We start from the raw sequence: 114,724 nt of genomic DNA, 5'->3' as shown, positions 1-114,724 counted from the left end.
TGCTAGACCATCAAGATTCTCCAGATGTATCTGTAATCTGCGATTGAGAACTGAACTCCCGGTTGCTGCCACATTGTGACTTGTGAGAATCATTTTAATATACATATTCTGCATCATGGTTCACATGGTATCTCACATTCTCACCAAGGCTGCCTTGGTAAGGCAGAAAAAAGAATCCTATGTTAGCAGGTAATACTGAATTGTTTTGTTATTTCGCCTTGGTGGAAATTCGAAATCTCAATGATTCAGAATTGCACGGCGAAGAAAGCTATTACATATCATTATATGAATGGTTGTAACATCACAGTGGGCGAAATACTATATTTAGTTCAAAAACCCTTAGAAAGGAGCAGCACAGATAGTGCTTCATGGCCAATTGCGATGTTACAAACATTCAAAGCTGGTCAAAATACATGCATTGTTTTAGTTGAAATAAAAATAACAAAGGTCTTTCTCGCTGAACTGCGATGATGTATTACGCATGAAATATGAAATACAAATATTTTCAAGTCGTGTATTGGTAATGTGAAATACAGTTTTTTCACTATTTTTATTCGACTATAAACTGAATTACATGACTTTTACTACCATGAGGTGTGTGATCATGAAACTTGTTTCGCTATCGTGGTAGCATCTTCAGGTGGATTAAGTTGTAATTTATTAATCCAGTTTTGGGTTCAACGGATTTTCATCAGGGCCTCGGCCATATCGATTCAATATTTTCATTTAAATCACAAAATAGTGTCATAGAATACTACTGATCCAGGATGCCGCTCAGTCAATTAATCGGTAAGAGAATTTCCTTTAAGGAACATAATATTTCCAAATATAGGTATTGGTATTTTTTTTCGTACATTTGCTGGAATAAAATATTATTCATTCACTACAAGCTTCGTGAACGGTTTCATATCTCCCATGCTGTAGTTTTCTGCAGCTACTCTCTTTTTACTTAGGGCACATCTTTTCAAAACAAAATTTGCCTTGGGCTTTTGATTGTGTGAAACAAGAAGAATTGATATAATATGCCAGGAGAATTTGTGTTAAGTAGACAGATAGCTTGGCATGGCTAGGTTACGCATTGTGTGTTGCCTGATGTGGCCGTTAATCATGTTGTGCGATATTGGAAGTTTGGGGAGAATCCCTTAAGCTGCATTCACAATCAATTCGCGGGCCGAAGTGCACTTCGGCACGAAATTTACCATTCGCAATAATCTTGGTACCAAATACTCAAATGAATCAAAAATGTAACTGATCAAAACATAAGCATCAGCATCATCTATAGCCGGCACAAAATTCCTTGCCGAAGTGATAGTTTGCAACTTGCAAGAAATTTTGTCTTGAATTTCATTGTGAATGGTAACGGAGAACGCCATCTGCTAAGCTTCCGTGCCGAAGTGCACTTCGGCCCGTGAATTGATTGTGAATGTAGCTTTAGGTATGCGTTTTCGGAGAAGTGATTGCGAGAAAGACGGCGTAGGGACGGTTCATAAAGTGAAAGACATAAAGTAAGTCAATGGGGGTGTTCTGTGGTGAAAGAGTTTTTATAGAGATGCTTAGCGAGCGTGATCGACGGATATGTCAGCCAAATTATTAGGTTATTACTCTGAATGTTCATTTTTACGTTTGTACTTTCTTAATAAAGAAATGAGTGAAAATAATTTTTTCGTCGACCTGAGCAAAAAATAACATTTTAAAAACTAATTTCCAAACAGAATGTCGACTATTTTTGAAGGCGAGTACTTTTCGTACTGATTTACTTTTCGTTCGGCTTCCGTCACTAATATTAATATCAAAGATTATATAATCGGACACCGTTTCATATTGGGTGGCGCTCTGTGTAAATGTATAGTACCCAGTAGCACTTGCCAATATTGATTAAAGTTCCATCAATTCCAAACGTTCTCCATCGTAGAAAAATGCTATGTTGCTCTGATGAGGTCAAATGAGACCGAAACCATGGTCAGCATCTGCTTTTCTTCGGTGGAACGTACTCCATTTGGGGCCTTGACGATGGCAAATTGGCTAGTTCAATTCAGATCGTAACACTTGTTGATATTCATATCGGCGGGTGGTATGCATCTGAATTTATCCTTATTATTGTATTCATTGCTTCCCTGTTAAGGCGTGATCATTCTTTTATTATTATATAATATTTGATTAATATATTAGATTCCGGAGAGATTGAATCAATTATGTGAATACAGAATTTGGATATGAATAACAGTAACACTCCACTAGAGCTCAGGGAATTGGCAATTACTCATATATGAGGCCATAAAAACGAGTAACTACTTACTTTCATAAAGGTACGTGAGGTCGACGAAAAAATGTAATATATTCCTCGGCAAAAAACTGTGTATATTGTCTCGCATGCTTGCTATCCTCGGCTGCGCCTTGATTATCAATATGCAGGCTCGACTGTAATAGACAGTTTTTCGTCCTTGGTACATAAATAACTATTTCGAAATATATAAGGGATGAACAACTTGAACTTTATGGTCGGAAGCGAATGATGCAGCTTTACCTAGGTGCTTTTCACCTCCTCCACTTTGATTTATTCATACATATTTATGTAGACTATGGTCATTGACCGAAACATTTGTTTCATTGACTTCGGTTCGGAATGTCGGATGCTAATATTTCAGATCAATATTTGAGGTAAACAGAACTGTTCTTCATAGGATGTTCGTTCACATCTCGAAATGAAGACATCAGTATTAGCATGTCTTGTTTGTTCAAATTCATATGCCTCTCGTATATCATCTCTCTACTTGAGGTCAGGTGTGATGAGAGAATTTTGAAAAGATCTTTATTCTTCCCTACAGCTACTGTACTACAGGTGAGCCTGTTGATTGAATTTTATATCATCTAGAATTTCACTGTCTAAAAAATCCCGAAAAAGAAGATAAATTAAATGATTCAATAATGTTGTATTGTCAGTAAGTGTATACCGATAAGTTGAAGTTATTTTTCGATGTACCCAGTGGCGGCTCGTGATCAAGTTCACTAGGGGGCTACTTTTAGAATAATAATAAAAATATGAAATTTTAAAACCAGTTTTCCGCAAAATTTGATGCAATTTATAATTCTTTTTAAAACATACCTGTTCTTATCTACTTGCTCGTTGTGCTTATAATAATATTATTCCGGTAAGCTGAATCTAATTGAGCAGCGATATTAGTCGTAACCAGAAAAGCTAATTCTGTTGAACAATATACATGCTTGGCAGATAGCTCATGCTTCTTAATTTTTTCATTAAGGTGCTTCAAATGTCTAAATCCTGCCCTTGCCGATACGTTATCACTTGTTATACACTTGTCTTGAGAATCGTCTTGCATAAGATGTTTTTGGAGTTTTATCTGCCTGGGTTAAATTTAAATCGGGAGTTGGTCTACCAGCAGTTTAATACGGCTTTTTTCCCCCAGCGAAAGCCTCGCGAAATCAGTTTTTAAAATATTTTGAACACTATTGTCCGCCATACAAGAATTCGGGGCTATACGATTCATCGCCCATGCAGGGACGAACTGCTAGATTATGAAATAAACAAAACTGCAGGAGTCGCATGAAAGTTTTACATTAATAAATTATATAAATAACCGTGGAATGTAATATTTTCATTAAAAATCGTATGGGAAGGTGAATAGCATAAAAGGATTGATTTCTTGTATGGGGGGCTGTAGCCCTACCCTAATAGCACAAAGTAGTCCTATGGACATCCATAGGACGTCCTCTTCGGACATTACGGACATCCATGGGACGTCCATTTCTGGTACAATGGACGTTCTATGGACTTCCGAGGGACGTACAAATGTCACAACTTCGAACCGAATTCGGACGTCCATCGCGGACAATTCTAGTCCATTGGATATCCCGTTGGGACCATCATTAGCTATCTCAACGGTACAAAAATTTACCACGACGTTGGCTATCCTATCTATTAGAATTTTAATGTCCTATAACCCAATGTCTTACACTCAGACGCAGATGGTGTTTTCTGTGTTGTTCTCATTTCCATCCATACTAACTAGAAAGTTTTTACACTTGGCCCAGATTCGAACTCGCGAGTTCGAATCGATAAAACCGTCATCATGGAGTTCGGTAGGAAGAGGCAGAGTGTCTCCAGTCGTGAAATATATTTCGGTGAAACGCCACTTAATTTCCAAAATGAAACCCGTTTCCTTGGAATAACAATAGACCCATTGTTAAACTTTGGGCCACACTTTGAAAAATTAAAGAAGAATCTGAACAAGGCGTTTTATATAATTTCCTCTCTCAAGTCTTCCCTTCCACGTGAATGCCTGTTGACAGCATATTATGCTTACGTCCAGCCCCTGCTCGATTATGGGATCTGTGTATGGGGAATGATGCCAGGTGCTCATCGGATCTTCGTTCAGCAAAAAAGAATAGTGAGGCTCATTTATGATATTCCATTCAGAGAGACCTGTAGGCTGATATTTAAATCTTCTGGTATTTTGACAGTTCCAGCCATGTTTATACTCAAACTCTTGTGTCATATCCACTCCACCCGTGGCTCTCGTGTTCGACAGTCCGATATCCATGACTACCCCACGAGAAATAGACACAAGGTTATTTTAACTGCGTCACATGAGTACATGAAGAGGTCTCCGATGTGTGCCGGGATCGCAATATATAACATCCTGCCTCTTTCGCTCACTACCTTACCCATGAAAAAATTCAAGAGAATTCTCAAAAACTATTTAGGAGGTAAGGCTGTGTATGATATTACTGAGTTTCGGGAACTTATTGTGGGTGGCGACCTAGGATAAGAGCATATTGCCTTCAGCTGTTTTTTTTGTCCTCGATATATATATATTTTTTTTAAACTATGTCTTTGAATGTATATATACTTTATATATGATGAATTGACGTGTCCTAGAATTGTAATTTCTAATAGGCAAAATGAATGATGATGATGATGATGAGTACGTGGGGACATCGCATTACTGAGTCTTCGCTGCAACCGTCCTAGCTACCGAGACTATACGATATACCTACTTGTAGGAACATATTCATTATATTGTTAACTGATTTATGGAATAGTAGTCGATTAATACAGAAATACCATATAATAAAAACTAAAGTCTTAAAACTCAAACATAGATTATTTTATAATGGTAACTACTCAAGTATTTAGTTTTTGTTCATCATAACGTTATACATAATATAATATTCATAAGATATTCATATACTGCAAAGCGGAAAAATGGAGTTTAGTGAAAAATAATATTAAATTTTGGTGTTCATTGATATACATGTATGTATTATTTGGTCCATATTACGGACTCCGAATACGAATATCCGGTATGGACATTCAAAAGATGTCCCTTCCGGATATCCACTAGGTATCCGTGATGGACGTTATACGGACCATGTAATGTGTATATTTAATTTGGTCCATATTACGTCCATTACGGACTCCTAGTGAATACCGGTATGGACATTCAAAAGATGTCCCTACCGGATATCTGGATATCCAGTAAGGACATATTTTTGACATTGCCTGTATTAAGTCGGTCAGGGACTATTTTGGAACTGTATGATACGGACATATGTCATATAGTCCGTATTATGTCCATCACGGTCATCCAATGGATATCCGATACGGACATTGTACATAAATCGGACTAACAATGGATATATATCGTGAACGTCCTAAAACTGTCCGGAAACGGACGTCCAAAGGACATACAAATCAAGTCCATGGACGTTCCGACGTTAAATGGACATGAATTGTACGTCCCATGGACGTTGTGTGCTATTAGGGTATAGCCCTTACAGACCAGCCGCCACTAGATGTACCTAATGTTTTCCTTCGGAAGTAAGAACAAGAACAAGCTTAAATCCGCGGCTTCGCTCGCGTAATATTTCATAGTGAAACGCTAGTAAGATATATAATACAAATGATTTCAGAAAGAAAATTGGCGGAAAATCAACAAACCTCACTATGAAAAATGAAATAAAAAAGAGATAATAATTAATAGTCGGCATAAAAAAATTAATTGAAATTAATCCCCACGATGAGGAGAACTAAAAACAAACTCCAATTACCGAATGATATGCGCAACCTTCCCGAAAAAAAAACAGCAATTCTCTACGAACTACCAAAGTATTTACTTATTACAATCCTAGTCCAAATTGTTGAAATGTCAAAATGGGTTGATTGAATTTCTCATTAATTCATAGATGCGCGGGAAATTCCAAAAGTGAGGGCCTCGTTGAACAAATTTCGTTGAAAACTACACTTACAATAATCTTGTAAAGTTTCTCGTGCTTTCTATGAAATGTTTCTTGTTATTTTTGTTCTGTTATTCTGGCTATGCTTATTCCTCTTTTGAGGAAAATCTGAAATAGAGCAAAACATTGGATAAATAACAAAAAAGCCATATGAACATGTTCATTCTGAAGTAATTTACTTCGGTTATTCACTGCATACAAGTTTTGAACTAATGTTAATTTCTAGTTCACTTATGGCTTGAGTATTCCGTTAGATATAGAAGGTATTGATGGTACCACCACCATACTGTTGAGTACCTGTCTACAGGGTAACTACGACCTTCCAAAAAAATCATCTGATCTACAAGTACACGATTTGAAGAAGAGATATATACCAAGGAACATTGATACGACTAAAGTAGAGATCTACAACTATATTATAGGTTATCTGGAAAGGTATAGTTTGCATATGTTTATTGTTATCCATTTTTCGAATGATATTTTCAGTTTGGATCTGAATGGTCAAGGATGTCTGGCTAGGGTAGTTTGCGAAATTGCGAAGTATCCCTTGGAGGTTGCAAAGGAGGATAACGTCATAGAAAAAATAGTGCAGTTTGTTTTGACGTAAGTAGATTCCTTCAGATCAAAAACTCCTCACCAACGTCACCAAGAGATAAACGTTTGAAATTTCAGTTAAAATTCACAACACATGTTCGACATATTATGAAAGAATGTTTTAAGCTTTGAGCGGTGTTTCATTACTTTCTGCGGCTTGTAACATTTCTGCTGTCATATTATCGGTACACACTTTTTAGTTTTGGTTTTCAGTTCGAAATCCTTCTCATTTTGCTCCGTTGAACTGAAATTTTTTGATTGCATGCAAACTACCTGGAACTGCTAACCTAAACAAGCCTATTCATCTTAGAAATTTTGAGAATACACAATTTAGAGCTAGATACACAAGAAGGTGGTACGAGAATCAAAACTTTCAAAACCTCTTTGATCAAAATGACCATCTGAAATCTTACATCATTTCACATGTTTCTGCAAAAGGCCCTCGAATTAATATTTTAACCAGTCTTAGGATCTTAGAAACACATTTGAAACACAGATGGCGCTCACATCACTTTAGTTGCTTCACATGCACCTTCCCATCTAGGTTTCTTATCTGTCTACTCTATAATCTTTGTATCTTACTAAATGACCTTACATTCAATTCAAAGGTTGCAGTGGAAATTCGTGTATTGATTTAAATCGAAAGTCTACTTTTGTGTTTCAGTCCTTCCCAAGGAAATTTCGATGTTATGGACAGTGAAGACGAATCAGTTTTTTCAGCGTTATTGCTAGCGGAAGAACATGGAAAAAGAAACCATTCCTGTGAGTTGAAGTATGAATCTTGCGAATTATCATTGTCCTCTCTGTTCACATTATTTTTTATCGAGTAAATAATTTTTTCGATTTCGTCGTTTTTGTCGAGGTTTACTGAAAAATACTTTTACTGCTTACCATATATTTTTTGTTTCCTAACGAAAGTCAATACACAACCCTTAGTACTCCGATTATAATTGTATTATGTATGCATATAATTATAAATCTTTTCAAAAATATACAACAAACTTCGGAAAGTTAAAAACATATTGAATCTGATATTATGATACATCGTCATACATTCATCCAATTTTTAGGTAGGTATTATGAACAATTGAAACCCAATTTTTGTAGTGGCCATTCGAATTTTTAGATCATGACGTTGTCGTTGTAGTTCCTTTTTCCCCATATTCCTTTGAGATTGTTCCAAGCTGGATCAGGTCTACGCTTACCCCAAGCACCTGGAAAAACAAACAAATCTGTCAAATGAAAACATATGTTTGAAATGCTGATTTATAGTTGTGACACTTCAGTGTTATTCTATACGATACACTACAGGGTGACACTTTAAAAACTTGCCAGGCCAATTATGTTGCGACAAGGATTTTTTCAGACAAAATGCCGAAACAGGTCAATTTTTATTCGGAGGGGGAATTATTTTGAGCAGAATTGTAATCCGAAATCTCCTCAACTCTAGGTGTAGGGGCTATCACCCCATAATTCTTAATATGGAATAGGGTGTGAGATTTACATCAAGTGAAAGATCACTTGTCCCTCCACATGAATATTATGGTTTGCAAATTTTTATTGATTCCTTGTAGTTACAGGAGGTGACAATTTTAAAACTTGCCAGGCCAATTATGTCTCGACAAGGATGTTTTCAAAGAAAAAGCCGGAACAGGTCAATTTTTAAAGGGAGGGGGACATATTTTGAGCAAAATTGTAAGCCGAAAGCTCCACAAACCTAGGTGTTGTGACGAGGCAGATTTTCGCTCCGCCACAAAAGGAAATTTCTTCACTGATACTTTCATAATAGGACCTGACAATCGAAATATTTTGTTATATTATTATAGGGGGGCTTTACCGATTCATATTATGTCATTGTTTCCCACCGAACAGTCTCATATTTGTAGCTGAAACCGTATATGTCTTTTGTTTTCACAATTCATATATTTTAGAATTCTTTTCGTTCAACCGTACTTCTTCTGACTCGAAAAAGGTCTTTCAACTTGTTCCATTCTTCATTCTCTTCAGTTTTCAGTCGTTTCCGAATCTTTCCGAACCAGCTGATTGACCGAACAATTTCAGTAGATCCGGTGGGGAAATGAGTTACCCATAGTGGAGCAAATTTTCCGAGGAGAGGGGTACTTCTTCGACGCGCGGCGCTGAAGGTCAAGAGGGAGTAAGTGGAGATCGAGCTGCCGAGAAAAGTGCGTAAGGTGTTATTGCCTTGAGTTGGAAATTACGTCAGGAAGTTCGAAAGTTTAAGGCAAGTCGCTTGTAGCATTGTTGTTCCTTACGTAGTGCATACCTGAGGGCTATTTTCCCCTGTCTTTAGTCCGTTGGAGTGGATGAGAATACTTACCTACCTTTTAAACTTGACCTAGTGATCGTAGGCTGAGTAGAGTGACGGCCATTCGCGTCCGTTCGACCGCCGTTGGGTCCCCGGAGGACTTGGTGTTCCTACCGTATTTTTGGTGCTTATATTTTGTTAATATATTGCCGACTTCCGATGGATCAAGTTACAGGTTGACAGCTCCTTCCGACCTGCTGTCTGGCAGCCATTTTGAGGCCACAGAGAGAGATAGAGAGAGAGAGAGACAGGGTGCACTGCAATTGGACTGAGACCAGCCACGGTATCGATTTCCGCCGACAGAGGCTAACAGAGAAAGAAAGAGAGCGAGAGACAGGGTGCACTGCAATTGAACTGAGACCAGCCACCGTACCGATATCCGCCGACAGAGGAAGTGACTTGCCAGCATTTCAAAAGTTATCCGTAATTACCGTCTATTTCCACCGTACTCCTCTGGAGTGACCGTACAAAATTTAACCGTATTTACCGTCTTTTTCAACCGTATTTTCCTGGAGATACCGTATTTCATCAGCCGCCCCCACACCGACCAGGACGCCAGGTGACATCAATATTTGTTATTACTTGTACATTTCTGTATATAATTTAATCCAGTAGGAATAAAGGACTGAACGTTTATTTTGTTGCCAGTTATTTTTGCCAGTGAGAGACAGTTCCTTAAATCAGTTAGAGCTACATTTTTGTCAGAAGAGGTAGGTACTCTTTTTGAACGATTAAAAACCATCAAAAAGCAGAGACCAAGAAGACGCTACCACCCCAGTTTTCACTGCTACCCTTCTCCACTGATCATTCAAGTCTAGTTCCTTAGATCTCGGATAGACCCGGGCTCTCTAATTCTTTGGAGATTCTGTGAGAGACGTGGGGTTCCACTGATTGCCCCACTGGCGCCCGAGCAAAGGTAAGGAGCGTCCAGGGTGAGAAAAAGCCCATCATAGTGTTGAGGCTATCACCCCTAAATTCTTCATAGGGAATAGAGGGTGAGCTAAAACTCAATTGGAAGACTGTATATATGTCCCTCTACATTTCTACATAATTCTATTGTCTTCCAATTGAGGTATTGCTCACCCTCCTATTCACTATTAAGAATTTAGAGATGACAACCCCTACACCTAAGATTGAGGAGATTTTGACTTACAATTCTACTAGAACCATATGTCCCCCTCCGAATAAGAATTGAACTGTTCCGGCATTTTCTCTGAAATCATCCTTGTCGTGATATAATTGGACTGGCAAGTTTTCAAATTGTCACCCTGTATATGTTAAAACAATCATGACCATGATTTAAAAATTAAAGACACCTGCATTCAAATTTTGACTAGCATCGCATAAGTAGGTACAATTTATTTTTACAGAATAACCTGACATGTTAAGATAAACATAATTATCATCGGGTTTTCCTGTAAATCTGAACATGTGTTCTAAATTTACCTCTGAATTCGGACCACTTATTGCGCTTGCCCCAACCATGGTTCAATTGACTCCAGCTTCTTTTTTCATCTTCATTGTATTCTAGGTTATCACTATCAGGATAGTCAGTTTCAAGCCTGGTCATCATTGGCTCTTGGGATAATACATCTTCCATGAAGTCGTTTCTCTTCCCCCAACCACTCTGAAAAATTCAATATTATATTACCATATAATTCCTGTTTATACAGGATGTTATGGGTGGTTATGATTAAGAGTTGAAAATGAACCCATCCTCTCGTGTGTTAAACCTTTCACCGCATCAATCAACAAATCAATTACGTCCAGAGTTTCATAAGAAGCCACAAATTGTTTAGCCTGATTTGAGGCTATTTTCCTCACGTACAGAAATATGTAACTCTAGAGGAAACGATCAAACCACTTCATCATCATCATTGCTGTATCCCGTTATCGAGAAAAAATCTACAAAAGACTCAGAAACAAAACTACCGGTGCGATCAAACTTATAATTTCTTCACAAACCTTTTAGGGCTTTCACTCCCAATCTCTGAAACAAAATCAATTAAAAATGAAATCTTTGATTTCATTTTTAATTGATTTTGTTTCAGAGATTGGGAGTGAAAGCCCTAAAAGGTTTGTGAAGAGATGCAAAATCCTCCCAAAATAAATTTCAATCGATATCTTATAATTTCTTAGGTCTACTTGCGACTGTGTGCCCTACTGTGACTGAAGGGACCCAACCGTGACCTACGGATCCTTCCACACTCCGGGCATGGATAGTCATCAAGCAGATCTGGCCGCAACCTAAAGCTACTTTCACAATCAATTCACGGGCCGAAGTGCACTTCGGCACGGAAGCTTAGCAGATGGCGTTCTCCGTTACCATTCACAATGAAATTCAAGACAAAATTTCTTGCAAGTTGCAAACTATCACTTCGGCAAGGAATTTCGTGCCGGCTATAGATGATGCTGATGCTTATGTTTTGATCAGTTACATTTTTGATTCATTTGAGAATTTGGTTCCAAGATTATTGCGAATGGTAAATTTCGTGCCGAAGTGCACTTCGGCCCGCGAATTGATTGTGAATTCAGCTTAACGCAAGCTGTTACCAGTTCAGTTCAGTTCAGGGATTGATGCAGTATATCCTTGAACCGCTTATACTGGCTTCCTGGTTTCCGAGCTCCCTCTGTGAATTTTGGGGAGTCTTGCGTCTTGCATCCCCAGAATGTGGCCGCTCCATCTGAGTCGGGCCCTCGTTACTTGAGTCTCACTTCTTATGCAACTCGGGCACTGCAAGACTTCTGCATTTGAAACTTTGTGGAACCATATGATGTGCTGGATGTGCGTTATTTCATATTTGTCTTAGATGACGTTGTTGAGTTTGTTCAAGCTGTTTAGGTAATATGTCGCCTGTAGGGCGTCCAGCTTTTGCTTTCGTAAAGTAGCGTTGGGAGCAGCAGTGGCTTTGTCTTGGTCTTCAGATGGGGGTCGTGGTATGAAACACTCTGTCCTTCAACTTATTCCAGAATGCCCGTGATGCCGAATTGAGACGGTTGTGGTAGGTTAGCCCTAGTATTTATGAAGTTTCCGAAGTATTCGAACTGCCAACCTGTTCTAGAGTTTCATCCTCCAGGCTGATATCTGTTTGAAGGCTTTCTGGAGGACTTACCAGGATTTTGGTTTTGTCGATATTGAGTCTGAGGCCTAAAGCTTCGTATATATGTTTATAGGTGTCCAACATTATCTGTAGATCCTCTTATGAGCTTCTAGCGATTAGTGCGCAGTCGTCAGCATATATTGTTCCGTGATAAACTTTGTAAGGGTTTTCGTTCTAAGGCGCTTCAGGTTAAACATGCCTTCTTCAAATCTGAATCTTTTTCCAACAGCTCTTACAGGCATACTCATATCACCAATTATCGAGACAGCTATGGCGAAAATATTGAACAGTAAAGGCGCTAACACGCAGCCTTGTTTTATTCCAGGGTTGGTTAAGTAATGGTCGGTTGTAGAGCCATTATGCAGTATTCTAGAGGTTGGTTGGTATGGAGGCTTTTACACACTGCTACGAATTTTTCGAGTCGAAGGCTTTACCGATGTAGGCTGTATAGATCCTTGATTGTTGTTCACGGGCCTCCTCTTGCAGCTGTCGCAGAGTAAAAATTAGGTCCACCGTACCTCCATTGAACTCTAAAAGAACTGGAACGGAATCTCGATGCAGGCAAACTGAGGAAGACTGAAAGAGAAGATGTAGAGCAATCTATCTCTCTCTGCGCTCTGTCAATTGGTTTATAACGATGTAAAAAAAAACAACTCGGGGCGTTGAAGTGAGACGACTGCTGCGTCCGACGTCTGATGCGGTTATTCAATTGGTTGCCGAACCATTAGAAAGAGATGGTCTTCCATCTTCCGTCTCAGTTGGACACACTTTTCGTCGTATTTCGGTTCCTAAGAGGCCCTTCCAGTTCTTTTAGAGTTCACTGCGTACCTCGTTTGGGTCGAAATCCGCACTGGGATTCAGGTAATAGCTTTTCTAAGAGTGGAATCAAACGATTAGCCATAATTTTCGAGAGAAATTTACCGACCACTTACCCTTTACGTTACGCGCCAAGGTACGAAAACAATATTCTATTTACAAATAAAAACACAGATGACTCCAACTGAAAAAGACGCTGGACGAGAAACAAATATGATCTCGACCGCAAACGATAGAAAGTGATTCGTGATATCCCGAATAAAAACAGCAGCGTAGGGTAGGCAAATCGATGTTTGCCGGGCCTCTGCCTATCGTGCGAAGTATTGAGCCAACAATATGATTTCAGTTTTGGTCGCTTAGCATTTCATTCTTTAAAAACTATTTAAAAATGGTCGGAAATTTGTAAGTATTAGGTATGTATGCAGCACACACGTTTATAAATTTATGATAAGAAAGCGGCATCTTTAATGCTCTGCGTCTTTTACTGTAATTCGAGATACGATTTGGCCGTGAGGAAGGGTTTCAATACTTGAAGACGGTATTCTTCTTGTTTCCAACTGAATTGCATTTGCTTACTACTAATACTACAAGACTACAAACTCAAAATGCCCCTCACAATTCTAAGCCCCCTAGGAAACTGCCTACATTGCCATCCCCTAGCCAAGTCCCTGTCTAGCCCATATAAATAATTGTTAAATTAAATTTTAATTCAATCAACACTTAGGGATCAGTATCATTGCTTCTACGAGTTTGTTCAAAATGTGGTTTCTTGCTGTTTTTCTCTATCGTTGCATCAATTTTTTCCAGAGATATTTTTTGTCAATAATATTGTTTAGATATTTATAGGAGATTGTAGCAACAAATGCCTGTATTAAGACGAATTGATTAGGTGATGTACATTTTTTTCACTTGGTTGTAGCTTAGAAATTTCCTTTTTTAGTTCGGTTAGATAATAAACACTTCAGTTTTACGAAATGAAACTGCATTGGTTATCCACCGACCTCATTCAAGCCTTCTTAGGAAGCTATCGAGATTGAGGTCTTATTGTGTTCTATAAAAATTTCTATTGGAACATGTTTCTAAACGAATTTTGTGCATACCATCCTGATAATGTTACAATATTCGATGAAGAATGATGTTAGTCATTTGAATTGTTTTCTCTTACTTTGTTAATTTACCTACCCTCAAATTTTCCCAGGATCGTTTGTCAGCTATCACAATATCTTGTTCAGAATCTTCAGGTATACTTCTTTTGATGCCCCAACCACCGTGAAGATTGGACCAAGCCCTTTTCCCCCACATTTTAAGGTTCTTGTCCCAGTTTTTCTTAACCATGTCTGTGTCGGTCTGGAATGAACAAATAATCAAGTTCAGAACAAGTTAAACTCTTGTTCGCTCAATATTTAAGGAAAAATTTTTAGGTCGTTCTGAAAATTAACTCGTCTAACTTATTTTTTTGCTCATTTCACAGCTTTAGATGAAAATCTTTTATTAATGTTTGAAGTACAAAATCAATTAACCCAAAAAATTAAGTTCAGTAAAGAGTATGGCCTCCTCGAACATCAACCTGATCTACCCAAACTTTGCGTTCTTCCTATAAGATTGTTGAAGTAGCCTGTCAAAACGGTGCATCGTTGACTCAAATCGCACAATCCAAAACACGTCAAATCAAGTCTTGAAGTTCGCAAAAAAATTGATGCGTGCAAAGCCACGCGATATAAGTGAAACCTCTTTGGCCGTAAATGCAGGCATAAATCCATTTATGATAAACAACTGCGATAACTTATTTTTTCTACAAGCGTGCGCATTCAACCTTTTTCCCGCACGCATTTCAAGTTGCAAAGAGTCACTTCTCCAAAACGTGCGGGAAAAACGCCTGCTATTTCTTTCCCGCACGCAAATCTTATAGAATAAATTAAATTCTATCATGTCTCTATGCACCGAACGTCAACGATGAGTAACCCATGGTAACGACATGCAGAATTACGTCTGTCATTTTATATGAATTAATCAAATGAGATATGATCTGTATCGTGCAATTGATATATTTATATATTTCAAGCGCTTGTAGAAAAAATATTGTTCCTAACTCTTGCGGAAAGTGTCTTGCCCGCACTCAACTGCTTACCCGAACTCTGCTTCGCATCGTTCGGGCAACGGCAGTTTCGTGCGGGCAAGTATCACTTTCCGCACTTGATAGGAAAATAACTATTTATCGCATACAATCACAATTATTATTATAAAAAAACGTGCTGAAACTGCATCAATCGTAGTTCCATTTCTTTTCGTTACTTTTTTAACTTCGTATTCATACTCGAAACCATCGTTTTAAGTATTCAATGAGTGGCCCCGCTTCTTCTTCCAATGGAGATGATCGGTATAGGTAAGAGAGGCTTATCTCCCTTCTTCGTAAATTGTCATAGAGTTTATCCGCTCATATGTTGAGGATTTCACAACGAGTGAAATATCTTACTCTATTCTGAATCTTGGCTCAAAATTGAATCATTTCACATTACAAAATTGCAAATGTCATATCGAACGATCTCATGTTAGGACTGAAGGAGTTACATTTTACCAAAATTCTAATGATGTAATGCATCGCATTACTGCTGATATTATGGTTGTAACGATGAGAGAAACCCCTCAGAAATTGGCGAAATGTGTGCAGCTCATTATATTATGGAAAATGGGCAATCCTCTTGGCCTGTATCTATGTATCACGTATCACCAGGTAGCTGTTGCAGATATGAGCACCTTCATTCATTCAAGTTTAAGTGCTGTACACACCAGTGGTTACTGTAATCAGTGGATCTGATGAGGATAAAAAGCCTGCCATCTTAACTGGGAACTTTAATGTTAATTTTGCTTCAGAGGAAGAGAAGTCATTCATTGAATTTCCAATACGAACAATGAATTGAATATGAATGCTAGAGAAGGAATTACAATATACAGAACTACGAATGCAGTTTTCTCACGTTGTCTATAGATCAATTGCAATCGAGGGTTTCCATATCCCTTTTCAGTTTCCACGAACCTATCGCTTCTTTCTTGGAAAATCATTATGTAGAAATTTTAATAAATACTTACTATTATTTCCAAACAATGAATGAAGTTATCATGTTATTAGATTGAAATAAGTTTCCCTGCGGAAACAGTTTATTCTATTTTTCAAGACAACTCTGATGTTCACCTCTTACGTACATTTGTCGTAATTCTGTTGTCTAGTTTCAGTTTAATGAATCCTCATGTTCTTCAGGGTGGACTCTGGATTTAGTTGTTTTCCTTCAGAACACGATGTTTACTTCTCTACTATGGTTCATTGATCAATGGTAAACCATGGTATTGGTTGATAGTCTCTCGTCTTTGGCTCCACCCTGAAAGGCCTGCTGTGATAACCGTGCCCACTCAATTGGTATGATCTACTCATTGTAATTATTCTCATGATACATTTTCACGTTTATTCATCATCTTGCTAGATATACAAGTTAGTTTTCAGCCTTCTGCACTTCTCGAAACCAACGATTAGTGGTTATTTCTTAGTACTCTTGATTCAGTGATTGTATTCAGTGATAGAATTTAGCACTCTCTAAGATCAACGTAATGGTTCTTGCTCTTCTCAGAATAAGTATGATTGTTTTTCTCATTTTATTGATTAATTTTGATCTTCTCATTTCATTTTGTAATATTCTAGCATTTCTTAGATTAATTAATTCTGCTTTTCTCATTTAACTTGTACGATTCATGCACTGTGCATACAAATCATAGTTATTGGTCAACTCACATTGAATGCATTTATCACTGTTGTTCAGACAATGTAGTTTCACTTCGTGGCCTATTTCACTGTTACAACTCTTCTCATTGAAATTCATTATTCTATCCGTCTGTTTTTCTGATGGAACAAAGAGGCTCTCGCAACCAATTTTCATTGTTTTCATAGTTCGTTTCATTCGGCCGTAACGCACATTTGAACAAATCTTGATTCACCCCCAAAGTCCGTGTGTAAGTCCAAAATAATATTCACTTCAAAAATAATGGATTTCTTTTCCCCCCACCTATCAGATTGATGAGAGCAAATTTCAATTCACTTACTTGGAGATTGTCGTCTTCCGATTTCAAGAGTATCGTCGCATCTTCAGGTAGAGTATATGCAAAGTTAACTTGAAGATAAAATGCTAGAACCGCTGCTCCTAGAAACTTGTGAGAGGCTGATGCAAACACATATCGCATTATTGCTGGAAAAAAAGAAGGAGTTAGTTTAATCAACCATAATCATCATGGCTGTTTCAAATGGAAGGAAAACTGTCTTTCAGTAGCAATTAGTAATTATAGTCAGTGACATTGAGTTAGAAGGAATAATTTCTTCAACTTGATTTTTGACTTTATAGTAGTCCTACATCAAGAATGAAATGATCAAATTCAAAAAATTCTATCAACATGCAATCCAAAAAATATGTGATGATCTTTTTGGTACACTTCTAGGTATCGGCAAAATGAGGCGGCAGGTGTTTACTTATATTAAGCAGGCCCGGACTGGCCAGGTCCGCAGGTCCGCGATCGCGGAGGGCCCCCGGCCTGAGGGGCCCCCACTCACGTAGATAAAGATAATAGATGAAGTAGCTACAACAAGTGAGTTGCTCACAAAGAAGCTGTTACTTCAGGCCAAGGGGAGTAAAATGTTGAGGCATCTTAGTTAAGCCCCTTCTATTCCAGTATCACAGCATTGTAAACTGTTAAACACACAGATTTGTTTTTAATTTTAGTATTATTTTTCTAATCACTAAAATCCGTTTTTCATTATTTTTATTACAAAAATTATTTTCACCTATTTCATTCATACATTTGGTGTGGCTACAATACTGCATTTTAGAACTAGAAAACAGATTACATATATGATTTTCACATAAAATGAGTGGTAAACTACGACACGTGTTTTGTGATCACACTAAGATCTTCAGGTTGTTGAGGGTAAACTGAAAAATTTGGTACCGAACATAAAGTAAGTCAAGGTCGGTGTGTTCTGTGGTACCGAACGAGGAGATTTATAGACAAATACAGGTTGTTTTTACGGTGAGGCTTTCACAAGCATTTTCAATGCGTTTTTTTTTAGTTCGTCAGCACTATCCACTTCACCGTCACTGTACACTAATGTTTGCAAATGACCCCAAAGGGAGAAATCACAGGGGTTGAGATCTGGGGGAAGAAATGGATCCGCCACGTTCTATCCACCTATTCGGGGACCCATTATTTAAATAATTTCGAACGTTTCTTCGAAAGTGGGGTGGTGCTCCATCCAGTAACAACCACATTCTCTGTCGAATATTGAGAGGAACATTTTCTAGTAATCCTGGCAAATTGTTCTGGAGAAAATGGAGAAAGTCTTCACCTGACATTCGTGGTGGTGGAAAAAATAGCCCAATAAGCATTCCACGCAGGAGTCCGATTCAGACATTCAAGGAAAACCTTTGCTGAAAATCTGTTCTTCTGATAGCGTGAGGGTTTTCTGTAGACCATACATGGGTATTGTAGAAATTGTTTACTCCATTTCTGGTGAAAGTGGCTTCGTCAGTAAACAGAATGAATGTTGTTAGATATTGGTGATTTGAAAGCCACAGGCAGAATTCTTTTCTTCGAGTATGATCTTTTGGTTGGGGTTCTTGAACTTTCTGGAAATGGTATATAGGGGTACAGTTGCTCTTGTCTTAGTGTCTTTCAAACTCTACTGTGGCTCACTCCGACGACCCTGGCTATGGATCTAGTACTTGTTGTCGGTTGTTCCTCAACTATGTCTAGAATTTGCTCCTCGATTTCTGCCATTTGCGATGTTACAGGCCTGTCAACATTTGCTCCCCGGGATTAGTGCAAACTTCCAGTATCCCTACATATTTGCACCAAGTTTATGAACACTCCGAAAATTCACAAAAATCTTACGCTGACTCTGACGGTTTCCAGTATACTGACCTTTCGCCGGCACAAGCCTACGCATAAAGGTATGGTTTCGGTAGAGCGTCGGATGCATGCAGTGGCTGCAGAATATGACTACCCATATGCAATTAACAAGCTGCAGTCACATTCTGTAGCACTGTAGCATTGCATCCGAAGCACTACCGAAATCATACCTTGAGCCCTGGTGAATATTTTATATAAATGATTTTTGGTACCATGACTTATTTTGAGGAGTTCTATTACCTGTCAAAAAAAAGAGCCTCACCTTTGAGAACACCCTGTATTTAACTCTCTAATCTTAAAAATATAGAGGGGGCGGCGGTAGTTTCCAGAACATCAGAACATTCAGAGCAATTTCAGGATCTTTTCGACTGCTTAGTTGCTAATATGAAACAAACAAGCAAACCAAAAATCCTGTCAAAAAAAAATTGAAAAATTGTATGCGAAAGGAATAAAAAAACAACTCGTTGAAATCTAGAAAAATATGATAGTTTTCGATATCATTATGCATTTATAGAAGGTTTCCTTTGCTTTATTATTTAATGACCGATCATCCGATTGGTACCTATTTTGTAATTGATCTGAACGTTCCGAAAATTACCATTAGCCCTCTAGTCCGATTTTTACCAACTCTGAAATGAAATTGCTCAGAATGTTCTGAAAACTGTCACTGCCCCCTGTAGATTTTTAGAACAGATTGAAACGCTTGTTTAAATATCTTCTCGTTCGATACCATATATTTCAGTTCACCTTTACCCACCTAAAGATGGTATTGTGATAGCGGAACGAGTGTCGTGATTTGACAACCTTTTTTTTGTGAAAATCATATAATCTGTTTTTAGTTCAATTTTGGATGTATCGGCCACATCAATTCAATACTCCACTTTCATTTTTAACACCTTTTTAATTATTGACAGTTCTACAAAATGTGTTTTCTAGTGGTATCTTAAAAATACTGTGAATTTCTAATTTTAATAAAAAATAAAGTCAATAAAAGTCGAAAATCATAATATTCGCATAAATACCTAGCGTAAAAATGCATTTTCATTGTTTTCAAGCACCTAATTCGATTTCAAAAATTTTCCGGGTAGAGCCAATATCATATCGGACCCCCCGATATAGGGCCCCTTAATAGGTCTCAGCTGAGGGCCCCAAGTGGTCCCAGTCCGGGCCTGATATTAAGGCACCTTATGATATGCGACTCGAACTATTAACTGTGCCAGATTATGTGGTGGATGTACAAAACTGGACAGTCTTCCTCTCAAGGGCCTAATAAACACATACGTGGAGAAAACGTTGCTGCTTTCAACTATTGATGGCTGAATACACGGCTAAATGTCGTTGGGAAATGCATTTTATACTACCTCACTTTAAATCTAGGTTCTCTAGGAAGAAATAACGATGTAAATTCGTTTGAAGATTACGTTTTTGAGACACGAATTCCAGGCGCTATAACAATGTTTTTGGTTTTGTTAGCTAAGGATATTAACCACCGATTTAATCATATTTTCCATTCATCCTGATTTTGTCATCTATGGACATCAACCATCAATTATATTTTCCATTCATACTTTCATTCGACACAAACAACGAATTCAGGGCATAAATTTACAAAAAGACAAAAAAAAAGGTTGAAAGAATTGTTGAAAGAACAGTTAGAATCTTCATTGAGAGACACCTTCAAAAATAAATTAATAATGTTGTTTCCTTTCATAATAAGACGATCAGGAAACACAAAAATGTTGTGGATTACGAAAAGAGCGAAATTTTGCCATATTTTCTTGTAAATCCGGAAAATTCCCTCAATGAACAGTCAGAACTTTAGGCATGTCGTCCTTTAAGATCATTGGAATAAGTCTAGAGTTTTATGCGAAGAAATTCAGCAACTACGATTTCATGAGGATCGAGGATGAAATGTGTTACCGAAGAGTTATTTCTTAAATATCTGGAAAATGATTAATTTTAGACATATGGTTGGTGGGACATTTTATTGGTTTTTTAGTAGAATGATCATATTTCGTAAAACAAATTTTGCGTTTCTATGATCCCAAGACCAAAATTGTCTGGGAAATCCGAAAATGTGAAAGTGAAGTTGATAGTTATATTTCCGTTACAACCGGAAGTGACTGAAACTTGAAATTATTCTGGACTTTCTCTTCATCCCGGATAATATTCTGAAATAAATTTTATAAAAATCTTTTATTCCGAATAATTTTGAGAGAGTTTAAAATGAGAATGTTCTCAATACTCGCAAGAACCTTGGAGAATCGGATGGCTAATGACAAAAAAGTCGATGCCAATAAAACAAAATAAGAACACTTACGACATGTCGTTATATATAAAACTAGCTGACCCGGCAAACCTAGTTTTGCCATTTAAATTATTTCTAGGGTAGATAATAATAACGAACTCATCATTTTAAATTTTCGATTTACTCGATATAACTTAACTTTTTGTCCAAATGTCGAAAACCTATAAGTACTCTATGATTGCTCGATTGGTCGTAAGAAAAAGGAATGCCTTTTTTTCTGTTCTGTACAATTTTTTTTGGGAATATTTTGTTATATAAACCTTGCCCTAACAATAATAAACACAACAAAAAAAGAATTGTCCAATTTGGTGCGATCGTTTGAACAATAAAGCATTTTGAAGTAAACCATAGATCCTCTTTTATTAATATAAGATTGTTTCTCAATGATAAAGATACAAGAAATGTGAATCGAAAGTCATAATAATGAAATTGGATATCAAGACTTGTCTTAATTTATCTTAATTTAGTATATTTTAGTATAGATCCTTTCGTTTGCATTAGAAGTGTAGCTTTTTTCTACACTCGATTTGATTTACACCAGTGTAGAGGAAGTCTAGTTATCTACACATAGTCAAAAGGAGATGTAGATAAACTACACCTCCTCTACACTGGTGTGAATTCAATCAACAAACGAATACTAAAATCGAGTGTAGAAAAGTGCTACACTTTTTATGCAAACGAAAGGACCTTATCTCAACCGACAGCCAAATTAGAAACTTTGACAAATCGTCATGATGCTCTAAGAAGGTAAATGGTTTAAAACCTCATGTCAGTGAGTCATATAATTCAGTTTTTTGGTTTGTTTTATTCAATAATTGAAAAATATCAAAAATCATGTATTTGGATTTCTTTTCCATTTTTCATTCTTTGTATGGTCGAGTAGTACAATTTCTAGTTTGTCTAAACATGTGATAATGTGCTTCGGATTCTTATCTATGAATGAAATCTCGGTACTTTTATTCTTCTGGTACCAAATATCAGAAAATGATTTTTGGTCTTTTGTCTGTACCTTCAATAAATGTTTTCAATTAGTCGAAACCTCATAACCCCTATTTAATTTCCTCAATTATTCTGTTAGGGGACAAAACAGCATACAATGAATAATTTCTCTTCTAACATTATTCATTGAAAGAGGAATACCTACATCTGAAAGGTTTTCAAATTCTGTCTTGAAGAACTTCATCGGAAATACAATTCTTCATTGAAGAATGATCGTTCGCTAAATAATGAATGTCTGCGTGAAATTGGGGAGAGATATTATGATAACGAATTGTAATTTTCACTTTGAAAGGAGGATATCATTTTAGACTTTGGCGGAAGGAATTCCAACGAACTTAAAGAATTTCTTTGTTGGAGTATATTTTCTTGATGTAATGAAATCATTCTTTTGCTCAAAGAGAAGAGGTAGGTATACCATTATATTGCTGGAAAATAGATACTTCTGTATTTTCCTGGACTCTAACGTAATCCTGGAATGAGAAATAATTGATGAAAGAATATTGCTATATAATTTATTTTGTGAAGCTATACTGAATAGCCATTTTTTGACCTCTTCTCACTTTGCTTCCAAGAATGAAGGAACTGTAATTCTTTGTGAATGATTCTGACGCTTTTTATATTTTACTACCTACTATAATTATAATCAATTATGATCGATCAGATCCGAGAATCAATAGTTATTTGATGCCAAACGGAAACTCCAGCAAGAAGTCAATTATTCAGAAATAATAAGGATAAACGAAATACGTGAAATAGTATTTTTGGAGTTCAGGTAGGTTTTTTCAACGGATATGGAATACTCCAGTGATTTGGAGTTTTGTTTTAATATGTATATGTTTCATGTAGTTTTTTTTCAATAAAATGATATTCAAATGCATAAGACTCGCTGAAATAAACATCCACAAATGTAACGATCTGGATAGGAACAGGCCAACCACCATTACTCAGGGTGCCGAAAAAAAAATGTCTCATTTCAAACCCCATCAACACGACTACCTTAGTGGGAACAGATACGGATTTTCTAGACTATTTTAAATGCTGCCGAGTTATGTGGGCTATAGAAACACTCAAGCCCCACTCTGCATCCTAAAAGCCAAGTTTGAATTAATGAGACGGTCTTTCTTGTAAGCTTCGACTCCCTGAGTAATAGTAGATAGCTAGTTCCATTCAGATTATAATAATTGTGGATATTTATATCGGTTAGTGTTCATCCATTCATTCATTGCTGTATCCCGTTACCGGGAATAAATCTACAAAAAGACAAAAAAACAGTGCGAACAGACTTATAATTTCTTAGGGCTAATTGCGACTGTGTGCCCTCCGTGACCTACAGATCCTTCCACACTCCAGGCCAGGCATGGATAGTCAGCAACCAGATCTGGCCGCCGCTGTATCCTTCTCGTGTCTCCATTATAACTGTGTACCAAAGACCTCTACTGTGACCTGTCTAACGCTAGTTGTTCCCAATTATGATTGGCATTAACTGATTTTAGGGATTGATGTATTATAGTATATCCGCTTATACTGGCCTCCTAGTGTCCGGGCTCCCTCTGTGAATTCGCGATATAGAGCTATTTTGGGGAGTCTTGTGTCTTGCATCCTCAGAATGTGGCCGCTTCATCTGAGTCGAGCCCTCGTTACTTGAGTCTCAATTGTTGTACAACTCGCGCGTTGCAACACTGCATTCGAAACTTTGTGGAACCATCTGATGTGCATTATTTGTCTTGGAGGAGGTTGCGCGTTGTTCAAGCTGTTTGATATGTCGCCTGTAGGGACTCCAGCTTTCACTTCCGTAAAGAAGCGTTGGGAGGACCACTGCTTTGTAAACAATGTTCCGTATTATCTGGGGTGTAAGTAATAACTAGTGAAAGTTAAATTCTGAGTTCACAAATTTTATTCATCGTTTCGCAACAAGAAACATAATAGGCACACAATTCTACAAATCCACCGGTTTATAGGGATATAAACTAGCATCAGTCAAGTGAAAAATGCAGTAAAATAGGTTGAATAGGAACAGTCCACTTTACCCAACTAAAAAAACGTTTTTCTCAGAATGAAATACTAATAACAATGCAAAGGTGGTGAATTCGTCGAGTGAATCGGACGAAAAGAAAAGGGGATCAAAAACAGATATTGATTGGAATTCATTCTGGGAGGATTCTGCATTTCCTGAAACATTTGAGCGATTTCACTCCCAATCACTGGAACAAAATCAATAAAAAAAGTGAAATAAACGATTTGCTACTGCGTAAATTCTTGCACTAATTTGTCAGGAGCAAATCAACTAAAAAAAATGGTTGCCTGACAATGAACGGAAAATAAAAAACTTTGAAATTATAATTTTATATTGTAACGTTTCGGAGTCTATATCAGACTCCTTCATCAGACGAAAATCAATTTTCGAAAATCTTCTGAATTGTATTTTTTGTTTGACATTAAAAACAGTTTACTTCATTAATAAGAAACTCCCAATCTCAAATGATTATGAATCGACTCTATAATTGATCGTTAATTGAGTAAAATTATCTAATATGAAGAGTTTACTGACAAAATCGGAAAGGTTTGTCTTTATGGATAAGAAAAAGGGGATCTCAAACGGATTCTTTTGCCAGTTTTCTGTTTCCAACGGGTTTGCACGCCAGCAAGAAATTGTACTTCCAGCGAAGAGAAAGCAGAAAGAATAAGGGAAATGGGTGCACAGTTGTTTACCACTCTGGTTTCTACTTCAAAAAGGTTTGCACGCCAGACAAAAAAGTGTACTCCCAGCAGTGAACTAATTAGGATAGTGGAAATGGTACACTTGTATACCACTTCTGGTTCTGCTTCCAACGGGTTTGCACGCCAGCCAGATAATCGTAGTGCCAGCACTGGTAGAACTAGGTATGATATGGGGGGTTGAAACTGAGGTAGCCAGTTAAAAGTACGGAGTGCCGTCTTACCTCTGGACTCGGTGTACGGAAGTTATCTCTACGGTAGTTTTGGCACAAGCTATTTCAGCGGTGAAAATAGCGGGGTGGCGTAACTCAAATTTTAACGCTAAGTAAAAGAAAACCCGGCTACAAGCCTATCGTTACACGTACTTTGAAGATAAGTAATTTTCAGAAGCACTAGAAATGAAAGAGCAAAAGAAAAATCGCAAACTATCGCTTATAAGAGCCTAGACACTCGATACAAAATTCAGATCTTAATAGAATGGAACTCTCATATGAGGGGTGCAGAGCTGAAGTGAACCAAGTCCATTCAGCCTAGTTTTGAGATGAATGGCTTAGAAGTTGTTTATCACCAATTAATTCAAAAGTGACCTCTTTAGATTATAAAAGGTTAGAATGTAAGCATATGCTTACATAAGAATAAGAATAAATAAAGAAGTCACTTTTGAATTAATTGGTGATAAACAACTTCTAACTCCCGTAAGATTAATCGTAGTTTAAACTTCCGATTAAGAAATCTCCGATTAAAGTTAATCTATGGTTTAAACCGTCGTGTTAAGATCAAGTACAAGATGAGAAGAGATTAACTAATCCTGTGCAGTTGCCAAAATAGTTGGCTATTTGAACTAATTGTGACTCATTAATTGTCATTTCTTAGTTTTCTGTGTTAATCTTTGGATCAGTGCTTCTGTCAGACTGCAGCGATCAGTTTATTTATTTATTGTGTTCTGTTGTGATCTTTGTATCAGCATTATTATTGTTATATTATTGAGGTGTGAGTGAATCAAAACAAACAAGAAACTTCAAAAAACTTCATAGAAGCAGCTAGAAAATAGTTTCATAGAATATATAGGGTTTAATCAATTTTGTATGGTTTAAACCTACCGTCCCGAAGGTTTAAACTAATCGATAGTTTAAACCATCCTTGATGGATTAACTATGTTTGATCTTAAGGAATAATCGCTATCCAAAGTTTAAACCCTCATTCTTGGTTTAAACTACCATTAATCTTACAGGCCTAAGGCCCGTAAGATTAATCGTAGTTTAAACTTCCGATTAAGAAATCTCCGATTAAAGTTAATCTATGGTTTAAACCGTCGTGTTAAGATCAAGTACAAATGAGAATAGATTAACTAATCCTGTGTAGTTGTCAAAATAGTTGGCTATTTGAACTAATTGTGATTCATTGATTGTCATTTCTTAGTTTTCTGTGTTAATCTTTGGATCAGTGCTTCTGTCAGACTGCAGCGATCAGTTTATTCTGTTGCGATCTTTGTATCAGCATTATTATTGTTATATTATTGAGGATTGAGGTATGAGGTAAAACCTATGGTTGATACATAGCATTCAGTGCTTCGTTTCTGAAAATATCTATATTTAGTAGGTATCTAACGAAAGGCACATTTCGAAGTGGAAATAAGGAATTGCTTTTGAACATATAGCAATTCAGAATATGGATTGCAAGTGAGACAAAATACGAAATTGAATGTTGATATTTCACCTTGAGGTGGGCTTATTTTTTTCTCAATCTCACTAAAAATTGCTCTTGCAGAAGTTTTGGAGATCGAATTCGATATCATCCCATGTATCCCAATGATTTTCTGATCACGGATAATATATGGTCTATCATGATACCTATTCAAATCATTGAGCTCGTGCAAGATTTCAATATCTGAATTCGAATCACTTCCAATCATCATATTCCAATTCCATGTTCATTCTAAAACATTGAACTCAATAATTTTCTAACCAGCAACGCAAACCTAAACACAATTTCTTCAATCAAAACAAACAAGAAACTTCAAAAAACTTCAAAGAAGCAGGTAAAAAATAGTTTCATAGAATATATAGGGTTTAATCCCTTTTGGATGGTTTAAACCTACCGTCCCGAAGGTTTAAACTAATCGATAGTTTAAACCATCCTTAATGGATTAACTATGTTTGATCTTAGGAAATAATCGTTATCCAAAGTTTAAACACTCATTCTTGGTTTAAACTATGATTAATCTTACGGGCCTAAGCCATTCATCTCAAAACTAGGCTGAATGGACTTGGTTCACTTCACCTCTGAACCCCCATATGTGAAAATCAGTAAAATTCGCGTCGATATAGATGTCTTGATTGTGGCTTATCGGTACTTGCGAACGAAAACTCGGTTATCTCCCAATTCAGGATGTTTTACACGGCGCTACATCGTTTTTCAGAACTGAAAAAAGAAATGAAAATGGTCCGGAATCTGTACGGTTTCGAACGACATCGGAGTCTTGGGTTGGAGTTGTAAGTTTAAAGTATGTCAATTAAAACCAAAACGAGATAATATGTTGTATAATGGAATCTAAGAAGAATTCATTCACATTACGGAAACATAAAATGTCGATGAGCATTGATTTAACTTTTCCCTTGAATTGTTTACGATTCATTTTCATGAAATGTTTGGGCGGGTGATTAAACAATTCAATGCTCGTGTAGGTAGGTGATGAGTCGTCGTTTTATGCTTGAGAATACATAAAATATCCTCATGCCTAATTCTGTAGTGATGAAACTCGGTGAATATTTTGAGCTCTTTCAAATTCTGGTGGACATTAATTAAGCAATTCAGTATGTAGATCGAGGGTAGTATCAAAATGTTCTTAAATAAAGGACAACATGATTGATTCATGAAGTCTCAGGTTGAATATGAGACGAATTACATATTATTTTTTTTTTGAGCAATGAACACACGCCAAACATCCGGTGAAGAACCCCAAAGAATAACGTTGTAGCAGAGGTGACTATACAGGGTGATCCATAACTATTGGGACATAGGCTAAGGGCAGATTGTTTGGACCAAAATATGGCGATTGGACCAAATATACCTCTATAAAATATTGCTGTGGAAAAAGATAGAGGGCGTTAAAGTTGAATTTTTTTTTCGTTTTTTGCTAATAATTTCACTGTATATTTTTCATCCGTTTTTAAGAAAAACACAATTGAACATTTCAGAGCATCGGAAGGGGATTTGAAGTAACGATTAATTTTTTTATTTATTTATTTCGACGATGAACCATAATTAAAAACAATGTAACATAAAAAAAATAAACTTAAATTAAATGTTCTACGTGGCCACCTCCGACTTCTATGCCTTTTATAATTCTTTTATTAAAGGACTTTCGAACTTCGAAGAAAATAATTTTATGTCCCCTTATAAAAATTCATCTTTAACGCCCCCTATCTTTTTCCACAGCAATATTTTATTGAGGTATATTTGGTCCTATCGCTATATTTTGGTCCAAACAATCTGCCCCTTAGCCTATGTCCCAATAGTTACGAATCACTCTGACTATTCACCTCTGCCACAATGTTATTCTTTGGGGTTATTCCCCGGATGTTTGGCGTGTGTTCATTGCTCAAAAAAAAAAAAAAATAATGCGTCTCATATTCAACCTGAGACTTCATGAATCAATCATGTTGTCCTATATTTAAGAACATTTTAATACTACCCTCGATCTACATACTGAATTGCTTAATTAATGTCCACCAGAATTTGAAAGAGCTCAAAATATTCACCGAGTTTCATCACTACAAAATTAGGCATGAGGATATTTTATGTATTCTCAAGCATAAAACGGGATATTGCAAAAATAGGATTTATTTATTTTTTGCATGGTCAACGTAGAACATCTCAAATTATTGTCTACGTGAACTCCTAGAAAATTGACAACCTCCGTAGACCTGGGGCAGCACTCCGGTAGGTTCACGGTGAACTCAGAACTGATGTCCGTATTTTGGAATTAAACGATCTTGGTTTTATCCAGATTCACAATCAATGATTTCCGTTGGCACCATGTAATAAAACTCTTGATGAGAGACTCACAAATCCTCATCAACTCATCAAGATTTTGAGCTTTCATTGCAAACTGTATAATCCGAAAGGTTTATCTCTATGGATAGTGTAATTTACCCACTTTCAATTCATATTTCAACATCAGGAGTAAACATCGAAATTTGATTTTAGAGAGGGCTCCCACTCTCCATATCCCCAACAGTATGTAATCCACAATATGCGATGAAATGAAACACTAGAATTTATTCCACCTATGTACAAAAAATGCCGGAAAGTTTTCAACAAGCAATAAACTATCTCCCAACAACCGCAATTATTTTCCACTGAATATTTTCAGCAGCATACTTGCGGCTCAAGCTCATCTCATAACCATTATGTGGAATATGAACACGAAAAGGGTTGTCCTAAGATTAGCAATAATTCAATTGAGATGAAAAGAACATTTCCTCCACATTCTCATTGAATAACTGTTTCTGTTAACGCTCTTGTTAAGCTGGTTAAAGTTGTTAGTTTCAATAAAACAGGACATTAAAATTTGACAAAACGAACGTCCGGACTGATTGAGGCTTCATTTAAATTCTAGCTTATGAAAAACACCCTGTATGCAGTTTTTCATTGTAATTTCAATATTTTAGAAATCTGCATGTACGTTACCCTCAAATTCAGTGAATCTTTGGTATGTCCCATCTGTGGATTATTTTTAATGAATAATTGTTTTGTGTAGTCAAACGTCTCTTGAAAAAACAGCCCTGCATAAAAATGGATTTGGAAATGTTCAACTGACTTTTCTCGTTCTCAACACAGGGTGACAATTTAAAAACTTGCAGGCTAATTATATCGCGTTTAGGATGTTTTCAGAAAAAATGCCGGAACAGGTCAATTTTCATTCTGAGGGGGTTACAGGAGGTGACAATTTGAAAAATTGCCATGACAATTATGTCTCGACATGGTTTCAAAGAAAAAGCCGGAACAGGTCAATTTCTATGGGGGGGGCATATTTTGAGCAAAATTGTGAGCCGAAATCGCCTCAAACCTAGGTGTAGGGGCTATCATCCCTAAATTAGATAGATAGAGAGGGATAGAGAGTGAGCTAAACCTCAATTGGAAGACAATATGTACCTCTACATAATACTGTTTTCAAATTGTCACCCCTGTAACTACTTCAACCCCTACACCTAAGATTGAGGAGATTTCGGCTTATAATTTTGCTCAAAATATGTCCCCTCCCTTTAAAAATTGACTTGTTCCGGCTTTTTATCTGAAAACATCCTTGTCGGGACATAATTGGCCTTGCAAGTTTTCAAATTGTCACCCCTGTAACTACTTCAAGGAATCAATAAAAATTTGCAAACTATAATATTCATGTAGAAGGTCAAGTGATCTTTCAGTTGAGGTACAGCTCACCCCTTATTCCCTATTGAGAATTTAAGGGTGATAGCTCTTACACCTAGGGTTGAGGAGATTTAGGCTTACAATTCTGCTCAAAATATGTCCCCTTAGGAATAGAAAACATCCTTGTCGTAACATAATTGGACTGCCAATTTTTCAAATTGTATATGGCTTGCATTTGTTTTTGATATTTATAGCTTATCTGGTTATTCAGAATGGTCATTTGCAGTGATAATAAGCTTAATTATTGATAATGAACAATAATAGAAATAAAAACTACGCTATCGTGAAAATAGTAATTATGACTTGATATCTTCACAATGAATCGCTTTTTAGGGACAGCTTGGACCTGAAGTAATTTTCTGGATTGATTTTCACCTCATTCGTTCTTTTCGTCTGGTCTGGTCTTATTACTCTTTTTTATTAAACATTGATGCACATAAAAAGTATTTATCAGTATTTCAGGTACCTTCATCAAGTCGAGTAGTTACAAACTTTCAGAATGCCTCACAAATTTACTAGCAGAGAATATGAGGACGTGTGGATGGTAGGAAGAGTAGGACTCCAACATTAGACTGCCAGATCTCCTGATCTGACACCCCTCGATTCCTTTCTTTGTGTTTATTTGAAGGCGAAGTTCTATTACGACAAAGGAACAATTATTAGATTAAAGAAATGCTGCTTGCGATGAAATTCGTAGAAATACTCATGTGAAAAAACGAGCGGTTATGAGCCTCACAAATAGATCCAAAAAGTTTTTAGAAAGTGGAGAAAATCATTTTGAACACCTATTTCAGACAACTAGTCATCTATAGAAAGACGATTTATTCTGAAGATCAAGCTTTAATTATTTGTTTCAAGATGTAGTTTTTGTACCATATTTGTGTATTATCATTGTGAATGACAATTTTGAATGACCGAATATGGTATAATTGTTGAATATATTCAACAGAAGCAATTAAGAATTTCTAAATACTGTAACGGGTTTAGTTTTCAAGGGTTTAATCTCGAGGGCCAGCTATTCTTTCAATAAGGGAGAAATAGCAAGCCCACCTAGGTATCTACTAGTCGGGGACAGAGTTCGGGGTTATCTAAGGTGGTAGCGATAACAAGTACTTTAAAACCGAATTTATTACAATAATCTAAATTACAGTGAACCATACAAAGATCCTCAAGTCAAGAAATATATAGCTAATGACCAAATAAATGGGGAAAACAGAAATGAACCAATTAATCTGTCACGGTGGTCAGAAATTCAAAAACAACACAGTGAAATTAATGAATCAAACAATATTCAAATCAACTAGACTCAGTCAGAATATCAGGTATAAAAAAAGCCAGTAATCAATAGAGGTCACTTTGACTTCTTCTGGGGTCTATACAAAATTCACAGTAACCGGGTGTCTCAGAAAGATCCAGGTCCCTGTTAGTTCAGGAATGGGTTTGATCCCGAGCACTCTCAGTGGTTTTCAGTGTACAGGCCAATCAGAATTGAAACTATTCAATAAACGGGTTGATTCAGGTGAAGCACAATGCAACAATTTACAGGATAACGGGATAGTTTATCGTGGTCTCTCTGTGACAACCTTGGGTGTACACGCCAAGCATTACCAGCGGAAAGACTTCGAGACCTCTGCCGATTGGTCTCGGTCACCAGAGTGCCAGGCGGCAGAAGTCTGCGGTGAACAGGAAAACCAAAGATTATAGAGTTAATAACTCTATAATCTTTGGTTTTCCGAAAGCGGAACACAACAGGGGTAGGACGAGGTAGGCTACTGTGGACTTCCCGTGGCAACCGCGGGTGTACACGCCAAGCATTACCAGCGGAAAGACTTCGAGACTTCCGTTGATTGGTCTTTGTTCCACCAGAGAGCCAGGCGACAGAAGTCTGCGTTAAAAGGGGGATTAACACAATTAAACAAATAAAAGAATGCAATCTTGAATCACTAACTATGCGGTATCAAGAAAAGACTTACGGTTTGCTCCGGTACGGGCGCACCACCGATGAAAGAAAAGAAAAAAATCTACTTTTCTACGGAAAATTCAAGGAAACGGACATTTAAAACGAAGTATCGTTGCAATACATTTTCATGAAGTGCAGGGCCGTCGCTAGCCAAACTGGCGCCCTAGGCAAAGCTCTAAATTGGCGCCCTAACAGAGAAATTAACTGTGACGAATTGCGTGAACTGAGTGAGTATGAAAAAATTGCATCTTTTCTAAAGAATCAGCAATGGAAACATATTCAACAACAAGAAAAAGCATAGTTTAGAATGATAGTATGAACATTTAAAATACTTTCAGCATTCATAAAAGGTGAATATATATACAGAGTATTAACAAATAATTTGCGAAATTTTTTGGGAGAAGATTTCTCTGCGAAAATTGAAGGAGTTTTTCACATAAACTGATAAACCTCTTCGTTTGAAAAGTTTCAAGCTGAATGAGAATGAGAAAAAAAATACTTATTATTTTTTTGGAGAGTTGGAGACATCACATTTTTGTGGGTATCTACCAATAAGAAGGCTACAATAGATATCAAAGCGACTTTACAACCGTAGGATACTAGATTTTTTATTTCAATCGTTCATGGACAAACGTCGTATTTTATTTTTGTCATGGAAAAATTGCTTTTACGAGCATAATACAAGAGTCATAAAAGATTTGCAATGAATCGTTCTCTCTTCAACACATATTTTCAAATTGAGGAATTCTGAAAAGATCTATGTAGTTGAAAAATGAAATAGTGGTTGCATGTTTTACCCTTTAAGAAAACAAAACAAAATTGAAAAAATTTTCATGGTTAACCTTATTTTTATCGGTTAAACATGCCCACAAAATGCCATTCCTTCCAGGTTGTAATTTCTTCCATTTATTTGGGTCCTGAACATTCAGCGAATGATGAGAAGAAAACGAAAGCTGAGTTATATTTAATTAGATAAAATTATTTATTGAAAAAATTCTTTTTAAATTCTGAAAAATCAAAGAACTACATTTTTCTTTAAACCCCATAGGGTCCAAAAGTATTCCCTGAGTTGTGAAGATATTACGAATATGAAATATTGAAATATTGAATGTATTATCATTAATCAATTCTTTAAAAGATTTCCTATAAATTTCTATCCTATTACTCGGTACCGAAGCAATGCTTGAAAAATACCCAGTTATGAAAATCTTCAAATTGATAACTTATTTTACACAAGCAATAAGCATAAATGATAGGTATAATTAATCGATTGATTCAGGAATGAAATCTGAACTTTTCCTTTCTTCTCATACGATTCGTAAGAATATTTAATATGAATATGGAAATAAAATACTTTCTCAAGTCTCACACACTCCACCCCGAAATCAATTTTCTGAATACTGATTGGAGAATTGAAAATGAAAATAATGTGCGAAATGTGAAAGAAGCCGCCCCAAAAACCCAACAGTAGTCGGCAATATTTATCAAAGCGAAGCCGAAAACTTTGATAGGTTATAACGTAAATAACTCTTAAAAAAGTGAATTGGCCACTACAAACAGTGCGGAACGTACAGGCTGTCTGGGATATTTATGAGAAGAATGAGAATGCGGCACCTTTGATGGATTTTTTATTGCCCCTGCATATTGCGTTCACCAGTGAGTCCGCGCCTAGATAAATTTCTCGGTATTCCTGTTGTTGCTGACTGAACTGCATTTATTTTCATTCGGTTCATAAGTTGATTTTTTTCTTGACTAAGCTCAAAATGCCGCCCCTGAATCCTAGCGCCCTAGGCGGCTGCCTACCCTGCCTACCCCCTAGCGACGGCCCTGATGAAGTGGTCTATTCCTTAGAGGCGTCTGACCCCAAAACATTTATAAAGCATAATCAACAGGTGGTACAACCCAATTATTTATTTATTTCCAGACAATCTCATACATACAAATAAAGAAAATGTTAGAATTATGATTAAAAAGTTTGAGTGTGAAGTTAAGTAAAGACTCACTGAGTTCGGTCCTGATTTTTGTCAAATTTTAATGCTCGGTTTCATTGAAACTAACAACTTTAAGCTGAATATAAATTTTCGGTCTAATCGGGAATTTAAGGAGTTAGAGCCAAACGAAAATTTGAAAAATTCAGGAAACCCCCTGTATAACGGAAACGGAGTATCGAGACATCTATATGGGGTGTTTTTGAACTCAAATCAATGTCTTCTATTCACGGTTTTCATTTGTCCGTTTATTCATAAAACACCCTGTATACGGTTTCCAGAATTTTCTAGAATGATCAGAAAATTTTTGAACAAGATCGGAACTGAATAGGAGTGCTGGAAGGGTATGAGTATTAGAATGAAAATTGAAAGTTGTTGTATGTATGTTGTATGTTCAAATCTCAACATACATTTCCTCTTCTAAGGGAGATGTGCAACCTTGATCATAAACCTCCCTTTTCGAACGAAGTCAATTGAACCTGTAATGATCAATTGAATCTTGTAATGGTTCAGCATACAGCATGTTGGTATTTTTGATTGAATCTGTCAAAATTATTAGGTAATTCTTGCCGATAAAGCTTTATACATATTAATCATTGATCATCCTTGTACTCTAGGAATGTCTCACACTTGTGACCAATCTTCTCGTTCATATTTTGGTTATTAGTTATTAGTAACTGCGAAGAATAATTATTTCAGTATCGATGGATATTCTGAGAAATTAAGTGAAAAAATTGTAAGCTCCCTTGCTTTCTGTTTCTTCAAGCTTATCCTCGCAACAATCGAGTTCAAGAAATATGAAATCACAATTTGTTTTATGACGGTTGAATCAAAAGAAACAATGAAAAAATCATCACATCTCAGAGTTATGGCCTATACATACGAAGTAGCAGAGCCGTTTCCCCAATTCCACCTCATAAATAATGCTCCCATCAATTCTGGGTTAACGATACAATTTTCTGCTAGATGGTGCCTCGTATTCGAAAATAATTACCACACCGAACCTGACAGAAATCCAACAAGTTGTCAAGTTTGAGATACGGATTTGTTCCTACGAGTTTACCCCTCGGAATTTGTTTGCATTTTCCGCTTCTTAACCTTGCTAGATGCAGGCTCGCACTTCCTGCATATCATACAGAATAATGATACAAACAGTGACTTGGGTTTTGGAATAAGATATTTGGATTGTTATTTGGAAGTAGACCTATCAACAAACAAGATGGACTGATGATTTAAAAAGACTTCTGGGCACAAACTGTAGACAACAAGCTCAAAGTCGGGAAACTTGGAAGTAGTTTGAGGAAGAATACATACGAGGATATACCGTCAAACGGGGTGAAGTGGATCAAAAATCGAGGTTTTTTAGGAATAAGATTCAAAGTATCAGTGCGAACGGGCTGGCGTTCATAATGTAGATTCTATGATCCTTTTGCTATCGATTGGCCTATTTACCAAAATTTTTGGCTGCACAGTTTCTTAAATTTTTTGGTTGAAGTGCGATCCACTTCACCTCGTATTTGGGGTGAAGTGGATCACATTTTATCAATGGATATTCACCTTAACTATACGAGGGTGGAAGGGGATCAGATTAAATTAAAAAAAAATCTATTTTGAGTCCTAAGACCACAGGTGCTGTGAAATCAGAACTAGAACCATTGAAAAAATAAAAAAATCTTTATTCTTTCTGTGTAAAACTAAAAATGTTTTGTTTCGAAACAAAATACAATTAACAACGAAAATAAATTTCTAACGAACATAAGAACAGTCTTTTGAATGAAGGCACTGGCGCAGCTAGGGGAGTGGGCAACTCCTCCCCAAAGATACCAACAATTCAAATTTTTTTCTAGTACAAACTTTGCACGATCGTTCGGTGTGAAGCCCCCCCTCCAAACAAAATATTGGCTGCGACTCTGAATGAAGGTATATGAATGTACTCTATACTCTAGTCAGTCTTCATATAGGTAGATATTCAATTCTCTCTTCTTAGGCTTCCAGAGTAAAGATGTGCCGGCAACGTGTAACTTGCTTCAGGTGGATTTTGCGAATTATTTGGTGCCTTTTCACAAGAGCTATATCCTCTGCATGCGTATATACTAAATATATTATTTTGCGACATGGGCCTATACGCAACATGGTCAAACATGACTAAATCATTGGTGATCGACTTCACTCCTCACTTTTGAGTGATGTAACAAATATTTTTTTCCTAAAGAACTATGGTGGTACATTTGACTTCAAAATGGGGTATATCATTACAACTAAATTATACGTAACTTGTAAAAGTTTAGATGAGAATAACTATCGTAGTTATTACCAAATATACAGGGTGTCCCAAAACTAGTGAATCAAACGTCACACCTCGATAGATTAGACCAAATATTAACGAATGACACCAACATTGGTTCAACGAAAATGTACCGTTTCCAAAATAATCAGAATTTTATTAAAATAGGTACCTAAAGTTGCCGATTTTCACAGGGCCAGTTTGTGAAAAAGGATATCGATTTTAAATTATATTGAACTAAGATTATTGTTTCATCTCCCCTAATTGAAATTATTTTAAGTAGTTAATCGATTACCTAAGTGAATGTAAATTAAAACAATTGTTTTTCTACATGATTTTTATTACTCAGAATAAACCTCCTCTATAGGGTTGATAATATGGGAGAAAAACGCTATCCTTAATCACAAATTGGCCGTGATTGAAAAAATGGTTCGAAAATCGGCAACTTTAGGTAAGGTTTTTTCAGAAACGGTACATTTTCGCTCAACTAATGTTGGTGTCATTCGATAGTATTTGATCTACTCTATCGTGGTGTGACGTTTGATTCACTTGTTTTGGGACGCCCTGTATAATTGAAGTTGAGCAATTGAAAAACTGTTTATTCGAAAGACTACAAAACTTTTTTTTTTTTTGTGAGAAAACTAACCATCCAGAATTGTATCCAAGGCACGAGTTAGCAATCTTAGGAAGTAACAGTAGACACAGAGTTTTTTCGCGGCAATTTAGGGTCTTGTCTATGTGTTAAGCGATAAAATATGCGGGAAAACACGGTTGATCCACTTCACCCCGCTATATCCACTTCACCATGTTTGACGGAAAAATTCTTAGCCTACTACAGAATCAAATAAAATTTCAATGTCAAAATATTTTATTACTCAACATATTCTCCTCTTAATTGGATACATTTATTACAGCGAACCTGCAACGTCTCTAGACCTTTCGAAAAAAATGTTTCTTCTATTGCTCTCCAAACCAGACCAACACAACTTTTATTACCTCCTCGTTGGAAGAAAACTTACAACCTTTTAAACTTTTTTTCAGTTGAGGAGATGATAGTTGGATGGAGCCAAATCTGGTGAAAAAAAGGGGATTTTCTAGTAATTCAAACCCTAAATAACGATTTTTTTGCATGGCAACATGAGATTTATGTGCAGGGGCGTTGTCCTGCAAAAACAAAACACCTTTGGGTAGCTTTCCGCGTATTTTCTCTTCAATTTTTTCCCGTAGAGTGGTCAGTAATATCGAATAGTAATCTCTGGTTATTGTTTTTCCCGTATCCACAAAATCCATCATGATTACTCCATGGCAATCCCAAAAAACTGAAGCAAGAACTTTTCCAGCAGATTTTTGGACACGAAACTTCTTAGGTCTTGGAGAACCAGAGTATCGCCATTCCATCGATTGTTGCTTTGTTTCTGGATCGTAGAAATGTAGCCAAGTCTCATCCACAGTAACAATTCGGTTTAAGAAGCCTATATCGTTTTCAAATCGAGCACAGATCGAACGCGATGCTTCTACCCTTGTACGCTCAACATTCAAACATTTGGGGATGCATTTTGCAGCAATTTTTCTCATGTCCAAATTGACGTGAACTATATGATGAACGCGTTCGTATGAAATATTCAGTGCTTCAGATATCCGTTTTAGCCCAATTCGGCGGTCTGATAAAATCATGTCATGAACTGCATTGATATTTCCGGGGACTGACACAGAAACTGGTCTTCCCGATCGGTCATCATCTTCAATGAAAAAATTACCTCTTTTGAAGCTTGCAGTCCAATTGTTCACGGTCGCATACGGAGGACATTGATCGCCAAGGGTATTAAGCATATCTTCGTAAATCTGCTTACCTCTTAACCCTTTACAGGTACTTGATGATGACTCGATACTCCAATTTTTCGATTTTCACAATTTCGGTGAACATCTTCTCTCTTTTAATTTATTGTGTAACTCTGGTTTACTTTTTTGACCTCAAACGTCACACTGACACTTCTAATGAGTTATTTTTTGTTGCCATGTTAACGCAATATTTTTTCATGCATTGAACTGGTCTAGGCTAACTAGATATCAATACATCCTCGTAGATAGGTGGATAAAACTAAGAGAGACTTAATTCGACAATGGGTTATTAACTGAAAATGATGATGAGGAATTAGATTTCACTTTGGTTATATTTATTTACGCAATATTACGAGATGAAAAAGAAAAAAAGTGAAAATATTTCTAATCGTCATTTTCTCGAATTTTTTCTATAGAGTAAAAATTCTAATAGAAGAATTTTTACGAACAGAAACTTCGTCTCAGCGAGTGCACTCGTGTTGACTTCAAGATTATGGTGACCATTCAGCTCGTGTGGATAGTAGGTAGAATTATGATGCTACTATACACATGAGTTATCATATGAGAAGGAAATTGCATACGAAATTAATTTTTTCCACAAGCGTGCGCGTTCAACCCTTTCCCGCAAGCATTTCAAGTTGCAAAGATTATCTTTCCCAAACAGCGCGGGAAAAACGCCTGCCCTCAAGAAAATGCGTAAAAGAAGTAGCAGGGGATTTTCCCGACGCAAATGTTATTAAAGAGTAAATTGAAATCTGGCATGTCTCTATGCACCGAACGCCAACGATGAGATAACGATGGTAACGAAATCCAGAATCACGTTTGTCATTATATATGAATTAATCAAATCGAATTTTATTGATATATTTATACAGGGTGTTTCCAAATTTGACGTGAACCTTTGAGGAGGTGTTGGTATCACTTCTTACCTTACTTCATTTTTCGTCAATTTTTTCAACGTTGACCAAGTTTGATCATAATTTTGGATTATTTTCATCAAAAAAAGACAAATCAATTTCTAGGATCAATTTGCCAATTTATATGCAATTTTCAAATTCCAAAATTTATGTAGGAAAAAATTATTTGAAAAACTTGCAAGCACTAGTTTCGTTTCAGCAGATTCTGATTTGAAAGGGGATAGAAGTAGAGAAAGGAAAGTAATGAATTAAATATTTTTTATTGCAATTAATGAATGAAGAAGGAATTTGGCAAGTATTTAAAATAATTTTTTAATTTTTTTCATACATGAATTGTGGAATTCGAAATTTGCAGGCAAATTGATATTAGAAATTGATTTTTCTTTTCTTCATATACCAAATTTTGAATCATACTAACTCTTTTTCAACATCTAACACAGAATAGTTTGCTTTTTTCATACGTATCATATCTTTTTCTGATGAAAATAATCCAAAATTATAATCAAATTTGGTCAACGTAGAAAAAATTGTCGAAAATGAAGTGAAGTGAGAAGTTTTTTGAAAAACACAAGAACTCAAATATCTCGGAAACTGTGTTGATTTTTGGTTATCAATAAATATGGCTCAAACGACAGCAAATTAGTGATACCTCCTACAAGGTTCACGTCTAATTCGGAAACACCTTTATATCTAAAAGTGTCTTTTGAGATTCAATATTTCAATACAATACTTTGATTAAACTGATGTAACTAAATGTTGTAACTGACGCATACGCCATTTTGATACTTTCACCTGTGGGGTCCTATTTTTAAATGCTATACAGGGTTAGAACTATTTAGAGGCTGCCTATAGGAATATCGAAAGCCGTTAAAAATAAAGGCTTTAATTACAGAAAAGTAGTACACCAGTATGATCGCTATATAGGATTATGACTACACACCGAATTTCGTGTGGTTATCTCCAAAAACAAATGAGTTATAAAGAAAAAATGATAATCTTGATTTTCAGCTTTTTCGAGATATCTCAGGAACCATCAGAGATATTTGAGAACTGTTTACACCCACCCACTCATCCTTGAATAACGCAACTTTTTCGTAATTTAAGCTACCCTGCATTTCTAACGGCTTTCGATATTCCTGTAGTCCCCTTCTAAATAGTTCTAACCCTGTATACAGGATGTGGGGTAATGGATGGATAATATAGAGCCTCCGGGTAGAGGACATTATGGCGGTTCAGAAAAATATGTTTTCTGTCCAGTAAAAGTTCCTAGGTTTACGAGATATTCGACATTTTCGAAAATTAAAAAAAAAATGACACCATTTGCCACTCTTTTAGGCGACGAGACTCCAAATGAAGGAATTTTCGCAAACTGCTTTTTGGATAGTATTTGCGCATGCATAGTCTTTTTTCATCCAACTCAAATTTTTTTTTGTGATTATTTTCTTTCCCAAGTTCAACCTAGCGTGGTGTGAAAAATAATATGGTTACCTGAGTTCCAAAATAAGAAAAAACATGCCTGTTTCATTGAGATTCCGGAATGCTATAACTCCCTGTATTTCCAGCATCAATTCCACTTCTCAACAACTGATGTATTGACCCTTTGGCCAAAGAAGATAACCAACATTAACTCTTTTCAGCATATTATGTGTCCATAATTAGATTTTTCTCCATGGCAAAAATGAATATATTTAAAAACTGATCTCCTGCCCTTTTCGTTCAAATAACCAGATTAGGAATCCTTTCAATGTGTGGTTGATGTGTTAATTATGTTCATCACAGATTTTCGAATTAATTTATTTCCTGACATAAATTCACACTGCGAAAAATACGAAATTTCTGAGACTTTTACGTAGAACGGACAACGTAGCGCTGATTTTAAACCTAAAAATGTTTTGACAAGCGTCATACTGTACAGTGTTGAATGTGGCAAATTTTCATGGCCAACCGAGTGCTTTTATAAAAGTGAATGGAGTATACCTTTGTCCGCAGACCACAAGACTACTTTTTATGAGATGCGGGGTGTCAAAGTTTTCCTTTAAAACCGACAATTCAGAAATCTGAAATTAATCAAGATATGAAATTTACAGCCTCAATTATTATTCTGCTAATTGTGCTCCCTGGATTTTTATCCATCAGTACCTATAGCATATGAATGAATTTTTACGTAGTTCACAGCTCTTTGCTTTTCTTCTTCTTCTTCTTCTTTGTTTCCCAAACTGTCATCGTTAGGAAACCTTGAGCTCGTCCATTGGACATGCACCCAGTACAAATATGCTTTTCATTGCAACAGAAACACTAGATTCATGCTAGTGCTGCTCATTCAATTAAACTGATAGAGAATATTGATGCCGTAATCGATGAAATAGAGCTTCAAATATGCGAAAGTGTTATGGAAATTTTGGAAGCAGGATCCTGCCTAAACAGCCATAGGATTCATTCGGCAACGAAATATTTTTTTTCATTAAATGGCAAATTTTCCTCTACTGAATGCAACAAAAATATAATTATTTCCGAGGAAGAAACGCATTTTCCCATGAATAAAAATGAAACCTTTAATTGGAAAACCCTGTAAAATGTCCAAATGGAAATTATTCAAATGCTGTTGGCCTGAATACAGATCGAAGATTTTTTATGTATGCTGAATTGAATAATTGTTCGCATCTGACGGCGGCGTTAATATGATTCATTCAGCAAATCTGTTCAGCATTGAAATACGACACAGTCCAACTCATTCAGTAGTCATCCTTATATATATTTTTGAATGGCCGCATTAACTCAACCTTTGTTGGACACCTACCTTATACGGCATTTGTTAGACAATAATTTTTTCTGATTTTGACATATGAAGTTACACTTTATCAATCAATCAATCCGTTTTACAACGTATGAACAACGAATTGGAGATAATTAAAACCATTAAAAATAGGAAACCGGTGTATCAATTTGGCACATATCATGAGGAACCCTAACCGTTATGAACTACTACAATATGATTGCCAACGAATAGAAACCTTTAGTAAAAGAAGAAACTCGCACTTTTTAAAACTTAATAATTATATGTTGAAAGTACATATTCTCAATTAAACAATTTAAGCGTGACAATGTGGGGAGGGCGCCAAACTTGCAAAAAAAACGTCACGTGTACACGGTGGGCAATTTTCGATGTTTTAGCACTACAGCTTTCAAACCAGTGGAGATAGACAAAATCTGATACCCCATTCTCGTTCTCTTTTTCTGAGAAACTAACAAGAGTAGTAGTCATTTTTGGACACCTTCTTTTGTTTTCGAGTTATAAGCGAAAATTGGAAAAATGGCGATTTCGAAATAAATTTATATCTCCGCTAATACCGATGATAGAGCTCTGAAATGAAAACATTATTCAGGCACTTTTTTAAGTAGAATCCAGTGGCGTGCTTGCCTTTTTAGCAGGATTTTCAATTACGAAGCTATGACCCAAAGTTATGCTTTTTTAAATGGGAACACTAGATTTCTATGGGGTATCAGATTTTGTCTATCTCCTCTAGTTTGAAAGCTGTAGTGCTAAAACATCGAAATTAGCCCATCCTGTACATTCTCGAGCGTGGTGACTTTTTTTCTTATTTTGAAGCTAATTATTCAAGAGAAAACATTGGCCATAAATTTAACAAAAATCAGTTTTTTTTCAATTATTGAATTCAATTATTTCGAATTCGTTATTAAAGTTGAAGAGCATAACATCTTCTACAAATTTTATTCGAAGCAATTTTTTCTACATTTGCACGTTTTTAAGATATATTATGGCGATGAATGTACATTAGAATGGGTTTCTACATTGACCTTGGCCTTATGCATTTGTGGCTAAGCTCCTCGCTCTTATCGCCCTCTAACTCAAATACGGTTAAGAGTATGTAAAATTGCTTCAGACAAAAGTTATGAAGAATTTTATTATCTACAACTTTCGTAATGAATACGTTAATGATTAGAGGTACAGGAAGGGAGATATTTCAAAAAAATTCCTTGTTATCATCTTCAAACTGTCAGATTAAGAAAACCCCCCCTGACTAGTGTCAGATTAATATGGGTCAACACGTCTGCAATACCGAGATTAACCATCTGTATAAAAATCTGACATGGTCAAGTAACGATTTTTTTCGCATTTTCAAAGGACCGCTGTCACCTAGCGTCACGTCCGAATTGTCAGTCTCCTGAAAAGTAGCTTCCTTTGGGTCCAATTAACATATCCTCTAAAAATCCGACACGCTCGAAAACATTTTTTTCTTTATCATCTTCAACTATTCTGTACGGCCAGCCCCACCACGCAAATTGTCAGATTAACATGAATTTATTATCAGAGACACGTAGGGCATATACAGTATCTTAATCTCACACGCTCGAGTATGTACACCTGACAATTTTTTTTTACTTCTTTGAAAACCTGCAGACGCTTTTCCCACCGCTGAAAGTGCATACATCATAGAACCTTCTTTTTTTTCTACCATCTAATCTTCAAAATCCACTAGGTCTCTACAACGCTCGAGTAAATCCCGATTTAACATCGTCTGCTCCCCAACTATTATTGAAACATATTAAGATGAATAGATGTATTTATATAGATTTCACAGTATTTTTTAAATTTTTCAAATGAAGAAACTTAAGGTCGATTCATATTATACGTTCCGCTCAGTTCAGGCCGGCGGATGGATCATTAGCCATTGACGGAGGTTGCGTTCATATTATCAGTCACGATCGTCTCAGTCACCTTCCGCTTCGTGTGTCGTGAATCTTCGGTTGCATTCGAATCGACCAGCACTTGACACATGAAGCCTCTCATTTTGATCAAAACAGTACAAGGACCCTAAAAAATTATGTTAAATTATCAGTATTATTATTTTCGTTGTTTCTTTTACAGTCTTACGTGCCCTATCTCATAGGACGTAAACCCTTTAACTTCTGCTAAAAATAAAATTGCTGCAATTACGCCTGAATGAATGATGTGCTTTTGCATTATTGTTAGACGAAGATGAAGAGGAACAAAAAGTCGGTAAAAAGATTGGGTGTCTAACCAATATTTGAAAAGAGGAAAGTTGAAGGTGAATATTGGACATTATAAAAAAAATTGCTCCACACATCATGGCTATTTTAGATTGAACAGGAAATCATTTCGATTATACAGGGTGATTGATATTGGGACATGTTTTTAATTATGCTTTATCGTCGAAATAAATAAATGAAATAAATAAGTCGTTACTTCAAATCCCCTTCCGATGCTCTGAACTGTTCAATTGTGTTTTCCTTAAAAACGGATGAAAAAATATACAGTGAAATTATTAGCAAAAAACGAAAAAAAAAATCAACTTTAACGCCCTCTATTTTTTTTTGCACAGCAATATTTTATTGAGGTATAATTGGTCCTATCGCCATATTTTGGTCCAAACAATCTGCCCTTAGCCTATGTCCCAATAGTTATGATTTATCCTGTATACTGTGAAAAATGTCGCAATTAATACAAAAGAAAAGTTCAAAGAAGCTTTCACGACAAAGGAAAACGCTCGATTGACTGAGCTGAACTGAGCGGTTGCTTATTCATATTATACGTTCAGTCTCGTTCAGTCCAACCACGCCCTTCAGCCCATCCGCAAAATATTCTCTGGAAGAATACCGTCTGACGGTCGTAAGCGTGCCGATAGGTGCTGAAGGGTCGGAGACGGATAGTATGAATTAGTCCATATAAAACACATTGAAAGATATTTTGGCTGAGCTGAACCGAACCGAGACGGACGGATAATATGAACTGACCTTTAGAAACAACAATATTATAAAGAAATAAAAAGGAGTTTGATATACAATTTGAAGAAAAAAAATATGGGACTGCAAATGCTACCTAGAGATACCTACAGGGTGTTATTTGAAGTCTCAATTTGAAATTTCAATTGTTCTTTCAATTACTACCCCAACCCCCAAAAATCGGTCTAGGACCGTCCTTGCTAGGTTTCAGATCTAAAAACCCTTCAGCCAACCGAGATTTTTTCTCAGGAGATATCCCATTGGTACCATTCGCCACTGATTCATAAAGACCCTGTATTTCATAGAATGACAAGAAACTCATACAAACAGGATGTTATTGACGAAATCTGAGTGATTTTCGCTTCATGCTTGATCAAGATTAGGTATTCTCATTAACATTTTCATTGGAAGGCAACAGTTCATTTCATACGATTCCGGAATACCCGAATATGCAATTCTATCGATTTTCATCACATCCTTCCCCAATCTCATACGTCGTTCATCCTTTCTGCAAACATAATAAGCAGTTTGGAATTCAGAAGATCATATCCCAATTTGTTTTCTCTGTTTCTTCTCTCTGTACTTGTCCTTCCCCGAACAATAGGAATCTTGATCTATAAGCCTTCCGCCTTTTTGCAGATTGAATGTGTAGACAGCGGAAATTCCATGGACATCCATCATACGGTTAATGCCGCTTCGGACATACGTGGTCTCATCGAGTTTAATTTCTATACGAAACTGTTCCTGCGTGAGGAATTTTGATAGATATGATAATGAAGGATTCTAACAATGATGATAAATTGAATGAATGTTTTGTGGAGCAATACGCGACGGACAGGCAATTCTATACAGAATTATACGGAATTCTGCACCATGAATTCTGCCTCTATGTATTCAAATAGGAGATATATTTTTTATTGAATTGATGTGGTCGATACTTGATGAAAGTCCATAATTGAACTTGGAACAGATTAAACGATTTTCACAGTATGAGTTTTTAAACCACGACTCGTGTTTCGCTATTACAATAGCATCTTCAGGTGGGTGGAGGTAAACTGAAATATTTGGTACCGAAACAAAAATATATAAACAAGCATTTGACTCTTCTCCTAAGAATTTGAAGGGGGTTAAGATAGTTTCCGGCCACCCTATTTCCGCCTAGGTCTCTCATCTAACCTTATATTTAATCGACGTTTTTTCATTTTTCCTATTCTTTCAACATTCAAATTTTATATATAGTCCATTTACTTTTATTTTAGCACTCGCTTGGCCATGGAAATTTGACACATTTCACTCTGCTAGTACGAAAATTCGGGGTTATGAAGCTTGTCAAAACATTTTTGGGTTTTGAATCAATGCTATGTTGCCCGTTCTACTTAAAAGTTTCTGTTATTACGTATTTTATCACAATGTCGATTCTCTTCGTAAAATATGTGACGAACATAATTGAAGTTTATACAAACTGATTGAAGGCATACCAAATCCAGTTATTTGCATGGAAAATACGAGAGATCAGTATAATATCATAATATGCACTGGCTTGAGGAGAGTTAATGTTCGTTATCTTCTTTGGCTGAAGTTTGAATACGTTACATCAGTTGTAGATTTCAAAAATATTAACCCGAAGATGAAATGCATGTGATGCAGTGGTTGGGAATGGATATCTCCCGAAGGAATTAACAGATAATTACAAGAATAGTGAATTCTTCAACAAAATCATCTTGCATCAATATAAGTAAAAGGAATTAAAGGAACAAAAATTTCACATGAATAAACAAATTACAGGACAACTGGCGCATATTTGTGGCTATTCATCTTAATACATTGACATAATAATAATAATTAAGTATTTATTAGTACCTTAAGACATATACAATGTATAGGACAAGGCAAATGAAAAATATAAAAATCAATTTTCGGGAACTTATTCTACGATGACATTCATCGAAAATCCTGTAGTAAACTTTTCGCATTAATTCACTCAAACATAAAATTTTCAAATGCCACCACTTTTTTGGGTCTCCCAATTGAAGGAAATCCTTTGTCATCCTCTTCATTCAAAATCTTTCTGATTGTGGAAATATTTAGCTGAAATATAAGTCGTTTAGATTCAGATGAAACATTATATAAATTCTCTTACATTGAATGTGCTCTCTACCGTCTGACGTATTGTGGATTTTAGAATATCAGGGTATAACTATTTGAATGAGCGGACAGCGGACCTGAATTCTAAATAGCACTTCCTGAAACCCTGTCTCTTTTTTCATTCACTTTCGGCATTTTCGTAATAAAAATAAATATTAGTTGCGGCAACGGCGTTATGACATTAACGACATTTTATGAGTGTTCTGAGAAAAGTATTTCATGGCCAACTGACTGCTAAAATAAATTTGAATGGAGTATACATATATTTTTTTGTTGTTTATTTTATGTTAGCGCCTTAACTGACAAAAATACTACTAGTATTCAAAATAAATTCAGTAAAGAAGAGTTATTGAGGTCAATCTGATTCATGAGTAAATCCGGCGATAACTTACATTTTATTGATTTCGAAACTTTCTAAAAGATTTGATTTCCGACTTTCTGTTTCTACAGAGTGGGCCTTTGACTAGTAAAAAAATTTCAACAGTAGATTCTTGAGGTGAAAAGAAACACTTTTTCTCCGTTAACATTTTTTCCGAATCGGCTCGATTTAAAAGCTACAGGCTGTTGAAAACCATAAAAAATGATATTTTTAGTTCTATCTCACAAACGGTTGTATCGAATGAAATGGATTTTGGAATATAGTTCTTCATTCATTTGATGAATCGTCTTCTGATACAAGATATCACCCACGTCTCCCAGTTTTTTCATTATGACTATTGTGTACCATAAAAATACCATAAATTCAAAGAAACCAACTCTTGAAACTAAGTTGGAAGCTAACTAATCAATACTTGAACGTTTTGTAAAATAAAAGTATTCCCCATATTTTCTCGAATAATGCGCCGTTTTCGAGTAATTTGATGTTCAAAACTAATGAAGTATACGTGAAATTTGAAAAATTGTGTACTTTTGCTGAATACAAATCTCTTCAATCGGAAAAAATTATATAAAAAAAAGTGTTTCTTTTGACCTCAAGAATCTACTATTGAAATATTTGTCTGAGTCAGAGACTCATGTAAAGTTATACTTTGGTCCAACTTTGTTATCTTCAAGGTTTTGTAAGTGGTTTTTGGTGAGATGATTCATTTCGACCAGTCTTACCTTTTTTGAAAACAGATTTACTTTTAAAAATATCCTCAATACATCAAATTAATTAAAATTATTTCAAGTTCAATCTTTTGAGTTGATTGGTTATTGATTGCTGATTTAGGAATGTGTGTGTTTTAGATCGAATTTTGTCTTAGGAATGTGTCCTACCTATTGTAAACGAGAAAATTTAGTTTCAATTACTTAGTTCAGTTTATGAGCCTTAGTGCATAATAAAAGCACATAAGCGTATCATCAGAATTCAAGACGTCACAAAAAGGTCAAATATCAGTTCGAAGCTGCTTCCTTCTACCCCGAACAAATTTCTCACGAATATTTCAAAATACCCTTATTGAGTTCGCTCGAATATTCGATGAACAAAATGAACCCTCCGCCTAGACCGACAGAAAGATGACCGAGAAAATTTATGGTTGCACTAAATTCGACTCAGTCGAGTTAGAACTCAATTTCAATCTCTGATTTAATTACCACAGATTACACTCTGACTCGTTTGAAATTTACTCTTGATATCCTCATAAAAATTACATCCTTCATGAGCAATTTGACAATGAATTTCCTCAGGTTATACATTATATATGGGGTTCCTGCTGATACTGATGTAATACTAAAAAACCTGCATCATTTAATTCCTTTCATCTGCCTGATTCCATCCAACTAATTATTAAGGGATCAGATTGCCTTTGTCTCGCAGCATCGCAATCCCAGAATTGTCGCTTTGGAAACAGCACCCATTCAGCGGAATTTTTTTTTCTAGAAATATTTACAATTATAGGCCAGTAGCGTTCTACTTTAAAATCGACCAACGACCAATCATGAAAAAATTGCAAACAAACCATTTATTGCTGGAATGGCTTCAGATATGTTCCAATATGAATAACCTAGATTTTCCCCCTCGGCAGAAGTGTGCACCTAACACCACCTAAAGGGGTTTTTCGATCATATCTCCTGATATAAAAATTGTAGTGCATAAAATTCAAAACGAGACCAGACGCATATACACTGCGCAAAAAAATTAACGCACATTATGGAAATCTCAAATTTATTCTACAACTGAAGGTGTTATCAATGATAATTATTTTTATCAGAATTATGCATGCATTATGTTATCCAACGGTTTTCTTCAATACAGATATATTGAAAAAAAGATGATATTATCAGATTTTGAATGTATTGGCTCCATTCCAAAATCAGTTGTTCTCGATCAAATCTAGTGATCAATAATTTTTCTTTCGTTTGATTTTCTAAACTCGATCGCTATGCAACGCGAAACACGCAATTTGACCCAAGAGGAATGTGCCCAAGCGGTAGTTTTGCGAGAAGAAGGATGGACATACACAAGAATTGCAGTTGGAGTTTCCCATACAAGTGTGTCCAGAATGTTGTAGCGATTCAGGGAGACAGGTATGAATGTCCGAAGACCAGGACAGGGTAGACCACGGGTAACAACTGCCATTCAAGAACGTTACTTAAGAGTTTCTTCGTTGAGACAACGGTTTGCAACCGCTCGCCTCCTTCAAATTCAGCCAGCTTGAGCAAACTCATGAGGTACATATTAGCACTCGGACAATAAGAAATCGCCTCAGAGAATATGATTTAAGGCCTCGTGTCGCAGCAAGAGGCCCAGCTCTTACCCCAGCCCATCGAAGGGCGCGTTTGGATTTTGCGAGAGAGCATATCCATTGGGAAGAGGCAGATTGGGAAAGAGTTCTCTTCACAGATGAGTCTAGATTATGCCTCTACCATTGTGATCGACATTCCCTTGTATACAGACGTCCACATGAAAGATATGCTCAGTGCAATTTCCTGAATACTACTGGTTTCGGGGGAGGATCGATTATGGTATGGGGTGGAATATCTTTGACTGCTCGCACAGACCTAGTGGTCGTTGATAATGGAGCTATGAATGCTGATAAGTATATAAGGAACATTCTTGAGAAGCATGTAGTGCCATTTGCCCCATACATTGGTGAAAATTTCATTTTTATTTACGATAATGCCAGACCCCATCGTGCGCGCATCGTTAAGGAACACCTTGAAGAGGTTGAAGTCTCTCGAATGGAATGGCCAGCAAGAAGTCCAGATCTCAATCCGATTGAGCAGATTTGGGACAACCTCAATAGAAGGCTGAGAAGTTCAGAAAATCATCCAGCTACTCTTAATGACTTAGGAATCCAACTCGGAGAAATCTGGGAAGGATTAGATCAGAACATTTTAAGATCACTCATTTTGAGTATGAACCGTCGTTGCCGAGCTGTAATTAACGTAAGGGGTGAAAATACCAAATATATATCACTTATCAGCATTTCAGTATTTTGAAAATTGTTCATTTCTCCTCTTTCACATAAGATTCGGTGAAATCCTGAATCTTTCTTTCATTTAATGTGTCTTGTTTCGTTCAAAACCTTCCCGAGAGAACATAAAAAATAAGTTATAAAGTCAATGTAGAATTAACTTTCATTAAAATTGAGATTTTCAGAATGTGCGTTAATTTTTTTGCGCAGTGTATTTTGGATTACCCTAATACAGTTCCTCAGGTTCGACCACTTTTTCAGAATAATAAAAAAAACATTTGTATCAACACCTTTTTTTTTCGACATATATTCCAAAATATCCTATTAATGATAATAATAGTGAGATCAAGAGCGTTTTGCACCACCATTTCTAAAACAATTGAATTTTGAACATCCTTAAACCGCTTATACTGGTCACCTGGTTTCCGAAGTCCCTCTGTGAATTCGGCATACAGAGCTATTTTGGGGAGCCTTGTGTCTTGCATCCTCAGAATGTGGCCGCTCCATCTGAGTCGGGCCCTCGTTACTTGAGTCTCAATGGTTGTACAACTCGCGCGTTGCAAGACTTCTACATTTGAAACTTTGTGGAACCATCTGATGTGCATTATTTGTGATGATGTTGTTGAGTTTGTTCAAGCTGTTTAGTATGTCTCCTGTAGGGTGTCCAGCTTTCGCTTCCGTAAAGAAGCGTTGGGAGGACCACTTCCTTGTAAGCAGCTGTCTTGGTCTTCAGATTGAGGTCGTGATTTTGAAATACCCTGTCCTTTAGCTTCCAGAATGCCCGTGATGCCAAATTGATACGGTTGTGTATTTCCGTGTCTAGGTTAGCACTAGTATTTATGAAGCTTCCCAAGTATTTGAACTGCTCGACTTGTTCTAGAGTTTCATCCTCCAGGCTAATATCTGTTTGAAGGCTTTCTGGCGGACTTACCAGGACTTTGGTTTTGTCAATATTGAGTCTAAAGCCTAGAGCTTCGTATATATATTTAAAGGGCCCAGTTGTACAGTGCGGGATTAAAGTTGATCCTAAATTAATTTTGACATTTCAGTTGAGTTATGTCATGTTAATCTAGGATCAACTTAAATCTTGGCTTAATCCTGAACTGAACAACCGGGCCTTAGTGTCCAACATTATGTGAGCTGCTAGCGATAAGTGCGCAGTCGTCATATGCATATTGAAGTTCCGTGATAAACATTGTACGGGTTTTTACTCTTATGCTGGCCACAGACTTCGTTCTTTTCTATCCGTTCGTATCGCCGCGATTCGAACCGACGCGACGAGTCTGATCACCGTCCTGTTTTGCATACACACTTCGGTAATTTCTCTCAGTTATTTTTCAGTCATTTTCGGATCTGTAGGTCATGAATAGAAAACATTATTTAGCAGTGGCGGCCGCGATTACTGTGTTAAATAAAAATAAAAAAAACCAGGAAATTGCCTGTACAAATTGACAAAATCCGTAATAAATTGTTTTTTTGCTGTCCTCTTAACCATCGTAGGTGAAATTTCTAAATAAAATCACAGAAAAACAGAATGAAATGAAGAAGATTTTTGGTGAGAAGCATTTTTTCGAGGTTGAGATGGAAAAAATCTATTGTTACTTGCGAGGGCCGCAGGCCCGAGCCCGGACGTTATTCAAACACAAGCAACCTTAAATTTTGACTGTCTGTCAGGGATAATCTCCGGATTGGTCGAACCGATTTTCACGAGACTTTGAGTGTGAGAAAAAGGACTCCTTAATAAAGGATACATTTTGCTTTTCAACCCCCTAACTCCCTACTATTCCGCTGCCATCTTAAAAAAAGTAAATGAAGTGAAAAAAAATCGTCCTGCTAAGCGAACTGGCACAGTTTGTAAAAATTATAATTATCTATACCTCAATTTTCATGTCTCCGTGACAGCAGTTAACTTCTGGAATTAAACCATTACATTTGTTTATTCTTCAGGTCAAGTCGATATTCGAAAAATGTCTGGGGACTTTTTATCAGAATCCGCGAGAGAAATACGCCAAACTACTTCAAACTGTGTATTATGTATCGAACGAACTGACTCTAATCCCATTTCAGATACAGACTGTAAACAAAAATAACCTCTTTATGGGGTACACAATTTCCGTTTGATACTTACGTCGAATATTTTCGCTACATAGTAAAATACTAATAAGGGCTATTCTAGACATTCATTTCCTCGATCAGTTTTTCCATGAAAACATGTCTTCACAAATCAATTTTTCAAGAAACTTTGAATCAATTTCTTTCGACGATATAATTGATATTTCAGCTGTTATTCATATACAGGGTGATTCAGAATTCGAGGCGAAAAATTGAGGAATGTATACAGGCTGCTATTCTTGATAAAAAAGATAAAATAAAATGTGTTCAAAATTTCTACATGTCATCAATTTTAAATTTTAATTGCTGATAAAAATACAGAAAAAATTTAATCAATTGTACAAAAATGCCACCATTAGCTTAGATACATGCTTGGCAACGCAGAATAAGGGAATTGTACACTAATTGCATGTTTTGCCTATTCGGAGTGGATTCGACTGCATTAATAATTCGTTGCATTAATTGTTCTTTGCGATTAATTTCCACTGCGTAAACTTGTTGTTTCAGTACAAAATGATCCAAAGGATTCAAACAAGGGCGTATCCAGGATTTTTTTCTGGGGGGGGGCACAACGGGCAGACGTGCAAAATATCAACAGTAACTGTGAGAAATGAACTTGAAGTTTATTTTTAAGAGTTCAAGTATGTATAGAAAGATCCGTGCCCCTGTGCCCCCCCCCTAAATCCGCCCTTGGATTCAAATCAGGTGATCTCGCTGGACATAGCACTTTTGATGAGCGTCAGAAAACACCCGGCGAGATTTGTGCCATCACAAAAACCGTACACAAAAATAATATCTACATATTCTTTGTTAGAAAACTGTAAGTTTAACAGAAGGACTAAACCAGCAAAGCAATTTTTGAATTGGCAAACAATAAGTGTTTTGTCACCAGGTAACATTCATCTCATTTATTTCTAGGCTTACTGTAATTTATGAAATTTAATTGGTTGCATACAGAAACATTAATGTCCAAAAACTCGGAAACGAAGCCTCATCGGACAAAAATTTTTTTTACGTTCAATCAAGAATATCAGTCTCTATATGTCCCTTAATTTTTCGCCTTGAGTTTTGAATCACCCTGTACATTATTTATTTATTTATTTATTTATTTATTTATTTATTTATTTATTTATTTATTTATTTATTTATTTATCTTAACGGACATGCCAATTTACGAATTATTATCATTATTATTATTAATTACAAACAGCAAAGCCAATTTTCCAACAAGATATACAATATTCCAAAAATTAACAAGAAAACAAACAAAAATGTTGAAATCTACAAAAAAAAAAACATCATAGGAAAAACAACAAGAACAGTTGACAAGTTCAAATAGCTTCAAAATATCTTTTAAGACTAAAAATAGATATCTGAAAAAGATCAATCTCCGATGCATTTGCCCCTTTTATCGCTCGTGCAATCGGATTATTCATGGCATAATTATCAGATTATTTTGAATTCACAACTGAAGAACATCAGTGATTGATGAGTCAAATTTTCATTTGAAACTAGAACCTCTGCAGCTCCATTTTCACAATTTCCAATTTCACTATTATTGATTCTGAAATCGAATTTCCCACCAATGGATTGTGAGGTATATAGTATCAGTTTCAGTGTTTTGTTATGCTCAAGTCTCAGTGCTCTATACCTACCTAGGATGCAGATTTACTCACTTCATATTCAACGAAGCAGACGTTAGTGCGCATAAAACAGAAAATGCAAACTATATTCCACGTATTGAATACATCATATTTCGATTGAGATTTCTCTCGAACTGAATCCTCATGCGATTACTAGAAATGAAATAATCTCTGATAATGATAATAATTATTTAATGCTCCTTGAAGACAAATCAAGGTATTACAGAAAAAGTCATACAGATGAAAAAAAAATTTTTTTGACATCGATGTCACACCGGGTTGAATTTTCGAATAAATAATGGGCAAGTTTCCTAAAACTCCAAAATCGAATTTAAAATTATATATGGAAACCCTTTTCCATTAGTTATCCAACACGTAAAAGATTCGCTTCAAAATTAAGATATTTCAGAAATATACCCTTCCAAACTTCGAGTGTGTAAAGGCTTGTGACGTAGAATGCCTTCACTAAAGTCAAGTAATTTTTGTTAATTAGACAACAGTGGAACTGATCAAGAAGATATAGAGTTCTATATCCACACATTTCAAAAAATTGTTTCTGTAATCTGTGTCTATATATTCTTAAACGATAAAATTTTGTGTCATTGTTTGATATTTCTATGCACTATTTGTGTTCCTTGTCAAATGTGATCACCAAACTTGATATTTATTAAGTCTATGATGATTATAAGACTTTCATGACCTTTATTGATTCGACGGGCGTTGCCGGATTGTGAAAATGACGTAGAATGTTCATAAGAGAGCACTTCTGAAATCAGAATTTTCATAAGTGGAATACAGACAAAACGCAATATGTTAAAATTCTAAAAAAATATATTTCGATATATTTGAGTTATAAGGATTTTAATGACATATATTTTGAAATTTAGGAAAATACCTCATTGCGACATAAGATGGTTTCGTCCCTTTTATGATAATTACTCTAGATTTTTTGTAGGTGTAGTGAAAGCCGCAGCTAAAAAGTTCATAACGAGAGGTTTTCATCAAGAATACATTGCTGGTTGGTAAGATGAAACCTAAAATTTCAGAAATTCCCAAAATTCCCCATCTCAAGGAAAATGCGAACAGCTTATGAACTCAATAAATATCGGTCGTAAGGAGAAATGTGTAGTTTCAAACATTATGAACATTACACATTCTACTAGAAGTTAATTTGCCGTTTTAAAGAAACTAGATGAGGCTACTCCTTTAGCGATGTAATCTCGTCAACTGATGTTCCTAATTCGGTTAAAATTTCACAACCAAAAATAAAAGATATGAAGTGATTTCGTAAAACCCCATTTTTGAAGTGTAACGTAGGAGATGACAAAATCTTGAAAATTCAAGTGATGATTTATTGGAACCTTATCCTGTAATTATCAGGGTCACATGTTTCGGCAATATGATATGAAGCATGAATTACACGATTTTAGGATCTCAACTCCAGCTGTGGATGTCATCTCTAATCCATTCAATATGGATGAATTACAATTGGCAATTAAATCCAGTAAATCTCGGAAAGCTGCTGGTTTCGACAGACTTTATATTGAGTTCATCAAGCATTTAGGAAAAAGGGCTTTGTCTTGGTTTTTGCCTTTTTATAATTAGGTACATTCTAATTTTTGGCTTTTTTCCTATCGAGTTCTGAAAGGCGAAAGTCATAGGAATTTTGAAACGTTCTGATTTTAGTAGTTATCGACCCATTAGTTTACTGAGTGTTGCTTTCAGAATTTCACAGAGGCTAATTCTGTTAAGGATTGAATGAACTTTAGATGACGCTTTCCAAAATTGTCCAGGGGGTTTTAGAAAAATTAGAAATTGTTGTGATCAGGTTCTGAGCCTTACCACTTTCATTGAAGTAGGTTATAATGATCCGCAATATCTAGGAGTTGATGCACAGCTAAGTTTTTCCATGATACTCTTAACTGGAACTATTATATCTTCACCTATTCAATGGCTACCATATCTCTCAGACATTGTACCGCCCCATATTCGTAGATAGACTGCAGTTAAAAATTCTTGGAATAAATTCCACTCCTTTTCCCACTCATTTCCAATTCTGTTCTAAATTCCACAAAATACGATTCCAGAACCAAAGTCGCGTGAACCCTCATGGTCCAACCCTTTCCTTAATACTTATATAAGGGACAAGGCATTTGGCAGTCTGAATGGAATACGTGCACCAAGAATTAATTAGTGATCTCTCGAATAGAGTTCCTGGTTTCGATCTTCCCAGCAAAATATGGTGTATTCTGAATCGAATAAGAACAGGTCACAGACAGAGGTTGCAATAGTACCTATGCTTTCTATGCTTTTCCGATGGAATTCAGTTGAGAGCCCTAGTTCTCAATATAGTTCTGACATAAAGAACTTTGTTTTATTATCTCACATTTTTCCGTTTTAATTTTTTTTTATTTCATATAAAATTTTTTGGTAACTTGGAGGAGAATCCCTAGATTTTCTTTTTCTTCGAAGAAAGGATTAACTTTTGCATTGCAAGATGCCCTTCAATATGAAATATTTCAGGCCATGTTGTAAACAGTTTTATTTCTTACAATCATTAAGCTTATCATTTTCTGTATAATACCATCTATTTAACCTTTTCACAGCTTTTTTGAATTTGCAGTAATCAAGAGATCATATATCGTTGTTATAAAGTTTAATATATTGATAGCAAGAAGATATCCCGAACTCAGTTGTTGTGCTTGGGGACAAGTAATTTCCTCTCACTTATGGTATCATAGTTTTGAAAACAAAACAAAACTGTACAGTGCATCCCATTTTGGGTGAGACAGGCAGGTTTCTGGCTTGCTATTCAAGATAGAGCCTTGTGGTTTTTAGGTTCCTGTCCTACTTTTTTGTGAAACTTAAGTTGTCCTTATCAGATTTTGCATAACTGTTTCCGTTTATGAGATACAGGGCGATTTTGGAAATTGATACTTTTCGGACCCTTCCTTTATCTCCGAAGTTATTAGAAATTATGCTGAGTCAAAAACTACGTTTGATACAGAATTCTGCGTAGAATCCAGGGGCGTACTCAATATTTTTTCTCGAGGTATGATTTTGAAGATACGACACAAACCTATATTTTTTTCAATGGAACACCCTGTATTTTATTATTTCGTTGAATTCGTTGTTTTTTTTCCCTTCAAAATGATGTAAGTACTATCTAGTACTATATGTACTTAGATAGAATAGCACCAGCTTATGATAACTATACCCAATTGTAAAGTAAATACATTCGATTTTATCAATGTTGGTCAAAGTTATTTTTATGACACCAGGTCTCAAAACTTTGTAATTGTTGAGGCAGATGCCTATGTATACAATTTTAGCAGTAGTTCAAATAGTAATATTTTCATTCTGTTCTCTATGTAGATTATTGTAATGTTCTGTGTAAGAGACGCCAAGCTAAGACGCCATTTTTATTGACTGATATGTTTTGAATGAATAAAGTTGTAAAAGGAATATTCTGGAAAGTTAGAATATCGTTTTTTCTGTCGGCATGAAAAAAGTGAAGGTGTGGTGAATATCTTTCTTTCAACTTTTTTATATTATGAAAGCCCTTCTAATGTCTGAAGAGTTTCCTTATTGTAGAATATTGTACCATAGGTGGCTATAAACCAAACAGTAATAGATATTAATTTATGAGTGATTCCAAGGAAAGTAAATTTCTCACTCTATTTATAGAATAGAATAGAATAGTTTATTGTGATATAAACATGAATCGCAGAGGCTGAAGTCGAAAATGAGGATATAACTTAAAGTGTCGAGAACCCAGTGAAGTCTGTAGTGCTGTAACTATGCACTTTGTTTGCACGTGTAGTTGAGGATTACCGGTTCATCATCTAGAGGCCGATCTGCGGAAGGCAGGAATTCTTGGATATGAGGTTTCATCTCTTATTATGAATTGATTATGGATTGGGAATATTTTCTTCCTTTTTCAAAAATCCATTTTCTCATCATACTTTGTTGATTCTTGATATGTCTTATGTCTTTCAGGTTCTTCGAGATCATGTTATAAATGCGTGGAGCCATTGAGTATTAAACCCATGGGTTTGTTTATATACTCAATGGTAGAGCTAAGTATGTGAAGCATCTTTGTCCAATTCGCTCTTCCGCACTAGGAATCACGTGGATTATATCTTACTTCTCGTTTCATACCTGCATTCGGTTTGTCTCAATGGGAGTTCAATTCTTCTAGAACAGATGGCCGTTAACATCTGAGATACATTTCTGGGCTAATTCTACTCTTTCCATGTGGCATGGAAATGCTCCACCCCAGGCAATAGTTCCATACTTTATCAGCGATTGGCGTAGAGCATTATATATCTGAATATCTGTATTAGCCTTTATATTTCCAGATACTAAAATTCAACTTAGATGGAAGGTATCTAAGTTTTCTCACCAAATTGTCTATATATATGTTCCATTTTAGATGTCTATCGATTGTAACGCCGAGATACTTGATGGAGTCAGTTTCGGGTATTGCTGTGCAGTCGTTGATTTCCAGAGGGCCCAAATTCGGAAGACCTGACTCATAGGAAGTAATGGTGAGTACTTTGTTTTTTTTACGTTCATTGTTAATTCATTCATCTCAAACCACTGTTTTTTATTGAAAAGGCCTTTTTCAGTCTCGGATTTCAATTGTTGCCAATAATTTTTTTCTAGGAACTTGACAATTCTGACCTTCAATAATTTCTCTAAAATTTTTACTACATTCAGGGGCGTAGCTACCGCGGTATCAGCGGTATCAGTGATACGGGGCCCCCAGGCTTTAGGGGCCCCCGATTGTCTGTAAGCAAAAAATTCCTAAAAAAGTTATCCAAAACCTCTTACAGGTTTTACAATAGCATTTTTGAGAATAACTGCTAAGACTCATTCAAAGATTCATTTCAAAATCCCGTTTATTACACCGAATAGGTACTTAAAATCTGAAATTCAGAAAATTCGTTCCATCAAAGAACTTTTAGAATTAGCCCTGACAAAATTCAATAGCCTTGCATCCAGTTTTCCGGACCATATTACTGCATGCCTTTTATTTTAGACCCTTCCGGTTACAACTGCAATTGCTGAAAGGAGTTTTTCAAAATTAAAACTCATAAAAAATTATCTGAGGACTTCTATGGGACAGGAACGGCTGTCAGACATGTCGTTATTGTCAATAGAGGGGGAACAACTTAAAAACTGAAATCGTCTTCAGCTATGGCTGATTTGATAAATAGATTTGCTGAAAGAAATGCTAGAAAAGCGTATCTTTAATTTTTGGTATTTTTGTTTGTTATTCGTTTGTTTATCATTTTATGTTGTTTGTATATTATTTTATATTGTTTGTATGTTATTTGTTTGTGTATTATTTCGCTCCCAGCCTCAAGTATGAGTTAGAACTTTTAATTATAAGTACATATAATCATTTCGATACTAATCGAACATTATTTGCTACTTTTATTTTTACTTCACCCTTCCTTAGGGCCCCTCAACACATTTTGATACAGGGCCCCTCTAAGGCAAGCTACGCCACTGACTACATTCGATATAAGACATATCAGTCTATAGTGTGTCGTCTCGTCCTTTTCTCCTGATTTAAAATTAAAATTGGTTTGATAACCCCCACTTTAAAAATCCTGGGAAACTTAGCTGACTCGAAACACATGCATATTCGTCATTAACACAAGGGGTTCAACTATTTCTTCTTGAATGTTTTTCAGCAGTTCTGCCAGGAGATCCTCCGTTTTTTAGTTTTTGAATCACCTCTTTCAATTAATTTGGACTTGTTGGGAATAGAAAAAATGTTTTATTACAATAAATTTCACCCTCTTTCTTCTCTAGAGTGTATGGTATATTATCTTCTAGCTTTTTACCTACTTAGTTATAATATCTTCCGAACTCCCCTACAATTTGTTCCGTGTTTGTGACTTTCTGTCCTTCATTATTAATAATGGATTTTATTTCTGTTTCAGGTTTGGATCTGCCGCAAAGGTTATCTACGTAAAACCTAAAACCAAAGTGATTTTGTTGCTGAAGTGTATTTCGTGACAAAGGTGTTCATATAATCTTTTTTACCGTTCCTGATTAACTTGTGTAAAATGTGTATAGCATAAAAAAAAACTCTTCAGTTTTTTGCATACAGAATAAATGAGCACACCCCATTTTAAATTGTTGTCAAGCTAAATGCCAAGAAATCTAGTACTATACTTAGATAAAATAGCACTATCCAAATGACGAATCACCAGCTTATGATAATTATGCTGAAATATCATCAGGAAACAGAACAAAAACTTTCTTATCGGTGACGAAAAGCATCTGAGCAGATTCAGGAATATCGCTCTCAAATTAATGGGGAAATCATTGATGAAAAACAGAAATAGACATCGGGATTGAAAATAAAATAATTCCTTGGCCTTCTACGCCTTTATATACTACAAGCTATGGTAAGACAATGTAGAATAAAGAGATTCGAAAACCTTTCACAAGTATGTTCTGGTGTTATTGAGGAATGCATAGAGGAGAAAATAAAACTATCGAAGCTCATTACTGAAGAATAAGTAATCACGGGCGTAGCCAGGGGGGGGTTTTGGGGGTTCAAACCCCCTCCGAAATAATATAGGTACGTAATATAAGTTTCAAAGAGTCTCACTTTTGTATGTCAAAATCAGAAAAATTTCATTTCAAACCCCCCCCGATACTCAACCCTGGCTACGCCCATGTAAGTAATGTTATATTTAATTAATGAAAATACAGATTTTAATAATGCAAGTTGTTTTAAAATATCAACCAAACAGTTTTGTGTATTTTATAATGTTAAACCTAGGTAGGTACCTATTAGGCATTTAAACATAGCCCGGGTTTCGCCAAGTGAATAGTTAGTGGAATCGTTATTGTACAAGTTGAACTGCTGCAAATACCTACTCATGGAGGTGGAAGAGCAAGAGCTACAAACCGTCGCACGAGATCGGCTAATACGGTAAACTGCCGACAAAATCCCTTCTTGACTCATTCAAACATGCTACCGGTAGTATAGTTTCGTACCGAAAAAATCGGAATAGGTTGCATAGCTTCAATTTGTGAGCAAGAATTTTTTATTAATTGACGCATTATAATGCTGATCGACACCGGGTCAGAATTGTCAATGACCGCATAGAAATGCATGGAATTAGTCGAATGGATTGTCCAGCTGCCTTTCCAGACCAAAATTTTATTGAATATGGCTCATCTGCCATATTCAGCATAAATACCACTTTCCTAACCCACCGCAGACATTACAAAATCTCACCGAAGCTTTGAGAGACATGGCAAAACATTCCTTCCATTGATAACGTCATTGTCACCATGCAATTTAGACTAAGAGCACTTCGAATAGCTTGATGTCAATTTGTTTCAAACACGATGTTCATGTACCTACTATGCTGTCTCTCTAGAGCAGTCTTGCTTACTGTTGTCATTTAAGGCAAGTTAACCGTATGTAGGCACCTAACACCTAACTCAATAGATCAGTACATACAAACCCTATATATTATTATATATTATCTATACTTCATTCACTTTTATTTTAGCAGTCGGTTGGCCATGGAAATTTGACACATTTCACTCTGTATAGTACGAAAATGTGGGGTTATGAAGCTTGTCAAAACATTTTTGGGTTTTAAATCAACGCTATGTTGCCCGTTCTACCTAAAAGTTTCTGTTATTACGTCGTTTATCACAATGTCGAATCTCTTCGGAAAATATGTGACGAACATAATTGAAGTTTATACAAACTGATTGAAGGCATACCAAATCCAGTTATTTGCATGGAAAATACAAGAGATCAGTATAATATCATAATATGCACTAGCTTGAGGAGAGTTAATGTTCGTTATCTTGTTTGGCTAACATCATTTGTAGATTTCGAAAATATTAACCCGAAGATGAAATGCATATGATGCAGTGGTTGGGAATGGGTATCTCCCGAAGGAATTAACAGATAATTACAAGAATGTTAAATTCTTCAACAAAAATCATCTTGCATTAATATAAGTAAAAGGAATTGAAGGAAGTTTCAAGTTAAGATGAACTTCACCTTTGAACAAAAATTTCACATGAATAAGCAATTAACAAGACAACTGGCGCGTATTTGTGGCTATTCATCTTGATACATTGATACAATTATAATAATTAGGTATTTATTGGTACCTTCAGACATTTACAATGTATAGGACAAGTCAAATGAAAAATAGAAAAATCCATTTTAGGAAACTTATTCTCCGATGACATTTATCGAAAATCCTGTAGTAAACTTTTCGCATTAATTGACGCAAACATAAAATTCTCAAATGCCACCACTTTTTTGGGTCTCCCAATGGAAGGAAATTCTTTGTCATCCTCTTCATTCATAATCTTTCCGATTGTGGAAATATCCAGCTGAAATATAAGTCGTTTAGATTCAGATGAAACATTATATAAATTCTCTTACATTGAATATGTTCGCTACCGTCTGACGTATTGTGGATTTTAGAATATCAGGCTATAACTATTTGAATGAGCGGACCTGAATTCTAAATAGCACTTCCTAAAACCCTGTCTCTTTTTTCAATCACTTACGGCATTTTCGTAATAAAAATTGATATTAGTTGTGGCAACGGCATTATGACATTAACGACATTTCATGAGTGCCAACCTAACTTCGTTCTAGTTACAAAAACTTGAGAAAATTATTTCATGGCCAACCGACTGCTAAAATAAATTTGAATGAAGTATACATGAATTATCCATTTCACTTTTTGAGCAGTGTAGTTCATTATAGCAGTAGAAACAAAAAGGATCAGAATCAAAATTATTATGCGTATAAAATATAACTTAGTTTGTTACAGCTGGTGTTATAGATGTGAAACAAATCAACGAGAACATTAGGAAAGGAACTCAGTATTTAATTCAGTTAGGGTCAGTGAGTTGTTGGCTATCTATGTGGAATATCTGGACTTAATGGTAGAATGATATACAAGTAAAGAAGGCTGATATTTTCTCGATTCGATGGTTATAGGGGAAATACGATAGAATCTGACAGAAAGGACTGGGCAGCGATTCTGTTTCTTGTTTTATGTCCTGCGTCTAGCTGATTTACGACAGGCTTACTGTCTGGAAACATGTCGAACTGGTAGTTTGCAGGTGGGAGAAATAGAAAATTGAGATTTCGTAGTACATTCATCAGAGGGTCTATCCTTGTTAAATACTGGTCTCAAATTTTTATTCGTGCTGTTTGAAATTATCACGATCGAGGTTTTGTTTTCACGTTCGGAATAAAGAATGAATGTTTCCCTGTAATTTAAGAGTAGCTACAGATAGATACTGGACAATGGATTATTAGGAGATATTGCGATTTCGTTTTTTCAGAACTTTCTCTACAGAGAAGAATATCTTATCTCACACTCAAGAATTTGGATATACAGGGTGTCCCAGTAGAATGAATGGATAATTCTCATGGAAAGGCTCTGGACAAAAAATCTATCAGTCAAATCCTTCGGCTTTTCCGTGGTGAGATGTTTTTGAGGAATATACCATTAAATATACAGTGCCCGACCGCCCGTTTCCGTTCCTGGTCCTGATCTCAATGTCAGCCAGTGTTCTCTACTCTGCTCGGCAATGATGGATTTACACGACCCGATCTTTGGCGTTCCATCTATTACATAGGTACTCAGGTTATGCAGCAACAAATATCACTTATCACTTAAAAAGTATCGTATAACAATTATCAAAGAACTAATAGCCTGAATGTTACCATTTTGGCAGAACAAATTGAAAATCAACCCAACTACCTATTTTCCTAATAAATGAACTTTCTTTTCTACAAAGACTTCTGTCATACCAGGTGGCCCTCCCCAGACGCGGCGCTCATTTTAGGAGAGTAAATGATGCTATTTTGAAAATATTTTCTTGTGGTGTGTGTAGGGTGTTCAAAAGCAGAATTTAAAATTATTGTCATATATACAAGGTTTTCGAAGATAAAGATATATATATAGACCAAAGTTACACTTTTTCAAATGTAACACCCTGAATTTGACCTCAAAAATGGAATGGCAAGCTCAAATTATGATGAGTTTCTTCAGATAACATTATACCTTAAAAGCACCCTTTACGAGAATATTGGCGAAAAATTGAAAATATGGAGTTTTTTTTAAATAGTGTTAATGAAGAAACTAGTTACGCCAGCGATACAGGCAGTATTTTTTAGAGTAGACAAGTTGGTTACTCCTACACATACAAACTTAACTCTGGTAAATTTGATTTTTCCAAAATCTATCCCACGGAAACAATTTTTGAAGAAAAATCATAAGGGGTTGTTATTTTCAACCCCTAATAATAAGGTCATGAGATCTAAAAAAAATTGTGCCAGCAACATGTACCTAGTGCTTCATATTATGTATAAATTTATGACTCAGTGTTTTTCAGAACCCGGAAAAAAAATCAAAAACTGTCAACTCGCCATCGCCTTCCAGAGGCTGTATCTCGTAAGGGATTTCGATTTCGAAAAAAATTTGTAGGACCTACCCCTGCTTATTTTCATCGAGGAATCATCTCCTTCGCATTTGTTTACAGACACCCTGTTTAATCATCTGCCACAACATATACAATACCTCCACTCAAGTAGATTTAAGAAGGTAATTAAAGCTCTTTTATTGAATGAATGTTTCTATTCAGTTGATTATTATTTCAGTTATAAATTTGTAAATCACTAATATCTCAGTGTTTTTTCCAACTTGAATGCATAAGTATTTTTTGTTTTATTTTTGACTTATTCTATAGATTCACTGTTATGTTTTACATAATCAATAAAAATTATCATTATTATCCATTCATTGTGGGACGCCCCGTTTAGTAGTGAACTATTTCAAGTATCTCTGTCTTATTGGCGAAATGTATGGAACGCGTTTTATTTTTTCATGTTCGGCAGACACAATCGGCTTTTTGCATAAGCTTAACAACAAGGTACGGATTACATCCCACATCCAAATGATGGTGAACAATTATTAATAATCTAGTCCATTCAAAAAACATATATTATGGATTACGCGAATATTCGAATACAGCTGAATGTGCTCCATATTTTATTGTTCCATATAGTCCATATAATTTCTATACTTAAACTCTACAGGTCATTTGGATTGCTAGCAAAAAGTGATCACAAACATATGGAGGTTGATGGGTGGGCTTTCGAAAACTAAAAAGGCGAAATAAATTCACATGATGGAAAAACCAGTTTTTTTCAACATTTAAAATGCGAATATTCCAAAAACGAGTGGATTACATGAAAAAGATTTTGATATACTGAAATCATGAACTGAAAATTTATATTGATTTGTTTTTTGTTTTATCTGCTCAGAATAGATAATATTATGACGTTAGCCTTGCGGCTCCCACACTCCCCTCCAGAGGAACATTTCTCTCATCCCAGATATCAAAACATTAAGCTCTGTTGGAGCCCTTTGCCCTTTCCATGCCCTTTCCCGGTTCACGGGCTCATGGTGGTGGTCATGGCGATCGGTTCCTGTTTCCTCCTCTTGTCCTTTGGATTCATTGGGTTTCTGATCTCCCCGCACTTCTTGTAAGTACGAGGATATATTGAAAAATTCTTAGGCTACTATATAACCAAACAAAATTTCAATGTCAAAATATTTTATTACGCAACATATTCTCCTCTTAATTGGATACATTTAATAGAGTGAAGCTGTAACGTCTCTAGATCTTAAAAAAAAATGTTTTTTCTTGCTCTGCAAACCAGACCTCCACAGCTTTTATTACCTCTTTGGAAGAAAACTAACGACCTTTTAATCTTTTTTTCAGTCGAGGAAAGAGATGATGAAGCCAAATCTGGTGAATAAGCGGGGTGATCTAGTAATTCAAACCACCATTGTTGTATTGATATCTAGTTATTAACTCCTCGTTGGAAGAAAATTGACCTTTAAATTTTTTTCAGTTGGGGAAAGAGATGATAATCGGATGGAGCCAAATCTGGTGAATAAGAGGGGTGTTCTTGTAATTAAAATCCTAAATCACGAACTTTTTGCATGGCAACATGAATGATTTGTGTGCAGGGGCGTTGTCCTGCAAAAGCAAAGCACCTTTGTATAGCTTTCCGCGTCTTTTCTTTTTAATTTTTCCCTGTAGAGTGGTCAGTAATGTCGAATAGTAATTTCCGGTTATTGTTCTACCCTTGTCTAAAAAATCAATCATGGTTACACCATGGCAATCTCAAAAAAAAAACTGTAGCAAGAACCTTTCCAGCAGATTTTTGGACACGAAATTTCTTAGGTCTTGGAGAACCAGAGTGTCTCCATTCCATCGATTGTTGTTTTGTATCTGGATCGTAGAAACGTACCCAAGTATCATCCATAGTAACAATTCGGTTCGAGAAGCCTACATCGTTTTCAAATCGAGCACAGATCGAACGCGATGCTTCTACTCTTGCACGCTTTTGGTCAACATTCAAACATTTGGGGATCCAATTTGCAGCAATTTTTCTCATGTCCAAATTGACATGAACTATGCGATGAACGCGTTCGTCTGAAATATTCAGTGCTTCAGATATCCGTTTTAGACCAATTCGACGGTCTGATAAAATCATGTCATGAACTGCAGCGATATTATCGGGGACTGACACAGAAACTGGCCTTTCCGATCGGTCATCATCTTCAATGGAAAATTTACCTCTTTTGAAGCTTGCAGTCCAATTTTTCACGGTCGCATACGAAGGACATTGATCACCAAGGGTATTAAGCATATCTTCGTAAATCTGCTTACCTTTTAAATACAGGTAATTGACGATGGCTCGATACTTCAATTTTTCGATTTTCACCATTTCGTTGGACATCTTCTATCTTTTACTTTATTGCGTAACTCTGGTTTAATTATTTGAGCTCAAACTTAACACTGACACTTCTAATGAGTTATTATTCGTAACGCAATATTTTTTTATGCATGGAACTGATCTAGGCTAACTAGATATCAAAATACACCCTCGTAGATGCTGCTTTCTTTCATGTTCTCCTGCATTTCCCAGGAACTTGCATACTGTCCTCGCCGTCCCTAGCAGTACCGCTTTCTGAATGACTCTATAAGATAGTCTCGTCCAATTCAAGTTTCTTCAAATTTTCTGGTAGTTTTTTTTATTAGGTCTGACAATGGAAATGTTCTTGATAGGTATATCTCTCAACTTCATTTATTCCTGGTTTGTTCCTCGAGGTCTCTGTATTTCGAAATCTTTTCGATGTGCCTCTCTGGTAGGTTGTTGTTGCTTGAAATCGCCAAGTCGAAGTGCTCTATTCTCATTTTCATCCACTAATATGAGTTCAGGTCTATTGTGTGCAATTTTACGGTCTGTGAGAACCGTACGATGCCAGTAGAGCTTGTGATGATCATTTTCCATTTCAGAATCTGGATGGTAATTGTTGTAAGGAACCTTTTTTGACCTTAGAAGTTTGTATTTTATAGCCAATTCTTGGTGTAAAATCACGGCAAGAGCAACCTTTCTATTTTTATACTCCGTGCCTGCGAACATATGTCTGGATGGTTTCATGTGTTACACAGCCATAACGACAGCTATCGTCCTCCACTGAGGTGACCTTGGCGATAATTTTCATATATGTAGTTCCTTGTTTGAATCTCTTGATCTTAAATGGCGATGATGATTCCCTCTGTTTCGGGAAACAACTTTTCGGATGTAACCAGTAGTTCGAGGCAGATATGTCCACATAATCATGGTCGACCTCGTTCTGGTGGATTCTATGTTAAGGTGTTCCAATCAGTCAGTTTCTGCTTTTTGCTTTCTGCAAAGTGTCTAACGATTTCTATGTGATCCTGTTGCAGTTTCAACGGAGTTCAATTATCAGCATGATGAAGTTCTGATGAAGCAGCCTTGTTGAGGAAATATTCTCGAAGTCCTTCAATTTCCTGAGACAACTCCTTGAACAACTCAATAATTCCTCGACCCTCGAGATGTCATGGCAGCTCTGTTTGTTCTATTGAGCTTTTAAGGTGATGTTTATGATGTTTCGTCAGGATTGTTCTTATTTTTCTCTGTAGGGGTGCTAAATCGGTGATGCCCGAAGAGATGATACAGAAGGAGTAGTGCCGAGCAGTGCTGAGCAAGCGTAGGTATTAATCGCTTCGATCAGATTCATGCTGTTTAGACCATGCAGTTCTCATTATCCTCTTCAATCTTCGAGTGAACTCATCTGTTAATTGTTTCTTCATCTGGCTTTGTTTGATCCCTAGATGCTTGTACGTATTTTCCTCTTTTAAAGTTTCGATTTCTGCAGCTTCCTTTGAATGTACCGTCTGCTATTTTGCCTCTCGTTATATTGAGAATTTTTCCAGTCCAAACTTTATTTTTATATCTTCTGTCATTTCCAGAATTTGATGCATTTGGTTTTTAGTAGATGTAAATATATAGTTTCAAATTGTCCGTGTAAAGGAGATCTGCTTCATCACAGCTCTATCGCCGTTCCTGATGGCAAATCTGTATTGAGTAGAATTCAATCCATGAGACAAAGGATTCAGAGCTTGAAAAATTCCGCGTTTTATTGTTATAGTTCCAGTTGTGATGGATCCATCTGCTTTCAGTTGTAGACTGGTCCGCCAGGTTGACATGGCGTTTTAAAGTTTTTACCAGTACTGGGATCCACATTGTAAATCCCCAAGTTCATCCAGAGCCATTTGAGGGTTATGGAATCGAATGCTTTTTTGTAGTGTATTAGTTGTTATTTGCATCTTCTGCTGTCTTTGGCGCGTTCTTTCTGTTGTGTGGCAATTATCTAATTTTTTCACTAGGTTATGGATGTAGTTTGACAAACACGATGTGAATAATTTATACAGCGTTGAAACGCATGTGATTGGTCGATATTCGGTTGGATCTTCTGTATTTCTTTAGTCTTCAGGTGTCCGGTATGTTGTGCCATGTGTTAGAAATATTGGCATTCTTTCAAGATTTTTTTTTGGCTTTGTTTATTGGTACGTTTAATTTTTCTTGCATTTTCCAAAGTTTCTTGATCCAGATGTTCTGTAAACCATCAGGTCCAAGTGTTTTTCACCTGTTGTTATTATCATTTTTATCAGAATAAATAAGTTTACACCGCCTGTTATCTTCTCTGTTTCGTTTTCACAAACCCCTTGTTGGAAAGGCAATTCAATTTCCTGCATGAGTGTACATTTTTTTTCATCGCTTTATTATTATACAGAGTGACTCAGTATTCCATCAATAACTTTCACACGCCGAATTTGGATCTTTGAGATGGAAAAAACGCTCGAACGGGTTAAAAAATTAATTCGATGTCACTACCCCTCTAGCCGCACTACCACTTAGAGCAATTATTTTTGCATAGAGATAATAGGTCGAGTAGCTTTGTTGAAGAGGTAATTTGCTGTTAGGATAGCGGCTAGAGGGGTAGTGATATCGAATTCATTTTTTGACCCGTCCGAGCGTTTTTTCCATCTCAAAGACCCAAATTCGGCGAGTGAAAGTTATTGATGGAATACTGAGTCACTCTGTATAATAATAAAGCGATGAAAAAAAATGTACACTCATGCAGGAAATTGAATATCCTTTTCAACAAGGGGCTGCTCGACCACTTTTCCCTATTCAAAAATAGAGCTGTTAGGGGTTGCGGCTAGAGGGGTAGTGATATCAAACTCATTTGAACACCCTTATTTGTCCCCCTATCAACAAAATTTTACCTGTCTGAGCGTTTTTTCGTTATTCCATCCCGAAACTCAAAATTCGGGGTGGAAAGTTATGGATGGTCTGTATGACGGCTAAAGATAGGTGTGAGCATAAACTCAAGATTAATAGAGAAGTCTTCTTCACCGCCTCATTCTTGTCACACTTCTTGCGCTTATTTAAATCTCTTGTCAAATTATAAATAATAACAAAATAAAAGTAAACCATTACCTACCTCTAAAGAGTCTATAGTTTTCCCTCACCCTTAAAATAGGATGTTCGCCTCTTGTTTTGTCATCAGTAGTTTTGATTTTTGATTCGCTTATAAGAATGCTCTGAGACACGGAAGCAACAAAAGTACCTATGCTAATTCTCAATTTCTCAACTACTTAACTTCTTTTCTGCTATTAAATGTGAAGTGTGAAGATATTATCTTTAGCCGTTAGTCGTAACATTTATTTTATGGGCGATTCAGCACAAGAAGTTAATCATTTTTTGCTCATTATAATTCAGTAAGGCGACCTATTATGGAAAAACTGCAAAATTTTCCGTTAACACAAGGAATAAGTTTCTTTTTCAAAACTGCAATAGATAGTATGTCATCCGATGGTTAAAAAATTGTCAGGCGTCTCTTCAGCATGAGACACCTGTTGGAGATCACGTCAGGCATTTTAAGGCTCCCAAAATTGATGGAGTTGCAGTTGTTGTTGTGAGTGACAACTTGGATTCTCCTAATACCTACTGTTTTATATCAGCGAAACAATCAGCTGCAGCAAGTGTGTGAACCGCATCGTTCATATGATACAGGGTCCTATTTTATTTTGGAAAGGTGGAGAGGGTTTAAGAGAGCTTCAATATGTTGAAATGAGCAACTTTTTTCAAATACTTAAAATAATTTCATTGATGAAGTGACTGATCAAAACCTCAATCGTAACTTTTCAACAACTTTTACGTCGGAAGGCTAAACTTGATCGACTTACAATACCATTTCATTTTCACTGAGATCGTTGAACCTTATTATTACTTAAACATATAACTCTCATTAGCTTAATTAGCACATGGGAATGAGCAGATTATTGGAAACACTTTTCTGTCATGAAGTATACAGAGAAAAAGAGATGCAAATGGAAATTACATGCATGAGAACTACTCACTGACAAACAATTCAAAGAACTAAAAAGATATAGTAACATAGTTTTTACGTTTGCATATCTCCTTCTGAATTATATATCAGATATCATATACATATCAGCGTGTGGTCAAAGTTATCGATATAAACAACTAGTTTTGAACGTTTTCTTCCATATGGTCTTGGCCAGTTATTTGTCACTATTTACCTTAGAAGCAATAAAAATCGAAAACAGCCAAAACCAAAGTTTATGGAGTTAACCTAACTCAGACCAAAACAAAACGATTCGAATGAAATTGCTAGTGCACCGGCAACGTAGCGCGGTTTTGACAACTTGAATTCTGAGAAATTGTCCGCTTGTGTGCGGATTCCAAAGTGGTTAATGTTGGTATGAGTGATCCGCCGTTCATGACATCATTTCATTGCTTCGGAAAGTGGATCATATGTATAAATATATACCTGCTCAATTAATTTTTCAATTGAAAGTTTGAAATTTTCATGATATTCTGACTTATTCTTTATTATCTCTCATTTTACTTCCAATTACCTTCTAAACATTTCCTCACTATGGCAGGACAATATATCGTCAGCTTGTATGGAATATTGAAATACGAGAAAATAAAATTATATGGAATAGAACTGACATTATTTATGACCAAGACCCCAAGACATTGTAGAACTTCTACTTGCCGCTTGAAATAAATCTATTTGTGATTGAAATTCAATCTTCTTTTGGTTGAGATAGTTTGAAACAATCATTCTTACGAAAAATGAAAAGTAGTAAATTATACTTGATATGATTTTAGGGAACCTAATGTTTCCAACGAAGCCGATATTTTGTATTTGAGTTAGGTAAAGCAATACATTTTCTTCGATGAGAATAACTAAAGTCAATATATGTAGGTCCCGTACTCCGAGGCGTGAAATGAGGAACTATTATACCGATTATACGGAATGCATACAGACCCATAACACCCCAGATTTAATCCTGCGATACTTCATGGTTAACAAACAAATCGACAAAGGTGTTTGTACAAGAAAACATCAACCCTGCGAACGGAATTGAGTCAAATATAAAATGGACGGAGTTATCTGCCACACATCTAGATGTCAATATCCTTTCAATTCAGATTCAATCTGAACGATAGATACCGTCGTTTGCGGAAGAGGGTATCCCTGATTTCAATATCGTCTAAGTGATTTGAGATAATCATCGTAACAGTTTATTTTCCCTACAAATGACTCTCTACAACACATCACATTGATTCAGTTTTCTGCTGTTCAATGGAAATACGAGTATTTTGGTTGGTATAGTCGACTTGTGGAAATGTTTTTCAGTATTTATTCACCCTGATTAGTACCTTCTAGGAAATATCAAAATGTGAAAACATTACAGTTTTAGAACAATATTGAAACCCTGAGGAATGTTCAGAACCCCTGTATGTCAATATAATTGTAAATGTTTCACAAAATGAAACTTATACCAAATTATGCAAAACAAAATACACTGCGCAAAAAAATTAACGCACATTCTGAAAATCTCAATTTTAATGAAAGTTAACTCCACATAACTTATTTTTATGTTCTCTCGGGAAGGTTTTGAACGAAACAAGACACATTAAATGGAAGAAAAATTCAGGATTTCACCGAATATTATGTGAAAGAAGAGAAATGAACAAAATTTTCAAAATACTGAAATGATGATAAGTGATTTGATACTTGGTATTTCCACCCCTTGTGTTAATTACAGCTCGGCAACGATAGTTCATGCTCAAAATGAGTGATCTTAAAATGTTCTGATCTAATCCTTCCCAGATTTCTCCGAGTTGGATTCCTAAGTCATTAAGAGTAGCTGGATGATTTTCTGAACTTCTCAGCCTTCTATTGAGGTTGTCCCAAACCTGCTCAATCGGATTGAGATCTGGACTGCTTGCTGGCCATTCCATTCGAGAGACTTCAACCTCTTCAAGGTACTCCTGAACGATGCGCGCACGATGGGGTCTGGCATTATCGTCCATAAAAATGAAATTTTCACCAATGTATGGGGCAAATGGCACTACATGCTCTTCAAGAATGTTCCTTATATACTTATAAGCATTCATAGCTCCATTATCAACGACCACTAGATCTGTGCGAGCAGTCAAAGATATTCCACCCCATACCATAATCGATCCTCCCCCGAAACCAGTAGTATTCAGGAAATTGCACTGAGCATATCTTTCATGTGGACGTCTGTATACAAGGGAACGTCGATCACAGTGGTAGAGGCAGAATCTAGACTCATCTGTGAAGAGAACTCTCTCCCAATCGGCCTCTTCCCAATGGATATGCTCTCTCGCAAAGTCCAAACGCGCTCTTCGATGGGCTGGGGTAAGAGCTGGGCCTCTTGCCGCGACACGAGGCCTTAAATCATGTTCTCTGGGGCGATTTCTTATTGTATGAGTGCTAATTTGCACCTCATGAGTTTGCTCAAGCTGAATTCGAAGGAGGCGAGCGGTTGCAAACTGTTGTCTCAACGAAGAAACTCTGAAGTAACGTTCTTGAATGGCAGTTGTGACCCGTGGTCTACCCTGTCCTGGTCTTCGGACATTCATACCTGTCTCCCTGAATCGCTGCAACATTCTGGACACACTTGTATGGGAAACACCAACTACAATTCTTGTGTATGTCCACCCTTCTCCTCGCAAAACTACCGCTTGGGCACATTCCTCTTGGGTCAAATTGCGTGTTTCGCGTTGCATAGCGATCGAGTGTAGAAAATCAAACGAAAGAAAAACTATTGATCACTAGAATTGATCGTGAACAACTGATTTTAGAATGGAGCCAATACATTCAAAAACTGATAATATCATCTTTTTTTATTCCTGCTGGGAAAAAACATCTGTATTGAAGGAAACCTCAATTATCATTGAGAACACCTTCAGTTGTAGAATAAATTTGAGATTTCCATAATGTGCGTTGATTTTTCTGCGCAGTGTAGTTAATTTAAATTTTTCAGGTTGTCATTTTATCTTCACCGTGTTCATTAGAAAAACTCTCTTAATTCATTGTCATCTTCAACTCTTTATCATTGAAATCTAAACCTACAATTATCCAAGAAAAAATACCATTTTTTTTTAAGAAATGGCACATATTATTGTTCATCACTGGAAGCGAAATTGAATGTTCTCCGTTAGAAAGTCATCCGAAAATTCGGCTGAAAAAATTGCAAGGGACAAGATTTTTGTTCAATTGAACTGGCTCTCTAAAGAGCCGATATCCATAACTTGAGAACGAGTAGTCCCATTTCCATGAAAATTTGTTGGCTCGCTTATTTCCAATAGCCCTTCGAGAAAGCACAAGCAATTCGCAGATTATCAGGTCAGAACTCGAAATATTGAGATTTATTTCTCAAATATGACAATCTATATTTTCTGGATCAGTTGACGAATTTGTGTTTCCAAAATTGAAAAAAAAAGCATACACACTCACGATATAGATCGTACTTACCCGACATTCTATCTTATGTTTCATAATTTCGAAATAATTCATAGTTTAATAATACATTTTTCAAATAAATTTTTTTGGCAACGTGTTTGAATATTTGGTGTGTTGATGTTCAAAATCTCGGCAGGTGACAATGAAAATTCTAACTAAATAATTGAAAACAGGACTGTATTCTGAAACTGAAAAATGAACCTAAAATATGATTTCGTTCGTTTGTTTCTCTTCTGTAATAAGTGAAAATTGAATTTGATCGACAAAAATGTCCTTTATTCAATTCTGAAAGATAAATCTTAATATTCTGAGGACTGTCCTGATTGTCTTGAAATTGCATTGGAAGTCAAACAGCCTACAAAATTTCATTAAAATCGGACCACTCATTCTCACGTTATTAATATCGAAAATTAAGGCCAAAATCCATAAATTACCCTGTATCATTCCTAACTACTGGCCTAAAGTACAAAAGAAACAACTTTCCTGAAAGGCATAGATGTGCTGCATTCACCACTAGCCTATGCCCAATCACTCGTGAAATACCCTGTACAGGAATAATTGAAGAATTCGCCTTGGGTGGTTGTCATTATCAGAGCGAACATGGAGAATGTCCAAGATAAACAAATCAAATTTCTGTTTTCATTGAAATATCAGAAAAATTGGCAGCACTCAGAGTTTTATTCATTCTTTATTCTACTTCGAACTTTATGGGATCTAGACAATAAAGTTCGAAAGGAAAAATAAAGATAAAAGAAATTAAAGAATGCAGTACTTAAATTTTTTTCTCAAGGTTTCAATTGGTATTCATATTTTTATTTGAATATTTCATTCTTTACCTCTTTCGGGTAATCTAGGATTTTTCATATAATAGGACTGATGGTACTCAATGATTATTGGTTGGTCTGTTGATGCTTAATTCTAAATTTTTTTCAAATAAATCATACCAAAATATGACATTTTTTATGAAATGGGCTTATTTTTTAAGTTACCAGACCTGCCTCATTGATTATTAGTTGAATATGTCACGATCATGATCACGAACATTAGAAAATAGGAATAATTTGTGAAATGGATGCCCAGAAAAATTCTAAGGAATCTCATCTCTGTATCTGTATATTTTATTTTCTCAGACAACATATCTATTTTCCTTTTTAAAATTGAACCCTGTGAAAAATGATTATGAGACTGAAATTCATTAATTTTACAGGATTCCCGAATTAATTCGGGGGAGATTAGCACGAAAGTAATTTTTCATGGGATTCAAATGAGGCCATGATGAATATTGTTCTGCACTGAATAGGTGCCTAAATGAGGAGAAAACTCTGAAAACTCTAGAATATCATCTCTTGGGTGTCTCGGACTTTTTAACATCGGCGTACGGAATACCTATTCCTTAGCTACACGTTATAATGAGATGCTTAAAAATTTTGTTTCATATTCGGTGCAAAGCTCGCCAATGTCGAATTGCATCAATGCATGCATTTCAACTAGGATTCAGTTGAGTTAGTATGTTTTTATTGTTCTAGCCATGGCAATAGGTTTGAAGAAACTTCAGTTCCCCTAACACTAGGTTTAAGGGAAAGTAATACCTCAACAATCTCGAATCAAAAACTAGCTCCTAATCCTAATTTACGCTTTCAATTTCTTATGAGAAGCTTTGATTTTTTTTTTTAATTGAAGTTAAAGGACGTCTTGATGTCACCCCGTCTCTTTTTTTCAATTTAGTTGTTTCTTCATGAGAAAAGAACTTGAACTTTAGTGTCAATAAAACTTGTTTTCACAATAATTTTTCGACGATTTTTCGACATATTTCGATAAAAATAACGACGGGGTGACATCGTCGATTCAATTGTTTATATATTGCAAATATTTTGATAGCGATATATGCCAAAATTGCGCTGAAATTTAGGAATAACTGAAAATTATTCAATATTCCTAACATTACCTCTCACGTGGTAATTTCTTCTTTCCAATTGACTCAGCACGAAATTCAGGCTATTGCTCAAAGATGTGACACATTATTTGGGGTAGCATCCTTGAAGCAACCAATGTCGATCTTCTTGATCTCGAATCGTATGTACTACTTTCCCTTAACGGTCAGAAAAGTTCGCATGAAAGACTAACTGAAAACAAATATTTCATATTTTTGCTGGTGAGGTTTCTTTTCGAAAGTTTTTTACCATTTTAAATTTTTCCATTCTGAAGCATTATAGAACTATTTGCTGTGTGGGTAGGAAATATACAGGGTGACTAGGCACATAGAATGTTAGATTTTTTCTGTGGTTTCTGGACATCACAGAATAATCAACCAGTTCGAAATGTATGTTTCCCCATATTTTAGTTCAGGGGGCTGATTCATGTTAATTACCTCTTTCTTCAAGTAGCATTATAAAACTATTTACTGTTTGGACCGTAAATGTACAGGTTGATCACAAATAGAATTAAATTTTTTCTCTGTGGTTTCCGGACATCAATACGAAGGCGTAGAAGGGCCACATAATATTTTAAAAATATTTTTCCTTAAATTCCGAGTATTCTCGGAATTTTATTCAGTTCCGAACTTCTACAGGGTGTTCTACGACGACGTAGATTTGTTCCTGAATTACAGTTTGCTTTTCTACAAATATTCAAATTCATATAATACTAGGTGTTCCCACATTTATGATGAATGAATAATTATGTACACAGGGTGTATATAATTATTTGAGTTTTCTTCTATGAGAGGTCATAACAATGATATGACAACCTTTTTCAGACATGAAATGACATGACATGAATATTTTTTTAGACATAACTGTTTTTTAGGTATATTCCGGATATTTTATGAAAAAATTTCCTTCTCATATGTACTCGTGAGGCTATCTCAATGGACAATAAATCAGTACACCCCGAGGTATACCCGGTTTGCTTTGATGTTTCTTACATGAAGAGGTCATTACAACGGTGAGAAAACCTCATATAGGCTGCTCTATGACGAATTGGTTCATTTCCAAATATGCTGAGATATTCATGAGAGGATTCAGATTTCACAAAATAAACACGTTGTTCTTTAATAAATATTGAACTTGATGTGTTTTATTGGAGAAAATTGTCATTAGGTACATGTTTTTGAATAATTATGAAATTAGGGTCGTAGACAGGTAGAGGTAAGTTTGGTTCAACCTCACCCCCCCGCCAGTACTGAAATAGTAACCATAAAATAACATTGAGCTCCCAGGCCCCCCCAAAAAAAAACGGCTACGGCAATGTAAGGATTTTATGTATACAGAAGGTTCTTGGATATCTTCTGCGTTTTTCTCATGAGGAAGTTGAAACTACAGAGTGAGAACCACATAAAGCTCGTTGGAAATCACCTCTTCATTGAGGAAAACAGAATCCAAGAACCATGTGTAGGTACATAATATTCCTTATCGATTTCCATTATGTACCTGTACCTATGTACCTACATATGGAAAACTAGTTTTTATAAGAGATTATGTATATAGAGAAAGCCGAAGCCATCATGGAACAGCTTGTATAATATTTTCATAATACATACATACATTACATATGATTTCATGCAAGGAGAGTTAAATTGTTAAATAATATCAAAGAACATCCTGTATAAATAACAATCACATTCATCATAAATGTACGAACACACAATATTAATGAATTTCAGTGTTCACTAAAACATAAACACATTGTATTACGAAAGCAAAACCTCCCATCAATCCCTCTGTATATATGAAGAAATAATCTATGTCGTCGTAGAACACCCTGTGCATCTAGGCTGTATCGGTTTCGAAGTTTCGGAATTTTACTAAATTCCGACTTTGAACTCGGAATTTAGTTAAATTCCGACTTTGAATTCGAAATTTAACTAAGCGATGAAAGCTGAATCAGTGGTACTTTTCACCTATAAGAAAATGAGAATTCAGTAAAACTAGAAAATATTTCTGGAAATTATCAAACATTAATAATTTATAAGAATTAATCCAGATGCATACCACCCTTCTGATATGAATTTCATTTGACCTCGTCTTAGCAACACACTTCTTCTCCGATAGGAAAACGTTTGGAATTGATGGATGAACTCTTCCATCGAAGGAGAAGCTGTGTTGCCCTGACGAGGTCAAATAAAGCGGAAACCATGGTCAGCTTCTCTTCGGTGGAAAGTTCGCCATTTAGTGGTCCTGACGATGGCAAATTGGCTAGTTCATTTCAGATCGTAACACTTGTTGATATTCATATCAGCGAGTGGTATGCATCTGAATTAATTAATATTCATCTTGTCCATCTTATCCATAAAAGATAAATATCCACAAATGTTCTGATCATCACTCAGCACCCACCATCACTCAGGGTGCCGAAAGAAGCAACTCTAGTTCTAGTCTAAATAAAAGGACTAGATGGTTTCGATCTTATTTGATCTCGTCAGAGCAGCACCACTCCCATATCAATGGTAGCTGACAAGGCTTGAACTGGCGTAGAAATAATCCAGTGCTATTCAGCAGCCAACAAACGTATTCAAGGGAGTTCGATATTCCCATTGATTCAGAATTGAAACCACATAATATAATTATACATAGTTGTTCGACCATCACTAATGCTTTATGGAGTGACTATAACAAAATATCCTCCTGACATAATTTTAGCTGCCCAAATGTGAATTCGTGAATTCAATATTGGATTGAAAGGCATAATCTCCTTTTTCCGCCCTAGTTTGATCTCGTTTTATATCTGGGGGTTAACACTAATGCTGAAAAATCTGTGGCTCAACAATATTTGATTTGGATTCACCCCTTGATGTCATTCAATAAACTTGAAATATTGCTTCGTTACTACAGATTCTGAATATATCACGATATTTGAATAAATTGACCATGAAAAGGTTTCTGCCGTCTACCGGAGGATTCTGGTTTATTATTTTCAATATTGAATGATAAGAGAGAGATCGTTCAAGAAATATAGCAGGTTTTAGAGTATAGACATATGTGATAATTTCTGTATTCATTTCTCTAGGTGTTGTATACATTTTTTCGGAATTACTCCAACATTACCATTAATATAAGTTGTAATAAACATATTTTATCTACACTCACCTAATAATTGGTTCCACTCACAGTTGAAATACATGGTGTTTTCAGTGGCGGATTTACTATAGAGGCTGTGTAGGCTGAAGCCTAGGGCGACAAATTTCAGGGGGGCGGCAAATTTGGGGACAATGTTTTTATGTACCTATTACAAAAACTGAAATACTGGCATTTGAAAGCTGTTTTTATATCCACAGTGAGGGAATCTCTAAAACTAAATGAACAAGAGCAAAACAGCTAGTTTCTGAGCTCTTTTTCAGAGAGACAAAGAATGGTGAGAACCATATTATTATCTTCTGAAACATTTTAGGGTTTTCACTCCCAATCTCTTGAACAAAATCAATTAAAAAGTTGAAATAACCGATTTGCTCCTGCGTAAATTCTTGCACTTATTTGACAGGAGCAAGTCAAATAGGAAAAATTTTTGTCAATAAACTGAAAAAAGGACTTTGAAATTATAATTATGTATAGTAACGTTTCGGAATCAGACGAAAGTCAATTTTTGAAAATCTTTTAAATGGACGAGTTCAGGATCGTTTGTCAACTTTGTAAATACTAGAAAAAACTCTTTCAATGGGAACGTATCTTTTTTAAATTTAACAAATTTATTTTCACTCCTCAGGATCCAAAAATATTCAAGCTCAGTAGACAATTTCGAACAATATCATAATGCCAATCTTCAGATTTCAATAAATGCCCAGTTTTCCAGAAACGTCTAATAGGCACTCAAACTTGGGACACCCTGTATATTGAATTGTTGTTTTGGTATTCACTATCTGTTTCTATATTTTCTGTTTCTATTGTTGCTGTTATAGTTTTATATTTGCTGTTTGTTTTTATATTTACTATTTGTTTTAATATTCGTTGTTTGTTTTTATAAACACACTAATTGTGTGTTATTATCTTATTTTTATCTATAGTGTGCCATACTTGATGATAACAAATTTCCTTTTTTGTTTAATTTAAAAATAAAATGAGTATTTTCAACCATATGCTCGATAAAAATTATTTGATTACGTTCACTGTGTGACTAATATCACAACAATAGTAATTATGAGTGCCTAAATGTCATGTTATTAAGACCATATTGTAAAAATTAGAAAGTTACCTTTTCACTGACACATTACTTGTCTTTGATACTTCGAACTAAATAATTTTGGTATTTGCTATGGGCGGCTAATTGTGGATAGCATACTAGCGGCAAATGTGTAAATCCGCCACTGGGTTTTATCAGATGTGAGGCTTCTTTTGACAGAAGGTAGTAGTCATTGAAATTAGTCATTTCACAAAAAATTGTCTATATAATATATTCAAGATATCTGAGCTACAACTCCTGGAAGATCGACAAAATTTCATTAAACTTCAAGTTTGAAACTATGGAAGGTAACAGCGGCATCGGAAAAACGAAACAAAACACAAACATACTGCTGTACAATGAATGGTTCAGTAATTCCGAGTCTATCTGATTAGTTGCATCAGGTCACTTGGAAAAATTATTGTATCGTGTTATTTGGAGTGAAAAAGGGTAAAAAATCGAGACGGTTTATTGAAAGTGCTCATCAACTTTGTGTTGACAAAGTGCTACTATTGTTATCTTATTTCATGTTATTTTTGCGGGGAGGGTTTGAACAAGAAGTTTTAGGGTGAGATTTGGAACTTATATTCTCTTTTTTTAAACTTGGCCCTTAGTATTTTTATGTCTGTTGGTATCGAAAGCAGCCATTTCATAAAATCGTTCAAGTTACTAAATAATGAGAAAAATCCGGAAATTCTAAGTTTCTATTTTCATTTCCACTTAAAAATTGAACGGGCCTATATCCTAAACGAAACCATATGGTTGAGTCATCACGAGATAAGTTTTTTACCATTGCTTTGCTACAATTCAAATAACAAATGATCTAGGGCCGTCTTGATATCTATTTCAGCAAAATTTCCTTTTTTTTTTTAATTTTTTCATTTTGAAAATTTTGTATAGGTTGTTTCTGTTGAAACGCTTTATTTTGACCAGTTCTATCTTCTGATTCAAAAGCCTTCTGTTTCAAGAGCCTCACCTTTAAATACATCCTGTATTAAAAAAATATGTCAACACTTTTTTCCTCATTTTTTACCTTTACTTTTTTTTGATGTCATCAATTCGCATATATTATGTCGAACAGAAAAATGAAAATGTTGAATTCACTGCAATAAGCATAGCAAAATTGTGATTTGAAAACAAAACGAATGGTAGGAAAGGAAACATAACGCGGACTATGGGTAATCGAAGCTTCCTACCTACACCCGTATGTTTGCTGAAAAAGTTATTATTTCACCTGTCACTACAATTAGACCTAACATAACATAACAAGAATTCAAAGGTATAAATAACAGGCTTGGAACCTCTTTCAAATATCATTTCTCCTGGAAATAATTTCATGAAACTTCTCCCGCAAATTACGTCGACTTTTCATGTCGAAGCAGTACACTTGACATTTCCTAAGTTGCAACATTATGATGAATGATCATAGTTAAAATTACAACTGAAGATAAACGATGATGGTTAAGAATGAATTATTTCAGTTGAAAATGGAAATTAAAAATAAAATTAAAAGCTAATAGGTCCTGATTAGACGGTGAATTGATTCGATGCGAAATATTCGTAAATATGACCATCAGACTGTTCATTTCAAAATATGTTTCTGAAACATTTGAACAGAACTTCAGCCAATGAGAGGATGAAATTTGATTTTTTCCTTTCTAAATTCCCTCTCTGGAAATTCCTGAATTCCTACTCATTCTACTGAGTATCATAATAAATTTCATGTCAATGGACAAGATATCCTTCAGTATTCATTTTATGATTATCATCAAGAATACAACAGAAGAGTTGAGAGATTAGCATGTTCTTGTTCTAGCTAAACGATGTTTGGATATTTAACCCGTGAAATTTGAAATGCAGATTTGTTGCAACGTAATTGTTGTTTAAAATAAAATTATGCTTATAGAAAAATGAGCTGTTCACCTCGTTTTTAAATTTTTTAAAATGTAGAGTAATGCCATAATTAATTTAAACATACAAGATATTTGAAAGTTAGTCGTTGATTGAAATAAATTGGTCCCAAAACGGACATGTCCTCCTGTTTTTCAAAGAGGTTGGTGGCCAGAAATCAGGAGGATGAGAAAGAGTTCATGATTTTTCCTAGAAATGTACCATTTAGGGAAAACAACTTATTCTTTTAAATTATTTGCCACCTGATTTTCGAAACATCTAGATTTGACTCAAGATAACAAGTGAAAAAGGTGTAGCAATTTCCCACATCTTTTAGTCTAACTTATTTTTTCGGCTGTTTCCAAATTTGTGAATGAGATTTTGAAATATTGTGTGTTCAGACTCTAAGCCTCATTAGCAATATTTTGGGGGTGGTCCTGGAACAGGACTTTTTTCATTGTATTAATCAATAGCACTCCAGATAAAGAACACCGAATCAAATATTACAAGAATGTACGAGGATATATTGAAAAACTCTTAGCCTTCTATAGAACCAAACAAAATTTCAATGTCAATATATTCTCCACTTAATTTGATACATTTATTACAGCGAACCTGCAACGTCTCTAGATCTTTCAAAAGAAATGTTTCTTCTTGCTCTGCACAGCTCCACAGCTTTTATTACCTCCTGTTGGAAGAAAATTTACGACCTTTAACTTTTTTTAGTTGAGGAAAGGGATGATAGTCGGATGGAGCCAAATCTGGTGAATAAGGGGGGTGTTCCTGTAATTCTTACCCTAAATCACGAAATGTTTGCATGGCAACATGAGATTTGTGTACAGGAGCGTTGTCCTGCAAAAACAAAACAACTTTGGATAGCTTTCCGCGTCTTTTCTCTTTAATTTTTCCCGTAGAGTGGTCAGTAATGTCGAATAGTAATCTCCGGTTATTGTCCTACCCTTATCCAAAAAATCAAACATGATTACTCCATGGCAATCCCAAAAAACTGAAGCAAGAACTTTTCCAGCAGATTTTTGGACACGAAACTTCTTAGGTCTTGGAAAACCAGAGTGTCGCCATTCCATCGATTGTTGCATTCTTTCTGGATTGTAGAAATGTACCCAATAAGTCTCATTCATTGTAACAATTCGGTTTAAGAAGTCTACATCTTTTTCAAATCGAGCTCAGATCGAACGCGATGCTTCTGCCCTTGCACGCTTTTGGTCAACATTCAAACATTTGGGGATCCATTTTGCAGCAATTTTTCTCATGTCTGAATTGACGTGAACTATATGATGAACGCGTTCGTATGAAATATTCAGTGTTTCAGATATCCGTTTTAGCCCAACTCGACGGTCTGATAAAATCATGCCATGAACTGCATCGATATTTTCGGGGACTGACACAGATGGCCTTCCCGATCGCTCATCATCTTCAATGGAAAATTTACCTCTTTTGAAGCTTGGAGTCCAATTTTTCACGGTCGCATACGAAGGGCATTGATCACCAAGGGTTTTAAGCATATCTTCGTAAATCTGCTTACCTCTTGACACTTTTAAATACAGGTACTTGATGATGGCTCGATACTCCACTTTTTCGATTTTCACAATTTCGATGGACATCTCCTTTCTTTTAATTTATTGCGTAACTCCGGTTTACTTTTTTGACCTCAAACTTCACACTGACACTTCTAATGAGTTATTGTTCGTTGCTATGGTAACGCAATATTTTTTTATGCATGGAACTGGTCTAGGCTAACCAGATATCAATATATCCTCGTATAATTTATGATAATTGAATAAATGGGGAAAATAACTAAATCACCTTGTATCTTAGTTACGAAGAACGGTAGACCTAGGATATTTGAAAGAATCTCGGTGTTCTCTATCTATTATTGTATGCGTATTTCTCAGTGAGTCACCCTGTATACTGATTGTTAGGAATATTAAAAAAAAGATTCCATTAATTTCAGTGTAATACACCATAGATCGAAAAAAAGTTTGCGAATCTTATGGAATAACTGAGCATTTCCTAAAGAACTTGTTTTCATTCAGAATTTGTTCACATTGAAAATTCTATCATGGTGTCGCGTCGAGAAGAAATCAAGAGCATGAGAAACAGGTCTGTTTCCTTGGAAAACGGCATGTATCTTCCATTAAGGCTGAATTTCTTAATTGATTTTCCTTGTCGGGAAAGATTAAGAAAACAATAGGAACAATAAAATGAGCTTCAACAGCCATTTTGTGAACTCCGTGGTAAAAGTGATTATCAAGGCAATTGAATGTGGGAAATATTCCTCTTTCTTACCAATATGCAATGATATTTCGATCAAATTTGAAAATGAGTTCTTCACAGATCTTATAAGGGTTGTCAATGCCGGTTTATCCACTGGGTAGGTAGTCGTCAAGATTTAGAGGCTATATTTGAGATCATAAAAGAATTCTAGATTTGTAATTTGAAGTGAGGAATGGTAACTGTATAATGTCAGGAACAATAAAAATAGTAACAAATTCAACCGTGTCAAGAGATGAACAGAGGTGCCTTATCTCAAATATGCCAGCCGATATGCGATTCCCTGTACTCCACATCAAGACTTGTTTCACGTGTTCTTCACGCTATAAATCAGAAAAATTTAGCAAACTTTTTTACAAACTTCACCGAATGCAGTACAGTTTTCCAGCCATCTTTTATATTAGGTATTTATACTTCAAAAACCATTTTAATTTCCCACTTTTTTCGGGTATATATCAAAAATGTCAATTCCGGAAAAAAGGGAACAGGAACAACAAGTATTGAAAACTTATTTCATTTTCATATTTAAATTGTTAGTGAGAAACTGTAGAGGATTTGTGGTAGTACAATAGCTTTCGTTATTTTTTGTGCTAAATATTGCTTTGTGCCGTTGAAAATATAATTTTTTCTCAAGATATTTCACACATATCTAGGTATCTCCTCAGATAATTACATTGCGGTTCTCAACGGTCTGAACCACAAGCCTGATTTATAAGCAATCTACTGATTTTTGTAATTTCCATCATTTGAAGCTTTGAAGGAAAAAGTTTTTTCTAAAAACGGTCACAATTCTAGCACAAAAACCGAAAGAGTGATACACAGCCATTGAGTGAAATTTCAAAATTAAACCTCGAACCAACCAACAAACCGATTTCAAATTTTGCAGTAGTGCCATCCTTCCCAACCCCCTCTTCGTTTAACAATTTCGAAATTGAAAAAAGACAGTAGCGGAGTAGAAAGGTTTTGACTTTTTGTATACCGGGTGTTCCAAATTAAGTTGTTCTCGATGCCGAAAACAAAAGCAAAATTGACAGTCGCGTTATCTAAATATTTCATAAATTGATATTTTTTTTAATCGAACACCCTATATTTGATCATGCATTTCGATAAGATATAAAATTCTCAACAATAAACACCCAATTTTGGTACTTATACGAATGACAATATTTTTTTGAGTGTTTGGACAACAAAGAAATTTTTTTACTAGTGAATGAAATAAATATTTCCACATAAGTGCCTCTTTTTCAATTTCAGGAAAAAAGGTGATATGAGCTTTGTTGTTGAGAATGTTATTACGAATCGAAATGCATGATGAAATATAGGGTGTTATACACTGCGCAAAAAAATTAACGCACATTATGGAAATCTCAAATTTATTCTACAACTCAAGGTGTTCTCAATGATAATTATTTTTATCAGAATTATGCATGCATATGTTATCCACTTTTAACGGTTTTCTTCAATACAGATGTATTGGAAAAAAGAAGATATTATCAGATTTTGAATGTATTGGCTCCATTCTAAAATCAGTTGTTCTCGATCAAATCTAGTGATCAATAGTTTTTCTAATGGAATGTGCCCAAGCGGTAGTTTTGAGAGAAGAAGGATGGACATACACAAGAATTGCAGTTGGAGTTTCCCATACAAGTGTGTCCAGAATGTTGCAGTTTTATGAATACTACTGGTTTCGGGGGAGGATCGATTATGGTATGGGGTGGAATATCTTTGACTGCTCGCACAGACCTAGTCGTCATTGATAATGGAGCTATGAATGCTGATAAGTATATAAGGAACATTCTTGAAGAGCATGTAGTGTCCAGATCTCAATCCGATTGAGCAGGTTTGGGACAACCTCAATAGAAGGCTGAGAAGTTCAGAAAATCATCCAGCTACTCTTAATGACTTAGGAATCCAACTCGGAGAAATCTGGGAAGGATTAGATCAGAACATTTCAAGATCATTTTGAGTACCGTCGTTGCCGAGCTGTAATTAACGCAAGGGGTGGAAATACCAAGTATTAAATCACTTATCAGCATTTCAGTATTTTGAAAATTGTTCATTTCTCTTCTTTCACATAAGATTCGGTAAAATCCTGAATTATTCTTCCATTTCTTGTCTTGTTTCGTTCAAAACCTTCCCGAGAGAACATAAAAAATAAGTTATGAAGTCAATGTAGAGTTAACTTTCATTAAAATTGAGATTTTCAGAATGTGCGTTAATTTTTTTGCGCAGTGTATTTTAAAAAATATATCATTTCATCAAATATTTTCAAAACGCGACTGTCAATTTTGTTTTTGTTCTCTCATCAAGAAGGCCATAAAAAATGCTACTAGTTTGCCCATTTAACCGAATTCGTAGCATCAATATTAACGGAGTTGGCAATGGTGCCGACTTGAGTTGGAACTTGGAACATCCTGTATACCCTAAACTCAGATCATCCTGAACATTGACACTATATTTGTTTTCATTTTTATGACCCTAAAAAATCTACTTACTTACCTATAAGATCAAAAAACTTTAATTGGCACGTTGATACAAGATGGGTTATCAAAATGTTTTAGAAATAAAAATATTTTTGTTTCATTTTTTCATTTGGCTTAATTCATATTGCACATTGTATGGTGTAAAATAGTACTTATCACTATATCCTTAATTTATTCGGCTAAAAGATTACACAACAATTGAATTCGATACTTTTTCAAATCCCAGATGATTTGAATGAAATTTGATCAATCCACTAATTGAAATATTCGAATTTTCATGCAAAGCAAGGATCTTAATATCAGTTTTCCCGAATTTCAAGGTCCAATACTGAAATAGAAATAAATCTATGAAATACATTTTCTAATTTCGACATCCTGGAACCTGGAAGAATCCTAGAGGTTCACTCTGGACCGTGTCTATTTAACTTCACGACTCCGTGTATGATATCATCACAAATTCACTTGCCCTAATAATATCAAACTTTCAAGTAACAAGTGTGGACGAATATACTTTTCTTGCAGCGCACTGTACGTGATTCCAGACCTCAAGTGTATTGGGAATGGCAGTACTTATATTGGGGATGATTTTGCTACGTTACACAACAAATTCGATATAGAAAGTTGGTTTTCGTTTGACCAAACATGGATATTCTCCTAGAAAAATCTTGAAATCATTGTAATGCTTATGCAGTACGAGGATTATGTTGAAAAATTCTTAGCCTACTATAGAACCAAACAAAATTAGTGTCAAAATATTTTATTACTCAACATATTCTTCTCTTAATTGTATACATTCATTACAATGAACCTGCAACGTCTCTAGACCTTTCAAAAAAATGTTTCTTCTTGCTCTGCAAACCAGACCTCCGCAGCATTTATATCCTCCTCGTTGGAAGAAAATTTACGACATTATAAACTTTTTTCAGTTGAGGAAAAAGATGATAGTCGGATGGAGCCAAATCTGGTAAATAAGGGGGGTATTCTAGTAATTCGAACCCTAAGTCACGAATTTTTGCATGGTAACATGATAATTGTGTGCAGAGCCGTTGTCCTGCAATAACAAAACACCTTTGGATCGAGCACAGATCGAACTCGATGCTTCCACCCTTGCACGCTTTTGGTCAACTTTCGAACATTTGGGGATCCAATTTGCAGCAATTTTTCTCATGTCCAAATTGACGTGAATTATATGATGAAAGCGTTCAAATGAAATATTCAGTGCTTCTGATATCCGTTTCAGCCCAATTCGACGGTCTGTCAAGAACTGCATCGATATTTTCGGAGACTGACACAGAAATTGACCTTCCCGATCGGTCATCATCTTCAATAGAAAATTGACCTCTTTTGCAGCTTGCAGTCCAATTTTTCACGGTCGCATACGAAGAGCCTTATCACCAAGGGTATTAAGCATATTTTCGTAAATCTGCTTACCTCTTAACCCTTTCAAATACAGGTACTTGATGATGGCTCAATACTCCAATTTTTCGATTTTCACAATTTCGGTGGAGCTTTTTTTTCTTTCAATTTATTGCGTAACTCTGGTTTACTTTTTCGACCTCAAACTTCACACTGACCCTTCTAATGAGTTATTGTTCGTTGCTATGGTAACGCAATTTTTTTTTCTGCATGGAACTGGTCTAGGCTATCTAAATATTAATACATCCCTTCGAATCCTATGATATGAAAAAATTTAATGATATGTAAATATGTTTACTTTTGGCACTATTTCTTTCTAGTATTTATAGTATTTAGAAATAAAGATCTATTCTATAGTCATTAATTCCGAAAGGGAAAATTGTTCCCGACATTATGTTCCATAATTTTCTGTGGATCCTTCAATTTCTTCTGCTATAGTTCTTGCACTTGCAATGGGGATATGAATAATCGAAATAAATAATTAAAATCAGAGTGCCACGAAAATTGAGTGGTAATATAATATACTTCTGGTCGAAAATATCTGCTCACTATGAAAGCAATGGTTCGTAGTAAAAACAACATACTGATTACGAAAATAAGTGTCTACCTACTATTCTTTAACTAATAATCCAAACAAACAAAGTTCTTTGTTTCCAATAATAAAAAAGATTCAAAATATTTAATAATCTTACAGATCAAATAACATCCATCGCTAAAAAAATCAACAATGTTAGAATCTTACTTGCATGTATAATTAAGGTGTTCGTCAATCAACCCCTTCTTGATTTTAGGGAGGAAATGGATAATATTAAATTTATTTGAATTCCCAGTTTTTAAATTCATTTTTGGGTCAATTAGCTACGCTTAAGGGGTGCACCCTCTTTTTGTTTCCGAATGAACCAGTAGAATCAAATTTGGACGCAACGAAAGCAGCGGATACATTTTTTCCAGGATGTCGTTCGTCAAATGAAGACTAAGTTAAATCAAAAACATGGTCCGTCTACTTTTTTGGACAAAAAAGTAATACTTTTTGGCAAGAAATTTATACTTTTTGGGCAAAAAATTCATACTTTTTGGACAAAAGATTAATACTTTTAGGGCAAAAAATTAACAATATAACTTCTTAATAAAATGAAATGTGTCGGATACGAATAATATTTCCGAGATAAATTCCACATTGCACTATTTTCACTGTTATTTCATTAGCAGCGGAAGTTCAGTGTCAGATAGTATTCCATGCGATCTTCAAAATCAGTTATCGCAACATCTCTTAACCCTATTCAAAATCAATTCATTCATCCATTAATTGCTGCATCCCGTTACCGGGAATAAAGCTACAAAAAGACAAAAAAAAAAGTTGCGTACAGACTTAAACTTTCTTAGGGCTAATTGCGACTGTAGGCCCTTTTGTTACTGAAGAGACCCAACCGTGACCTACAGATCCTTCATCCACACTCCGGGCATGGATAGTCACCAACCAGATCTGGTCGCCGCTGTATCCTTCTCGGGTGTGTTCATAAACGTACTCCGAGAGTAGAGTATGAGTATGGTCATGCTCAGAGAGCATACTCTGAGGAACTAAACCCTCGAGTATCCATTATAACTGTGTACCAAAGACCTCCACTGTGACCTGTCTAACGGTAGTTGTTCCCGGTTATGATTGGCATTAACTGATTTTAGAGATTGATGTAGTATATCCTTAAACCGCTTATCCGGCCTTCTGGTTTCCGGGCTGCCTCTGTGAATTCGTCATACAGAGCTATTTTGGGGAGTCTTGTGTCTTGCAGAATGTGGCCGCTCCATCTGAGTCGGGACCTCGTTATTTGAGTCTCAATTGTTGTACAACTCGCGCGTTGCAAGACTTCTGCATTCGAAACTTTGTGGAACCATCTGATGTGCATTATCTGTCTTAGATGACGTTGTTGCGTTTGTTCAAACTGTTCAATATATTGCCTGTAGGGCGTCCAGCTTTCGCTTCCGTAAAGAAGCGTTGGGAGGAACACTGCTTTGTAAACAGCTGTCTTAGTCTTCAGATTGAGGTCGTGATTTTGAAACTTTAGCTCCCAGTATGCCCGTGATACCGAATTGATACGGTTGTGTATTTCCGTGTCTAGGTTAGCCCTAGTATTTATGAAGCTTCCCAAGTATTTGAACTGCTCGACATGTTCTAGAGTTTCATTCTCCAGGATGATATCTGTTTGAAGTCTTTCTTACGGACTTACCAGGGTTTTGGTTTTGTTGATATTGGGTCTAAGGCCTAAAGCTTCGTATGTATGTTTAAAGATGTCCAACATTATCTGTAGATCCCCTGAGCTGCTAGCGATAAGTGCGCAGTACGGGTTTTTGCTCTGAGACGCTTCAGGTTCAGGTTATTCAAAATCAAGGGATTGAACTCACTCCCGTAAGGAGGTTGAAGTTGGGGATGAAAAAAGCACATTTTCATTTTCAAGTCGGAAAATCGAGGTGTTAAGTTATCGTTGGGTCACCTTGTTGTAATGATTTTTATGACTAACTTCGAAGCAAGATCGGTTGCACTTCTGCCGCTCGTCATGTTTTGTGATTTTCTTCTTACACAATAGCCACTGATTGATAATCAGCAAATTTTGGATTTCTTACTTCGCACTTCAAAAATCAGTCTTTCCACATGTGAAACATCCTATACAACATTCCAACAGTCGAGCGAGAACCAACTGTGCCAACAAGAGATGTTCGTTATTCCGCCGAAAATGTGATTTCACAAGGAAAATTCTATCATATTCATTAATGACCCGACAATTTCAATAACATAATGATATGATGCACACGCAGTACCTACCTATACTGAATATTATGCAATCCCATTTTTGCGTTGTCGCTATGAACGAGACGCAATAATTTTGATTTAATGTCGGTATTTCCAAATTTTGAGCCGAAAATAGTCCTATTGAATTCAAACATTTTTTTTTAATATATTGAAAAATTCTCAGCCTACTATAGAACCATAGAAATTGTTGAAGAGGGGGTTGGAAAGGGTGACACTTGAAACGTCTTGATGACCGTTTATGGTTTCTTTTTGTCGCATTTTTTCCGGGACACCCTATATAATAAATGCATGACAATCCTATTGAAGGAAAAAATCTCTTAATTTACTCTCAAAAATTTCGAAAGGGGGTCAAATGGACTAATTAAAAAGGGGATGAAATTTCATAATAACACTATTTGGATCTTATTCACGAAACAGTGAGTTTTTGGGTTGCTGAAGTTTCGATTTGAAACATTACTATCCTCAGTGCCGGTCTTCCGGGTCCTGGGCGCAGAACATCTATGGGCCCTCTTAGCATTAGCGGATTTCTTGAATTCATTTACGAGGATATATTGAAAAATTCTTAGCCTACTATAGAACTACACAAAATTTTAATGTCAAAATATTTTATTACTCAAAATATTCTCCTCTTAGGGTGACCGGCCACCGAATGCGAGGTTGAGCGAAGCTGAGCGTTTTCAATGCTAATATAATTGACAAGCTACGATTCTAGTGACGTAGCTTGTTATTTAGCATTGAAAACGCTCAGCTTCGCTCAACTTCGCATTCGGTGGCCGATCACCCTAAATTGGAAACATTTATTACACCGAACCTGCAACGTCTCTAGACCTTTCAAAAAAAATGTTTTTTCTTGCTCTGCAAACCAGGCCCCTGCAGCTTTTATTACCTCCTCGTTGGAAGAAAATTTACGACCTTTTAAATTTTTTTTCAGTTGAGGAAAGAGATGATAGTCGGATGGAGCCAAATCTGGTGAATAAGGGGGGTGTTCTAGTAATTCAAACTTTAAATCACGAATTTTTTGCATGGCAACATGAGATTTGTGTGCAAGGGCGTTGTCCTGCAAAAACAAAGCACCTTTGGATAGCTTTCCGCGCCTTTTCTCTTTAATTTTTTCCTATAAAGTCGTCAGTACTGTTGAATAGTTATCTCCTGTTATTGTTCTACCCTTATACAAAAAATCAATCATGATTACTCCATGGCAATCCCAAAAAACTGAAGCAAGAACTTTTCTAGCAGATTTTTGCACATGAAACTTCTTAGGTCTTGGAGAACCAGAGTGTCGCCATTCCATCGATTGTTGCTTTTTTCTGGATCGTAGAAATGTACCCAAGTCTCATCCATAGTAACAAATCGTTTTCAAATCGAGCACAGATCGAACGCGATGCTTCTACCCTTGCACGCTTTTGGTCAACATTCAAACATTTGGCGATCCATTTTGCAGCATATGATGAACGCGTTCGTATGAAATATTCAGTGCTTCAGATATCCGTTTTAGCCCAATTCGACGGTCTGATAAAATCATGTCATGAACTGCATCGATATTTTCGGGGACTGACACAGAAACTGGCATTCCCGATCGGTCATCATCTTCAATGGAAAATTTACCTCTTTTGAAGCTTGCAGTCCAATTTTTCACTGTCACATATGAAGGACATTGATCACCAAGGGTTTTAAGCATATCTTCTTAAATCTGCTTACCTTTCCTCGATACTCCAATTTTTCGATGTCCCAATTTCGGTGGACATCTTCTTTCTTTTAATTTATTGCGTAACTCTGGTTAACTTTATTGACCTCAAACTTCACACTGCAAACTGACACTTCTAATGAGTTATTGTTCGTTGCTATGGTAACGCAATATTTTTTTATGCATGGAAGAGGTCTAGGCTAACTAGATATTAGTAGATATCAATACATCCCCGTACAATAAAATTTTTTTGGTATGTACGGTCATACTCATAGGACATCTATTCTTCATATATCAAAATTTCGATGCGTGTTCAAAGTTATCGATGATATCAAATTTCAATAAATTCTTCAACCTCAAACGGAAAAACTTTCTGGTTATGCGTTTCCGGTTTCGATTTTTTCGGGTTTGAAAACATTAAACTCAAAACTCCACTCGAAATTTCAAGGTACCTTGATGTTGACTTCTACATATTGTAAAAAGACAACGCCTGTCGGGTCTGTTAGTACAAAAATAAATGAAATTTGTTTCCTGAAAGTAGATAAAAAATTGAAATGAAAGTTTGCTTGGAATATATTCATATCAATAAACACCTACAATTATGTGGGTACGTATTAGAAACAGAATGATACCGCATCTCATTGATGCAAACTGCCTAATTGCTTCGTCTATCATTTAAAACACCGTTAATATTCGTAGTTTTTATCAGAACCACTTATCGAGGCAGAACTTTTTTGGGTTCACAATGAAAAGAAGCCATTCAGGTCATCTCGTTACTGCAATATTCCCATTTCTACCAAGAATTTTGTCCTGTTATCTCGAATATTCTCGCTGAAAATTCGGTTAGATGTTAGAGAGAACTGAGAACTAAACTGAACGAAATTCAGATAGAAAATACAGGGTGATTTCTGAACAATTGCTCATCGAGTATGCGAGGCAGGAGGTAATAAAAGGACCATAGAATAGTCAGAAATTTGCACTAAAACATCTTTTATGTCATTTTACTAGTGTGAATCGCAGAATATTTTCAATCTATAATTTCTGAAGTGTTTTTGATAATTTTGCAAGCTTATTGTCACTTCAAGAAATCCAAAAGTGAAAATCAAGAAAAAACAGGACCTGACTAGATTATTAATTTTTCACGTCCGGGTATCAAAACGTAACTTTCCCATAAAAAAAATTTATTTTGATGATTATTTGAGAAGAAGAAAAAGAAAAAATGAAATGATATGGAAATGAATAATCAATTCAAATTCGATGTAGCCTTCTGTCGTTAAGTATTTTATTGCCAACTCATTCAATTCAAGAAACATTTGCTTTTAAACTTTTGAGCTTATAGTCAACGAAGACTGTTACTGCCTTTAGGCAGTTACAAGTCATTTTATGTTGTGTGTGATAAATACTTATGGTATTTCTATATATCTATATACATATCTTCTTTTTCTGTCGGATTCATTTGTTTAATTTTTTCACGATTCTGTTTGAAGAAGAGGTGACTAATTACTTCAACCTTTGATTTTCATCGAACAGAAATTTAGAACGACTCTAAGAATGTTACAACAATTTTTTAGATTTAGTTCCTGATTGTGTTAGCTACAAGAGTATTATAAGTAGGATTTATTCGTCAAAAATTCAACGTTAGTTGATAATTATACAGGGCGAGTCTTTGACTCGTACAAAGATTGTTGAAGTCAAATGAAACACTTTTTTCCTATATCATTTTTTCCGATTCGGCCCTGATAAAATTATATAGCTATTTTAAGTTCTCATAATAGAACTCCTGGAGAATCAAAATTTCCTTCAGAATTTTTATATAATCTAAGAGAATATCAATCTGAATCTACACATCTGTGAATCTTTTAAAAAGAGACTAGGTGTTGTGAAAGGGTATATCAGTCACCAGGAACCTCAGTTTTTATACAATTTATTCAATTAGCTACGTTTCGAGACTTTTAGTCTCTTCCTCAGGCTGAAAATATGACAGTTACATAAACACGATAAAAATCTTCAACATGAATACCTGCTATTCATGTTGATTACTTTCTATCTAGAAGATTTTTATCGTGTTTATGTAACTGTCATATTTTTCAGCCTGAGGAAGAGACTAAAAGTCTCGAAACGTAGCTAATTGAATAATACCCTTTCACAACTTTTAAAAAAAGTTTCATTCGGCCAAAAAACCCAATTTTCTGAATATCACAATATTTTTTATTTTTGAATATCAAATTACTCGAAAACATACAAGAAAATATGAAGAATATTTTTATTTTAAAAAAAGTTCAAGTATTCATTAGATAGCGTTCAACTTAGTTTCAAGAGTTGGGTTCTTGAATTTTTTGGTATTTTCATGGTACTTAATGGTCATAATGAGAAAACTGGAAGACGCTGGTGATATCTTGTGTTCGAAAAAGATTCATCAAATAAATGAAAAACTATATTCCGAAATTCATTCTATTCGATAAAACCGTTTGTGAGACAGAAGTGAGAATAACATTTTTTTATGGTTTTCAACAGCCAATATTTTTTAAGCCGAGTTGATTCGGAAAAAATGGTATGGGAAAAAGTGTTTCTTTTGACCTCAGAATCTACTGTGAAAATATTTGTACGAGTCAAAGACCCACCCTATATAGTTGAGGTCATATTATCTATAATTTGGACCCGCTGTATAACATTTTCTTGCATCAAAAACAGCGCAATTCAAAGTACTAATCGTCCTGTCCGAGCTTATTCATAACGAAAAAATTATTTTTGATTTACTGAATGTATCCCAAGTTAGATACTCTACTGTAACTCAACTCAATAATTGTTCTATTAATTCGAAAAACAGCAGAATGTTCAATTCGGAATCGGAATAATCCATAGAAGGTAAAATAAACTGGCATCATATAACGTGCGTTCAAAGAAATCCGTCGTCAAGTAAGCTATGAAATTTTGAAGGCTGATGTTCGGCGGCTGAACGTATGTCTTTCCTTGAATTACTTCATCTTCCCAAAATGTGATGACATTAACCTATATATCGTAATTTTGTACAGAAAGGCACTTTTTAGAAAAAGTTACCTGTAAATTTCACCCAACGTTGGAAAAGCATTTCCTGCATTGAGTAAGATGACAAGAATCCAAACAATCTGAGGCGATTAGAAAAATTCTTCGTAAAAATTTTAACCGTTCACTATTTTCATACGTAAGAGACATGAATCTTGAATTGATCGTGGTATTATGTTTTTTTTTTGTAAGAAGGTTCTAGCTACTTCAGTCATATGAATAAATCACAGTAAGAATCTCAATAATATGTTTATTAATTCTCTATAAATATTGAATTGATTCAGTCATTACTGAAAATCCATAATTAAACTAAAAGAACTGAATTACATGAAAATATTGGACAATTTATTAAAATTCAATTCAGCTATAAAAAGGCATGATGCTTTCTCCTTCATAACTTTCTGCTATTAAAGTTCCATAAAAGAAAGTAGGTCCACATTTTGCCTTTGACTGATGCATATAGTCATTCGGGGCAACTGTGCGCACTTTTGCCTTTCAAGCCATACCCTGTTTCAATTGTTGAAGCTAGGAAAATTAAAACTTATTCATAAGATAGAAAGTTTTCTAATCTATAAGAAAACATCAAAAAACAAACAAACAAAAACGTCCTCTTTCCGCAAAAAAGAATTTAATAGAGAAAGTCGGAGTGCGTTCACATGCCCCGTATGGCGGGTAAGTGTGCGCAGCCTCAAGGGGTAAGTGAACGCAGTGCTTAGTGAACCACACAATCAAAACAAATTACAAAATAATGTCATCAAAATGTTGCAATATTAGAGAAATGCTGTTTATTGTTAATACAGAAGCGCCTTTTTACAAGCAGTGCATTATTGTTCGTGCCACAATTCTTGGTGAACACAACACTTGATACATTCCCCTGTTGGTGGCTCTTCATATTTTTCTGAACAAATAGGACAATATTGATCGAGTCTTAACCAAGAAAACCAACAATGTCATAATTTATTCCTCACTGAACTAATGCCCATATAATTAATGAATCTATGCGCACACTTACCCGCGCACACTTTCCCCAGTAAGCCAAAATTTGAATTGACGTTCTTATAGAGTTGAGCAGCTAAGAGAACCTAAAATTTTTCATTATATATTTAGATTAATATGCCCATGATCGAATAAAATATTGTTTAACACTGAGGGACTCGGAACTTGGACCTGGCAGAATGTGCAGAGATGCTAAAAATTAAAAAGAAAACTAGTGAATTTGATTGATTGCAAATAAAAAGTTAAAGAAACGTCGCACGGCGCACTACTATGAAAAATTAATGTGGCGATTCTGCGCCCTTGCTTCACCCAAATGAACCCCTCTTTCCTACATTGCATAGTCGAGATATACGCACTGCGCACACTTACCCACTGCGCTCAGTTACCCCGAATGACTCTACTGAACTCCAATTTTTCTTGGATGCTATAAGGTTAGGTAATCACAACCTTTTCAGTTTTCTGATAACATGTCAATCTTTATGGAAACAAATGGATATCTTTTTTTCAAAACACTTGAGATAAAACCTGAACAGAGGTTTGTCGAGCTTCTGTCATCATGTTTTCATTATTGCTAAACTCTGGAGTTTTCTTCTTTGGTCGACCACTTCCTTTTTTTTTAACATACCTCTTTCGTCAACACATCGCAAAACAGTACAATGGAATTCATACTTAATAATCTACAGCAACATAGGCTTCTATGAAGTCACCGGAACAGAATATTTCCATTCTCCTTCAATTTTCTTCCCAATTTTGAAGTTTCACACGTCCGTAAAAACCATCTTTATAATTTGCTGATAATTTAATTCAACAACAATCCAAAATGCTAAAATGACAGTTCACCTGGAAAATAGTATAGGACGAGCTAAGAATTACGTTTAGTCACGAAATATCGACGTTCAAAATTCCATATCCTACTTAACGACGAATTTTTTTTAACGCACGTTATATAGTTGGATATATTTTTCTATATTATCTGCAATGAGACAAAACCGCAATATTCAGAAAATTCTCATGATGTCCGTTTTCTCCTTTTTCTGTGTTCAACACCTTATATTCTATTAATTGCTGACAAGGATCATGCAGCTGCATTTCGGAAAATGATTTCCGTAAGTTTTTCTAGCATACCTAAGGCAAAACTTTATACAGGGTTTCCTATATTAGAGGTACAAACGAAAGAAGTAGATTCCGTGAATAATTTCAAGATAAAAAGTCTCATAAACATAGGACCGCATTCGTTTTCGAGATACAGGGTGTTAAAGTTTTTCTCTAATAGTATCTACACTTCACAAGATATTCAACTGAAATTTGGTATAAATATTACAATTGATTGTTTACACCATGTGACATGCCAATTCCGATAGCAAATCGACAGGGTGATATTTTTTTCTGGAAGTCTGTCCCATGGTTCCCTCTAGAACTTTTTTTGAGTGTGCCACTGGTAATTTGAAAAAATGTAAAAAGAAGCTTTGTTGTTATAGTAAACATAATGGATTTCTGTAGTTTTGTCGTATCTGCTTCCGATTCTCTCGAAATCCTCCGAAAAATTCGAATCGTCATAAAAATTCAGTTAGTAAGCTGCGGAGAATGAATTCATTGATAGTTTCGACACATCAAATTGAATTCGATATTTCTAATAATGATTGTGTTTCCACAACTTGTTTTGATACCAATCCAAAAATTAAAAGTTTAACATGCGATCCCATGTTTATGGGACTTTTTTTTTTCTTGAAATTAATTGATGAAGCTCCCCTCTTCGTTTGTATCTCCAATTCAAGAACACCCTGTGTTGTATGAACTCGTGCATTTTCACCCGTGATAAAATAGTTTCGTGAAAAATCTACCAAAACATGACACGAATCAAATATACTGAGCATGAGGAGCAGATTTCAAACATATTCTCAGTGCTGCCCCAATCCTGAATCCAAACTATTTTCCATCTGGGGAATTCCACTTGAACAGATGAGCTATTCGAACTATTCGGAGTTTACTAGGGAGAAATTCCGCATTGAAAAACTGTAAAGTGTTTCCCATAAAATATTTTGAGTGGAAACCCGAAATTTCCTTCATTGAAACAAAATTTTATCACCTCGCGTTTGATCCGATTCAAACAAACCGGCAGAGAAATGCTTCGAGAAGCGTCAACATAACTGAAAAATTGTTTTAGTCTTTACTACTGCCCTTTGGCAGACAGCATTCGGTAATATTTTATAGCAAGAAAATAGCGAAAAATTGGATTGAGTTGATAATGTCTGAAATTCTGAATTTCACCAAAGAGTTGAACGAAGTTATGGATTTTCCTTTTTTTTGAAGAAAGGATCAATTTTTGCAGTGCGAGATGCCCTTCAATATAAAATATTTCCGCTCATTTCCTGAACAATTTCATTTCTTACAATCCACTACACTCACGGGGAGAAAGGTTTTTTTTACTGAGGTTTTTCCCTAAGCTCTTGTATCATTCACCAAATTTTATGGTACCCCGTTTACGCTAACCTCTACTGAAACTGTATCTCATACACATGCTATAATTATTGATTGCCTTCAAAGATTGTAATGCTTTGTATCAAAAGAATATACAGGACGTTTCCAAATTAGACATGAACCTTGAAGGAGGTGTTAGTATCACTCATTTGCTTTCGTTTGAGCCATATTTATTGATAACCAAAAATCAACAGTTTCCGAGATATTTGAGTCCTTGTGTTTTTCAAAAAATTTCACACCTTACTTCATTTTTCGTCAATTTTTTCTACGTTGACCAAGTTTGATTATAATTTTATTCTCATCAGAAAAAGATATGATACGTATGAAAAAAAGCAAAACTATCCTGTATTAGATGTTGAAAAAGAATTAGTATGATTGAAAATTTGGTATATGAAGGAAAGAAAAATCAATTTCTAATATCAGTTTGCCTGCAACTTTCGAATTCCACAATTCATGTATGAAAAAATTTGACAGTTGCAGGCAAATTGATATTAGAAATTGATTTTTCTTTTCTTCATGAAGAAAATTTGAAATCATACTAATTCTTTCCCAACATCTAATACAGGATAGTTTTGCTTTTTTCATTCGTATCGTATCTCTTCTGATGAAAATAATCCAAAATTATAATCAAACTTGGTCAACGTTGAAAAAATTGAAGAAAAATGAAGTAAGGTGAGAAATTTTTTGAAAAACACAAGAACTCAAATATCTCGGAAATTGTTGATTTTTGGTTATCAATAAATATGGCTCAAACGACAGCAAATGAGTAATACTAACACCTCTTCCAAGGTTCACGTCTAATTTGGAAACACTCTGTAAATATATACGAAGTTATGTTAAGCGGTTAAGAATATAATATCATATTTTGTCAAATTGAACATGAAAATGCATATCACCTAAAGTAAAACGACAGTAGTGGACTGGTTAAGGATTTTTTAATGCCAGTGTTTTACCAATTAATATTAATTTACTTATACACTTCAGAATATGATGAAAAGTACATACCTATGTTTAAAAGTTACCCTCCTCAGATGTTTAATATATTATAGATACAATCATAAACTAGTATTTCAGAAAAATAAAAAAGGGGAATAGATGTTTGTCATTTCGTCTTGGACCACCTTGATTATTTTAATTGACCGAACTCATCTAGTCTTAAACATTAAGACTACAAATGTTTGACTGTTTTGAGAAAATATAATTTTTCCGTATCATTTTGTTCTAAGAAGAATTTTTTTCTTTGATAAAGAATCTCATAATTTCTCTAGTATTTGACTAATTGTTTCCATAAAGTTAGACTCTATGGCGGTATTTTAGCAAAAAATAAAACAAACCAATGTTTTTCCTATATGAACAATAGAAAACATGTATGGGAACGCTGGCAAACAAACAAAATACAAAGTATGCAGAACTAACGGAATAATATCACCTTATGTGGGAAGACGTTTTGCATATTAGGAGGTAGAAAAAAGACTTAAGGTAAAGTGAAACAAATAATTCTTTTTGAGTTTTGAAAAATACCAGTAGGTCACGTTAAAAAATTCCAAGAAGATAAACAGGAAACGACCCCTGAAAGAATTTACCCTGTATATTTTCATTATTATTAACTGTAACTACGTAAATAATCCTTTGCGGCCCTATGTTCATATGAACTGTTCACCTAAAAATTTCCCACAGAATATATCCCTAAATTTATTGTGTATTGTAGGGGCAACAACCGTGACCTCATATAATTACTGCAGATATCGCACTGAATTGCATCTCTTCAGCCTGTACCTATAACAAGATAGAGCCATTTAAATTTTAATAAATGAGTTACCACAATTTCGTGGGTGATAAATATTGGATAATCTTCCCTTGGTTTCTATTTTCTTTTCGATAATAATGAATTCAGCTTGCAACCACCTATATTAGCTCTGATATGTAATCACTCATTATTTATCGATGTTTATTTCATTCCGGATTGAAACATAAGTATAATAAACAAAAGGAGCCGGCAATTCAGTCCAGTTTCATTGCGAAGGAGTTGATTGCTCTGGTCAGCGTCTACTCTTTGTCGGCGAAATTGAATTTTTGTTAATATACTTTGTTGAGTGATGGTAGTGTGTTGGTTCGATTTTGATCGTAACATTCATTCATTTAATTATCGGCGGGTGTTATGCATCTGAATTAATTTCGTTTAAAAACATAACTTTTCATTTTTATATAAATAAATAAATGATATTTTCTCTGAAAGTTCAAACGTTGCCAAACACAGAACAGAATAACAAGCTGTAAAGCAGTGGTTCCATGGTTCCAATTAGTGGTCCGTAGAAGCCCAAATATGGTCCGCGAACTTAGAACATTGGACCTAATTCGAAGTCCGCGAATGATTTACAGTTTTTTATTTAAGCTTTAACCGCTGCTCTCAGACCAAACTGTTTAATAGATGGCGTTAGTGAATAGAATCAAAAGTACAGTCAATACAAACTTGCTGAAAAATTTGAGAACGTCGCAAATATATTCATTTCTGAAGATAACCTTCGAGCTTTTATTTGCAAACTTCAATTGTGATTATACGTAAAAATTTCCGTCAAGATTAAACGGTTGCATCGAAAAATTTCCAAAAAGACGGAATTAATTAAATAATCTTCAAGACCGTACGGCTGCATCGAGCTCCATAAAATTTTCAGATTTATTATAAGAAGAGTTGCTCTTTCAGAATATGTATCACATTTCCATCTACGGTTATTGTTATTGAGAGATAATCTACTGCAGAGGTGACTATCGAAAAATTTCCAAAAAGATGGAATCAATTAAATAATCGTCAAGACCGAACGGCTGCAACGCGCTCCATAAAATTTTCAGATTTATTACTAGAAGACTAGAAGAGTTGCTCTTTCAGAATATGTATCACATTTCCATCTACGGTTATTGTTATTGAGAGATAATCCACTCGAATGGTGACTATCGAAAAATTTCCAAAAAGATGGAATCAATTAAATAATCGTCAAGACCGAACGGCTGCAACGAACTCCATAAAATGTTCAGATTTATTACTAGAGGAGTTGCCCCTTCAGAATTTGTATCACATTTCCATCTACGGTTATGGTTATCGAGAGATAATCCACTCGCAAGGTGACTATCGAAAAATTTCCAAAAAGATGGAATCAATTAAATAATAGTCAAGACCGAACGGTTGCATCGAGCTCTATAAAATTTTCAGATTTATTACAGGTTTATTACAGGTGGTCCCGGCGAACAAGAATAATAAAAAAGAGGTCCGTTGCCAAGAAAAGGTTGGGAACCCTTGCTGTAAAGTGTTATTCTTTGCTGACATTACACGGCTGAAATGTGAAGATGCTGCCAGCGATATTCATGGAAATGAATATCTTGCCAAATTGGGCTGCTCTCAAAGAGCAATTCCTGCTAATCCTAAAGAGTTTTTGCCTGTTTATGACGACAAAATATGAAATGACTGAAATGAGGAATGGGTACGTATTAGTCTAAAAACAGGAAAATTCATCAGGCCATGAACCCCTTTCCCTTAACTAGAAAACTATGTTTAAAAAATTGATCTTCCTAGAAAATATGTCACTACAAATTTACAAATCGTTCTTGTCATTGTTGTAGTTTTCAATTCAGTTTTCTGCTACAATTCATAAAAAATATATAAAATAATCCGATTGACTATTGGAATTGCCAAGATCAGCCTTGGACATACTCAAAAGTAAAAGAAGACGAAAAAGAAATATTTAATTCTATAGATCTCTGAAAAGAATTGCATTCAGCCAAAGTACCCAATTCCTCGAATTGATCACAGATACTTATTTTTTGATATCAAATCACTCGAAAACGACGCATTTAAAGAGAAAATATGAATAATACTTTAATTTTCACAATGGTCAAATATTCGTAAGTGAGCTTCCAACTTATTCCTAACAATTGGGTTATTTGAATTTCTGGTATTTTGAGGGTATGTTATGGTCATAAACGAGAAACTGGAAGATGTGGATGGAATGTTGTCGGAGAAGATTCATCACATCAAGGAAAAACTATATTCCGAAAATAATAACAGTTCTTTATGGATTTTCAATAGCATTTATCCTTTCTATCTAGCCGAATTGAAAAAACTGGTAAATTGAATGAGTGTTTTTTTTTAGCTCAAGAATCTTCTATTAAAATATATGTACAGGGTGGGCAAAATTGGTGATATCTGAACTACAACTATTACCACTCGAGTTATAGGTCAAAATTAAAATTTCGACTTTGGTCATTATCTCCGTTTCTGTTTGTGCTAGGATGTTGAAATGAAAACATTATGGAGATATTTTTTTTATAGCAATCCAGTGGCACACTATGATTTTTTCTAACAGGTATATTTGCTGAGCTATAACATAAAGATAACATAAGTTCAAAATGACTTAGAAAGACTGAGGCCTTCCTATATCTTCTTTTGTTTTCGTGTTATAGGTCAAAATTAAAATTTCCACTTCGTTCATTATGTCCGTTTCTGTTAAAGCTAGGATGTTGAAATGAAAACATTGTGTTGTGGAGACACTTTTTTATAGCTATGTATCATTCATGTCGTCTTTTTTTGAGAAACTTATAATGCCATCAACTGCATTCCCCTATCTTTTTTTTGAAATTTGGGTGATTGAAATAAAAACATTATACAGACACTTTTTTGATAGCAATCCAGTGGCGTACTATGATTTTTTCCAACAGGTATATTTGCTGAGCTATAACATAAAGATGTCTTTCTTCTTATGAAAACACTAGTTCAAAATGACTTGGAAAGACTGAGGGCGATGTTTGAAATATTTCAGAAACAGTAAAAATATGTAAATTCCTTCAATATCATTTTAAACTAGGTACTGTTTTCATAGGAAAAATCAGAACTCTATGTTATAGGTCAGCAAATAAACCGTTACTAAGAAATCATAGTACGCCACTAGATTGCTATCAAAAAAGTGTCTAACTCTGTATAATGTGTTTATTTCAACATCCTCAACAGAAACGGAGATAATGACCAGAGTTGAAATCGCCCAAATTTAACTTTTGGTCAATAAATCAAAAACAAAAGAAGATAGAGGAATACAGTTGATGGCATTATTAGTTTCTCAAAAAAAGACGTCATTTTCCTCTATCTCGTTGGGTTAAAAAGTTGTAATTTTGCCCACCATGTACATGTCAAAGACTCCCCCACTCCCCCTGAATATGTAAACTTTGTGGAATTTGGTTGAAATTTCTTCGAAAGATGTTGAAAAAATGATTTTATATTTTGTCTCATCGACTTAGTTTGAAAGTTATTTAAAAAAACAACTGATCCTCTGAATCGACAGCTGCCTATGCATCAGCTTTCCGAATCCGAATGTTTATTTCATTTCAGGTTGTTGGCTGCTGAAACGCTCTGAATCGGAGCTTTACACTTTAAGCTGTCTCATTCAACATATCGCGTTGGTTAATTCAATTTGTAATTCCGAATTAGAACTCTAATTCAGGCCAACAGTCATTTCGTAATGTAGGAAAATCTGCGAAAATTTGTGGGCTTAATGGAAAATTCGAATAACTAGAGAAATATCGGTAAATAAATTCATTATCGAAACCTTTCATGATTCCGATTGAATATCAAACGCGAGTGTTTATTGACAAAGATATTTCAGGTACAGCAGGAGAGCCAATAATTTTTTAAAAGTTTTCGATATTCAGCCAATGTATTCATTGATACATTTTTCTAGTTCACTAAACGAACGAAGATGCGGAGAAATTTCCGAAGAGGTTTCAATATTTGTTAGATTATAAGAAAAAGTGGACTGAGCAGGTTTCAACACAGCGCCTGCAATTTCTCAGCGAATTCTGCATAGAACAGTGTGACGATTGGAAAATATTCGATATTCCAATTTCGTTAAATGAAAATACTTCTCATTCGAAACATCTTCTGATTGAGTATTAAATTTTAGGTTTTGTTAATCTTTTACAAGATTACTTATTAATAGTTATTTATACAACAAGTGAGTTAAAGGAATGTTTATTCATGAGAAGAAAGTTTAACCCACGAGCCCATAGGGCAAGTGGGTTTATTTCTTCTAGTGAATATAGATTTTTCAACTCACTTGTCGTATACAAAAAATTATTCGAAAATAACAAACGAAAATATAATACTCTATATATGATTCACACTGTTTATCCTATTTTACACGATTGGCCAAACAAAACAGTATTTACGCGATAGAATAAAACAACATAAATATGACAGTGAAAATATTGCAAATTACAACAAAACGGCGTTAACTTCTCATCAAATGACTATGGGCCACAAATTTGATTTTGAAAATGTACAAATTCATGATAGAGAAGAGGTTGGTAATAGACGTAATATAAGCGAGATGATTCACATAAAAAAATCATATAGTTAATCATAGAGAAGATGTGCAATACCTAACCACGATTTATAATAATGTACTTAGAAAGTAATAAGTAATGGCTGGCCTCGTCAACAGTGTTAAGTCCATTCGTGATCAATATTTTGTAAGCTTATGTTAATTGTTGGTATCATTGTCATAAATGTGGAAATAATATCTGATAAAATAGATGTTTGCATTGTGTACCTGCTCTATAAATTTTTGATTTCCTTAAGATGTCTAGATGTTTTTAAGAAGCGTACAATATTGTTTATCGTAACTAGGTAATTTATTTTCATGGTGTGTCATATTGTATGTCTTATAATATATTTTTGTGTTTATTTTTAGCCTTGAAAAAGAAACGAATTTGTTTCGAATCGTCGGCATTGTCACGAAATAAACAATAGAAATCAAACAGTGTCCAATATTCCCAATAATTTCATTTTCCTCATAATAAGAGCCTTCTTTTCCATTAGTTTTCATTCAGAATCATCAGCACACACCAAGTGTTCAAGTTCGCTGCCTAAAGTAATATACTGTTGCATCTTCTTCTTTCCCTATGGAATCTTAGGCAAAAGGACGGGTGATATTCTTCTTCAAAATCAATTCATATAATGAATGAATATCCAATGGACAGAATCCATATTATCTGAGCATAACCGCGAACTTCTTCATAATGTAAAGGAAACTTACGAAATAATGCATTTTCTTAGATAGTAGATACTTACCCATCATTCTATCTAAGATATGATAAATTAGAAAGAAATCATAGTTCAATAACACATTCTTAAAATATATTTTTTAAGCAGCATGATTGAACACTAAGCTTGGTGTGTTGATGATTCAGAATGAAAAATAATTGAAAAGAGGTGTTTTAATATCCAAAAATCTGGAGATGGTAATGAGAATCATAACTAAATAATTGAAAGCTGGTCCGTATTCTCAAAAATGAACATGAAATATGCAACAAGTGTGCCATGCGACGTGAAGATTGAAAGAAATTTCCATTTTTCAATTTCAAAAGTTTTCCAACTGACCCCGAAATATAGATTTTGGTCTTTGAAATATGAATCTCAATATTGGGACAGTCCTGAAAATTTTGAAATTCCATGAGCCATCTCGAAAAGTAAGAGCCCACAAAAATTTTGTTAAAATCGGACAACTCATTAGTCATAGATATCAAAAATTAAGGCATAAATCAAAAGATACAACTTTTCTGAAAGGCCCAGATCTATCCTTTAGCCAACCAGTCGTAAAACACCCTGTTTAATGAAATTTCATGACAAAAAATCCGAAATTATATTATACAAAAAAGTTTGGGTTGTTTTCCCTACACGCGCCTGCATTGAGTATTGGGCTGATTTTCAATTCATATGATCAAGAATCGAATATCTGGAAAATGTCAAGATTTCTAGATTGAATATTGACGAAAAGTTTAAAAAAATAATGACCATTGTAGGATACTTATACAGGTTGAGTCTTTGACTCGTACAAATATAATAGTAGATTCTTGAGGTCAAAAGAAACACTTTTTTCCTGTACCTTTGTTCCGATTCGGCCCTGATAAAAAGAAAAAGAAATTTTAAGTTTTCATAATGAGCTGTGCCATCCCTGGAAAACTGAATTTCCTTCAGAATAACTAGCTAAATCTGTCACTATACACATCTGTGGATCTTCCAAATAGAGTTGTATTCAACCAGTACCCAATTTTTCAAATTTCACGGATACTTTTTGATTTTTGAACATCAAATTACTCGAAAACGGCACATTATACGAGAAAATATGAATAAACTTTTATTTCACAAAACGTTCAAATATTCATCAGATATCATCCAACTTAGTTTAAAGAGTTGAGTTTTTCGAATTTTTTGGATTTTTATGGTCGCAATGGTCATAATGAGAAAACTGAAAGACGTGGGTGATATCTTCTGTTCGAAAAAGATTCATTAAATAAATCAAAAACACTATATTCCAAAATTCATTTCATTCGATAAAACCGTTTTTGGGATAGACCTAAAAATAAAATTTTTTTTTGGTTTTTCAACAGCCTGTACCTTTCAAACCGAGCTGATTCGGAAAAAATGGTAATGGAAAAAAGTTTTTCTTTTGTCCTCAAGAATCTACTGTTAAAATATCTGTACGAGTCAATGACTGAACCTTTATAGAGGGGCTGTATCTTTCCTGTAAGAATTATATTTATAATTAGAGAAAAAAGTTTTCCAAATTTTTAATCGTTCTTTATGCGCCAAATTTTAAACCCCTTGTTTTAGATGTTTAATATTCTAAACTTTAAATCATGTCATTCGTGCAGATTAAATGCGTTTTGTGAATTATCCTGATAAAAACTCCAAAGGGAAAATCGTAATTTTCTAACACCCTCGCAAATGAATTTATAAAGTGAAGTGAAAGTAAGTTTTATTTATGTTTAACTGGAACTTCGTACATACCCAGTTAAAATAATCAACGATACTTTATACCTAATTCAGTTCGCTGAGGAAAATCAGATTATCGCTATAACTCAGATTGACTGTTGCTTTTCGTATTGAAATTGGTCTGACTTACCGTTTATAATGACAACTCCCTTTCCAACTTGTATAGGTACTTTTCAACTTCTGGATTGCACGATACGGCGTTGCAGTGGAGAAATGAAAACGGTCCGCGCGACTAACAGAAAGTTTGATCAGGGTGAAAGAGCACGCTGCTGCCGAATATAGCGACGCGAAACAATCCAGTCTGCGGTTTTATAGTCCCAACCCCGCCAGAGAGTTCTTGAGAGGGCGGAATGTTCCGAACACAGCTTATGGGGATGCTGATGATGTCCCACGCACTGGTTGTTGCCGGAAATCGCCCCTCCTCCAATTTTCAATCAAAATTCAATTTTTCCTTACACGCCCAATTTTTGAATTTCACCATCTAGCTGCTTTGAGAATACACTGCTCAAAAATTGAACTGGTTAATTGGTAATGATATATAAAGGAAAATAAAAAATTTCATTAATGTACCTTCTGATATATTATCAAGCTATTCAAGTAAGGTGTCTAGATACGGTTAACCAGCCTGAAGTGGCAACAATAAGCAAGACCGCTTCAAAGCGACAACATATAGTAGAGAAATAAACAAGAAAGATTCTACCTGGTGGAGTCTGCAGGCTTAAAATGCTTCAAATGTCTCGAAATCACGGTTTAATATAGGCTGGGGATGGGGATGTGATTGCTGTGACATTGCAGACCTGATATGTTCAAAACAATTTTGGTCTCGAGAGCGGGGCAATCCGCTTGCATGGTTAATGCCATGCATTTCTATGCGGTCTTTGGCATTTCTAACCGGTCTGGAAGAACAATCAACTGGCAATATCTCCAGCTATGTGAGTTCCACTTCTTTTATTCAAGAGCCCAACGATATCTTACACGCCGCAGCTCCAAAGTCAAATAAGCTATGAAACCTATTCCGGATTGTTTGGTTAGAATTAGAAATTATCCAACCGGTAGCTTGCTGAAATAAACTGTAAAGAAGTGATTTCGTTGTGCAGTTAACCGTATTGACCGATTTTGTTGGACAGTTGTAGCTCTTGCTTTTCCACTCTCATGGATATATGCAGCTATCCCATTAGCACGTTCGTGATTCCACTCCCTACTCACTACAATTTTTGAAACTCAGAGACGGTAAGAAACATCTTGTTGAGTTTAGTCTTCGTTTGACCAACAAACTAAAGGCCAATTTCACCAAAAGCTGATTCAACTCCGCTTATTATCATTATTTGTACCAGGGTCGTTGTGGAACTATTAGCCTTTCGGGAACTGCGACAATGTATGTCTATCTTTCGTTCTCTACCCTACTCATTCATAGGAAACCAAGGAGCTCGTCAATGGTGTTAATAAAACTGACAACATCCTTAGGGGCCTTTACCTCGTGAGTATCCAGGACCGGTTTCCCCATATGAGTGGTTCTTAGGTCCGCCAGCTCTGGACACTTGCATACCATGTGTTCAGCTGTTTCTGCTCCTGATCCACAGATCCTACAAATCTCATCTGCTGACTTACCCATACGGTACAAATGATATTTTTACCGACAGTGCCCTGTCAGCAGTCCTACCATCACCAGAAGCTCAACTCGTGTCAGCTTTAGCAGTTTTCTGGTGTAGGTCGGTGGAATCATTACGAATTTCTTTGAATGAGTAAGTCCAGGAATGTTTCTCCAGAGAGTTAATCTGTTGTTCAACTCCCATTGTTGGACCGCTGCCTTGTATTGGTACTTTCCAAGCCCACAGAAAGGCTCAGGTCTAGCAGGCATTAACCTTGATGCCCTTTTTGCAAGTTCATCGGCTTTCTCGTTTCCTTCAACACCACAGTGCCCTGGTACCCATGCCATAATAGAGTCACTTTGTTGTCTCTGGCCAGTTGCTTTATGGTATTACGGCACTCCCATGTTAGTAGAGATCTCTGGCAGTGCGATTCCAGGGACCTCAGCCTGGTCTGACTGTCCGTGGTGATATAGATAAGATATGCGCACCTTTGAGGTTCATTTTAAGGCACTCCTCGACTTTTTCATCATCTTGTGTTTTCTTGTCTATATGTATTGTATACTATTGGCCTCGCGAAAAGCATGGATTTTCAATATTAATGCTGCAAATAAGCATTAGAACGTCGGTCTTCTCCTTTAATGCCGTTGATTCAATGAAGTTGCTCATCAAGAATTTCACAGCAAGTCTGGTGTCGTTGCATAGATATGGCGGATGTTCATCTTTAAGTCGGGGTTTCAACGTACTTCCATAAAACGGACGACTTCAAAAGGGCATTTAGTTCATCGCCTGGTCTTGATTGTGAAATCACTGATAATGTTTGGGAAAATCAACTTTTAAGAGAATTAACGCACTACCGAATCGGTTTTGATTTTGTTATCCTACAATCCTACAACGTTCTGTCTAATGGCTTCAAAGATTTCTTATGTGCACTAGTACAGGGTATCCCAAATTGCTTGATTTTGGCTGTTTCTGGTACTTCTAGACTAGTAGATAGGTAAAAACGTTGAAAGGAGCCCTGGACTCGATTCTCGAGTCCCATAACTGGAAACCGTTTCACGATATCTTCATTCGTCTTGAATATTTGATATTTTGTCGATTTCGAAAATGTGCCGTAACTTCTTTATTTACGAAAATATCAAAAAACGGTTAAAACTTTCTACAGGCACTTTTTCATTGGAAATAGTATACCATATTCAACTTTTTTTTATCTCTTGTACTAAGAGTGGAAAAAAAAACAACTTCGTTATTATAAATAAGAATGTATTCTTTTTTTTGGCCTCATCATTAAAAAAAAACATTAGCTTTTCAAAAATTTATATATGTCGATATATTACTTTCTTACTCAAGGTAAAATCACCATTTTAGTAAAATTTTTATATTTGATAAAATTCTATGAAACCATTGTCCTCAAAATCTCCATCTCTATGAAATGAATTGAAACTTTTCGTTCATATAATTCCATTTGTTAGCTGAAACACCTATAACTTCAATAAAATCAGAACAGAATTTCTATGATAAATTTTAATATAACTTATAAAAAGTTCTCAAATTGAGTTCCATTATTCTGTAAATAAATTCTACTTCTTTTTCTAACAGAATTCACTGAATTCAACAGCATAACTGGGGAAATGTCTCTGATGGCCTTCCTTAGTCTCTGCTCTAAATCAGCCCTATTAATGACTGTCTTAAAATTTTTATTTTTAACATATTCCAACACGGAGAAATCTAAAGGAATGAGATCTGGTGAACTTGCTGGCCAGGCAATAGGACCACGCATTCCCATCCACTGATTCTTGAATAAATTATTCAATTTGATTTTAGTTCGTTGCGAATTATGGGCAGGTAAGAAAACAACCTCGATTCACTGAGAGGAATATTGTCAATATACTTCTCAACAAAATTCTTTGAAATATTCAAATAAGCCCGCGTATCCAAATTTTCATCATATATTTTAGGTCTCAGAACCGTTCACAATTGCAAGCCATACATTGAATCCAAACCGTCCTTGCCTGTTTATTTGTTTACAAATATTTTCATTTTGGTTTGACCAATAGTGTTCATTATGTCTATTGAATAGCCCATCACTATTGATCCTCACTTCATCTATCCATATAACTTTAAACTTATATGAACGGAAAGTTTCAATTCGTATCATAGAGATGGAGATTCATTGGTGGTGGAAAATTTTGTGGTCTATGGTTTTATATAGAATTCTTTCAAAAATGCAAATTTTACTAAAATGGTGATTTTGCCTTGACTTAAGCCCGTTTTCAATAGCCGAGAATTCTCTAGAAAATTTACTCGACAATGGGCAAGTTTCCTAAAACTCCAAAACCGAATTTGAGATTATTTATGGAAAGCCTTTTCTACTAGTTATTCAACACGTAAAAGATTCGCTTCAAAATTCAGACATTTCAGAAATACACCCTTCGAAACTTCGACTATGTGAAAGCTTGTGACGTAGAATGCCTTTATTAAAATATAGTAATTTTTGTTAAAGGCTGATTCATGCTAGACCGTGTCGGAGCCGGGCCGGGACCGACTCCGGGCCGTTGCAACCGGGTCGCCACTCTGAAAACACGGGCACGGCACGTGTCCCAACCGGTGTAGTGTGGATGGGTCAATTGAAATTGCTCATATAATTATTTTACCGTGTCCCGTCCGGGTCCCGGCCCGGATCCGACACGGTCTAGCATGAATCAGCCTTTAAGGCTGACACGTTAAAAGAATTATATGAGCAATTTCAATTGACCCATCCACACTACACCGGTTGGGACACGTGCCGTGCCCGTGTTTTCAGAGTGGCGACCCGGTTGCAACGGCCCGGAGTCGGTCCCGGCCCGGCTCCGACACGGTCTAGCATGAATCATCCTTTATTCGACAACATTGGAACCGATCAAGAAGATATCCACAGATTACAAAAAATTGTTTCTGTAATCTGTGTCTTTACCTTCTTAAAACCGATGACATTTTGTGTCATTGTGTGTTTTACTTGTCAAATTCATTCATCATTCATTGCTGTATCCCGTTACCGGGAATAAATCTACAAAAAGAAGAAAAAAAAAATAAATAAATTTGAACAGACTTGTAACTTCTCAGTGCTAGTTGCGACTGTGTGCCCTCCTGTGACTAAAGAGACCCAACCGTGACCTGCAGATCCTTCCACACTCAGGGCATGGATAGTCTCCAACCAGATCTGGCCGCCGCTGTATCCTTCTCGATTCTCCATTATAACTGTGGACCAAAGACCTCCACTGTGACCTGTCTAACGCTAGTTGTTCCCAGTTATGATTAGCATTAACTGATTTTAGGGATTGATGTAGTGTATCCTTAAACCGCTTATACTGGCCTCCTGGTTTCCGGGCTCCCTCAGTGATTTCGCCGTATAGAGCTATTTTGGGGAGTCTTGTGTCCTGCATCCTCAGAATGTGGCCGCTCCATCTGAGTCGGGCCCTCGTTACTTGAGTCTCAATTGTTGTACAACTCGCGCGCTGCAAGACTTCTGCATTCGAAACTTTGTGGAACCATCTGATGTGCATTATCTGTCTTAGATGACGTTGCTGCGTCTGTTCAAGCTGTTTAATATGTCGCCTGTAGGGAGTCCAGCTTTCGCTTCCGTAAAGAAGCGTTGGGAGGACCACTGCTCTGTAAACAGCTGTCTTGGTCTTCAGATTGAGGTCGTGATTTTGGAACACTCTGTCTTTCAGCTTCCAGAATGCCCGTGATGCCGAATTGATACGGTTGTGTATTTCCGTGTCAAGGTTAGCCCTAGTATTTATGAAGCTTCCCAAGTATTTGAACTGCTCGAGCTGTTCTAGAGTTTCATTGTCCAGGCTGATATCTGTTTGAAGGCTTTCTGGCGGACTTACCAGGATTTTGGTCTTGTCAATATTGAGTCTAAGGCCTAAAGCTTCGTATATATGTTTATAGGTGTCCATCATTATCTGTAGATCCTCTGAGCTGCTAGCGATGAGTGAACAGTCGTCTGCATATTGAAGTTCCGTGATAAACTTGGTACGGGTTTTTGCTCTGAGGCGCTTCAGGTTAAACAGGCCTCCATCAAATCTGAATCTTATCCCAACACCTCTTACGGGCATGCTCATGTCAGCAATTATCGATACAGCTATGGCGAAAATATTGAACAGTAAAGGCGCTAATACGCAGCCTTGTTTTATTCCAGAGTTGGTTGAGAAATGGTCGGTTGTAGAGCCATTATGCTGTATTCTAGCGGTGTTGTTGGTATGAAGGCTTTTACA

At 35.6% G+C, this 114,724-nt stretch overlaps 2 protein-coding genes across 2 annotated transcripts; one reads left to right on the top strand and one right to left on the bottom strand.

Annotated features, from left to right (window-relative positions):
* The first annotated feature begins 504 nt into the window (after positions 1 to 504).
* Positions 505 to 7,679, top strand: LOC123310380. The gene is made up of 5 exons (XM_044893848.1): positions 505 to 789; positions 2,682 to 2,839; positions 6,482 to 6,690; positions 6,742 to 6,858; positions 7,514 to 7,679. The coding sequence occupies exons 1-5, from the start codon at positions 768 to 770 to the stop codon at positions 7,677 to 7,679; spliced, it is 672 nt and encodes a 223-aa protein (XP_044749783.1). The 5' UTR covers positions 505 to 767.
* Positions 7,680 to 7,727: 48 nt separating this feature from the next.
* Positions 7,728 to 109,247, bottom strand: LOC123309548 (prothoracicostatic peptide). The gene is made up of 5 exons (XM_044892713.1): positions 109,010 to 109,247; positions 17,182 to 17,324; positions 14,275 to 14,439; positions 10,622 to 10,802; positions 7,728 to 8,063 (listed from the first exon to the last, which is right to left on the bottom strand). Exons 2-5 carry the CDS (start codon positions 17,317 to 17,319, stop codon positions 7,972 to 7,974), a joined length of 576 nt encoding a protein of 191 aa, XP_044748648.1. The 5' UTR covers positions 17,320 to 17,324; positions 109,010 to 109,247; the 3' UTR covers positions 7,728 to 7,971.
* Positions 109,248 to 114,724: the final 5,477 nt, after the last annotated feature.

The sequence above is a fragment of the Coccinella septempunctata genome, chromosome 3 (assembly GCF_907165205.1).
Source record: "Coccinella septempunctata chromosome 3, icCocSept1.1, whole genome shotgun sequence".
NCBI lineage: Eukaryota > Metazoa > Arthropoda > Insecta > Coleoptera > Coccinellidae > Coccinella > Coccinella septempunctata.
The sequence above is the reverse complement of the archived record's forward strand: the minus strand, read 5'-3'. Positions and strand labels throughout refer to the sequence as shown.

What these genes read in the sequence shown, in the direction of transcription:
- LOC123309548 (XM_044892713.1), bottom strand. Translation starts at nt 17,319, where the DNA reads ATGCGATATGTGTTTGCATCAGCCTCTCACAAGTTTCTAGGAGCAGCG. An exon ending in CGGAAGACGACAATCTCCAA is followed by an intron (nt 14,440 to 17,181) that starts GTAAGTGAATTG and finishes TGTTCATTCCAG; the next exon opens with ACCGACACAGACATGGTTAA. An exon ending in GATCCTGGGAAAATTTGAGG is followed by an intron (nt 10,803 to 14,274) that starts GTAGGTAAATTA and finishes TGAATTTTTCAG; the next exon opens with AGTGGTTGGGGGAAGAGAAA.
- LOC123310380 (XM_044893848.1), top strand. Translation starts at nt 768, where the DNA reads ATGCCGCTCAGTCAATTAATCG. An exon ending in ATTATAGGTTATCTGGAAAG is followed by an intron (nt 6,691 to 6,741) that starts GTATAGTTTGCA and finishes TGATATTTTCAG; the next exon opens with TTTGGATCTGAATGGTCAAG. An exon ending in ATAGTGCAGTTTGTTTTGAC is followed by an intron (nt 6,859 to 7,513) that starts GTAAGTAGATTC and finishes TTTGTGTTTCAG; the next exon opens with TCCTTCCCAAGGAAATTTCG.